This window comes from Phoenix dactylifera, chromosome 2 (assembly GCF_051530095.1).
Source record: "Phoenix dactylifera cultivar Ajwa chromosome 2, Ajwa_hap1_PhDact_Kaust_v1.1, whole genome shotgun sequence".
Classification (NCBI taxonomy): Eukaryota; Viridiplantae; Streptophyta; class Magnoliopsida; order Arecales; family Arecaceae; genus Phoenix; species Phoenix dactylifera.
Genome location: NC_143191.1, coordinates 46,694,153 through 46,838,331, shown reverse-complemented (window position 1 = coordinate 46,838,331; position 144,179 = coordinate 46,694,153). Strand labels below are relative to the sequence as shown.

The 144,179-nt window shown below is 39.9% G+C and overlaps 4 protein-coding genes, 1 long non-coding RNA gene, 1 other non-coding gene and 1 pseudogene across 7 annotated transcripts in view; 4 read left to right on the top strand and 3 right to left on the bottom strand.

Moving 5' to 3' along the window:
* Positions 1–3,399, bottom strand: part of LOC149768365 (uncharacterized) — a 7,492-nt gene extending 4,093 nt beyond the window's left edge. Inside the window, exon 1 of the mRNA XM_089929102.1 lies at positions 1–3,399. This exon is cut by the window's left edge and continues 1,823 nt beyond it. The gene's annotated coding sequence lies outside the window, so the exon portion shown is untranslated.
* A 23,143-nt stretch (positions 3,400–26,542) lies between these two features.
* Positions 26,543–26,649, top strand: LOC120104307 (small nucleolar RNA R71). Its single transcript, XR_016399704.1, has one exon. It is a non-coding gene; the product is annotated as a small nucleolar RNA R71 (small nucleolar RNA).
* Positions 26,650–54,078: 27,429 nt separating this feature from the next.
* Positions 54,079–54,600, bottom strand: LOC148714860 (uncharacterized). The gene is made up of 3 exons (XR_015975945.2): positions 54,582–54,600; positions 54,299–54,492; positions 54,079–54,218 (listed from the first exon to the last, which is right to left on the bottom strand). It is a non-coding gene; the product is annotated as an uncharacterized LOC148714860 (long non-coding RNA).
* A 41-nt stretch (positions 54,601–54,641) lies between these two features.
* Positions 54,642–56,412, bottom strand: LOC148714859 (uncharacterized). The gene is made up of 4 exons (XM_089929101.1): positions 56,044–56,412; positions 55,432–55,509; positions 55,223–55,303; positions 54,642–54,783 (listed from the first exon to the last, which is right to left on the bottom strand). The coding sequence occupies exons 1-4, from the start codon at positions 56,341–56,343 to the stop codon at positions 54,664–54,666; spliced, it is 579 nt and encodes a 192-aa protein (XP_089785227.1). The 5' UTR covers positions 56,344–56,412; the 3' UTR covers positions 54,642–54,663.
* A 5,783-nt stretch (positions 56,413–62,195) lies between these two features.
* Positions 62,196–78,682, top strand: LOC103696772 (glutamate receptor 2.7-like). 2 transcript variants are annotated; one of them, XM_088716667.2, is made up of 4 exons: positions 62,196–62,527; positions 71,719–73,025; positions 75,884–76,591; positions 77,895–78,682. In XM_088716667.2, the coding sequence occupies exons 1-4, from the start codon at positions 62,224–62,226 to the stop codon at positions 78,465–78,467; spliced, it is 2,892 nt and encodes a 963-aa protein (XP_088572793.2). In that variant the 5' UTR covers positions 62,196–62,223; the 3' UTR covers positions 78,468–78,682. The 2 variants fall into 2 exon arrangements, with proteins under 2 accessions (XP_088572793.2, XP_088572794.2); XM_088716668.2 differs by lacking the exon at positions 62,196–62,527 and adding an exon at positions 67,129–68,053.
* Positions 62,537–66,621, top strand: LOC149768364 (histone H3.2-like; annotated as a pseudogene).
* Positions 78,683–87,966: 9,284 nt separating the features above from the next.
* On the top strand, positions 87,967–93,790 carry LOC120104015 (glutamate receptor 2.9-like). Its single transcript, XM_039120172.3, has 5 exons — positions 87,967–88,475; positions 90,188–91,494; positions 91,580–91,892; positions 91,992–92,398; positions 92,788–93,790. The coding sequence occupies exons 1-5, from the start codon at positions 88,196–88,198 to the stop codon at positions 93,376–93,378; spliced, it is 2,898 nt and encodes a 965-aa protein (XP_038976100.2). The 5' UTR covers positions 87,967–88,195; the 3' UTR covers positions 93,379–93,790.
* Positions 93,791–144,179: the final 50,389 nt, after the last annotated feature.

The window sequence follows — 144,179 nt, the reverse complement described above, 5'->3', positions numbered from 1 at the left end:
TTTCTTTGGGCTCGACATGTGCGGAACCCGCATCCAATGCTATATCTGGCTCCATCCTCTTTCCAGGACGAGCAGGTCCTCTCCTTGGAGGTATTCTTTATATCTCTCTAAAAAAGTCAAAAAGAGAGGATGGTCGTTACACACTGAGTCATGATATATTTTACTGAGTTGTAAATGACTCATAAAATAACATACAGAAAAATCCTATGCTCCATAGTATAATCCTATACTTAATCCTGACTCATCCTATTGCTCTGACAGGACTCTTCTTAACCTTTGCTCTGATACCAAGCTTTGTCACGACCCCCGCCCCGTTCCCGGCGGGCCGCCGCGACGGTCCTAGGGTGCGGGTAGGCATAAGGCCACCAGCCACCGCGTAGAACCCTACTACCTATCAATCATCAATAAATCTTGAAAAATTTGGCATGATGCATGCACAAAATGATCACTTTTCCTATAGTGACCTGTCAGGATTATCTCAATACATACAACACACTACCTGTCAGAGCAGCAATCACATAATCTGTCACATAATAAACCTGGACAATATATAGCAATACATCATCTCAGGCATATAACTCATCTGCACACATATATATATACCTGCTTCCTAATCCATCCATGGTCAAACCCATATCCACAACAGGATCTATGACTGTAACTATGCACTATATACAATAGAAGGTTTATAATACACCAAAAGGTATAAACCTCTATCTACATTATACTATACTATGGAGCGGCACAGCTAGCAGGCAACCACTAATCCTGCTCCTCTCTATACAATACCTGCCCTGCAATCAAAAACACCAAACTGAGGAGTGAGTATATAAATACTCAGTGAGTGGAGTAGAGAGTACTATGCACATGAGACAGAATATAATCATGGCTCGAGATGAAATCTCAAGATCAATAACAAGATGAACATGATCTCAACATAGAGAATATGGAGTAAATCATCAATATCACCACAATCAATATCAACTCATCTGAAGCATATATGGAATAATCAAGTAAACATATATGCTACTCATGAATATGCTCAACAGATCATAATGCTGGAACATACAAATCAGGTGTCAATATGCTGAAATCATCACTAGACAGCTATCGGGAGGTGGGTTTTACGCCCCAGGCGAACCAGCAACAACTCCCTACTGCCATATGCATATATCGAATATGACACCACACCAATATGTAAATCATCACTAGACAACTGTCGGAAGGTGGGTTTTACGCCCCAGGCGAACCAGCAACAACTCCCCACTGTCACATGCATATGCAGGATAAGACACCATATCGATAATGTAAATGCTAGACAGCTATCGGGAGGTGGGTTTTACGCCCCAGGCGAACCAGCAACAACTCCCCACTGTCACATGCATATGCAGGATAAGATACCACACTGATCATGTAAATGCTGGCCAGTATCCAGAACAGAAATCCATCTCACATCTACATACTAAACGGCACCTCGCGGGAATTCTACATCCGCGGAAAGCCATACTGCACCTCGCGGGGTCTTACTATGCCCGGCGGCAAGCAGAATATAAGTCGTAGGACCGGCCGATCCTACGCCTAGGGCCGTGTCCCCCCCTAGGAAGGGACTGGGCTCCGCCCACCCAGAAGGCTACTATGTGCACAAAGGCCGATGTTCAACCCCATCGACTATAGGTGTCCTGCAGATACTGCCAAGCCATGCATAAATGCCATAATGCACCCTCTCAATACTCTACTAAAAAGGAGTATGATCAAGACTACCACTCACTCGATCATGACCCAATCATAAACTAACATCAGGGTTAGGAGTGAGGGTCAAGGAAGTGCAATACAACTCAATATACCACTAAGAAGGCTCTACAAATCTTTGAAATGGAGGAAATGAAATCAATTTACAAAAGAAGTTATTTCACAATTTGGAACCAATTTAATTACTCATAAAAGAGTATAATCAAGCTACGACTCACAAGTCTTTAAAATAGAGGAAATGAAATCAATTTACAAAAGAAATCATTTCACAATTCGGAATCAATTTGATTACTTATCAACCCCTCGTAATTCCTCTCAATGTTCCCTCAAATGCATGTACAGAATAATCAAGCATGGAGAATCAAGATTATAGAGGAATCTACTACAATATCAATCAATATGCTCAAGTGGAATCAATTCACACTTGGCGACATTCATGAAAATGAATTAAGGATGCTCATAGTGCAAAGTACATAACTCCCACTCACCTGTCAATCCGGCACAGCCCTGATACGCCTCCAAAAATCTACAGCAGGCAGTGGAGAACTTCTTCCTCTTGTTTCCTAGCTTCTTGCCCAACTGTGACATGCATTTACAATACATTTAGTCTTGTATCAAGGGCTATAATCTACGTGCCAATTATAACATAGGGAACTTTAATTGATTCAACTCCCCTGTTCCCTAAATCTTTTCTTTTCTTTCTTTTTTTCCTTTTTAATTAATTAACTCACCATTTATGTGTATTAGGGACTCCTTTGCATGAGTACAAGGTCCCTTTTAGCTTGATCTAGGCTTAATACTCTATTATAGCATGAAATCCCCTATTTTCCACCCGGATAAACAGTAACCCGAACTGACAGTGGGTTACTTCATCCCGGTTTTGATCCACTTTCAGGACTCCAAATTTGATGAAATTTTTACCTAACATTCTACACTCATAGAGGATTCCAAAGAGATAACATGCATCATCATCGGAGGCCGTTTGACCCCCTAAATAATTCGCCGAAGTTGGGACTTCGACACAGTTTTTCCGTAGTGCCGGAAAAATTTGTCAAAATCCGATTCTTCTTCTTTTAACCACCTCTACAACCCTTATCCGACCCCTCTAGACTATATCCACCCTTTGTATAGCCTAATGTCATCAAAAGACTAGATAGGGATGGATATTTACCTTTTTCTTTTTGGAAATCGAGGTCCTTGCGTAGAGGGGAAGGAGATCTACGTTTTTCCCTTCAGCTAGAAATGCAACCGGGATCTCCTTCCTCTTCCTTTCTTCCTTTCCTTTCCTCTTCCTTTCTTCCTTTCCTTTCCTCTCCTTCTTTTTCTTCCTCTCTGTCCGTCTGAGACTCCCCTGTGACTCTCTCTCGGTTTCCATCCAAAAGCCACAGCAAACCCCCCAATTAAATCACATCAAAACACTATTCACCCTTTGTTTAATATTATTAAATTTCCATTTTGCCCCTAACACTTCAACATATCTACCGTTATGCCATTAACTTTTGATTCCTTCCAATTTTACCCTTACCACTTCAATGCATCTACAACTATGCCATTATCTTTTGATTCTTTCCTATTTTACCCCTTATATTAATTGAAAAGGACTATTCTATCCCTTTTTATATAAAAAAAATATTTTGGGGTTATTACACTTACCTTGGGTCGACCCAACTCACTGTTCATTTGTGCCATTTTTGCAGGAGTGTGCCAGATGACTTCTTGATGTGCCGGGGTCGACCCAATCAACCTATGGGTCGACTCAAACCACACTTTGCTGCATTCTCAAGGTTAGATTCATCCAAATGAATAAGGCCATTTATCCATTTTCAATTAAACAAATATACTGAGAGTAATGAACTTATAAATGAAGTATCAATTTAACTTATAGCATGCTCTAGATAATTGCTTGTTAATCATCAAAATAACACTATCATCCTCAATCTCCCCCTTTTTGATGATTACAAAATAAAGAGTATAAGCCTATTGATACTTGTCTTTAAAATCAGTTTATAAAAGGGATTAAACTGCTGAATTTCAGCTTTTCATATATACTTGTGAAATCTCCCCCTATATCATTTAAATGTTGCCAATTTGACTCTTTGAATTGCTCCCCCTTTCATTTATAATTCATTAGCGATGAAACTTCAAAAATTTGAGATAATATGAGTTTCAGGCTATGTATCGGGGTGCGAGAGGTGCGTGCCAAATTCTGAATTTTGATATAAATTTTTGAGTTGATCATTTTCATTGTTGCAAATTGCTCCCCCTTGGATGTATATGCTTTCCTATATGATTTTCAATTTGTTTTACAAATTATTTCTCTTTCTTTCTTTACTTCTCCTCTTATTACTCTTTCTTTACTTCTCCCCCTTTTTGTTACTCTATTTACTCTAAAGATATCTTTACTTCTCCCTTTACTTCTCCTAAGATACTCTTTCTTTACTTCTCCCCCAAGATGATCTTTGCTTCTCCTAAAGTACTCTTTCATTACTTCTCCCCCTTTTTGTTATCATCAAAAAGATACATGGGAAAAAATGCAATAAATGATAAACTTCAAACTTCATTGATCAAAGCAGATACAATGTTCCTTAATCAAAGTTTAAAGATGCATGATAAACACAAAATACATATGAGAACTAGATACATATCCTAGGCTCTAAACAAGATCATGAGACTCTCCCGGATTGCTTGGCTACGACTCTCTTGGGTCCCATTTCTCCAAGATCTTGAAGTAATCTACTGTGTGGAGATGATTGGAGAAGATTTGAGAGTGGGGAATAGGGTTTTCAGAAGAGGACAAGGGCAAACAGTACCCTAGATAGCTCACGGGTCCCCCTTTTAACAGTGGGATCCCGACGTTGGGTCGACTCAAGAAACTTCTTGGGTCGACTCAACGTTGGGTCGACCCTATTCTGGGTTGGGTTGACCCAAGTGCAGTATTTTTCTTTTCTCTTCCTTTTTGCTTCTAAAAATTTTTCTGGCTTCCAATCCTTATAAATTCTTTCTGGGACAATGATACATGAGTAAGGAATCTATAGATAACAAGTTTGACTCATGTTTCATGAATTTTTAGAAATTGGAGGAATGTATCATGAGACTACTGGCTCCCTTTTATATTTCTTCAATAAAAAGGATCACATATACCCAATTCTCTCCTTAGCGTGCAGAATCTATCTTCACTCAAGGATTTTGTGAATATGTCGGCTAATTGTTTTTCAGTACATATATGCTCAATACATATGTTTCCATTTTGCACATGATCCCTAATAAAATGATATCTTATTTCTATGTGTTTGGCTTTAGGAATGAGATATTAAGGATGTAAGCCAGAAGTGATCTCTAAATGTAGATTCCAAAGATATTTTTCAAATCAAGTGTAGATGGAATCTTTTTCAAGTTATTTCAAGGAGTATCAAGAATAATATTCAAAGAAGGCACGAATGAAAACTCAACATCTTTATATATATATATATATATATATTAAGTATATAACAAGATGAGAGCAATCTAATTAATTTTTAGAGTATAGTATAAGAGCAAATAAAGATCAAAACTTATATACTCGAAAAACATAAGATTATGTTGAATCCTTAATTCTTAATGACTTCAAAGTTCTTTCATGATATAAAAGTATTGGAGCATAGATACCAAAATATGAATTTATGCAATGTAGGATATAAAATTCAAGGCTTTGAAAGTTCTTTTAGAGTTCTCTTAAAAACTTTCTTTTACTCCTTTAAAGATCATAGCATCAAAATCAATTAAAATGAATTGGCTCAGGATTGAAACACCAAAGTGCAAGCCAATAAGAACTCATAAGTAGATTCCAAGATAAATTTTCAAAACTAAGACAGATGGAATTCTTTTCAATTAAATTTTCAGAAATAAATGATTTACCGATGAATACAGATGGAAATCCAACTTTCAAAAGATATTCAATGAAGCACAAAGTTTAATACCACTTTACATTTAGTATTCTTTGTCTCATCTTTAGATGCGAATTTATACGATTAAGTTCTATATGATCTCTCCCTCTGAAATTTTCTTTCTCCCCCTTAATTAATCATTCCATTTGAGAGTTTTAGAATTTGTTCAATAAAATTGTCAATCTCGAAAATATATTTTATTTTCATAAGACTCAAGGTTTGAGATAAGACAACCTTTATAGAACTCATCTCAAGGTATAAACTTATTATATAATTAAAGCAAGTCTTGCAATATAAGGAGGTTCATCAAAATCAATCCATAAAATTCAAGGTATGCATCAAATTAAAGTAACTTTAGGATAAGATACTGAATATCTAAAGCTCCCCCTTAAAAGATGCATTCTTCTTTAATTATTCTTATCTTTTGTTGAATTTCAGATTTTAATGATAAACGTGAATAAAACTGAAACTTTATGATATCAAGAATGTAGAGTGATCTAGAATTATTCAAAATTTATAGCAATCACTCTTTTTTAATCTTTTAAGAACAAGTTATGCTTCCTCTTAATCTTTGAGAAAATATACTGAAATATTAATCAGAAAATAATTCATTTGAAGCTCAAATTCTTTCAAAAGCATTTACATTTTCTTTCTTTTAAGAATCATTTGAGTGAGCTGAAATATTTCTAAACTTAAGATCATTCACTCTTTTAATAATATATATATACATATATATTTTGATAGAAGTCTTTAATAATGTAGGAGAGGAAAAAAAAATTAATTTCTTAGTCATAGTTTTTCAGCAATGTATATATGAAGCACCATAAATCTTTTTAATATCAAAATAATATCATATGTTTAGAACCATTTATTTGCAATCAAGATCATTGAAAAACACATCATTTAGACCAATTTCAGTACACTTATAAGATAAAAAATGATATGTTTCATATGCGTATCGGAGCAACCAACCAAGGTATCCAAAGTAATTCTATTTTTCTTAAACCGTAGATTTCATCTAGAAATCATATTGAGTTATTCCCCAAAATGATGCAATCATTGAAGTATATAATGAAAGTTACAAAAACGCAACGATAGAAGCATTTTTAAATTAAATTTAAGCTTTTATCCTTAAGGTGTGTTTTCAAGTGATCGAAACTTCATTTGGCTTTTCACAAGCTTTTTATATACTTTCATTTATCTTGTCATTCATTTCCTCATGTTTGAATTTCTTCCTTTAACCACTCAGTGAATATTCTAATCTTCATTTCTTTTGATTTTACTTTTCTATGCTCTATACTCTATTTGCTCCCTATCCGGTGGAGTTGGAAGGGGCACGAGGTACTACCACTAGCCTCCCTCTTGTGCCGTCCCTAATATGCCCTACACCGAATAGTTGGGTCAAATAGTGCCGGGTACTACCACTAGCCTCCCCATTAGCACCATCCCTATGATGAGCAATATAGAAGGGTTAAAATGTTCACTTCAAACTTTTTATGTAATTAATTACGGATTTTATCTCTTCCAAAAGGAATGTTCATATTAGTCTCACAAATGTGCCAAATATATTATGCTTGTTTTGCTTTTCCTAAAGATTAGAGTATTCCCTTGAATAATTGTTCATTTTCTTTTCTTTATCTCTCTTTCTTTTTATTATTTCAAGTAATTACATGAAAGAGCAGAATAAAAAATTAATCTAATATGCTGCATATAAATATATACCATGCAAACAGCATTTTCATTATGCCCAATGATTCATAGCTTATCACAAGTTATTTTGAATTAGAGGTTTGAGGCATAAGCTTGTGTATTTCATGGTTATGCATTATATAAAAAAAATAAACTTCAATTTAATCACACCATGAAACAATCATCACTAGCATGAGAATGAAGCATGATATCAAGATGATCAGCAATTAAAGGTTTAATCATGCTACCATATAATTTCAAACTATTGATTTTGCTCAACTAACTTACAAGAGAAGAGTTTAGATTACCAGTGCATTTAGCATTCTTCAACCAAATACCTTTTAGATTCTTTATACCCTTGGCTGAAGAAAATCTCTCTTTTTTTTTTGTTTGCAAGGGAATGTTTATTGTATCTTTCATCGAGGTGTCCTTCAAGTTGAAATTTCTTGCTCATAAATCCTGTATCATTAATAAAATCTTTTTCTTTCTTGAAGGAAAGTCATTAGTTTCTTCAAGATACAAAACATTCATACAATATATTTCTTAGCTAGATGACTCAACATAAGATATGACAATAATTGAATATTAAGTCACTTTACTCAAGAGATTGTCTAAATATAAGCAAGCACAAGTCACTTGAACTAAAGAGATAACTTCATTAAGTAAAATGGTTCAAGGACAAGCATGTGAGGCAATAGAAGGATTCATCAAGGTCAAATCAAATTTTTTTTTATTTTCAGAATTAATTTAGCTTAGATTCTATTTGCTTAAAATAATTATCAATAAGATATACAAGTTGAGTTTTAATCAAATTATCTTAAACAATTGTTTCTATCAAAATTCAGATTTTTACATAGAATCAAAGTGATAAACTATATTCTCAATAAAAGATCTAGTTTTAATAAGAATAATATAAATTGATCTTTCTACAACTAGTATCTTTTCATTGAATATTCTATATGCATTGCTTAAAGAGTAATATCCAAAGAAATACTTGTTTTATCAGATTTGGCATATATTTCATTCTTGAGAACATAATATGTATAACTGAAAAACATGAAGGTATGCAACATTTGATTTTCTGTTTTTCATGAGTTCACATGGGGTTTTCTTTAAAAATAGATTTAATAGAAACCTTATAATATGACAAGCTGTGATGATAGTATTAATCAACTGCAATCACAAAGCATTGTCCTTACACAACAAAGGTTCTATTTTTATATTTTTATAACCCCTATATGCAATAGTGTTCTTGGTGCAAGCACAATTGTATTCAATACCATTTTCTGTACAAAACTTATCAACAAATTGGTTTTCAAAGCTGTGCCATGAATTTTCACAGTTTGCAAACCTTTTTCATTTGAAACCTTTTGTAAGTTTGTGCCAAAGCAGAAAATATTTCAATTTAAGTACCAAGAATAAAACCAACATTAGCTTTGAGAAATTATCCATAATTACAAAATTAAAGAGCTTATCTCCTAGGTTCACAATCCTAGAGATCCAAATAAGTTCTTATGGAGAATTTCCAACGGCTAAAAGGTGGAAACAATGTTTTCAAATTTAGAAATGATTCTAGTTTATTTTTCTAGATGACATACATAGCAAACTTTGACCTTGCAAAAATTAATCTAAGTGAACCAATGACAAGGTCTTTTGAGATTAAGTCCATACTAGTATGAGTTGATTTTATATGCCAAAACTAGACTCTTTAATCTTGGTATTCTTAATACATATATTTAAAAAAAATATACCAAGTAGACATTCTTATGTTTATGATCAATAAAGGATAATGCCATGGATAAGAACTCTCAATCAAGCATATAGATAATTCAAAGAGTTATTCTAAGAGTATTGATTAAGCAAATTATCCATCAATAACTGAAGCATAATATAGGAAGATGGAGTGATTTGGATATATTTTCATTTCATACCAAAAGTATCACCTATATCACAGAAATGATTAATACTAGCTACAATTTCAATATGAGAGGATGCAAGGATTACTAATTTCATTATTTCTTCCATTTTGGTCACTCTTCTTAATTATATTTTAAGTTCTATTCTTTAACACGTGTCTAGAGAACCCATTGTCCAGATAACTTGGAATCTTGGGTAGCTAGACACATTTGCTAACAATGATCATGTTTTCAACTTAGAAACCCAAGCTCTTTTGGGTCCTTGCAGGTTAGCTATAATTGTTCCTTTTGGAACCCATATTCTCTTAATTACCATTTTGTCTATTAGTTTGCAGGTTTTAAGAGTACAAGTAATATACTTCTGCATACTCTTGCTAAATTTAAACAACATAGATTTAGCAAAAATAGATAATGAATTTTCAGTTTTCTGTTTTTGTTTATTAGTTTCACCAGATTTGTGAAAAATCATTTTAGGATGAATAGTGGAGGATTTAAGAAATGTATTCACGAAAGATTTTTGAGTGTACCAAGGTTGATATCCCAATCCAGCTTTGTCATATACAGCTCTTGAGTTTTCTATCATTAAATTCAGTTTTTCAGAGCTGGGAGTGAATCTTTCAACAGTAGGTTTCAAATTATCAACTTCTTTAGTTAATTTTTCCTTATCTTCTGAAAGCAATTCATTGTTTTTCTTAAGTTTATCATGGCTTTCAGTGAGAAGTTGATTTCTCTGATTTAGTTCTTTATTTTCTTTAATTAAGATTTCAATTTTATTATTTAGTTTTAGTTTTTTATCTATTAGAATTTGATTTTCATTCTTCAAGTTCTTGTTCCTACAAATAAGTTTCTTATGTTCTAAATACAAATCAGAAAAAGCATCATGAAGTTCATCGAATGTAAAATCAGATTGAGCTTCAGTATGTACTTGATTTTTGAATGAGAAATCACTTTGTGTTCGAGTACATACCTCATCTTCATGTGCTCCAAAGCATAGATTTTCAGTTTCAGTTTGATGCTCTTCTTCTTCGGAACTAGTTTCAAATTCACTAGAAACGTTAGTGCATTCATATTTAACTTCAAGCATATTCCATATTTCCTTAGCAGTTATGCAAAAAGATATGCTATTAAGTTCACTATCATCCAATGCACAATATAGAATATTCATGGCTTTTGCATTTTGCTGAGCCCTTTCTTTATCATGATTAGTGTTTGTGTGTAGCCCATTGACTATGATACTCCATAAATCGTAGTCATGTGCTTGAATGAAAATGCGCATGCGTGCTTTCCAATATTTGTAGTTTATACCATCAAATAGTGGAGGTCTATCAATTAATTGTCCCTCACTCATAGAACATCCCACTTGGGTTGTCATGATCTTTAACTCTTGATTGTGAGATCAATGAGTACTATTAGAGCACCTTGCTCTGATACCACTTGTTGCCCAAGGTGACAAGCCAAGAGGGGGGGGGGTGAATTGGTTTCTTCTAAATTTTGGTGCTTTAAACGTTTTCTTAATTAAGTGCGGTAGATGCTTCCTTAAACTATTTGAATGATTTAAACTAGTGCAAAGATAGAAGATGATGCAAGAATAAACGTAAGCACAAGCACAACACAAACACAACAATATATAGTGGTTCGGTGCTCTCCTTAGCACCTACGTCCACTCCCCAAGCGTCCCCTTGGGAATTCACTATAATCCCGCGGATTACAGTTGGATTGTTTTCCGGGCTCACAATCCAAAAACCTTTGTTGGTTTTACGGGCTCACCAACGAACCTATACACTTGGTTTTTCGGATTCACCAAAAACCTTTGTTGGTTTTGCGGGCTCACCAACGAACCTATACACTTGGTTTTCCGGGTTCACCAAAAACCTTTGTTGGTTTTGCGGGCTCACCAACGAACCTTTACAAAGTGTTTGACAAACAAAAAGAAAAGATTCAAACTCCTAAATGAGCATATGAAACAATATGAACTACAAAGAAGAGTTAGAAAGTATTTATCGCTTTGAAGTCGCTTTGCTCTTCTTTGTCAAGGATGCTTCACTCTTCAAGGGAGGATGGAGCTCTTGATGACTCTTTGAATCTGCTCAACCCCTTTCTTTTGACTCTTGAATGAAGCACTTGGATGAAGCTTGCCTTGCTAGGGTTCTCTCTTGAATGCACTTGATGTATTTTTCCAAAAGCTTGCTTCCTCTGATGAATACTCCCTCTTAAATACTTCTCCAACCTCCAAATAGTCCTTTCTGACCGTTGGATTGAAGAAACTAGCCGTTTATAGCCGTTGGGAGTCCAAAAAGCATTTCTGCACAACTAGCCGTTATGTTCAGCCCGTGTTTGGGTCGGCTCAACCTGTCCTTGGGTCGACCCAACCTTCACTTGGGTCGACTCAAACATTCCTTGGGTCGACCCTCTCAGAAACCACAGAAACCTCAATTTCAGCCTTCCTTCCCATGGGTCGACCCAACCATTCTTTGGGTCGACTCAAAGTTCACTTGGGTCGACTCAACTTCTTCTTGGGTCGACCCTCTCAGTAATTCCAGAGAACCATTTTCTGTCTGTCTTTCTGTCTTGCCTTTGGGTCGACCCTCTCAGGGTTTGGGTCGACTCAAGATTGGGTCGACTCAACCACTGTGTGGGTCGACCCTCTCAGTAAATCCAGAGAGCATTCTTCTGTTGTGTTTTGAGGTTCTTTGGAGGTTGGGTCGACTCATGCTTACCTTGGGTCGACCCAACTCACTGTTCATTTGTGCCATTTTTGCAGGAGTGTGCTAGATGACTTCTTGATGTGCCGGGGTCGACCCAATCAACCTATGGGTCGACTCAAACCACACTTTGCTGCATTCTCAAGGTTAGATTCATCCAAATGAACAAGGCCATTTATCCATTTTCAATTAAACAAATATACTGAGAGTAATGAACTTATAAATGAAGTATCAATTTAACTTATAGCATGCTCTAGATAATTGCTTGTTAATCATCAAAATAACACTATCATCCTCACAAATGATGGGGAGCAAAATGGATCGTCCTGCTCATTACAATAGGGCCACCCAATTTTAGCCAAATAAACCCCAACATCAGTTGAGCCGGGCCTCGGCCCCGCTAAGAGTCAATCCGAGCTCGAATTTTGTTGAGGGCTCAGCCGACCTTAGACGGGTCTCTCCGCTGCCACAACCTGCGCCAACCTTCTCCGATGCTCATAGCAACAGGCCCTTTTAAGAAGGACAAAGCCGTGAGGAAAAAATTGTCGTACGCGAGCCGCGCATGATGTTAAGCACGTGTGTGCTCCCCCAAAGCAGATAATACATCGCTCTCCGCTAAGCTGCTCCAGCACTCTACATAGACAACGCGCCCTGGCCAAGCTCGGGGCGCCCCTATATTTGCCGACGCACCCCGACAAAGCTCGGGGTGCCTTATCCAACAATGCGTCCCGACCCTCGAGCTCAGGGGGCTTCACAGAGCACACCTCGGAATTAGGGATGCTAGGCCGATCTTAGCACCCGCCAAGCCGCTCTCGTCGAACACATGATGTAACCTCACCAAGCTCGGCCTCACCTACGGCTGCATCCACGAGCCTGCCTATGCTAGCCTACGTGGTCGTACACTGCGACGCCTCCGCGCCATGCCTTGTTTACTGGCCAACAACAGTCAAGGACAACGCAATGCTGCTCCAGCCATACCCTGCTACAACTGTCAATGCCTTACCGTTTACCAAAACGGACTGCACCGTGCACCTCAAGCAAGCTCCAGCTACGCGCCGTCTGGAAGCCACCTCCTCTCGTGATGAGGACGGGCCATAGCTCCACCGCCTGGGCACCTCTATAGGGACTATAAATAGCCCCCTCAGGTAACACCTAGGAAACTTTTGATCTATCTGAGATCTACTCAAACTTGAGCATCGGAGGGCCCTCACCGGAACACTAGTGAGGCTTTGTGCAGGTATGCCATCGTGCGAGAGGTGGCTCGCCCTCTTTCTCAATATTCCGGTGGCTCCCTCGACTCCTCCGACATGGTCACCCTCGGGCCAAATTTGAACCATAACAAAATTCATTGCTTAATAGGCGATATAAATTTGGCTACAAAAGCCTTTTACTTATTATACTTTATTGTACTATTATATTAAATTTTAAAAAATAAAAAATAGAGAAAAAAATCATACTTCGCTGGTATTTATGATGGCAGCATTAATGACTAGAGTATATGGACTCCAATATTAATGATGCTAGTATTAGTAATTAAAATTTTTAATAATTATTAAAAATTATTTTTTAATATATAAAAAATTAGACTGTAATTTTTATTATTTATTATAATTTATTATATTATTAAAAATAGAAAAAATTGTACCAAGTGCATCCCACCGGATATGCGAGTTTCATTTAAGTCCCGTTTGGCAGAGCTGTTGGCAGTAGAGCTTTTTGAAGTAGAGTTTTTATAAAAATCTATTTGCCATTTGGTAACTATCTTTCTAAAATGTTATGTATTTGGCACTTTTATCATGAGTATATTGGTATAAAAAGAAAAAAAAAATTATAATTCAAAACAGCTTTCTGACGAGGCCTAGAAGTACTTTTTCAGGAAGCTCCATCTCCACCCAAAAAGCTATCTTAGTTTTCTAATAAAGTTAAAATAGTTTTTCCATTTTCTTATAAAATATTTTTATTTTATTTAAAAATACTTTTGGAGAGTTAAAAAATATTTTTTTATTCTCCAAAACTCTTGGTGGAAAATTCACCACCATGCGTTCTACCGTGTTCCACTTTTTGTTGTTAACGGCGAAATTCACTAGACCATGTGCGGCCGACAGTGACATCTCTTGCGTGTTAAACTCTCTCTTTTCTCTAGAAAAAAAAAACTCTCTCTTTCCATGCAAGTTAAAAAATGCATCTAATAAATTGCCAGTAAGTTAATAGATGTCATTCAATCTCGAGATTCACGCCAACACACCAAAAACCAAAAAAAAACAAAGGCCACCACAAGTTGCTCAAGAGCGCTGCACTCGAGATCAGCTTCCCTTTTAACTGCAGAGATTCTCCAACTCCTCGCACCACCGGTCTTCTGACTTCCTTCCCTCTTCTTCTCCTCCTCCTCCTCCTCCTTCTTTCTTTCTTCTTCTTCTTCTTCTTCTTCTTCTTCTTCTTCTTTTTCTTCTCCTCCTTCTTCTTTTTCTTCTTCTTTCTTTCTTTATATATATATATATATATATATATATATATATATATATATATATATATATATGAAAACGGCAATTCATATAGCTCTAACGTGAGTACATCCAACCAAATCAAAAGAAAATAAAAAGTGGAAAGGAATGGGAGTGTCAGCTACAGATGTCCAAATGAGCTCTCCGGAGTGCCGGGCGACGTAGGAGGCGACCCAATCAGCTGCTATGTTCATCTTCCAGTACACATGTGATGCCTGAAAATCACCCATCTCCTGAACCAATCTCCGGATCTCTAGGATGAGAGGGTGACTGTCACCGTACCTGTCCACACCCCAGATCCAATCGATCACCACAGAAGAGTCCCCCTTAGATGCACCTGCTCGGCGCCGAGAACCCTCCGTGCATACGATAAATCCTCTCAAGCAGCCCGCAGCTCTGCCCCAACAATGGTGAGCCCTGGCATGCGATGGCCACCAGTTGCTATCAACGTGCCCAAAGAGTCTCTGATCATAAATTCCACACTTCTAGAAACACCATCCACCGACCGACTACCATCAAAGTTCATCTTGAGATGACCAAGGGATGGGGGCACCCATGAAACAAGGGCGAACTTGGGCGCTATAACAGCAGAAAGAGTACCCCATAAATCCCTGGACATCTTAGAAGAGAAACATGTTCATCACCTTTCTCAAGAAGAGTTCAGAGTTCAAAACTGAAGCTTCTTGTATTGACTTATGAAATCACATCATGACACGCAATAAAAGGTAAGCCTTTTTTTGTGGTGATTAATAAGGATCTGATAGCCACCAAAAATCTATCACATACCTCAATTTAACAATTTCCAGCAATTAGGGTTATGGAGGCTTTGCACTCCAACAATAACAATCCTATTTTGAAACCATTATAGCATTTTTTTTTTGAGAGAAATGTAGGGAGATTCACCTGTATCTATAACTACCTAAGTCAAAACAAAAAAAAAACTTGGGTTATACCATCCTTGCTCAAATCCAAAATCTCTTGTTGTTAAATAAAGAGGTGTGACCAGTGTAATAAGACCCGATTCACAATTCTTGTTGGAATTAAAACTTGGTTTTTCAAATCTAGTGAGTGAGTTGCCTGTTGAAGGTATAATTTGAATTATAGATGTTTCTTTGAACTGTATGGACATGTCTTGTATAAGTCGCATCTAGAGGCCATCACAAATCGGCGATAATTTTATCGATTTCGACAACCATACCATGTCCTAATGCAGCTTGAGACTTCTCAAAGCCATCTTATATGGCCAGTTCCATGGATTGTGCAGCGAATTCCGGCACATTGGCAGGTAGTTGAAACCTTCCGATTTTGGGAGAGGGAACGGTCGGCAATGGGGTGAGGAATATCAGGGTTTTGGACACCAGCAAGCGCAGATATCCCAGATGCTGAACTCAAAGAATAAAATGGGAGGCCTCAAGCCCATCATCGAATTTGCCCAGGACATTATGGGTTAATTAAGTACCTTTTTGGTGGATGCATATAAACTTGAAGTAGTATGTATAAATTTATGCATGGATAAAGCAGAATGTAGGCATCTTGTTCAATTTTCATTCATCTCTTGACCTGGCCAAAATCATGCATGTCCATCACAAGTTGACATGTGGCAGAGAAGGAAATTAGTTTTAGTTGGACTCAAATTTCTAGACTAATCTAGATAAAGAAGGCTAAGTAATAGTTCTCTATTTGATTCAAAACTCTATAGTCCAACCCTAGTGGGACAAGGACTCTTCATCTATAAAAAAAAAGGGCTCAGGGTACTAGATATTCATCTCAAATTATTATACATTACTCTTCTCTTTTATCTTTTCTCCTCTTTTCTAAAGCCCTGTGTAACTTAAGCAACGGAGCCCCCCCCCCCCGGCCTAATTAGCTCCGATGACCTCCATTGTTCTTATTCTTTCTTTGTGTGTAGGTTGGCTGGTGCTCTCCAAGTCTTCACCATCATCGACCTAGGTTTTGCTGCCAATAGATTAGCCTACGACTAATCATCTTCTTTTACTAGATCTAAGCATCTTTAGCAACAATCTCATCATAAGGGCATCCACAAGCATCTTTGTGGTTGACATCTCATTCACGGCCATCCTCGAGCGTCACCTTCTCTCTGCATGGTATGCACGCCCTGAAAGATTGTGATGCAAGCTCCTACCTTGTGGGTTGCCCTCCATGCTGCCTGTGAGTGAGCATCTTGTGCACAGGATGCACGACCATGCCAGCCTGATTGCAATGCTCCTCGGTACTTCAAAACCCAATCTACAACCAACTCCTCTTCTGCAACATCTCTCATGGTGTCTCTATTCTGACAAGCCCCTTTATTGTCATCGCATCGTCCTTAACCAACACCTTGCCACTATCACCAAGGTTGAGCGTGCGATCGCCACAATAGGGAGACTATCACTGACATTGCCGTTGCATCGCCATCCCTCTCCGTTAAGAGATCATGCGCCACCATCCCTCCCTGGTAAGAGATTATGTGCCGCCATCCGTTCCTCTCCATCAAGAGGTCTTATCATCACGACGGTGGCCGAGCGAGCAAGGCCAATCGAAAGGATTCCTCCGTGGCTGATTTCTCTTCCACGACTGTCCCCAAGCATTGCCTTCTCCTTGAGCACCACTTCTCACCGTCCAAGCCATTGAATTGGCTAATGGCAACATCTTCGTCGATTTCTCCCTCCTCACCAATGTGACATCTTCATCAATTTCTCCCTCTTTGCCATCACCGCGGATAGCCTTAGATCCAAGCCCTCGCGAGGAAGGAGAGAGAGAGTAGATTGGACTCAGCTCCAGTGGATCCAAAAGAAAAATGCGACCCATGGATCTTGATCCGATCTATGTAACTTAAGCTGCCCTGGGTTCGAATCCAAATCTAATCCGGATTAGACCCGTGGACTCAAACCTAATCCATTTGGGTAAAAATAGCTCGACATATCATCACAACGTCATCAAGTCATATCATCAACCATGCAAGCTGCCATATGAGCAATAGCATGGAATAATGCCACATCATTTTGCCAAGTTAGCAAACACATCATCTTTCATGTTAGCATCAAAACAGCTTAGTCTACATCATCAACTAGATCATCATTGACAGTCATCATCCAGCCTTATCTATTATATTAGCTGCCACATCAGCGTAGGTGTTGCATCAGCATCTTAGGTTGACTAGCTTGGTACATTGCCTAGATTGGTCTGAATTAGTCTAATTCCTTTGACCGCACTATTCACCCATTTTTGAAGAGATTTTGGACCATTTCAACCGGTTCCTGACATTTTCAAGTGTAATCTTTCCATTTTTGGCCTCTATTTACCCTAATTCTACCTCTACAATTGGTTTTATGCATCTATTTCCTCGGTTCACCATCATGTACTTGCAATTATGGGTATATTTGATATCTCTTTGCTTATTTCTCAATGACTCAGTTTGAAACCTAAGAGGAGGCAGCAAGATGATCGCAATTAGACCAGGCTACAATATACCTCATGGGCCTCAAATAGGTATGCACACATATGCCATGTGTAAATTGAATATTCATTAAACTAACCACTTGTGAATGGTTTAAAATATGTGAGACCTAGCTTTGATAACCCACAGCTCCTCCAAAATCAAGCCCTAGATCCATCGGGGCATAAAGGCAGCTTTGGCCATGCAAAAAAAATCTAGATCTATCTAGACTTTCTAAAGGCTCCTCATCTAGACTTTCTAATGGCTCCTTGAGACCGACCTCCTAATGCCTTCTTAAGACCATCCTACAACAACTCCTAAAGATCGGCCTTCTAATGGCTCCTTGAGAACAATCTGTAACAGTTTTTAGAGACCAATCTATAACAGCTCCTTGAGACCGACCTATAACCGCTTTTGGAGATGGACCTCCTAAGGGGCTTTTTGAGACCGACCCATAGCGGCTTCTAGATACCGACCTTCTAACAACTCCTGAAGACCAACCTTCTAATGGATTCTAGAGACTGACCTCACTCGATAATGGCTTTGGTTGTCCATTGGACTAAGGCAAAGATGAGCTAACCTTGCACAACAACAGCTCTTAGAGCAGACCTAAAGAATAAAGATCCAATAAGCCAAACTCCAAGACTTCACGAACTCCAAAAATGGTCGAGCTTTGGGGCAAGGGTCTAGAAGCTGACTTATACACAAACAACTTTCTGAAGCCTGCCTCAAAAGAGTTTGCAGTCTCTATGAGCCGACTCAAGTAATAATAGCTTGCAAAAATATGACCTCTAAGCCTATGGCTGCTACGCTTTTAATCTTGCTCTTCGTTTTAAAACAAAACTTAAAAGTAGGATACCCCAAGTATAGGGTGTAGCGAAGTAATATTCTCGGTGAGTCCGAGATCGTATCCACAGGGATTTGACTATGAACAAAAAAACTAAAGGCTAATTTATATTCAGCTTGGGATAACTAAGGCATAAGGATTCAGCCTAGCACTTAATCATGCTTTCCTTAAAATCATCTATTAATCATAATAAACTAGATTTAGTTTTATGGGCAGCATTACAGTAATTCTATTTTAAACTACAGGGATTTCTAAGCATCTGTTATACCCGGGGGAAATAACAAATCAAAGAAAATATATAAGTTTGAAATAATTTCTATCAAATCTACTGCACCATAAATCAAATCTAAAACATTAAAATTCAATTGATGATTTAAAGGAAATACATGAAGAAAATGCTAGGCTTTTTCCTAGCCTTAGCTAAAAGAGATTTAGCTATCCATATGAGATGCAAGCAATTTTATAAAAGGGATTAGCATAGAATAAATAAAATAAAACATAAATCCCCTTTTTTTTTCTTTGTTTGGTTCAGAAACAGGGCACCCTGTTTTCTTTCCGTGGCCTCTTCTCCTCTCTCGCTCCGCTGGAAAAGGTATGAATGTTGGCTCCCCTTTGCTCCGTGTCCTTCTCCCTCCTCCTCCGGATGATCCCAAAAAATGGAAGGCCTCTTCCTTCTTTGCTGGTTTGTTCCGTCCGGCTGGGAATAATGCCAATAGATCCTCCTCTTCTTCTCCCGTCGCCTCCTTCTTTGCTTGCTCGGCTGCCTTCTTATAGCATGTTGAAGAGGCCGGATGAAACGCAGCTGAGATGCGGGGTGGAGGGAGTTGCGAATATGGGAAGACTCCTCGTGGATGGAATTAATTTGCTGGGAACGGCTCTCTGTTGCTTGTAATCCAAAAGAGCTTGGGGAGTTGTTTCACGGATGAAAGCCGGTTTGGCTTTTGGATTTCCCTCGCTGCCGTTGGGAGCCACGGACGGTTGGAAGATGCTGGGAAGCTCCACATGTTGACGTTGGGAAGTTAAGAAGACTCGGCTTGGGGCTCTTCTCCTCCCTTGGCTGCTGGCCTCCTCCCTTTCCGTCGCACGCTCCACCGTTTGAATGAGCTGGGAAGAACAGGGGAAAACGGAAGAATGCTGATGAGATGCCGTTTGGAATTGAAGAGCTGGTTTAGCTTAGCTCCCTTGGGTTTGATTTAGGTCCCTTGAATGAGATGCCATGATGCTTGGAGGTCCACGATTGGTTGGAAAATTGGAAAATTTCAAAGCCCCCATGCTGTAGATGTTTGGAAAATTTATTGAGCTTGGGCTGCCAGGCATTGGGCTCAAATCAGAGTTACTGGGTCTCTTGGATTAATTTCACTCAAACACAAATAAAACATTAATTAATTAATTTTATTAATAAAAATGACACTATAATACTAATTAAGATAATATGAAGATTTCACTTTTGTACTCTCATCACACCCTCCAACTAGCTTATTGCTAGTCTCTAGCAATTTAGTGTGAAAATGATAGAATGAGAGTGCAAAAGTATTATTTAAATATATATCAATATGCATGAATTAAAATAAATACTCACTTTCGTAGAGCATTACGATTGCACTTAGCATGTGCAACAAGCCGTTAAACCCCTAGGTTACCCTAGTGGACGAGTGTTGTCTCGTGAAGGTTTGTAGTGATGTTACCCACAAACATCGTTTTTAAGTTATAAGATACTTTAAAACATAGCAACCCTTAAGGCAAATGTAAATGTGACATCTCAGAATACCTATACCTCCACCACAATTGAGTACCCTTTGAGTTCTAGGTGCACTACTCAAATTCACAAGTGTTAACTACCATTTGTTAGCTCCCGATCCACAAAATTTTCCGAATATCACATGTTATTTATCCAAAATAGTTCGCATATAAAAATGAAGCTGTCAATCCTAACTAGACATCCCAAGTACACAGAGTTCTAAAACAATGGAGTCAAACCAGTCATCCACATGTCACTTGGTTTAAGTTTAACTAACTTACTCATGTTTAATTTATTTTTATTTTTTATTTTTTTATTTTTATATATATTATTTTTTTTTCACATAGTGACTTCAACAGTCCAACTCCATTAGGCTCTAGTAAGGTCCATGTAACGAGCTTTGGGTCAATGACTCTTGATCTAGTTGGCTCAAGGCATTAGGTGAAACACCCCTCGGACTTAATTACTCGAACCAGACTACGCCACGAGGCCAGACTAGTCACTTATTTCAGTCATTTTCACCTTTTTACGCGAACACTCACTGCTTTGTAGGCAAGAGGCCCGGTTACTCAGTGAAGACAAACAGTATTATTTCTCTCTCTTTTTTTTTATTTATTTTTTTATATATATATATATACATATGTAACGTGACTGTATTGTGACTATAGGTCAACCAAGGTCAGAACATAAGGCACCCAGGTGATCTAGCCGGGAATTTCAAACTTTATCTTTATGTGAAAACCAAATCATGAACTTTAAGACAAGGACACTCGTACTTCTCTTGCGAATAAGGTCAACAAACAAATAGGTAACACAAGTGAACTTCTGAGGCTTTCCTATTGTCATTGAATACTTGTGTGGGGATCTAATAATAGGTCTCTAATAAGTCATAATATGCTCCTTGCCTTAATAGCTGCATATGTTTATTTCTTTGAAAAAAAATATAGTGGTAATTAAATGCAACAAAATATATGTTTAAATAGAAAATTTTTTTTATTATTTTTTTTTAATAGAGATTTTTTTTAAAATATATATATATATATATATATATATATATATGACAATTGGTATGATATATAGAAAAATACAGTAATTTCTCCCCCCAACTTAAATTCAACATTGTCCCCAATGTTGCAACATGAATGCATTAAATATATTTGTATGAAGAATAATAAGGCCGAAGGTTAGAATTTACCTGATAGAATGACTGCATACTGTTGTTGCTCTCCAATTGTCATATGAAAGAAAGAAAAATTATGTACAAACAGATGATCTCTAGCAGATATAGAGATCAATCCTGATAAACAGGATCTCCCAGATTGGTCGATTCAACTTCTGGGGTAAAGTTGTCCAAAAATAACTTCAAATGTTGGCCATTTACTTTAAAAATATTACCGGTGTTTGGATTCTCTATCTCAACGGTTCCATACGGATAAATAGTTTTAACTATAAACGGGCCAGTCCACCTAGATCTCAATTTTCCTGGAAATAAATGAAGTCTTGAATTATACAATAGAACTTTCTGGGAAGGCTCAAATGTTTTTCTCATAATATTTCTATCATGAAATACTTTCATTTTGTTCTTATAAATTCGAGCATTCTCATATGCTTCATTCCGAATTTCCTCTAGTTCATTAAGTTGAAGTTTGCGTAGTGAACTAGCCTTATCCATATCAAAATTAAATCTCTTAATAGCCCAGTATGCCTTATGCTCCAATTCCACAGGCAAGTGACAAGGTTTGCCAAAAATAAGACGGTATGGAGACATACCAATCGGACTTTTAAAAGCAATACGATAAGCCCAAAGTGCATCAGTTAAACGCAAAGACCAGTCTTTGCGATTTGGGTTAACCGTTTTTTCCAGAATATTCTTAATTGATCGATTTGATACTTCAACTTGTCCACTTGTTTGTGGATGATAAGGGGTGGCGATTTTATGGGTGATCCCATATTTTCGCATTAAAGCTTCAAAAGGCTTATTACAGAAGTGTGAACCCCCATCACTGATGATGGCTCGAGGCGTTCCAAATCTGGAAAGAATGTTTTCCTTTAAAAATTTTAGAACAGTTTTGTGGTCATTATGTTTGCAAGGAATTGCCTCAATCCATTTGGAGACATAATCTACAGCTACTAAGATGTACAAATTTCCGAATGAAGGAGGAAATGGGCCCATAAAATCTATTCCCCAACAATCAAATATTTCGATAATTAAAATTGGGTTGAGAGGCATCATATTCCTACGAGTTATCCCACCTAACTTTTGACAACGCTCGCAAGCTTTGCAAAAGTTATGGGAATCTTTAAACAAGGTGGGCCAATAGAAACCGCACTGTAAAATTTTTGCAGCCGTTTTCTTAGCAGAGAAATGACCACCGCAAGCTTCAGAATGACAAAATGAAATGACACTAATAAATTCGTCATTAGGTACACATCTCCTAATAATTTGATCTGGGCAGTATTTGAAAAGATAAGGATCATCCCAGAAAAAATTTTTTATTTCAGTCAAAAATTTTCTTTTGTCTTGTTTATTCCAATGACTTGGTAGTTCACCTGTGACTAGAAAATTTGCAATGTCTGCAAACCAGGGTGAAGATGTGATCTCAAACAGTTGCTCATCAGGAAAAGTGTCTTTTATGGGTGAATTGTCTAAGGAATCTGGAAGAGTCAGACGGGACAAGTGATCAGCTACTACATTTTCTACCCCCTTTTTATCTCTTATTTCTAAAAAAAATTCTTGGAGCAGAAGGATCCACCTAAGCAAACGTGCCTTAGCATCCTTTTTTGAAAGAAGGTACTTAAGGGCAGCATGGTCAGTGTAGATAATGATTTTGGATCCAATCAAGTAAGACCTAAATTTGTCTAGTGCAAATACTACGGCGAGTAGTTTTTTTTCCGTAGTGGTGTAATTCATTTGTGCACTATTTAAAGTCTTACTTGCATAGTAGATAACATAAGGTTTCTTTTCTTTTCTTTGCCCTAGAACTACCCCAACTGCATATTCACTAGCATCACACATAATTTCAAAAGGAAGTGACCAGTCAGGTGGTTGCATGATGGGAGCAGAGGTCAGTAAGCTTTTAAGTTTATCAAAAGCTTTTTGACATTCTTCAGACCACACAAATTGGGTTTCCTTTTGAAGGAGATTACATAAGGGTTTAGATATTGAGCTAAAATCTTTAATGAATCTCCTATAAAATCCTGCATGACCCAAAAATGAGCGTATATCTTTGATAGTTTTTGGGTTGGGTAAGTTAGCAATTAAGTCAATTTTAGCCTTGTCTACTTCAATTCCTTCAGATGAAATGACATGCCCGAGAACAATTCCCCTAGTTACCATGAAATGGCACTTCTCCCAGTTTAAGATTAGATTCTTCTCCTCACACCGAATTAAGACTAGTCTTAAATGGTCCACACAGTTTTCAAAAGAGGAGCCAAAAACCGAAAAATCATCCATGAAAACTTCCAAAAAGCGCTCAACCATGTCGGAGAAAATACTGAGCATGCATCTTTGGAAGGTTGCAGGAGCATTACATAATCCAAAAGGCATTCTCTTGTAAGCAAATGTACCAAAAGGACATGTGAAAGTGGTCTTTTCCTGATCTTCAGGATCAATTGCAATTTGGTTGTAACTTGAATAGCCATCTAGGAAGCAATAATATTTATGACCTGCTAACCTTTCTAAAATTTGATCAATAAAAGGTAGAGGAAAATGATCCTTCCTAGTGACAGAATTAAGTTTCCTATAGTCAATACATACACGCCAACTAGTAGGGACCCTAGTTGGAACTAATTCATTGTTGGCATTTTTGACTACAGTAACACCAGATTTTTTTGGGACTACTTGGGTTGGACTTACCCATTTACTATCTGAAATTGGGTAGATCATACCCGCATCCAGAAGTTTCAGAACTTCTGCTCTAACCACATCCTTCATGTTTGGGTTTAATCGACGTTGAGGTTGACGAGAAGGTTTGGCATCAGCTTCTAAGTGGATTCTATGAGTGCAAATTGAGGGACTAATTCCCTTAATATCAGCAATTGTCCACCCTAATGCTCCCTTATGCTCTTTGAGAATTTCTAATAATTTTAATTCCTGATTTTGTTCGAGTTGGGATGATATGATCACAGGAAAAGTTTCTTCTTGACCAAGGTATGCGTACTTGAGCTCAGATGGTAAAGGCTTTAACTCAAGTTTGGGTGCTTGAACACTAGATGGTAGAGGACTATTGTTGCATGTGGGTAATTCTTCAAAACGAGATTTCCACCTATCTGTATCCAACAAAGGAGCTGAATCTAATATAGCACTGATTTCTCTAAAGTTTTGGTTGATATCTGTATTTCCGAAATGAGTTAGGCATATTTCTAAAGGATCAGAAGAAAGAGATGGGACAAGAACATCTTCTACAATGGAGTCGATCAGATTAACTCCATGAATTTCATCATTTTCATTGTCATTATCGGGTTGTTTACAAATGTTAAATATATTAAAATCTATAGTCATATTCCCGAATGACATTTTCATTATTCCATTTCGACAGTTGATTAAAGCATTGGAAGTAGCTAGAAATGGGCGGCCTAGAATGACAGGTATTGGAGTGGTACAATTCATGACAGGCTGGGAATCTAATACTATGAAGTTGACTGGAAAATAGAATTTATCAATTTGGACAAGTACATCCTCGACTATTCCTCTTGGTATCTTTATAGATCGATCGGCAAGTTGGAGAGTAACCTTGATGGGTTTTAATTCACCAAGTCCTAACTGTTCATAAACTGAATACGGCAGTAAGTTAACACTAGCACCTAAATCCAGAAGGGCTCGTTGTATCCTAAAGTTTCCTATAATGCAAGATATGGTAGGACAACCAGGATCTTTATATTTAGGTGGAGTGTTGTGTTTGAGAATAGCACTCACCTGTTCAGTTAGAAAAGCTTTCTTTTGTACGTAAAGTTTTCGCTTTATGGTACAAAGATCTTTTAAAAATTTGGCATAAGATGGGATCTGCTTAATGGCATCTAATAAAGGAATGTTAATTTTTACTTGTTTAAAGATTTCCAGGATTTCTTGATCATGTACTCCTTTTTTAGCTGCAAGCAAGCGCTGAGGAAATGGAGCAACTATCTTATGATGCAGTATTGGATCATTTTGTTCATTATCATCTTCATCATTCTTTTCAATAGATTTTTTAGGTTTGTCATCTTTTGTTAGAATTTCTTTGTTAATTATTTTTCCACTCCGAAGGGTTGTGACAGACTTTACTTGCTCAAATTTAGGTTGGGATGAACTTGCTTCATGGACCTCATGTTGACCCTTTGGGTTAGATTGAGGTTGGGCTGGAAATGTCCCTCTTTCCCTAACATTAAGTTGAGCCTCAATTCTACCTACAGAATTTTTAAGTTCTTGGAGTGATTGCATTGTATTCTGATTTATTTGAGTCTGCCCTTGCATAAAGGTTTGCAAAGTATCTTCAAGGAATTTCCTATGTGGTGGCACATAAGGAGTAGGAACAGAATTTCCTTGAGATTCATTGGCAGTGGGTCCATGTCTCCAGCTAAAGTTAGGATGGTTTCGCCAACTAGGATTATATGTTTTTGGAAATGGTCTTTTATAAGTATTGGTGAAATTTGCTTGATCATGCAACACTTCTTGAAAAGCAGGGATTGTAGGACAATCCTTGGTTACATGTGCATTACTCTCACAAATTCCACATATACTTTCAACAATAGTTTGTGCTTTTCCTATATTGGTTTTGCTTAATTCCATGGCTTCAACCTTCCTAGTCAGATTAGCAATTTTTACATTGACATCATTATCATCTTTAATAAGATATATTCCTCCTTTTGCATTAGGTGCTATTTTTGATTTTTCATTTTTATCTGTTGTATCCCAAGCTTGTGCATTTTCTGCTAAAAGATCAAAATAATCCCAAGCTTCATTTGGTTCCTTACTTATGAATTCACCATTACACATCATTTCTACAAATTGTCTCATATTGGAGGACAAACCATCATAAAAGAAACTAATGACCCTCCAAATTTCATATCCATGATGTGGGCAAGCAAGGAGAAGGTCCTTAAATCTTTCCCAACACTGAAAAAATGTTTCTCCATCTTTTTGTGCAAAGTTCATGATATTTCTTCTAAGTGTGTTTGTTTTATGTGTTGGAAAGAATTTCTTTAAAAATTTTCTTGTCATTTCTTGCCAGGTAGCTATGGTCCTAGGCCTTAAGGAGTGTAACCATGACTTAGCTTTTTCCTTTAAAGAAAAAGAAAATAACTTAAGCTTAACTACCTCTTCAGTGACATCATTGAAATGCAGTGTTGAACACACTTCATCAAATTCTTTCAGATGCAAATAGGGACTTTCAGAATCAAGTCCGTGAAACTTTGGAAGTAATTGGATTATTCCTGGTTTCATGTCAAAAGCTCCCGCAGCAGTAGGAATAACCATACAGGATGGGGTACTGGTCCTAGTGGGTTGTAGATAATCACGAAGCGTTCTAATAGGTAAGTCATCTTGAAATTCATTATCTCCCTGATTACTACCATTATCTTCCATTTGATTATTTGAATTTTGAACAATTAAATTTTTATCTTTTGATTCAACTCGAAATAATCTATTCGTTTTATCTCTTTGCCACAACCGCATATACTAAGTTTTTTTATTATTTTTTATTTTATTTTATTAGTTTTTATTTTTATTTTTATTATTATTATTTGTTTTTTTTATTACACAAACACCCTAATACAGCAAAACAAAAGTTTAAGTAAAACATGCATCACCCAACAATTTCTAAGGTTTTCCTAAAAATTCTAGACAGCTCCTAACTGGGTTGAAGAGTACACTTAAGCCTCCAATCCGGTCTAATAACCTAGTCGACCAGATAAGCTCCCAGGTAAGTGGAGGGGTCACGATGCATGTAGCAAAGGTCCCACTTAAAACCCACTTTCCTCGAACAGAAACTGTCTCCCTTTAATCACTTAAAGGGACAAAGCTTGCCTAGACATCGACTGGGGTCATAGAGCGAAATTGGTGCAACTTTCAGTGGTCTTCGTCCTATTGAGCTCGAATATCCTTAGGGGCCAACATCTAGTTGATTTTAATTAGGCTTAGGATATTTATGCACTTGATGATTTTTGGGCTAAGGACGAGTGATGAAATCCCGACCTTATCTTGTTAATGGATTCAGCCCTTAGATTATTTTATGCAAATGCTTTATACTATATGCAACAATCAAGAAGATTTTTATCATTTTATGTTATGTCATTAAATTGCAGTTGAATAGTTGATCAAGCAAACTAGCTAAATTTTTTTTTATTTATTTTTTTTATTTATTTTTTTTATTATTTTAATTTTTTTTTAATTTTTTTAAAACAAGAGTAAAATTCTAATCTAGGAAAAATAGGGCTAGTATGAGCAAAACAGGAAAATTAATTTAAATACTCACAGCCGGAGTTCGTTCACTCCGGGAATCCAAAAATGTGATCTTGATCTTCCTCGTTACTGGTCCTGCTTTGTGTCGCCCTTGAATCTGAAAAGATTTGAAATTTCAGCTGTGTTAAAAATAAAGAAAAATTGAAGAACTAGAAATAAAGAGTTGAAATTTGCAGCCTCGTTCTCGTTCGCACGTTGCAAATCCCCGGCAACGGCGCCAAAAACTTGCTACGCTTTTAATCTTGCTCTTCGTTTTAAAACAAAACTTAAAAGTAGGATACCCCAAGTATAGGGTGTAGCGAAGTAATATTCTCGGTGAGTCTGAGATCGTATCCACAGGGATTTGACTATGAACAAAAAAACTAAAGGTTAATTTATACTCAGCTTGGGATAACTAAGGCATAAGGATTCAGCCTAGCACTTAATCATGCTTTCCTTAAAATCATCTATTAATCATAATAAACTAGATTTAGTTTTATGGGCAGCATTACAGTAATTCTATTTTAAACTACAGGGATTTCTAAGCATCTGTTATACTCGGGGAAAATAACAAATCAAAGAAAATATATAAGTTTGAATTAATTTCTATCAAATCTACTGCACCATAAATCAAATCTAAAACATTAAAATTCAATTGATGATTTAAAGGAAATACATGAAGAAAATGCTAGGCTTTTTCCTAGCCTTAGCTAAAAGAGATTTAGCTATCCATATGAGATGCAAGCAATTTTATAAAAGGGATTAGCATAGAATAAATAAAATAAAACATAAATCCCCTTTTTTTTCTTTGTTTGGTTCAGAAACAGGGCACCCTATTTTCTTTCCGTGGCCTCTTCTCCTCTCTCGCTCGGCTGGAAAAGGTGTGAATGTTGGCTCCCCTTTGCTCCGTGTCCTTCTCCCTCCTCCTCCGGATGATCCCAAAAAATGGAAGGCCTCTTCCTTCTTTGCTGGTTTGTTCCGTCCGGCTGGGAATAATGCCAATAGATCCTCCTCTTCTTCTCCCGTCGCCTCCTTCTTTGCTTGCTCGGCTGCCTTCTTATAGCATGTTGAAGAGGCCGGATGAAACGCAGCTGAGATGCGGGGTGGAGGGAGTTGCGAATATGGGAAGACTCCTCGTGGATGGAATTAATTTGCTGGGAACGGCTCTCTGTTGCTTGTAATCCAAAAGAACTTGGGGAGTTGTTTCACGGATGAAAGCCGGTTTGGCTTTTGGATTTCCCTCGCTGCCGTTGGGAGCCACGGACGGTTGGAAGATGCTGGGAAGCTCCACATGTTGACGTTGGGAAGTTAAGAAGACTCGGCTTGGGGCTCTTCTCCTCCCTTGGCTGCTGGCCTCCTCCCTTTCCGTCGCACGCTCCACCGTTTGAATGAGCTGGGAAGAACAGGGAAAAACGGAAGAATGCTGATGAGATGCCGTTTGGAATTGAAGAGCTGGTTTAGCTTAGCTCCCTTGGGTTTGATTTAGGTCCCTTGAATGAGATGCCATGATGCTTGGAGGTCCACGATTGGTTGGGAAATTGGAAAATTTCAAAGCCCCCATGCTGTGGATGTTTGGAAAATTTATTGAGCTTGGGCTGCCAGGCATTGGGCTCAAATCAGAGTTACTGGGTCTCTTGGATTAATTTCACTCAAACACAAATAAAACATTAATTAATTAATTTTATTAATAAAAATGACACTATAATACTAATTAAGATAATATGAAGATTTCACTTTTGTACTCTCATCAATGGCCTCCAAAAGCTAGAGTAGGGAACAAAGGTCGAAGAGCCAACTTCAACAGCTCTCAGGCTAAAGAGCCGACTTCAACCATTCTCAAATCAAGAAGCTGACCTCAATAGCTCTCAATACAAAGAGCCGATCGCAATAGGTCTCAAAATAAGAAGATCTTGACGGCTTAGATCAACCAAAGATCTATACAACTGATCAAATTCCTACCATGACGAGATGCTACATATATCATCATACAAGTTGCCAGCCTTTTTGTATTCCAAATGAAGCTGTGCAAAATAGCATGCCAAAAATTTTTAATTACCACTTAAAGTCATCATGATCTAAATTTGTGAGCTACAACCTGAAAAATGGACAAAATATGGTGGATCATACTTGATAATATACCAACCCACCTCTCCACTTCATTAGCTCGTGCAAGAAAAATGGTTCGGGCATGAAAATAAAGGCATATAATGTGCCCAATGAGGTCTGCCTATAATAAGCTGACATGTGGCATAGTAGGGACCATTTCAGTTGGACTCAAATTTCTAGGCTAATCTAGATAAAGAAAGCTAAGTGATAGTTCTTCATTTAATTCAGGACTCTAAAGAGTGCAACCCTAATATGACAAGGACTCCCCATGTATAAAAGGATGACTCAGGATACCCTGTAGATTATACTGTACTACTCTTATTGTTGCCCAAGGTGACAAGCCAAGAGGGGGGGGGGGTGAACTGGTTTTTCTAACTTTTTGATTCCTTAATCGAGTTAATTGATGAGAAAGTAATTGTAGTAAAGTAAGACAATACACAATGCAAACACACAAGAAATATAGTAGTTCGGTGCTCTCCTAAGCACCTACATCCACTCCCCAAGCGACCCCTTGGAAATTCACTATAATCCCGCGGATTACAGTTGGATTGTTTTTCGGGCTCACAATCCAAAAACCTTTACACTTTGGTTTTCCGGGATCACCAAGAACCTATGTTGGTTTTACGGGCTCACCAACGAACCTTCACAATTGGTTTTACGGGTTCACCAACAACCTACGTTGGTTTTACGGGCTTACCAACAACCTACGTTGGTTTTACGGGCTTACCAACAACCAACGTTGGTTTTACGGGCTTACCAACAACCTAACAATGTTGGTTTTACGGGCTTACCAACAAACCTTACAACAAGAGTAATAAGTAAAGAATGAAAGCTCCTAAAAGAGCAAATAAAACAATTATGAGCTACAAAGAAGAGTTTAGAATATAGTTATCCCTTTAATAAGGCTCTTCTCTTCTTTGTCAAGATTGTTTCACTCTTTAAGGGTTGGTGGAGCTCTTAATGTCTCTTGGAATCTGCTCAACCACTTTTTTTTGGCTCTTTGAATGAAGCAATTGAATGAAGCTTGCCTTGCTAGGGTTTTCTCTTGAATGCACTTGATGTATTTTCCAAAGCTTGCTTCCTCTGATGAATACTCCCTCTTAAATACTTCTCCAACCTCCAAATAGTCCTTTCTGAATGTTGGATTGAAGAAACTAGCCGTTTATTGCCGTTGGGAGTCCAAAAAGCACTTCTGCACAACTAGCCGTTATGCTTCTGCCCGTGCTTGGGTCGACCCAAACTTTTCTTGGGTCGACCCAAACCACTGTTCATCAGACTTGGGTCAACTCAAGCTTTTCTTGGGTCGGCCCTCTCAGAAAATCCAGAACCTTGTATTTCAGCCTTCCTTCACTTGGGTCGACTCAACTCTTTTTGGGTCGACTCAAGGATCAGTTGGGTCGACTCAATTTTCACTTGGGTCGACCCTCTTAGGGATTCCAGAGACTTGTTTTTTTGACATTTCAATCTGGGGTCGACTCAACTTTTTCTAGGGTCGACCCAAGGTTGGGTCGACCCAAGGTTGGGTCTACTCAAGTTCAGTTAGGGTCGACCCTCTCAGGGATTCCAGACTTGTTTTCTTGAGGCTTGAGGATGGGGTCGACTCAACTTTCACTTGGGTCGACCCAAGTACTGTTCATCCGTGCCATAAGTGCTTAGAATGTGCCAGAATATTTTTTGATGTGCCGGGATCGACTCCACCTCTTCTAGGGTCGACTCCTACTTTGTGCCAAGTGTTCCAAAGGCGTGCCACTTCGTTTCAAGGCGTGCCAAATGTATCGGGGTGACTCCAAACTAATTGGGGTCGACTCTAACCATGTTTTTCTGCACTTTGAAGGTTAGTTATGCACATTGAAACAACAATATGATATTTCAAGCAAATTACGATGCAAGGCACAATAGAGTTTCATACCCTTAATAGTCGAAATTACCGAATTGCCCTTTTAGGTATTTTTAACGTGAAACTTTGCCAAAATGGATTCTTAAGCTTTCTACTATTCTCTATTACAAATTTTATCTCGTTTATCAATTCTTGAGAGTGGTTTTGACCATATAGTCCTAATGTATCATGAGTGTATCAAGGGTGTGCCATTTATCAATGATGTATCGAGTTAATTTGCATTTCTAATTTGATATGGCCTCAATGGTTATGTTAATCATCAAAATAACATTATCATCCTCAATCTTCCCCTTTTTGATGATTACAAAATATTGAGTGTAAGCAAATTGGCATTCATATGAAAAGTTAGATTTAACATTCATAAAGTACTTTTGGTTCAAGAGTTTCAAAGTAGTCTTATTTAGAGTTTGTATAAATGAACCAAGAACTCCCCCTATCCTATCCAAATAGATGCCAAATGAGTTTTAGCTTTGCTCCCCCTTACTCTTGTATTTCATTAAGACAAAATTTTCAAAAGTTTGTGTCAAAGCAAGAGTTTCAAGTCATGTATCGATTCAAGAAAAATCTCTATGATTATGTGCCAGATTCAGATTTTCTCTTTGTCAAATGTCTCCCCCTTAAGTGTATAATACATGTCTCCCCCGTAAGTATATAATATATACCTTTTATATTTTCTCCCCTATACTGTTTTTCTTATAGAATTTGCTTCTAGTTTCTCCCTTATATTTTCTCCCCCTTTTTGTTATCATCAAAAAGAATGAATAACAATGAAATGGATAGCATTGTAATGACAATCACAAAGATCATAACTCAAGAAAAACATTGTCTATGCCAAAAGCACTATGTTTTAGAGAAGAAATACAAACTACCACAAAGAGTAAATATAAATCAAAACAAATACAAAGTTTGGGAGATACTTTAAGAATGTACTTCATGATAATGCTTTAGAGTTAATCAGCTTTAACATTAATCAACATATTTCAATCTAAGCTGATTGATGTTCAATTCAAAACATAAAGCACTATGAGCATATACTCAGATATTTCTTTTTTTTTTGACAATATCAAAAAGATTGCAAAATAATGAAATATTTAAGCACAAGACAATATTTCATTCATTGCATGCCAAATTATTGCAAGAATATAAATTATGTGATTCAAGACAATACTGTCAGGGCAAGATAATGAGTATAGATCAGAGCCAATTAAGATAGTTTTAAAATTATGATTGGATCACATCAAAATCAAGGATGAAAAGTTTGGCTTTAAAAATGAGACATTTAAGATGTGAGCCAGAAGAGATCTCTAATTATAGATTCCAAAGATAGTTTTCAAATCAAGTGTAGATAGAATCTTTTTCAAGTTATTTCAAGAAGTATCAAGAATAATATTCAAAGAAGGCACGAATGAAAATCCAATATTTTTTTTTAAATATATTAAGTATATAGCAAAATGAGAGCAATCTAATTAATTTTCAGAGTATAGTATAAAAGCAGATAAAGATCAAAACTTATATACTCGAAAAACATAAGATTATGTTGAATCCTTAATTCTTAATGACTTCAAAGTTCTTTCATGATATAAAAGTATTAAGGCATAGATACCAAAACATGAATTTATGCAATGTAGGATACATAAAATTCAGGGCTTTGAAAGTTCTTTTAAAGCTCTCTTAAAGACTTTCTTTTACTCCTTTAAAGATCATAGCATCAAAATCAATTAAAATAAATTGGCTCAAGATTGAAACACTAAAGTGCAAGCCAATAAAAACTCATGAGTAGATTCCAAGATAAATTTTCGATACTAAGACAGATGGAATCCTTTTCAATTAATTTTCAGAAATAAATGATTTACTGATGAATATAGATGGAAATCCAACTTTCAAAAGATATTCAATGAAGCACAAAGTTTAATACCACTTTACATTTAGTATTCTTTGTCTCATCTTTAGATGCGAATTTATACGATTAAGTTCTATATGATCTCTCCCTCTGAAATTTTTTTTTTCTTCCTTAATTAATCATTCCATTTGAGAGTTTAGATTTGAAGATAATTTTCAATAAAGAGATTGAGTATTTAAAGCTCCCCCTCAAAAGATGCATTTTCTTTCAAACTTTTTTTTTTATTCTTCTATAATATCAAGAATGTAGAGTGATCCAAAATTTTTCAAAATTTATAGCAATCACTCTTTTTAATCTTTCAAGAATAAAATATATTTTCTCTAATTTTTTTTGAATATGTATGGAAATATTAATCAGAAAATAATTCTTTTGAAGTTCAAATTTCTTTCAAAAGTAATTACATTTTCTTTTCTATAAGAATTATTGAAGTGAGTTGAAATATTTTAATCTTTAGGATCATTAACTCTCTTCTTAAAAATAGCTTTTATTTTTAATGATAGAAGCATTTAACTATGCAGGAGTGTATATTCAAAATATTAATTTCTTAGTCATAGTTTTTCAGCAATGTATATATGAAGCACCATAAAACTTTTTAATATCAAAATAACATCATATGTTTAGAACCATTTGTTTGCAATCAAGATCATTGAAAAATACATCATTTAGACTAATTTCAGTACACTTATAAGATAAAAAATGATATGTTTCAGATGCGTATCGGAGCAAACAATCAAGGTATCAAAATTAATTCTATTTTTCTTAAGCTGTAGTTTTTATCTAAGAATCATAGTAAATTATTCTCCAGCATGATGCAATCTTTGAAGCATATAATAAAAATTACAAAAATGTAAAGATATAAGCATTTTATATGGAGTTTAAACTTTTTCACTAGGTCATATTCTGAATTTCATAAAAGTTTTCAAGGAGGCTTTCAAAATTTATAATTTGAGATATGTATCTTCTACATTGTAGCTCATCTTAAGTTATTAAGATTGAAAATACATATTTCAAGCACATCAGAGCACATTCAGAATCTTTGTAGTTAATATTAAATTTTGGTACAAATTGGAGCAATTTATTATGTACCAATGTTAGGCAAGATAAAGGATAACTCAGAAATAATTCATTCTACCTAATTTGCAAATTTAGATTATTATTTTCTTTTATTTTTCAGAATATATTTACTAAAACAAAATGATTTTGTTGTTGATAACAACATATTTCAATCAAATTATCTAGGCATGAAGCATTACAAATTATATTTAGAAAAGATCTTTGTTATTTGAATATTGAAAACACATAATTCAAAACATCATGTCACATGCAAAACATAATATGCATTAAGTCATAACATCATATATTAAAACATTAAGAGCAAGCATGTCAAGGATTAAAATCAATTCTTTTCAATATAAAGTTCCCCCTATTTAAATACAATTTAGCACTGATTTTATCTTTTCCAAAAGAATGCTCACACAAGTCTCACAAATATGCCGAATATATTATCTTTGTTTTGCCTTTTCTTAAAATTGGAGTATTTGCTTTTACTTAGCTTATACTTTTCTTAAATAATATTCATTTTCTTTTCTTTATCTCTCTTTCTTTTTATTATTTCAAGTAATTTATATGAAAGAGTAGAATAAGAAAAATAATCTAATTATGCTCAAGCATTCATAGCTCCTCACAAGTTATTTTAAGTCAAAATTTTAAGCATAAACTTGTGTATTTCATGGTTATGATATAGACAAAGATATATTTTAGTTTGGACAGATCATGAAACAATTTCTAAAAGCATAAGTCAATCAATACATATATAGACATGATATCAAAAAATTAATAATTAAATACTTTAATCATGCCACAATAAGATTTAAGTTATTGACTTTGCTCAACTAATTTATGAGAGAAGTATTTAAAATTATCGATTCATTCTGCATTCTTCAAGTCAAATACCTACTAGATTTCTTATGTGTAAACGTTTGGCTGAAAAATGTCCCCTTTTTTGTTTGCATGTGAATGTTTATTGTATCTTACATGAAGGTGTCCTTCAAGTTGACATCTCTCATTTTCTTGCTCAAGGATCCTGCATTATTAACAAAATCCTTTTCTTTCTTGAAGGAAAATCATTAGTTTCTTCAAGATACAAAACATTCATACAACATATTTCTTAACTAGATGACTCAACATAAGATATGACAATAATTGAAAATTGAGCCACTTTACTCAAGAGATTGCCTAAATATAAGTAAGCACATATCACTTGAACTAAAGAGATAGTTTCATGAACCAAAATGGTTCAAGGACAAGCATGTGAGGCAATAGGAAGATTCATCAAGATCAAATCAATTTTTTTTGTTTTCAGAATCAATTTAGCTTAGATTCTATTTGCTTAAAATAATTATCAATGAGACATGCTAGCTAAGTTTTAATCAAATTATCTTAAACAATTGTTTCTATCAAAATTCAGATTGTTACATAGAATCAAAATGATAAACTATATTCTCAATAAAAGATCTAGTTTTAATAAGAATAATATAAATTGATATTTCTACAACTAGTATCTTTTCATTGAATATTCTATATGCATTGCTTAAAGAGTAATATCCAAAGAAACACTTGTTTTATCAGATTTGGCATATATTTCATTCTTAAGAACATAATATGTATAACTGAAAAATATGAAGGTATGCACCATTTGATTTTCAGTTTTTCATGAGTTCACATGGGATTTTCTTTAAAAATAGATTTAAAAGAAACCTTATAATATGACAAGCTGTGATGATAGTATTAATCAACTGCTATCACAAAGCATTGTCCTTACACAACAAAGGTTCTATTTTTATATTTTTATAACCCCTATATGCAATAGTATTCTTGGTGCAAAAATAATTGTATTCAATACCATTTTCTGTGCAAACCTTATTGACAAATTGGTTTTCAAAACTGTGCCATGATACTTTCACAGTTTGCAAACCTTTTTTTTTCATTTGAAACCTTTTGTAAGTTTGTGCTAATGCAGAAAATATTTCAATTTAAGTGCCAAGAACCAAACCAATGTTAGCTTCGAGAAATTATCCATAATTACAACATCAAAAAGTTTATCTCCTAGGTTCATAATCCTAGAGATCCAAATAAGTTCTTATGAAGAATTTTCAAAGGCTAAAAGGTGAAAACAATATTTTTAGATTTAGAAATGATTCTAGTTTGTTTTTCTAGATGACATACATAGCAAACTTTGACCTTGCAAAAAATAATCTAAGTGAACCAATGACAAGGTCTTTTGAGATTAAGTCCATACTAGTATGAGTTGATTTTATATGCCAGTCTAGTCTCTTTAATCTTGGTATTCTTAATGCATATATTTAAAAATATACCAAGTAGACATTCTTATGTTTATAATTAATAGAAGATAATGCCATGGATAAAAACTCTCAATCAAGCATATAGAGAATTCATAGAGTTATTCTTAATAAATTGATTAATCATTTAGCAACTTATCCAACAGTAAGTAAAGCATACTATAAAATGAAGTGATTTGATTATATTTTTAAAAATATTACCTATATCACAAAATTGATTAATACCTGCAATTCATATTTTAATCAGATACTAAGGCAAAGAGAATGATGAGATGCAAGGATTACTAATTTCATTATTCTTTTCATTTTAATTACTTTTCTCAAGTATATTTTAAGTTTCATTCTTTAATATATGTCTAGAGCACCCAATGTCTAAATTAACATCTTTTGTTGGAGCCTTGAGTGCTAGACACACTTACAGAAAATATTCAGATTTTCAACTTAGGAACCCAAGCTCTTTTGGGTCCTTGTAGGTTAGCTATTATTGTTCCTTTTGGAACCCATATTTTCTTAATAGCTATTTTGTCCATAGGCTTGCAGATTTTAGGATTACAAGGAGTGAATTTCTGCATCATCTTGTTAAATTTAACAAATATAGATTTAACATGAGAAGTAGATAAACTTACAATTTTCTGTTTTTGCCTATTAGGTTCATCAGATAAATTAGAATCTGTTTTAGGATAGATAGTGGAGGATTTAACACACATGTCATTAAGAGATTTTTGTGTGTACCAAGATTGATATCCTAATCCATCCTTTTCAAATTCAGCTCTTTGATTATTTATCATTAAGTTCAGCTTTTCAGAGCTGATAGTAAATTTTTCAACTATAGGCTTAAATTTGTTAACTTCTTTAGTTAACCTTTCATTGTCTTCTGAAAGTAATTTATTATTTTTCTGAATTATATCATAGCTTTCAGCAAGAGATAGATTTTTCTACTTTAGCTTTTTATTCTTTAAACTAAGCTTCTTATATTCTAAGTATAGATCAGAAAAAGCATCATGAAGTTCATCAAATGTAAAATCAGATTGAGTTTCATCATGTACTTTATCTTGGAATGAGAAATCACTTTGTGTTCCAATACATACCTTATCTTCATGTGCCATAAAGCAAGGATTTTTAATTTCAGTTTGCTGCTCTTCTTCTTCAGAGCTAGTTTCAGATTCACTAAAAATGTTAGTGCATTCATATTTACCTTCAAGCATATTCCAAATTTTCTTAGCAGTTATGCAAAAAGATATGCTATTAAGTTCACTATCATCTAATACACAACATAGAATATTCATGGCTTTTGCATTTTGCTGAGCCATTTTCTTATCATGATTAGTGTTTGTGTGTAGCCCGTTGACTATGATACTCCATAAATCATAGTCATGTGCTTGAATGAAAATGCGCATGCGTGCTTTCCAATGTGTGTAGTTTATGCCATTAAATAGTGGAAGTCGATCAATTAACTGTCTCTCTCCTAGAAAACTATCTATTTGAGTTGTCATGATCTTTGGCTCTTTGACGGTTAGGTCAAAATCAAAAAGGCAAGGAATTATAGAGCACCTGCTCTGATACCACTTGTTGCCCAAGGTGACAAGCCAAGAGGGGGTGGTGAATTGGTTTTTCTAACTTTTTGATTCCTTAATCGAGTTAATTGATGAGTAAGTAATTGTAGTAAAGTAAAACAATACACAATGCAAACACACAAGAAATATAGTGGTTCGGTGCTCTCCTAAGCACCTACATCCACTCCCCAAGCGACCCCTTGGGAATTCACTATAATCCCGCGGATTACAGTTGGATTGTTTTTCGGGCTCACAATCCAAAAATCTTTACACTTTGGTTTTCCGGAATCACCAAGAACCTATGTTGGTTTTACGGGCTCACCAACGAACCTTCACAATTGGTTTTACGGGTTCACCAACAACCTACGTTGGTTTTACGGGCTTACCAACAACCTACGTTGGTTTTACGGGCTTACCAACAACCTAACAATGTTGGTTTTACGGGCTTACCAACAAACCTTACAACAAGAGTAATAAGTAAAGAATGAAAGCTCCTAAAAGAGCAAATAAAACAATTATGAGCTACAAAGAAGAGTTTAGAATATAGTTATCCCTTTAATAAGGCTCTTCTCTTCTTTGTCAAGATTGTTTCACTCTTTAAGGGTTGGTGGAGCTCTTAATGTCTCTTGGAATCTGCTCAACCACTTTTTTTTGGCTCTTTGAATGAAGCAATTGAATGAAGCTTGCCTTGCTAGGGTTTTCTCTTGAATGCACTTGATGTATTTTCCAAAGCTTGCTTCCTCTGATGAATACTCCCTCTTAAATACTTCTCCAACCTCCAAATAGTCATTTCTGACCGTTGGATTGAAGAACTAGCCGTTTATTGCCGTTGGGAGTTCAAAAAGCACTTCTGCACAACTAGCCGTTATGCTTCTTGAGGATGATAGTGTTATTTTGATGATTAACAAGCAATTATCTAGAGTATATTATAAGTTAAATTGATACTTCATTTATAAATTCATTACTCTCAGTATATTTGTATGAATTGATAATAGATACATGGCTTTGTTCATTTGAATGAATCTAACCTTGAGATGCAGCAAAGTGTAGATTGAGTCGACCCAAAGGATGATTGGGTCGACCCCGGCACATCAAGAAGTCATTTGGCACACTTCTGCAAAATTGGCACAGATGAACAGTGAGTTGGGTCGACCCAAGGTAAGCATGAGTCGACCCAAACTTCAAGAACCTCAAAACATGAAAGAAATATGTTCTCTGGATTTACTGAGAGGGTCGACCCAAACAGTGGTTGAGTCGACCCAAGCTTGAGTCGACCCAAACCCTGAGAGGGTCGACCCAAAGGCAAGACAGAAAGGCAGACAGAAAATGGTTCTCTGGAATTACTGAGAGGGTCGACCCAAGAAGAAGTTGAGTCGACCCAAGTGAACTTTGAGTCGACCCAAAGAATGGTTGGGTCGACCCATGGGAAGGAAGGCTGAAATTCAAGTTTCTGTGTTTTCTGAGAGGGTCGACCCAAGGAATGTTTGAGTCGACCCAAGTGAAAGTTGGGTCGACCCAAGGACAGGTTGAGCCGACCCAAACACGGGCTGAAGCATAACGGCTAGTTCTGCAGATGTACTTTTTGTCCTTCCCAAGGTCAGTAACGGCTAGTTTTTCAAATCTAACCATTGGGGCTTGACCAAAGGATGTGGGAAGCTATTTAAAGGGGCACTATTCATCAGATAGAATAACTTTTGCAAGGAATATCAAAGAGTACACAAGAAAACAAAAGTGCCCTAATCTTCTTCATCAAGAGCTTCATTCAAGAATCAAAGAAAGGGATTGAACAGATTCAAAGAGGCATCAAGAGCTCCATCCTCCCTTGAAGAGTGAAGCATCCTTGACAAAGAAGAGAGAAGCCACTTCAAAGCGATAAATATTTTCTAACTCTTCTTTGTAGTTAATATTGTTTCATTTGCTCATTTAGGAGTTTGAATCTTTCTTTTTGTTTGTCGAACTATTTGTAAAGGTTCGTTGGTGAACCCGTAAAACCAACAAAGGTTTTTGGTGAACCCGGAAAACCAAAGTATAAAGGTTCGTTGGTGAGCCCGCAAAACCAACAAAGGTTTTTGGTGAACCCGGAAAACCAAAGTGTATAGGTTCGTTGGTGAGCCCGTAAAACCAACAAAGGTTTTTGGATTGTGAGCCCGGAAAATAATCCAACTGTAATCCGCGAGATTATAGTGAATTCCCAAGGGGTCGCTTGGGGAGTGGACGTAGGTGCTAAGGAGAGCACCGAACCACTATATATTGTTGTGTTTGTGTTGTGCTTGTGTTTACATTTATTCTTGCATTATCTTCCATCTCTGTTCTAGTTTAACTCATTCAAATAATCTAAAGAAAGCAACCACCGCACTTAATTAAGAAAGCTTTTAAAACACCAAAATTGAGAAGAAACCAATTCACCCCCCCCCCCCCCCCCCCTCTTGGATTGTCACCTTGGGCAACAAGTGGTATCAGAGCAAGGTGCTCCAATAGTACTCATTGATCTCACAATCAAGAGTTAAAGATCATGACAACCCAAGTGGGATGTTCTATGAGTGAGGGGCAATCCACAAATAGACCACCTCTATTTAATGGCACAAACTACACATACTGAAAAGCTAGGATGAAGATATTCATTCAAGCTTTAGACTATGGATTATGGTACATTGTTACTAGAGGCCCTCACTCACTCTCTCACACTATTAATGAAAAAGACTTAGCACAATTGAATGCTAATGCTATGAACATACTATATTGTGCTATCCATGAAACTGAATTTAATAAAATCTCTGCATGCTTATCTGCTAAGGAAATCTGGGATACTTTAGAAAATATTTATGACAAAATTTAGATTAGCTCACATGTGCTTCAATTACACACTAACAGTGAGCCTGCAGAAAAAGATGTTGAATCTCCCAATCCGGAAGAAAGAACAACAAATGAAGAATTCGGTGATGAAAACAAGGACCCATACCCAAACACCGAAAAATTCAAAAGCTTCCTAAAGACAAAGAAGAAGAGGAAGCAAGAAGAAAGGAAGAAAGAGATAAAAAGCAAGAAAGCCTTGACCAAGGAAGAGTCAAGCAAGAAAATGAAAGTGAGGAGCAACAATAATGATACTAGCTCCAAAGAACTACAAGAGGTAACTAACTTATGCCTTATGGCACAAGAAGATAAGGTAAAATCTGAATCTGATTTCACACCTAATGAATTTCAGGAAGAATTCTCTTATGATGAACTATTAAATGCTTTTCATGATTTGTATGGTGAATGTAGAAAATTAGCTACGAAAAATAAAAATCTTAAAAAGCTAAATCTGGAAATGTCAGAAGAAAGAAATTCTTCCGCTGAAATGAAAGACAAATTAAATTTTGAGAATGAACGCTTAAGATTAAATTCGGAAGAATTGATTTAGAAAAATCAGAATTTAATTAAAGAAAATCGAAACTTAAGTGAAGAAGTTAACCAATTGAAATCTTTTATTAACAAATTCACTGTAAGTTCAGAAAGAGTAAAAACGATGTTTGAAAGCCAACATGCTGTTTTTGATAAATCAAGACTTGGCTGGATTCCTTTGCTCAATAATAAATCCCTAAAGAAAAAGGTTATCAATTCGCCAAGCAAACCATCAAATAAGATAACTTATTTCAAACATAAAAAGATTGGGCATAAAAACTTTACCTATGGTTCTAATACGAATAAATCAAATGGTAAAGTTATTACGATTAAACAGATTTGGATTCCAAAAGGAACCATATGCACTAACCCTCAAGGACCCAAGCAAGCTTGGGTACCCAAAATGAAAACATGAGGGTGTAGATGTAGGTGTGCCAAGCTACCCATGGAATAAATGAAATTTTCATACAAATGGGTGCGTTGACACATAATTAAAGATAAGTCTCAATTTATTCATTAAATCTAGTATAAGGTTTAACATTCTACTTCATGTATTGAAATTATCTTTTTATGAAATTACGATACTCTCTACATCAAAGTTTTTAAATGCCTTATATGTTAAATCTTATCTCAACGATTTTAGCATGAAACTTTCTAGTGCTTGCATCATGATAAGAAAATAATGAATGGATATATATATATAACCTTCTTCTTCAAGTTTACAAAATCTAAATTCCCTCTCTAGTATAAACACTTGATGCTGATTTCATACCTTCATGTTAAAACTTTATTGAGCATAATACTTATGAAATCTTATTTCATTATTTGTGAAGGTATGAGTATAATTTATCATTATATCACTCATTCCTTATGTGATTATTTGAAATATATTATGATTTACTCTATAAGTCGCATGTATGCATCATATGTTTCAATCATAAATGATTAATGTGTCGTGATCATAATGGGAATTCTACTAAAAAGTTTTATAACAATGGATTGTTTTTTCTTTATAAGTAATTCTCAAGACTATTCTAAAAATCTAAGATTAATAAATCTGATCTTTAAAGTGTTTCATTTAGTATAATCATTGTATCCTTGATTGAATGATTAATATCCTTACATAAAATTATCTCAAATTCTACTGATTAATGTTAACACGTCATGTTTAATCTGAGCATAAAAATATTCTAAAAGTATGAATATTAATTCCTTTGAACCATCTCCCATAAGTCAAATGTAAAATCTTAATTAATCTAAAAGAAAATTGCCTATCTCTCTGAAACAAGATTATTTGTATTGAAAGCCGAATCATAACCAGAATTTTGATAGAAACAACTATTTAAGATAATTTGATTAAAACTTAACTGGTATATCTTATTGATAATTATCTTAAGCAAATAGAATCTAAGCTAAACTGCTTCTGAAAATAAGAAATTGGTTTGACTTTGATAAATCTTCCTATTGCCTCACATGGGTGTCCTTGAACCATATTATTTAATAAAATTATCTCTTTAGTTCAAGTGACTTGTGCTTGCTTATATTTAGGCAATCTCTTGAGTAGAGTGACTCAAATTCAATCATTGTCATATCTTATGTCAAGTCATATAGTTATGAAATATGGTGTATGAATATTCTTGTATCTTGGACAACCTAATGACTTGCCTTCAAGAAAGGAAAAAGATTCTACTAATGATGCAGGATCTATAAGCAAGAAATGAGAGATTTCAACTTGAAGGACACCTCCACGTAAGGTACAATAAACATTCATATGCAAACAAAAGAGAGAACTTTCTTCAGCCAAAAGTTTATACATGAGAAATCTATTAAGTATTTGACTTAAAGAATACAGAATGAATCGGTAATTTCATATATCTCTCTTATAAATCAGTTGAGCAAAGTCATATTGTGGCATGATTAAAGTCCTTAATTACTAATTTCTTGATATCATGTCTACATATATTTTGACTAACTTATGCTTTTGAAATTTGTTTCATGGTTTGCCTAAATTGAAATATACTCTTGCGTGTATAATGCATAACCATGAAATACACAAGTGTATGCCTCAAATCTCTAATTCAGAATAACTTGTGATAAGCTATGAATTATTGGGCATAATGAAATGCTGTTTACATGATATATATTTATATGCAGCATATTAGATTATTTTTTTATTATTCTGCTCTTTCATGTAATGACTTGAAAATAACAAAAAGAGAGAGATATAAAGAAAAAGAAAATGAACATTGTTCGGGAGAAGTAAAAGCTAAGTAAATACTTTAATCTTAAGAAAAAGCAGAGCAAGCATAATATATTCAGCATATTTGTGAGACTTGTGTGAGCATTCTTTTGGAAGGAATAAAATTCGTAATTTATTATATTTAAATAGGGAGAGTTTGGAGTGAATATCTTGTTGTTAAAGAAAACGGTTTAACCTTTCTATTTTGCTCATCATAGGGATGGTGCCAATGGGGAGGCTAGTGGTAGTACCCGGCACTATTTGACCCAACTATTCGGTGTAGGGCATATTAGGGACGGCACAAGAGGGAGGCTAGTGGTAGTACCTCGTGCCCCTTCCAACTCCACCGGATAGGGAGCAAATAGAATATAGAGCATAGAAAAGTAAAACCGAAAAATAAATGAAGATAATCAAAATGTTCATTGAATGGTTAAAGAAAGAAATTAAAAATTTGGGGAATGAATGATAAATAAATAAAAATATATAAGAAGGTTGTGAAAAATCAAATGAAGTTTCAATCACTTGAAAACACACCTTAAGGATAAAATCAGTGCTAAATTGTATTTAAATAAAGGAAATTTTATTTGAAAAGAATTGATTTTGATCCATGACATGCTTGTTATGTTTTGCATACTTTGAATTATATGTTTTCAATATTCAGTTTGAAATGCTCCATGCTTGAATAATTTGATTGAAACATATTTCTACCAACAGCAAATTTATTTTTCTTTTTATGACGCTCATAATTTGGAATAGGCTTTAACTTTGTATACAAGTTTTTGCTTCACCTTTGACTTCGAAATAATTTGTGTTCCAAAGCCTAATGAAAATTGTTTTTACTTGTATTCTATACTCATCAATGATATTTTGGATTTCTTTTGTACTCTCTTGATCAAAAACAAAATTTCTTATTAAATTGGTTCCAATGCTTGAATGTTTGAAAAAAAAATTACATAAGAATTTTTCTAAAAATATTTTTGAAAGAAATTTTAGATTTGTCGTTCATGATCATCTTTGAAATCTGAAAGTTGAATATATTTATAAAAAGAAGAAGAAAAGGATACTTCTATTTTAATAAATATCATCTGAAAAATAAAAGAAAAGAATAATCCGAATTTGCAAATTAGGCAGAATATATTGATGCTAATTTATCTTTTAATTTGCCTAACATTAATACATAATGTCCTCCAATTTGTACCAAAATTCAATATGAATTACAAAGATTCTGAATGTGCTCTAATATTTTTGAAATATGTGTTTTCAATCTTATTAATTTAAGATGAGCTACAACGTAGAAGATGCATATCTCAAATTATAATCTTGAAAGCTTCTTTAAAAATTTTTATGAAATTCAGAATCTGATTTTGTAATGAAGGCTTAAACTTAATTTAAAATATTTCTACTGTCGTATTTTTGTAACTTTCATTATATGCTTCAATGATTGCATCATTTTGGGGAATAACTCAATATGATTTCTGGATGAAAACTACGGTTTAAGACAAATAGAATTACTTTGGATACCTTGGTTGTTTGCTCCGATACGCATCTGAAACATATCATTTTTTATCTTATAAGTGTACTGAAATTGGTCTAAATGATGTGTTTTTCAATGATTTTGATTGCAAATAAATGGTTCTAAACATATGATATTATTTTGATATTAAAAAGATTTATGGTGCTTCATATATACATTGCTGAAAAACTATGACTAAGAAATTAATATTTTGAATATACACTCCTGCATAATTAAATGCTTCTATCATTAAAAAAAAAAATATTCTTAAGAAGAGAGTTAATGATCCTAAAGCTTAAAATATTTCAACTCACTTCAATAATTCTTATAGGAAAGAAAATGTAATTACTTTTGAAAGAAATTTGAGCTTCAAAAGAATTATTTTTTGATTAATATTTCCATACATATTCAAAAAAAAATCAGAGGAAATATAATTTATTCTTGAAAGATTAAAAAGAGTGATTGCTATAAATTTTGAAAAATTCTAGATCACTCTACATTCTTGATATTATAGAAGAACAAAAAAAAAAAGGTTTGAAAGAAAATGCATCTTTTGAGGGGGAGCTTTAAATACTCAATCTCTTTATTGAAAATTATCTTCAAACTCTAAACTCTCAAATGGAATGATTAATTAAGGGAAAGAAAGAAAATTTCAGAGTGAGAGATCATATAGAACTTAATCGTATAAATTCGCATCTAAAGATGAGACAAAGAATACTAAATGTAAAGTGGTACTAAACTTTGTGCTTCATTGAATATCTTTTGAAAGTTGGATTTCCATCTGTATTCATCGGTAAATCATTTATTTCTGAAAATTTAATTGAAAAGGATTCCATCTGTCTTAGTTTCGAAAATTTATCTTGGAATCTACTTATGAGTTCTTATTGGCTTGCACTTTAGTGTTTCAATCCTGAGCCAATTCATTTTAATTGATTTTGATGCTATGATCTTTAAAGGAATAAAAGAAAGTTTTTAAGAGAGCTCTAAAAGAACTTTCAAAGTCTTGAATCTTATGTATCCTACACTGCATAAATTCATGTTTTGGTATCTATGCCCCAATACTTTTATATCATGAAAGAACTTTGAAGTCATTAAGAATTAAGGATTCAACATAATCTTATGTTTTTCGAGTATATAAGTTTTGATCTTTATTTGCTCTTATACTATACTCTGAAAATTAATTAGATTGCTTGAAATAACTTATTCTTTGAATATTATTCTTAATACTCCTTGAAATAACTTGAAAAAGATTCCATCTACACTTGATTTAAAAAAAAATATATCTTTAGAATCTACATTTAGAGATTTCTTTTGGCTCACATCTTAAATGTCTCATTTCTAAAGCCAAACACATAAAAATAAGATATCATTTTATTAGGGATCATGTGCAAAATGGAAACATATGTATTGAGCATATATGTACTGAAAAACAATTAGCTCACATATTCACAAAACCCTTGAGTGAAGTTAGAGTCTGCACGCTAAGGAGGAAATTAGGCATATGTGATCCTTTTTATTGAAGAGATATAAAAGGGAGCAAGCAGTCTCATGATACATTCCTCCCATTTCTAAAAACCCATGAAACATGAGTCAAACTTGTAATCTATAGATTCCTTACTCATGTAACATTGTCCCAGAAAGAATTTGTAAGGATTGGAAGCAAGAAAAATTATTTGAAGCGAAAAGGAAGAGAAAGAAAAAATTTCTGAACTTGGGTCGACCCAACCCAGAATAGGGTCGACCCAACGTTGAGTCGACCCAAGAAAATTCTTGAGTCGACCCAACGTCGGGACCCCACTGTTAAAAGGGGGACCCGTGAGCTTCTAGGGCACTATTTACCCTTTGTCCTCTTTCGAAAATCCTATTCCCCACTCTCACATCTTCTCCAATCATCTCCAAACAGTAGATTACTTCAAGATCTTGGAGAAATGGGACCCAAGAGAGTCGTAGCCAAGCGATTCGGGAGAGTCTCACGATCTTGTTTAGAGCCTAGGATATGTATCTAGTTCTCATATGTATTTTGTGTTTATCATGTATCTTAAATCTTGATTAAGGAACATTGTATCTGTTTTTGTTTTTGGACATGAATGTATGAAAATGTTCCTATTTTGATCAATGAAGATTGAAGTTTGTTGTTTATTACATCTTTCCCATGTATCTTTTTGATGATAACAAAAAGGGGGAGAAGAAAAGAAAGAGTATTTAATTTGAGAAGTAAAGAAAGAGTATTAATTTTAGGAGAAGTAAAGATCTTAGGGGAGAAGTAAAGATATCTTTAGAGCAAGTAAAGAAAGAGCAAAAGTAAAGAAAGTTAAAGAAAGGAGAAGTAGAGAAAAAGAAATAAGAATTTATGCAAGAAAAGAGAAATAATTGGGCAAACAAATTAAAAATCATATAAGAAAGCTTATATATCTAAGGGGGAGCAATTTGTAACAATGAAATTGATTAAATCAAAAATTTCTATCAAATTTCATAATTTGGCACATATAATTTCAGAATTTGGCACGCACCTCTCGCACCCCGATACATAACCTGAAACTCATAGTTTATCTCAAATTTTTGAAGTTTCATCGCTAATGAATTATAAATGAAAGGGGGAGCAATTCAAAAAGTCAAATTGGCAACATTTGAATGATATAGGGGGAGATTTCATTCTTATATATGAAAAGCTGAAATTCAGCAATTTAAACCCTTTTATAAACTGTTTTTAAAGACAAGTATCAATAGGCTTATACTCTTTATTTTGTAATCATCAAAAAGGGGGAGATTGAGGATGATAGTGTTATTTTGATGATTAACAAGCAATTATCTAGAGTATATTATAAGTTAAATTGATACTTCATTTATAAATTCATTACTCTCAGTATATTTGTATGAATTGATAATAGATACATGGCTTTGTTCATTTGAATGAATCTAACCTTGAGATGCAGCAAAGTGTAGATTGAGTCGACCCAAAGGATGATTGGGTCGACCCCGGCACATCAAGAAGTCATTTGGCACACTTCTGCAAAATTGCCACAGATGAACAGTGAGTTGGGTCGACCCAAGGTAAGCATGAGTCGACCCAAACTTCAAGAACCTCAAAACATGAAAGAAATATGTTCTCTGGATTTACTGAGAGGGTCGACCCAAACAGTGGTTGAGTCGACCCAAGCTTGAGTCGACCCAAATCCTGAGAGGGTCGACCCAAAGGCAAGACAGAAAGGCAGACAGAAAATGGTTCTCTGGAATTACTGAGAGGGTCGACCCAAGAAGAAGTTGAGTCGACCCAAGTGAACTTTGAGTCGACCCAAAGAATGGTTGGGTCGACCCATGGGAAGGAAGGCTGAAATTCAAGTTTCTGTGTTTTCTGAGAGGGTCGACCCAAGGAATGTTTGAGTCGACCCAAGTGAAAGTTGGGTCGACCCAAGGACAGGTTGAGCCGACCCAAACACGGGCTGAAGCATAACGGCTAGTTCTGCAGATGTACTTTTTGTCCTTCCCAAGGTCAGTAACGGCTAGTTTTTCAAATCTAACCATTGGGGCTTGACCAAAGGATGTGGGAAGCTATTTAAAGGGGCACTATTCATCAGATAGAATAACTTTTGCAAGGAATATCAAAGAGTACACAAGAAAACAAAAGTGCCCTAATCTTCTTCATCAAGAGCTTCATTCAAGAATCAAAGAAAGGGATTGAGCAGATTCAAAGAGGCATCAAGAGCTCCATCCTCCCTTGAAGAGTGAAGCATCCTTGACAAAGAAGAGAGAAGCCACTTCAAAGCGATAAATATTTTCTAACTCTTCTTTGTAGTTAATATTGTTTCATTTGCTCATTTAGGAGTTTGAATCTTTCTTTTTGTTTGTCGAACTATTTGTAAAGGTTCGTTGGTGAACCCGTAAAACCAACAAAGGTTTTTGGTGAACCCGGAAAACCAAAGTGTAAAGGTTCGTTGGTGAGCCCGCAAAACCAACAAAGGTTTTTGGTGAACCCGGAAAACCAAAGTGTATAGGTTCGTTGGTGAGCCCGTAAAACCAACAAAGGTTTTTGGATTGTGAGCCCGGAAAACAATCCAACTGTAATCCGCGAGATTATAGTGAATTCCCAAGGGGTCGCTTGGGGAGTGGATGTAGGTGCTAAGGAGAGCACCGAACCACTATATATTGTTGTGTTTGTGTTGTGCTTGTGTTTATATTTATTCTTGCATTATCTTCCATCTCTGTTCTAGTTTAACTCATTCAAATAATCTAAAGAAAGCAACCACCGCACTTAATTAAGAAAGCTTTTAAAATACCAAAATTGAGAAGAAACCAATTCACCCCCCCCCCCCCTCTTGGATTGTCACCTTGGGCAACACTTCTGCCCGTGCTTGGGTCGTCCCAAACTTTTCTTGGGTCGACCCAAACCACTGTTCATCAGACTTGGGTCAACTCAAGCTTTTCTTGGGTCGGCCCTCTCAGAAAATCAAGAACCTTGTATTTCAGCCTTCCTTCACTTGGGTCGACTCAACTCTTTTTAGGTCGACTCAAGGATCAGTTGGGTCGACTCAATTTTCACTTGGGTCGACCCTCTCAGGGATTCCAGAGACTTGTTTGATTGACATTTCAATCTGGGGTCGACTCAACTTTTTCTAGGGTCGACTCAAGGTTGGGTCGACTCAAGGTTGGGTCGACCCAAGGTTGGGTCTACTCAAGTTCAGTTAGGGTCGACCCTCTCAGGGATTCCAGACTTGTTTTCTTGAGGCTTGAGGATGGGGTCGACTCAACTTTCACTTGGGTCGACCCAAGTACTGTTCATCCGTGCCATAAGTGCTAGAATGTGCCAGAATGTTTCTTGATATGCCGGGATCGACTCCACCTCTTCTAGGGTCGACTCCTACTTTGTGCCAAGTGTTCCAAAGGCGTGCCACTTCGTTTCAAGGCGTGCCAAATGTATCGGGGTGACTCCAAACTAATTGGGGTCGACTCTAACCATGTTTTTCTGCACTTTGAAGGTTAGTTATGCACATTGAAACAACAATATGATATTTCAAGCAAATTACGATGCAAGGCACAATAGAGTTTCATACCCTTAATAGTTGAAATTACCGAATTGCCCTTTTAGGTATTTTTAACGTGAAACTTTGCCAAAATGGATTCTTAAGCTTTCTGCTATTCTCTATTACAAATTTTATCTCGTTTATCAATTCTTGAGAGTGGTTTTGACCATATAGTCCTAATGTATCATGAGTGTATCAAGGGTGTGCCATTTATCAATGATGTATCGAGTTAATTTGCATTTCTAATTTGATATGGCCTCAATGGTTGTGTTAATCATCAAAATAACATTATCATCCTCACTTATCTTTTCTGTTGTTCCTTAAAGTCCTATCTAACTTAAGCATTGAAGGCACCTTGGCCGAATCAGCTCCGGCAACCTCCGTTGTTCTCCTTCTTTCTCTATGTGCAGGACGGTCGACATTCCCCGGGCCTCATTCTCCAGGCTTTTACCATCACCAACCGGGTTTTGCTGCCAGCATCTCTCAAGGCCGTTGGTAGCTCACAAGACCTAAGTGAGGAAAGCAGCACAGAGTTTTTTAGCAAGTCCCATGGCGCTCACACATGGTACAGGGCTCATGCCCTTGTGGGAAAATTTTCATAGGCAATGCGATCTAGAACTCATCCAATTTAATGATCTTAATGCAATAGTGTTGGGCAGTCTCAGAAATGGAAAAGGAATACCTCTCAGGTTCTTTAGCCTATCAAAACCTGCCATATATCCAACATGCAGAAACAATTTGGTCGCGGAGAATCCGAATGCAACCAAATTCCTCAAATCTGAAGCATCTAATTTTAGTCATAATCTGAGAAATTTCCACCAGACCTCGCTGCGTGCCGGATGGCCGTCAATTCAAGATTTGTTTTAGCTCACGACTCTTTCCTCGTCCACATTTTTTTTCTCGCCATTCGGTTGCCCGGCGCCGAAGCAACCGCATTGGGTTGACGCACCGGCACGAATCCGAGCCTCGTCAGCTAAAGCAATGGATGAATTTGGACCTTTCAAGTTTCAACATATTGGAAAAATTCAAAGAGCCTCTTGCGCACTCCTCTGAAGCCAGGATGCAGACACAACGTCCTTTGCCAAAGACCGGTGCAAGAACGAGCCATATCTCAGATCTTTCGCAAGGAGTGTCCAAGCGAACCTTTTCCACGACACGTCACACGGCTAAGGGTGAGGTAGTTGGAGGAAATAGTGCCCTCGTATGATGTTGTATGAATTTAATCAGAATCATCTCGAGATTTATGCTAATGAACGATTTATCGGATTGACCAAGGCACAGAGTAAGCAATTGGTGCATGCTCTATTTGGAAGAGGCGACTTTCACTACAGGAATAGTATCTTTTACCGGTGTTTTTTAGAGTTTTTACCGATGCTAATAAGCGTCGGTAAATATCCGGCCGACGCTAGAAAAAGCGTCGGCAATACCTGAATGAAAAAAGTTTTTACAGACGCTACATAAAAACGCCGGCAAAATCAAAAATTTTCCGACGCTTATTAAAACGTCAGCGTACGATCGTTTCGCCGACGCAAAAATGCGTCGGCATAAACTATCACTTGGGCGTGCCCGGAAACTGTTGGGTTTTTTTTTTATGATCTTTCATCAAAAAAAAAAAAGATTTTGATCTAGATAGGTGCTGAGAGTTTTTTAATTATTATTACTGTAGTTGCAATGATGTTGGAGGTATTTGTTGTGTTATGATTTTAGTCTGGATCGTGTTTTACCTTAAACTGCATAACATTATCCCTAGGATATGTAAGAGAAAGGGGTTATCTAGTGGGATTCATTATCCCTAGGATATGTAAGAGAAAGGGGTTATCTAGTGGGATTCATACCTAAGTCGTTGGATGTCCCAGTCTAATAGCTTTACCAACTAAATCAGTTGGCATCTGCATGTAAAAGAAAAAGGGTATGTAAGAGAAACCGCATATCTAATTTTTAGAGGCTCATTTATCAAAGGAAAAAAAAAATCATAATCAGAAAGAGCAAAAGGTGTGACTTAGTTATCTATTTATCTTAATTATGCCGAGCAAGAGAACTTTAGTAATGAGATTTTCTTGTCTTCCATTTATAAACAATGAATAACTAACTGAGACACAAATTTAAGCACATAACTATTGTCATGTGGACCACATGTTTTGGGGATTCCACTTGATAGGCCAGTTCCTGAATGGCAAATTTCTGTGTAATAATCCTGTTTTATGCGAGATTGAGAAAAAAATATTTCAATTATTCATTGTAAAATGGTCTAAGAAGGCGAAGAATTTTGAAGAGTTAATAATTATAGCATTACGAGCAACTATATACCGATTAGCGTAGTTTAGTACATGCGAAAATGTGATGAGAAGTCTCAAAAATGGGACAAGGAAAGTATACAGGTACAAGCATAAATACATGATGCATAAATATTTCCTGAATAAGTTGCACATAATTTACAAATCTTATAAATTAATCTTTTGCAGTTAATATACAAATATACAAGTTAATAATTTTTTTCCTCAAAAAATAAAATCTACAAATTATTTAAATATGGCGAACAATTATGAAGTCCTCACTGCCCACGGCTCTCCGTGATATATTGTTTTCTGACTTTACAGGATGTCTCTATCACTACAAAAGAAGGAATAACTCCCGGCGCTTTTTTTTGTCTCTACCGACGCTTATAAGCGTCGGCGAATTCCCAGCCCACGCTTCGCAAAGCGTGGCTCCGACGTCGGGCAGGTGGGCGTGGGTCGGGTTTAACCCGACGCGTCAAAAAAGCGTCGTTGGTCTATGCCGACGCTTTTAAGCGTCGTTTCTTTTATCATACTCCGACGCTTATAAGCGTCGTTAAAGGATGCTTTTCCCGACGCTTTTATGCGTCGTTTCTTCTATCAGACTCCGAGGAGAAGGGTTGGTTACTACGGGTTTAGGCCGACGCTTAAATGCGTCGTTAAAGGCTTGCTTTTCCCGACGCTTTTAAGCGTCGTTTCTTCTATCATACTCCGACGCTTATAAACGTCGGGGAGAAGGGTTGGTTACTACGGGTTTAGGCCGATGCTTAAAAGCGTCGTTAAAGGCATGCCACGCTTATAAGCGTCGGCATTAAATTTTTTTTAAAAAAAAAATTGTAAAAGTAATTTTTAAATACTCTGTGTACATTAAATTCTTACAAAACAATAGAAACAAATACACTGAATCACATATATAACAAAATATGAGTCACAAACAAGAATTTTGATTACATTCATATTATCATATTTGATTACATTGTACTTCAAAAACATTCTAAAAACATACAAGTCAAATTCCTAAGTACACAATCTACCATGTGTTTTCCCCCGGTCAAACCAGTAACCTGTCAATTGCCAGTTCCTATTAATAACCCTCATCAGCATTGCAGTCTTTGCAATGTACAAAGGCTAAAAACAGTCTGACCTGTTCAACTGATTTTGACACCCTCAAAACTGATGTGTTACAAGACAGCATATAATTGTTGGTTGGTTCTTAACACCATGACGGTATGAAGCAGTTGCTCAAAACAAAAGTACTAGGATCATCGCGTCGCAGAGCAGCCAACCTGAAAATTGAGCTTTCACTTCTACTCCTTTCGGTTTATAAGATAAAAACACCTACAAAGCCCCATGTCATATATAAGCTCCAGAAAGAGGGCAAAGCATCACTCATTTGACAGTATTACCAGATTCTGGAAAGGACTTACAGTGCTTTTGTTTCAATAAATGAAATCAAAGGAAAAAAGCAATCCTGTCCCCTCTCTCCAAGTGATTGAAACTGGCCTTTGATTAATTAGACTTGGAAGATTTCAGCTTCTTTTTAGAACGCGCATTTTCTGCATTGACAATATATGACTCAGCATTGACATTTTCATGGGCTTCCTGCTGCTTAAACTCCTTTGCCTTCTTCTGCAATAGAAAGTATGTGAAACACATCATATGATAAGCATGCCAAAATTTAGCTCATTGTAGTTTAAATATATGACAATATGTGCCCCAGCGCATCCAAAAAATGAAAATGTCAAAAACCCAGAACCTTTTCTGTAATGAAGGTACATGTTTAAAATGATGTTTTTTCCCCTAAAAAATCTCAATGAAGATTAGTCATAATTCAAATATTCGATCCCATAGTGGCACAATTACTGGGCCTACATCAGGCAATACAATTGATGCTATGCTCTTGGTTTGAATGGACTGCTTTTTTTGTTATGCTTTCTTATAATCTGGCTTTCCAGCAAAGATTGGGATATAAAATTGAGCACATCCTAATGCTTACTACTACCAGAGTAATATCACAAACATTAATATAATTACTAGATGAAGGTTGCCAGGAACAAAGGCACCACACCTTTAAGGACTTTGCCATGGCTGCAACCTCATCATTGTCATTGTCAGATTTAGTAGAATCAGCCACATGACTAGAAGGTTCCTGTAACACCCCAGATAAAAAAGAATGAAGACATGAAAAAGATGAGTGCTCAGAATTTACTCTAAAAAAAATAACAGAGGACAAACAAATTCCTAATTTGAAAATGGTATCAAGTGATCCGTACTTACAAAGTCGTCCATAAATGCCAATCTGTAGTGATCCTGGGACAAGCTGGCAATCACAAAGCATAAGCCCTGCCTCCATGCCTGTTCCATTCAGAAAAAAGATTGATACAATCAGAAAATATAGAATATCTTGTCCACAGACCGGCGTCCTGTTAAGAGCTCAAGAAGGACAACCCCGAAGCTGTAGACATCACTCCTAGCTGTCAAGTGACCTGCTCATAGAATAAAATTTGATTCAAAATGAACTCACAGCAATTAATTAGAAAAGCAAATGAATGGATGTTGCATTCCATTCTAACAATGAAGGAAAGCGGAAGAAGGCACATAGGTTTTGATAGATTCTACTTATCATGTTGCTCAAAAAAGATCTCATGATCATCATACAAGATTAATCAAAGGAATCTCCAAAATTTTAAAAACATATAAGTCAAATTCCTAAGTACACAATCTACAATATGTATCAAGGGTCGACATCATCATCTCTACGAGTAGATGAAGTATCATCAACCTACAAGAAAAAAAAATATTTTAGAAACTAAAAATACGAAAGTCATCACGCTCATACAAGAATACATTATAATTACATAAAATATTCAAATAGATTTAGTTATGTACCGGAGGAGCAAATCTCTGCAAAAAGGATGAAATATGGTCAAGCTGGTCCTGCAAAGATTGTATCTTCAACTCTTGGCTTTGTTTCAACTCCGCCATATCATTCATATGACTCTGCCTCATCTCCTCTATCCTTGTCTCATATGACTGCTTTATCTGTGCCATCTCTGTCTTCAAACTACAAACCTCCGCAGTGCTAGTACCTTGTCTGGCATCTTGGGTATATCGGCTCACTGCAGACAGCTGAGTGGGGGTAACTCCGACACCGTAACCCCTCACGCGACCATAGCGTTCTGGGCCCATCAATTCAGCATAGACCTGAGCCTCGACGCGACTGGCCGCGTCGGATGATGATGACTCCCCGACGCGCTCTGAAACAAGAGTTGTAGCTCTTTCCTATATCTCTCTCAAGAAAAAAAAAGTCACATTAATATTTTAAAAGAAGTAAAATTAATAAGAAAATTCTGAACAAATAAAAAATGAATACATACAACTATATCTCTCGACTCGTCCCGAACAAAGCTGCCATCTCGGTGAGTGTGGGTCATCTTATAAAACTCTACCTCACCAGGCTCCCTTCCATGCTCTACCATCTACACATACGGAAAGTATATTGGCAAACTATATATCATGATACGTGCTATATGTTAGTAAAATATCAAATAGTTTCAAAAGAACTTACGAATTCATTTCTACGTCTCGCATAACTCTTCGAGCCTGAAATATGAGGAACTGCTTGAGATGCTCGTGCAGCTCTGCCAATATTAGAATATGTCTGCCAAAATAAAAGCACACAGTATAATATGATTCAATGTATATATTCGCAATCTATATTAATAATAAATATAATATAAAATATTGAAACAATATACGTGACCTGTCCTCTTTCAGAAAATCAGTAATGAACAAGCTCCCTCCACTGCTGAGGGTATACATCAGGAGAAGTCACACGAGCAACCTCCTCCTCTGTCATACCTTCGTGCTTGAAGTCCGTCTTCAATTTTGCTTTATATTCTTTCCATTTGCGGTTGAGGGACTTTAGCACCCAATCATGGCTCTCTGGAGGGAGTACAAACTTACCCTACAACAAGATACAGAATGTTATAATAATATAGAACCTCAAAAGTAATATTATGGTAGTAAGCAAATTAACACACAGGAGGGGTCAAATTAAAAAGAACAAATTCAATTCATTACCTGTATAAGTCTAAGAAGCTCAACCTTATACGAAGGAAGCATGTCATTCCACTTCGTATAGTTGAGCGGACACAGCTGACCCTTGCGTGCAACCGATCCTAAAAAGCTTGATAGAAGACTTCCAGCTCTATTGATGGGCTGCCCCAATTCGTTGCATCGGATAATGATCTTCTCACCCGGAGGAAGCTTCCACACATCCTTTGCTTGAGTGGGTCCCCGTCTCGTCCTCACCGTCCCTTGTCCATCTATTAAAATTAAATAAAATATGTCTTAAAAAGTTGAAGACAAATATGAACATAAAATATGAACTTTAAATCGAATTACCCTGGATCCGGAGCTCATCCTCTGGGCAATCAGCAGGAGGCTTGCGCTGAGATCCTGACTCGTGCTGCTAATGCTCACATGGCTGCTGGGACTGTAGGGACTGATCAGAAGTAGATCCCACCTGAGAATGCTGGAACTCCACATCTCTAAATCGTCTCCCTCGGAGCATATTGTTACCTGGTATGCACAAAAAAGAATCAATATTTGGATCCAAGCAGGTTTGACATTTCCGGCAAGTCCTGTCCTAAACCAATCTCAACTATTTTAACTAGAATATTCTCCGCATCCTTCGCAGATTTTTTGATGCAGTCATTGACATTGAAACATGAAACTCCTTAAATTAAGTAAAGTACTTCTACTGGACATCTTGATGAAATATCAGTGCAAAAATTATTTTTTTTTGTGAGGGAATAACACTGCAAAGACATACTTGAGAATTCAGTTCCTGGAATTAGTTAAATTCTGCTTTTGCAGGTTACCAGATGGTGCCTAACGACAACCTTTCGATATGAGTACAGTCACTACCTTGCAGGTTACCAGTTGAAATTATATGTGGTACGTTCCATATGCAAATGAGTATAGGGTAAATCACTTAATATTAAGACATGCTGGAAATATATGCAGATAAATTGGTTCAGGATAGAAAGAAATACTATCTAGTAGCTCATACAAGCTGAAATTAAAGTCTTGGAGCCCTTTACACGAGTTGTTTGCTGCCAATGAGAAGATATATATCAGACAAGATGTAAGATTTTTAGTGCAAAGAATAGCCATAACTATGTTAGTGCAAAGATAGCAAATAACATCTTAAGCATCTTTTTTTTTTTTCCTTCTTGTGTTTTAAGGCAACCCAACCAAGCTTGTTTTTTTCCAGTAGTATGTACGATGGTAGATTGATTCCTTGCTTTCTAACATCCCTGATTTCACAAGCAGGTCAATTTCTTGCTGTTAAGTACTCTCTTCCAAGGTAAAGTACCTAGGTCTGAAGAAGTGTGGTGTGACCGCCAGGACTTGGCTGAATGCTTGTAACTATCCCAGGATGTGCAAGTCACTGAAATCTCTTAAACAGAACAGAATGACAAGTTTTCATCTATGCTGCAAAATGGACTCTGCACTATTAATTTAACAGCAGTCTTTTTATTCAGAAAAGGGTAACAGCAGTAGCTGGCAATCCGAAAAGATATCAGGAAATTGCATGAAATTGATGATTTTTCAAGCAAGCAAATTCTCAAGTATCACCCATATGATTTTAAAGTTTTTACTAGCTAATGAGCTACAAAGGATATTCTTTAAAGCACAGTCAGTCACCATATGCTTATGTGTTCATTGATGCATAGGATATGGAAGTTTGACAAGATGAACAACAATTAGATATCATAAACATCAAAAGAAACCTTTATGCCTCATTCATGCACTTGAATTTGCCTGACTGTTATCTACCAAAATTTATTATAAGGTGGCAGATGAGTCCTACCTCTAGGTCACTATTGAAGGCCTTTTTGTTTGGATAGTCCGGTCAGAAAACTATAACTCTGATAAACTATGATATACTTTTGAATGTTCCAAACAGAAGATAAAATACCAATAATACCATACTATACTAGACAATGACTGCAGAACTGCAACAAGAACCTAGAATCTCTTTCTGGGCTCAACTCCGCTGAAGTTACTGAAAAAATAAGCTGTACTGCAGATGAACATCATAATGTTTAGATTCGCTGAAGCGGTGTTATTTTTTCACATACACTTTTGTAGGATAGATCCAGGATAGTTACCAGAGTTACTGTCCTCCCTTCTCCGGAAGCACACTATCATGCAATTATTTCATTAATTCCAAAGCCTAAATTCTCTAATAAGAGCAATTTTAGATTTTCTACTCTTCCCACACATTGAATTTCATCTTGAGATCATTGCTTTTCCATAAGCAATGGGAGGTAGTTTATCATTGCTTACAAAGTAATTCTGATCAGATCATCGAATTTATGGAGTCTTCCAATTTCAAGCACCATCTTCTTTTACTGTTAAGAATGACTTTTACTGGATACTTTAGTTCGGCATCCATGTAGATCTAAAGCCCTGGCATCCCCATTCAAAGCTAGTGAAGAAGAAAAGATATTTCAATCTTTCAGGAAGAGGATCAAGTGTCATCTCCTCTGGAAGCTGATAGGATTCCCACTGAATTTACTCTTACGCTACCTAAGTTTATTTTTACCATAAAAGTATCAGTATTTATCTAGAATTTTTCAGATTCATGTGCTGAAGCATATTCTGTTTTCTAAGTGCTTCTTAACCCCTGCAATCTCTGCCTGCTTCAACAAGTGAAAGGGGATGATGTTATAATTAGAGTTCATAGCAAGCCATCTCCTGATAAGATTTCTTAGGAAGGAGATAACTTAAATATGCAACAGTAGGAGGCTCTGCTATCCAAATAGCTGATTTCCTACCAAAGATCAATTATAAGCAAACTCTTCTCGTACCTCAAATTTTAGTATGTGAAAGGTTTTTGCAGATGTTTCATTTAAAAATTGATATATAGAGAACTTGAAATCTTAACAAATCAGGCATCGCTCCCTTCATCTACATTTGTTCCCTTTTTTTTGGACTGCACATGTTTCTCCTCTTTAAGAGGCATTTGAAATAATTACTTTAGAGCTTGATGACAGTCAAGAAGGAACTTATTAAGTTCAGAAACTTGCTTATGAAACAGTTGCTCTTCCCATGACGCAGATAATTGAATTGTTGTAAGCATATGATAAACTACCTCCCATTGTTGCAGCTGAAAACCTCTGATCAGAATTACTTTGATGGTAAAAATAATCTTATGGAAAACTACCTTGAGATCATTGAATTTCATCTTGAGATCATTGCTTTTCCATAATCTTGTCAGGTAGTTACTAATTCAGTTAGGATGTTTCAGAATCCAAATTATTTTCAACATACTTATCAGCGAACAAGAATAGCAACAAAATAATAAAAAATAATAATTGTTCAATGTGCATCAACGATCATACTTATCAGGGTTGCCGAGTCGATCGAGGTTTGAGGGCTGCTCGGACGGCGCCGGAGAGGAGGGAGGAGGAGGAGATCCTCGGGCGGAGGCAAAGCTAGAGAATCTGTAAAAAAAGAAAAAAACACCCACGAACACACGAACAAGAAGAGGCGGAGAAGGAGGAGAACAAGCGAGAAGGAGGGAGAAGAGGGAGGAGGAGAAAAATACCTCAGGTGGAAGAGATCGGGGTTGGTCGGTCGGCGCCGGAGAGGAGGGAGGAGGAGAGGAGGTTGGAATCCGACGGTCGGCACCGGAGAGGAGGAAGACGGTTGACTAGGGCAGTGCCGGAGAGGAGGAAGACGGAAGCCGGAGAGGAGAAATAGGGGAAGTAGCCAGCGCAGAATGAGGGTTCGATCGGGGTCGGGCGCTGAGTTTTGAGGGATTCTACCCTTAGACGACGCTTATAAGCGTCGTCCTGGATCGACGCTTTTACGCGTCGGGTATATTCGACGCTTATAAGCGTCGTGTTATCTAAGGGCCAAAAATCACGCTTAAAAGCGTCGTTCTAGGTCCAGTTCCCACGCCTTCCAGCGACGATTTCGCTAGAGGGCTGTGCCGACGCTTTTAAGCGTCGTCTATTCCTTTAAATTGCCGACGCTCTTAATAAGCGTCGGCAAAAGTTGACCCGGTAGAAAATTTTGCCGACGCTTTCTCCTAGCGTCGGCAAAAATGGGTCGGCTTTCTCTAATTTTACTGTAGTGTATACTCGTATACTATAAGACGCCCGCCTAAGGAAAAAAAATGAAGTCCTCGCACGATAATTATTCATAACTCATCTCTTGGTGACTTCAGTATGAGTCCATATTTGTACGAAGAAGACTAGCTGTGTGTTGTTCCATAGGTTAGTTACTCTCCAGATTCCAGACGGTCCCGCCTAAGCCCATGAATTTATGAACTATTGCTACTGAAAACCAGCCCAACCAAGATTTCGAGTTGGCTAATTTGCTGGAGGGCTCAGACGATTGGCTGTCGAAGGTTGCTACGTACCTTCAAGGTAACAAGGTGGTGGTTGTTGTGCTTGGATGGCAATGGCTCCAATGCTGGTCTCTCCTGAGGTGGTGCTGGAAAGAAAAGCCATGCTCGGACCTTTGCTACGATGTCGAATCTAATCTAAAACAGTAAAGACGAAGAAAATCTTTTATCGGAGAGTATCTAATATGGAACTCTTCAATACCTAAGTTAAGACGGATTCTCAAAGAACAGCGAAGGTGTTGTGAGAGCTGCATAACGACAACATGAAAGCATAAGAGAGCTCGAGAGTATTTATCTTAAGGGTCCTCTAGAAGTAGTGTACATAAGCGAGAGTCGCCGCCCATTGTCCAAAAATTCAAGCATATAGAACGGTCGTTTTTGGGAGCCTATCACAAACGTCAAAAGTCAAGCGTGGGCTTTTCGCCCGCACACCATGCGCCGTGCATATTGTCCGCGCGATTATTGAGTCCACCTGCAATCATAGACGGGCTGTCGCCAGCTGGAGCTTCGTGGGACTTGGCCCTGAACCTAATAAAAATGGGAAGAGACCGTTGACTGGACCGGCTGCACCTCCTCGCCGTCACATGCACCAAGACAAAATGAACGGGTTCTCAAGCCCTTTTAGTGTCCCAAGCTTTCACATGAGGAGGTCAACCCATCTCCTTCTTCCTCTCCCCTTTCTTCTCTTTCAACTCCTCGTATCTTCTTCTCTGGGCATCGGGCCTCAAAAGGCCTTCGCTCAAGCCGGCGGTACTCTCGCAGAATCCACCGTGCCATTTGATGTGGGCGTGATCCTGGACACAAGGTCATGGATCGGGAACATAAGCTGGACTTGTATGTCCTTGGCCGTCGAGGATTTCTATGCGGCTCGTCCCAACTACACCACGAGACTCAGGATCCACTTGAGGGACACGGATGAAGATGCCTTTAGTGCGGCATCCGCCGGTACTCTCTCTCTCTCTCTCTCTCTCTCTCTCTCTCTCTCTCTGCGAGTGTGTGCGTGTGTGTGTGTGTATTGGGGTATGGCTTTGGTTAACTCGGAGCCTTGAAATATGACTGTGATCTGTTTTAATGACACCGTCGTTGTAGGGAGCTTCAAAGTAAATATCATAATAGTTGACACATGTTAGAGTGGTTGGTTCTATCTACAATTTGCTGTTTGATGCTAGGTGACTATATTTATGAACAATTGAAAATTGTTAGACTTATTTGAGTGGAATTGTGATATGCAGAAAAGAAGGGTGAGATTTATGTATGTATGTACGTACGTGCGCACAGACTTTGATAAAGAAGAGGGTAACCACTCTTCTTGAGTTCATAATCAAAAATGAGGCATTCAAATTAAAAAATCTCCACCAAGTCAATATTTATACCAATGAAACTACTTTGAAACCACAAATCACTTGTTTTGATATTCTATAACCTAAAGTGAATAGATAAAATGATGTGAGATCATATTTTCTATGGTCTAAGTATTAAAATCTATTGATTTCAGTCTATATATATTGTAGCATGCATGTATAAATCATGATTAATAAGGTGAATTTTCAATTTAAATGTTGTACCATATATTTTAGCATGCTAGCACAATGAAAATCGTTCCATATTCATATGACCCATCGGTTAGAGAACACCAAAATATACTATATTTATTTTTTTGGTATTTTAGTAATATAGATTATAATTAATGATATGAATTTTCAATTTGAATACTTTATTGTTGATTTCAAACTCGAGGGAACTAGATACTCTCGCCTCTCAAAAGGAGCATAATCTATCTTTATCTCTCTCTCTCTCTCTCTCTCTCTCTTTCTCACACACACACACACACATATATAAAGAGAGAGAGAGAGAGAGTTGGACTTGGCTATACTCGAGTGCGTCTCCCCTTAGATTCGGTCATAACAAGATTGGATGATAGGGATTTCAAATAGATAATCTGAGCCATTAGATATAATCTGTTATCTCTAAATTGTCTACACACTAGAAAGCATATGATTTGAAGATCCATAGCCTATCCATCAAGTGGCCAAAAAATAGACAGTTTAAACAACATGAAATAGTACATATTTTTTTGACCACTTGATGCACAGGCTAAAAGTCTCCAAATTGCATAACTTGATTTGTAAGTATTATAAAGATACTAAATCATATGCAATGGCTTGGATCATCGATATGAGACCTCCATCATCCAATCTAGACATGATTGGATCTGAGTTGAGATCCATTTGAGTGTAGCCTAGTCTATCTCTCACTCCACACACACACACACACACACATATATAGTTGGACTTGACTACAATCACTACAGAAAAATAGAGGAATGCTGGCATATATATACCGATGTCAGGTAGAAGTATCGGTAATTTTGGCTCCGACGCCAAAATTTGCCGATGCTTCTAAATAGCGTCGGCAGGGATGAAACTAAGACGACACTAATTAGCATTGTCGAAAGCAAATAGTAAGATGATGTTTATAAGTGTCGTCGGATGCCAATGAGGAAAAAAGGCTAGATGATGCTTAAAAGCATCATCGGAATCCTATGCACTAACCCACTTTTAACCTTAACTTCCACTAAACTCTGCCTAAACACTAACCTAAAACGACACTTATAAGCGTCGTCGGAGGCCAAGTCCCCCCATAACTACAATGCCTTATGTACTATTATCATACTTTTTTTGGACCAACGCGCCAGTGTTTTTAGAAATTGCGTCGTTAGATGCATTGTATCCGAATGGGAGAGCACCGCGGATCGCGATCCGCATGCTATTTTGGAAGGAGTTCTCCACTATTCGCTACCAAACAATCCAACTCTCTAAATCAATGCACGCACGCAAAATTTCCGAAATTTCAAACCTCCTGACTCTCCCTCACCTTCCCATCCCCTACAAATATCCCCTTCCCTGCTCCCAAGTCTCTACATTCCTTCTCCAAGCCCTAATCCCCAATCTTCTAATTTGAAACCCTGATTGTAGCTTTCGTTTTTTGAAATGGCGAGAACCAAGTAGATGGCATGAAAGTCCACCAGCGGCAAGGCCCCCCACAAGCAGTTGGCGACGAAGTCGGCTCGAAATCGGCCCCGGCCACCGCTTCTGCTCGAGGATGGTGGCATTGCAGGAAATCTGCAAGTACCAGAAGAGCATGGAGCTTCTCATCCGCAAGCTCCCCTTCTAGTGCCTCGTCCGTGAGATAGTCCAGGACTTCAAGACAGACCTCCACTTCCAAAGCTCCATTGTCGCCACCCTCGAGGAGGCCGCCGAGGTATATCTCGTCGGTCTCTTCAAGGATACCAGCCTTTGCGCCATCCATGCCAAGCGCGTTACCATCATGCCCAAAGACATTCAGCTCAACCGTCAGATCCATGGAAAGAGGGCCTAATCTTATTCCTTAAAAGCGTCGTCAGAATCCTACGCATTAACACACTCTTAACCCTAACTTTCACTGAACTCCGCCTAATCACTAACCTAAGACGATGCTTATAAGCATCGTCAGAAGCCTAGGACTTTAGACAATGTTTATAAGCATCGTCGGAAGCCTAGGACCTAAGACAACGCTTATAAGCATTGTCGGAAGCTTAGGACCTAAGACGACGCTTATAAGTGTCGTCGGAAACCTAGAACCTAAAACGATATTTATAAGCATCGTCAGAGGCTAAGTCCCACCACATTGCTATTAGCCGATGCATACAAGTGTCAGCAAAGGGCAATGCTAATAAGTGTCGCCAATTAGCGATGCTTATAAGCATCGGTAGTTAGCAACACTTTCTTCATGTGTCAGCAATTTTTTTTTCAACACATTGTTGATGCTTGCGACACTTTATAAAGCGTTGCTAATAAAACTAACGATGCTTATAAACATCGGTATAGGCAACAAAAAGCGTCAGCAATGCTCTTTTTTTTGTAGTGAATCAAGTAGATTTCTACTCAGATCCGGTCAGTTCTACATGAGACAATGAAGGTCATACATCGATATATGATTTGGAGATTCCTAACCTATGCATCAAGTGATTATATATATATATATATATATTATTTAGACTATTCAATTTTTTGACCACTTGATGTATAGACTAAAAGTCTCCAAATCATATGATTCTTTATGTGTAAGTAGTTCAGAGATAGTATATTATATCCAACAGCTCAGATCATCGATGTAAAAACTGTCTTCCAATCTGGATGTTTGCTCTCTTTCCATCCCATCAAATGTACGACGAGATCCATGGGCGGAGTCCCATCTAGATGTGTTGGAAGAGAGTGGTAACATGTCAAATGATGAGGGTAGATAGGCGCGGGCATGCCATAAGTGTTGGATCAGCCCAAAAGATTATGATAATTGAAGGGAGGATAGAGAGTAGCATAGGTCTAAATGCCTTCACCTTCAACGATTTTCTTCATCGTCACACCATCGTTCGAAGGAGGCAGATGTGGATAAGGATAAGGAGTATAGTGCTGGGCTATGGTGGAGATATAGTGCTAGGCTAGAATAATAGAAAGCTAAGTAACTCCTACTCCTAAAGTAGAAACTATGATATACTAAATAGGATAAAATATATTGATTTGATTATCCAAGGGTGCTTTATACAAAGTATAAATCAATTATTTATACTAAAATACAATAAGTATTCACTTGGATAGTTAGTACCTACATTTGGCCTCCACTCTTAATAGTTCTGATAATTGATGCTAGTCATCTACCTGCTATGTTCGTCTACTAGCATGATTCCTTTGCAATACTCGTCAGTCTGATATTCATACTTTGTCAACCCTGGCCTATCATTAACCTTTCTTCGGCTTGTCCCGACATGATTTTTGTTGGCTGTCTCTCCATAATTGTACTGCAGCATGGTTTTCTCAGTCTATTCCTATTATTAGCCATCTAGGTGATCACGTTGGCACTAGACCTTGGCTCTATGCTTGAAAGTCTTGTTTGATTCTACTTTAAAGCTTCCATGTGTGTGGTGTTAAGATATGGTGTAATTGTGTAAATACTAGGCCTGACCAAATTTGAATGGAGATCCACTAATATGTAGCCAATTCTCTCTCTCTCTCTCTCTCTCTCTCTCTCTCTCTCTCTATATATATATATATATATATATATATATATATATATATATATATATATATATGAAAGAAATTAGTAGTTGGTAATAATTTGGATATTATGAAAATGTGATTTGTCCGTAAATCGATGTGGGCTGTCAACACATGTTGCTTATCATCTAGAAAGATATTCGTAGTTGGTAATGGTTTGGATATTAGAGAAGCATGTCGACAACTTGCACTCATATAAGGATAGCTGGCTATAATCACGATAGGTCGATATAACTTGAGATGGACCCCATATTACACATTGTTGTTACTAAAATTCTTTCAAGGACTTTATTGCCACCCAACCATCCTTTGTTTTATTAAAGGAAAATTTGATGAACCCAAATAATTAATTAAGATGTCCAACCGTCCTTTCTAGATGCTCCTTATTTCATCAAGTATGATCCTTAGATTTTGTTCTAAAGGGGAAGAACTAAGATAACTCCATAACGTGAAAATGAGAGTGCATTTATCAATTTGTCTTCCTTTACATCTAATTAAATTTCTTTGTATTCTATATGTAACTTTGTAAATATATTGCTACTTTTTAGTAGAGAAGTGAAATGCACTTCTTCATGCACAATATAGCCAAATACATGCAATGCACTTGAGAGAAATCATGGACGGATCTGATCTAAAGACACTTCTATTAATATAATTTTATTTGCTAAGGACTCGCAGAGTTCCTAGAAGAAAGGGGCCAAGTTGAGATGCCATATATGCATGAGAAAATCATGCAATTTGATAGGTAAAATAGTTAATGGCAGGTTCAAAGTAATGACAATAAACATTTTGCTAACATTAATTAAGTTAAACACTTCTGAACCTTATAAAATATTAATTCTCATCTTTCTTAGTTTCATCTTATGTCTCAGGTCTCTAGTGTCTGATAAAAAGTTGATATGGTCTCGGAGTATGAGTAATTTAACATCTACTCAGTGACACTAATGTTGGAAATTTACATATAAACTATTATTCAAGTAGGAACTTGTAAATAAAAATAAATTTCTTTGTATGCTTGTACCTCAGGAATGTGCATATAACTTAATGTTAGAAAAAAGGATCTACAAGTATTTTTTTCATCCATATAATCCGAAATCGGCAGACAATTGTCGAATTCACTTAAGCTTGTAATTCTTACCCACATACGTAATTTGTAGTTGAACCAGGGATATGGAAATAATTTTCCTCAGCTTGGTCCTTACAAAGTAGGTCGGTAGGGTATCCGCCGACTTCATGTAAAGCTTTATAATTTATATTGCCCAAGTCTGGGCGGCTTTTCACGCGAACAAAACATCGTCAAAAAGGAGAGATTCCGGCGGGTCGCGATGCTTTCCGTCGCCCGACCTCCCTCCTCCTCCTACTCGCCTCCTCGAGTCGTAAGGTACGGGCCGGTCCCAAACCCTAGTTTTCCCGAATCCAAGAAATCATTTTCTTGAACTGTGCCAAGAACGGTTCTTTCTTTCTCCTGCGCTTTCCCTTTATCTTTTACCGAAGAATTTTTGGGCGTTTATTCTTCGTATCTGGCTTCGTTTCGTGTATTATTTGATTACGTGTCCTGATTCTGTGGTATCTTGATCTTGCTACCGTATTTGCAATGGTTTATAGTTGAATGCGTTCGGTTCTTTGTGCAATATATGTTGAACCTAAACCATTTGTGCCTAAAGATAAACTCTCATGTTCCAAATGTTCAGAAGGCTTGATTAAGGGATTGAATCAAATAAAATAGTATATTGAAAACCTAAATACATCTCTAGGAAAATGAGAAGTTTTAGCATGCTGAAAATATAAATCTTAGCATAGAATTTTGGTTGATTATTTGGTGAGAATAGGTTGGGTTTTTTTCAATCGAACTGTGGTCCATCAAGTTTTAGAACTTCCTGTGACTGGCAATTAACCTGATGACATGCCAGCCCAGTTTGTCAACCCGCAAAAGATTCAATGCTGAAATCATGACCAAGAAAGGGATCAGCGGTAACATCTGGAAGGCTTTGATAAAAGTGTTTTCTGTGAATCAGTATTTTTATTTTTATTTTCTTTTTATTTATTTCATTAGTTTTTTGACATTACTCAGAAATTTCTTCCATGGGTTATGTTTTACAAGATTCTTTAATTCACCCAAAAATTTAGTTCCCATTAGATCGATGGAGTGTTTGAAATTATTCTTTGATCCTGGAATCCTATCTGAAAAAGTGAGATGAGTGTAATTGTAATGAGTAGGACTAGCATTATTTTGACTGGGGATTAGAGTTTAAGATTAAGTATAGGTTGGATTCAATCCATGACATTGGAAAGATCTGTTTTGTACATGTTAATAATATAATCTACGAATTTCTTTGATTTTTGTAACCATGAGTGCTTAAACTTGGCGCTAGAAACCCCCCAAGAAGATGCAATGATTTTGACCATGAAAAAGATATTAAAATCTGACAATCAGTGGTTTAACTTTGCAATTGAGGCACAATTAGAAATAGTAAAGTGACCATAAAGGATTAAACAATCAAAGAAATGTCCTAATACGTTAAGGAAAAATGAGGCGGAAGTAGTAATGTGAACTTGATTAAAATGGGTTCCTGCATGATAGTGAAGCATTTGCTTTGTTCATTTGATGGAAAACTCTAGTGGCAGAACTCCTGTTCATGGTTATTTTGTAGTTCAGAAAGGGGGAAACTGACACACAAGCACCTAAACTAAATATGCCGATCTTTTTTGATGATTACCAACATCTTTATTACCTGGACCTTAGGTTTATCCCAAAGTACCTGCACTCGACACTTAAACATGGACATTGATATGACTTGGACTCTATAAGAAGAAATTTTTATATATTGAGAATCATGCCTTCATCCAATGCACAGCCTTGTCCATATAATGTAGAACAACATATAGTTTCCTTTAATATATCTTCTTTTAGCAAAGAACCCATAGACAATTACCAATGTACAATTGATTTGATTTTAGAAACATTTTAATAAAACTTGTTGGCACAAATGTTGGAACATATTGTCAGAATTGAATCTTGCAAAAGAAATCCTGAATGGGTTGATACTTGATAATTTCTTACCATTGTTTCTAAAGTTTTCATGAAAGCTATATGATCGTGATTGACTTTGTTTACCATGAAATATGAGAAGCAAGCATTGGTGGGTGCGTGCCAACCCCTATGTACCGGCCATCATGTAAGATTGGACGCATTGGTGGATTCCCCTGGGAACTTGCATATAATAATGTGCATTAACTATAAAAAAGGGCTGCTATACTGACCTTATCTTACACCTAGAAATCTATGTTTGAACTGAATGGCCTCCCAATAGGTTCTTGTTTTCTTTTCTCTTCCATTCATCTTTTACTTCTTTCTTAGGTCAATCTAATGTTCCGCCTAAAATTAGTCTGTATTAGTTTAGGTACTTTCATACTTTTTAACTAATTCAAATATAAAAATCTTGTTGTTGCACATGTAAGAGGTAATTTTATAAATTTAGTTCACACTTTAAAAACTTATATGATAACTCTTTTGAAATGTGTGATGCATTTGTTGTGTCATTGTTACTAGATTGCAATTAATGTAGATTAATACCAACGTGTGTGCACATCTATCATCAAGCAATAGAGTTGTTTCTCCTCCTTCCCTTGATAGGTATTGATTACAAAGATGATATCATCTCACCCAAGGTTGGTGGAACCCTCGCGAACGGGACGGTTCTGGCCGTTCCAAACCGTACCGGTGGCTCGCCGGTACGATTCCGACAACGGAAATGAGACCCATTGCCGGAGCCGGAAAAGGAGAAGGAAAGAGAGAATGAGAGGGAGAGAGAGAGGTCGGGATGCCGGCGGAGGGCTGCCAGAGGGCGCGGCCGGTTCTGTTTCGAACAAAACTAGGGCTCGGCCATAGCTTAAAAAATTTTGCGATTTTTAAGTAAAAGATTTTGCAATTTTTAAGTAAAGTCGGCAAGCGATTTGCCGACTTTACTTAAAAATCACAAAATTTTTTAAGCCGCGGCCGATTTTTCTATTTCGAACGGCCTCCGCCGGCCCTCTGCCGGTGTCTACCACCCTCCGCCAGCCTCCTTCCCTCTTTCCCCCTTCTCTCTCGCTCTTTTTCTCTCTCCCACGATACCATGCCCTCTGTCGGTATAGGCCTGACACGGTCTGTACTAACTCGTGCCGCCGGAGAACCGGTACGGTGCTCGGTATCGATTCCTCCGACCCTGATCTCACCCAAGATAGGTCTAAAGAACAACTAAACCATGATATTACGATTTTTGTGGTTCACCAACATGCAGTCATAAGGCATGAACTTGTAGAAAAGAATGAGGTTTAAACTAAGCGGCTTTGTAAGATGTATTGTGATGTCCTGAATTTTTGATGGGTAAGCTGGGCTTGATTAAGTGATTGTAAAGTCACTATATCTCTATATTCTTGTGAGCACTACAATTTGATTAAGATTTGAAGACTGGTGTCTTTCCAAACAGACCTGCTTTATTATGTGCTTTGTTTCTTTTCTCTACCTAATAAATATGTGCCCATAATTGCTTATTTACATAATACAACATGATGAAAACTATGTATCATTAAGCAGAGATTCTGATAGTAAAACTTTTCTGGTTTTATGGGTGAAGAAGTATAAGATAAGCATAATAATAAAATTGTTTTGTGTTTGTTTATGTGTGTGCATTATGTGTGTTGCATGTTGCATGGTCATTGATTGAAAACATGAAAGTGCCTAATGTTGGTGACAAGTGAGTTCTTTGGAATTAGGTACTTTTAGAAATGGATCTATGCTATTATCTCCAAAATAGATGATGCAGTTTAAGGAGAAGCACCCACTGGCTGAATGAGCCATAGGATTCTGGATTGACTTGATTGAGTGGTTCGAGGAATCAGGTTCTTTGAAAATGCACATGATTTATATCGGGGTGACTATTTATGAATTTACTGACTGCAGTTCGAATAAACTTTCTACTAGCCTCATATATTGCTATATCAAATTGTTATGGCATATATTATTTGTGGAGCGTCATCATTGCTAACATTTCTATGGGAATGCAGCTATCGATCTTCTGAAGAATGTTCAAGTGCAAGCAATTATCGGGCCACAAACATCAACCCAGGCTAAGTTTGTAATAGAACTTGGAGACAAAACTCAGGTCCCAATCATTTCTTTCTCAGCAAAGAGCCCATCTCTTTCTTCCCAAAATTCATACTTTATTCACACTGCATGGAGTGACTCCTCTCAAGCAAAAGTTATTGCTTCTATTGTTCAAGCCTTCAAATGGAGGGAAGTTGTTCCTATCTTTGAAGATAGTGACTATGGTAGTGGAATTGTACCTTATCTGGTCGATGCCTTCCAAGAAATTGGTGCCCGTGTCCCATATAGGAGCAAAATCCCTGTTTCAGCTACTAAGGATAAAATTTTAAATGAGCTCTACAAGTTGAAAAACAAACAGACAAGGGTCTTTGTTGTGCACATGACATATTCTTTAGGCCTTCAGCTATTTTCAAGTGCAAACAAAGCTGGAATGATGAAAGAAGGGTATGTCTGGATCACAACGTATGGCTTAACAGATCTTGTGGATCTAAATGGTTCATCAGCCATCAGTGTAATGAAAGGTGTCTTGGGTGTAAAGCCTTATATTAGAGAAACCAACAAGCTCCGTGATTTCAAGGTGAGGTGGAGAAAGAAATATTATCAGGAAGATCCAAATGCTGAAGTACGTGAGCCCACCACTTTTGGTTTATGGGCTTATGACACGGTGTGGTCACTTGCTGCAGCAGCAGAGGGTCTCAAAAGTACAAACTATACATCTCAAGAGTTTGATGTCTATAACAGCTCAACTGACTTGGCAACACTTGGATTATCTCTTACTGGCCCAAATCTGCGCAGTCAGATAATAAACAGCTATTTTGATGGCATGAGTGGGAAATTTCATTTCATTGATGGCCAGTTAGAGTCCGGTGCCTTTGAGATAATTAATGTGGTACGACATGGTAAGAGAAGGGTTGGGTTTTGGACTCCAGCATACAACCTTTCTCGGCATATGGACATGAAGGCTGATCTTAAATTCATTATATGGCCTGGTGACACTAAGACTGTACCTAAGGGATGGGAGTGGCCAACAAGTGGGAAAAAGCTCAGAATTGGGGTTCCAGTAAAACCTGGGTTTCCCCAATTTGTTAAAGTCGAAAAGGATAATAAAAATAATAGCCGGATTGGAAAAGCATACTGCACAGATGTGTTTGATGCTGTAATGGCTGCACTACCTTATCATGTCCCTTATGAATATGTGCCCTATGAAGATGCCAAGGGAGAGAGCAATGGGACGTATGATGATCTTGTTTACCAGGTCTATCTTAAGGTGAGCGACAATTATTTGCATTTACTTATTCTTTTAACTTGGGGAAAAGTAGGTATTCCTCCCAACAATCATGTACTTCTATGACCACTATGGATCTGTAGTTCTTGCTGCATATAGAACAGCTTTTCCGCTATATAATTGTTAAGCCTAGCTTTCATGCTCTGAAGTTTCAAATTCTTTTTTGTGTCTCTCTTTTTTTTCATTCTCTTTCTTCTTTTTTTTTCATTCTTTCGAGAACCAAGCCCAGCCAAAAAATGAGGGTAAGGGTGGGATTGATTCCAGGTCTCCACACAAGAGACTTTACCAATACATCCAGTTGGCAACCTCATTTTCAAAGACATGTAGGTTCAATGATTTGTATTCTGTGCCTTGTTATGAAGTTGTTAAAAGATAAGGGGAACTGAAATCTCATAATAAAATTTGTCATTAGTTGATTCGACAGCGATGACCTTTAAGACTTCCTAACTGATTGTAGCATAAGTATGATTAGCATTCCAATAGGTGGCAAATGAATTGATGGGTAACGAAGGGGTCATGAGCTCCTACATTACATTATCTGTTGGGGCTTGCCTACATGAATTGTTGTGAATCAAATGATCTTCTTACTAATTCAAATCATTATTTAGATTGGTTTAATGGAAATTCAATATTTCTGTTCACAATGCCTGTTTAAATATTATTCAAAATGTGATTTGTATTGACCAATTTGATTAGTTTGTAATTATTTACATATTAAATTGACATCCTTGATCCTAATCATTTTTTCTCATGTCATTGTGATTTGGAGTTTATCTGTGTCACTATTGGTTGAAATTTAAGCCATTACTATAAAACACCTCATAACTAAAGATAAAAAATATATTGTTCACAGTTTGTAATTTCAGATTCATATATTCTTGTTAATAGTATTTTAGCACATATCCTATTGAAAATTTCTCCTTGCAGTTAGGCCTCAAAAACTGAATAGGCTATGTGTGCTATTCAAAGTTTTAGATTCTTATAGGTGTATATTTGCAGCTACCTTGTCTTCAGCGCTGTTCAAGTTGCTGCTTCTATAGTGAGATTCAAACACCAAATTGTGCTTTTCTTTAGCACTTCCCTCGCCTGCTTTGCCTATCGGTTTGTGTTACCTACTCCTATCCTTTGTATCTTCTCCTACCTCTCTTCCTTCATTGCCCTAGCCCTTCCCTTCAATTGCTCTTTTCCTCCATGAGCCCACTAAACCCTCCATTTTCAATCCCATCTAGAAGGGCCCTCTGGTCTTGAGCTCCTCGGAGGTCTTCTTTTTTAACCCTGTAGTTGGCTTGTCTGCTGTGGGCTTTGTCGGGGCCAGCTTAGGGATGAGATCGTTGACTGTGGTGGTAATGATCTCATTGGGAACCACTACTCGGGTTTCAGTAGCAAAAAATTAGGCATTTGGTATTATAGGCCATATGAGAGGGAAATTACAGGTCACTGGAACTTGTGCCTCTTCATTGACATCACCACGACTTGGCATTGGAGGATGAGTCCTTGCCACTACATCTATCCACATCAAAGTGGCCTTCAACCAGGGCCTTTAGTCCTCGATGTTTTACCTGGATGATGTCCCCCTCAACCCCTCACTCAGCTTTTAACCTTGAAGATGTTGGAAAGTATCATATCAAAGTGATTGATGTGGCGAGCTAGTATCACTCCCAACTATTGCTTATTACCAAAGACCTCATCTGATTAGTTTGTCAAACACTGATGACCATGTCATTCTTGTAGATTCCAAAGAATGTATTGGGATTGGGTGGTTGTTGGGTCCTTGATAATAGAGAATCTCATTGGCTTAAGAAAAGTGGCATAAAGAGGAAGGCAAGAGGAGATGGATTTTTCGCTCTTTCTATTAAGTTTTAATGGGTAATTACCAAAGATTTTTATGGTTTTCTGATAATCCAATGCCTAATATTTAACTAACAACCAATTCTAGGAAACTAGATCAGTATGGCTGCTAGAATATATAAATCTGCAGGTAAATATGGCCTTTTAAATGGTAAATGCACTATGATGAGGGTATATATGGACAAGTATCCTAGAGAAAAACTGAAAAATATGTATCCATGAATGATATGCTTTATGCTTTTCTTATAACATCATCTCATTTCAAAGGATCATATGCTGTAAGGTTTGGATTAGATTTCTAAATTCCATAATTCTTTTCTTTGTTGGAAGTGGTTATGTTTGCTTTTAGCGATAGTCCTTTTTTGTGATTTTATGCAGGTTTGAAATTATTTATTACATTCTACTTTATGTTTTAATTAAAGATCTAAGTTGATGAGTTAGATTTTAAACATCTTTTTTTTTTGGTAGCATTTTCCTTTTGACCAAGCTGTAGTAAGTCTTTATGATGTAAGATGTCATTCTGATCTCTTTGTAGTCAGATTTTCAATCTGAAATATGCGAGAACCTCGATAATTAATGCAAATATCTAGGACATGAGGAAATGTTATTTTAAAAAAAAATGTTAGAATATTATCTTTTGAGCATTTTATTGAAGTTTTCTGTAAGTAACATGCACAACTTAAAGGCCAAGAATCCGCTATGCTTTTAAACAAAAGCAAATGGACATCTAAGGCTTTATGATCCATGTTCACATAAAAATATATGCTTCCTCTGTGTGCAACAATATCTGCCTTATAACAATTGAGACCTGCAGTCAGATTATTCAATTCTCCATGTTCGCATGAAAATATATGCTTCCTCTGTGTGCAACAATATCTGCCTTATAACAATTGAGACCTGCAGTCAGATTATTAAATTTAAAATACTGGCACATCTTGTTACTACAGAGGGCCTCTATTAATTTTGTTTTTCTCATTTGGAGCCAAATGCAGAACCTTGATGCTGTGGTGGGTGATGTGACAATCATAGCCAATCGATCTTTATATGTGGATTTCACATTGCCATACACTGAATCAGGGGTGTCCATGCTGGTACCTATTAAGGACGAGCGCCATAAAAGTGCATGGACCTTCTTGGAACCATTGACTACTGATCTTTGGTTGGCGAGTGGTGCTTTCTTTGTCTTCACAGGGTTTGTGGTGTGGTTTCTTGAACACCGGATCAACAATGAGTTTAGAGGTTCACCTGCACGTCAACTTGGTACTGTCTTCTATTTCTCCTTTTCCACACTTGTCTTTGCACATAGGGAGAAGGTGACAAGCAACTTGTCAAGGGTTGTGGTGATCATATGGGTGTTTGTTGTTCTCATACTTCAGTCTAGTTATACTGCCAGCTTAACCTCAATGCTCACAGTGCAACAACTTCAGCCAACTGTCACTGATGTAGATGAGCTCATTCGAAGTGGGAACCATGTTGGATACTTGAATGACTCTTTCATGCCTGGGCTTTTGAAGCGGTTGAATTTCAATGAGTCAAGGATTATAGCTTACAACTCTCCTGAGGAGTATCATGAGGCCTTGTCCAATGGAACTGTTGCAGCCATTGTTGATGAGATACCTTACATCAAAGTATTCCTCTCCATGTACTGTAACAAGTATGCCATGGTTGGACGTACCTACAAGACTGATGGATTTGGATTTGTAAGTAACATTTTCAAATTTGATGCATACATACAATAGAAACACAAGCATGCACATAAGTCATAGTCTCAAGCATTGAACTAAACCTGGAAAATACCTACCTTTAACATGTACACGTAATTATTTACTTTATCAATTACTAACTTGCTAGTAAGGAGTCCTGAAATCTATTAAGTAGAAGATAAAGAAAGGGAGCTAGTTCAACTTATGGTGTGAGATTTTTGCTATATATGCAAATAAAAAAAGGAAAAAGAAAAAAAAAAAAGAAAAAAGATTGTACATTTAGCTGTTATGTTTGTAGGGCAAAGTGTATTAGGGGAAAACACCCATGATATGGGCATGCTTTAAATGCAGAACTGAATCTATCCTTCTATATTATAACCATGACGAGCATTATCTCATCTATTTTGTGTTTGCATTATGAATGAATATAACGAGAAAGGGAAGTTGTTGGCAACTTTATCGTATTCTTACAAGTTACAATTTTCATCCAGGCAATCGTTAGTGCCTGGGTTCTTTCCTGCAAGTTTGAGCCCGTATCTTAACATACTTTCCTTCTATATTGTTTCAACACAACCATGACATAGTTTATCGGCTTTCATAAACTTCATTCTAGTAGAGCATATTCTATGCTCCACCAAGCATGTTTATTTTTAACTATTCAATTACCAGTCTAACTAGAGATCCTATTTCGCATTCTCCTCGTTGCTACACTAATATGTCCTCACCAAGGAATGCTGAACCGGCTGGTACAGGCTGGTTCAGCCTATACCAAATCGGTCCGGTCTCTGACTAGTTCGATTTGGCGTTAGAAAACGTCACCGATCTGTATCGGCGCATACCGGCTAGGCCAAATTTTTTTGAGCATTTGGATGCGTGAATTAGGCCGAACTAGTGGTACCGGTTCGGTACCGGTACAGTACACCGAATCGATCCAGTGGCCGACCGGTACGTCTATTAGTACCGGTTCGGCGATCCTTGGTCCTCACCTCTTCAAGTCTAAAATGCTCAAACTGCAATTTGTACGGCATTGTTTGTTTCATAATATCTCTTTACATCCAACTGGTTTGATATGCAAATGCAGGACGTTGGTGTCATTCTTCCATACTATGAATGGTTTTTTTGTGGGCTAGTTGTCTCTGTAATCTTTCGGAATATACAAGTTTCTAGAAATCCCAGCAAACATTATAATTTACTGATCCATCAAATTTAAGCTTAGGAGTAAATGCAGAGGAAACTTGAAGCAACAATTCTAGAACCATCTTTCCTGACATTGTATCTTTGTTTATTTCCTCTATTACAGGTCTTCCCAAAGGGTTCGCCTTTGGTTCCTGATGTATCGAGGGCAATTCTAAATGTAACAGAGAGTGCAAAAATGAACGAGATTGAGAGAGAATTATATACGAATGGAAGCTGTTCTGACCAAAGGGATACAACCATCACTTCAGATAGTCTTACATTTAATAGTTTTTGGGGTCTATTCCTCATAACTGGGGTTGCTACCCTTTGTGCCTTAGTTCTTCATTTGGGTAGCTTTCTTTATGAACATCGAAATATATTGAGAACTTGTGATTCGGAGAACTCTGTACGTCAGAAGTTTGCTCTGCTGGCCAAACTCTATGATCAAGCAGATCCATCCCTGCATGGACCAAAGAAGACAGGAACTGGGGATGAGCAGGTAATAAGCGATGTTGTGCCTTCACTTCATAACAGCGAACTGCAAAGCCCATCAAGCATCTCCAATTATGAACATGGATACTTTGGGCCTGAGGATGATACAGGAACCCCACCAGAGGAACCAGGAACTCCAGGTAGAGAGGTTGCTAGTCGTAATCCAGACCCTCCATCATTTGCAGAGATGCTTAATGAGAGGTAATGTCATTTCCATGTCTAAATACTGATTTTCACTATTTTAAATGGTCATGTGGCTGTTCCACAGTTAACACCGGAAGGTCATTTGTCTAATATTTCTTTATTAAGCATGAAAAGAATCATGTCAAAAAGAGAGAGAAAATCTAGACATTAACACAATTATCTTTTGGTAATGGACAGCAGATGTGATCCTATTATAGAATCTTTTTCTTGATGATATGAGGTACTTTGTACGATTTCTGGTTGTTTTTGTTTTAGAAATGTGATTTATGATAGTTCTGTAGTTATCTCCTTGTTCCTAAATCTCTCAAGTTGGATGCTGTCACACTGGTGTTTTATTTAATTTAGAGGAATAAATGTCTCACAAATCATAAACACCATTTCAAGTAACTTAAGGCCTCATTTGGTATTCCAGTAGGAGAGCCGAAAAGCATTTCATGAAGGGTCATAATCTCTTTTGGATGATTTTAAGGTGCTTAATAAAAATAAATAGCTTTCTATCCCATCCAAAAGCTGAAAATGTTTACTAAGAAAAAACTCCAATTTGAAGCTTTTACGCAAAAGCTCCATTTGAGAAAATGCAGAAAAATATTTTATTTTAATAAAAATTCTGCACAAATGAGAATACCTATGCTAAATCTTCATAATTCTTCCTAATAATATAATATAATATAGTATAGTATCATATAATATAATATAATATAATACTATTATTATGTAATAACATTATTATATTATAATAATGCTATAAAATATTGTAATATGTTTAGAATAAATACAAAATTATTATTTTTCATAATTTCCATGCTAATTTGTTCATAACATATTATATATTATTATTATAATAAAAGCATAATATTATTACATTATAACATTATTATATAATAATTTTATAAAAATAATTTTACACTTTAATAAATATAAAATTTATATTTTTACTATAATATTTATGTTAAAATAACATAAAAATAATTTATGAATTAAGAATATTTTATAGTAATAGTTTTTGATAGTATAAATAGTTAGATTGCTGAAAGCATTGTGTAGTGTTTGTTATTATCATTTTCTGATACTAAAAGTATTTTTTCGACTTGATTATCAAATAGATATTAAAGTTCGTTGAGCAGTAAATAATTTTATTTAAAGCTCGATTAGTAAAAGTTATACTATCCCGCTTCAATACCAGACTAGGTCTATGTCATAAATTTATTCTGTCGGCTTAGAATGATTTAGCCCGCCCTCTTTTTGTACATGCTTCTTCTTACGTAATGTCTGGCTGCTATTATTGATTGGAAATTTTTGTGGGGCTCACTTGACTGAGCATAAAGCATTTAATATGGTTCCTTATCAAGAGAACACTATGGCGGTGCATTATACGATCAACCCTTCATGAATTGCACTAAACCAGCAAGGTAGATGAAAGTTCGTACCTAGGGTTGCACGCGGAAACATTTTTATCATGCCCCAAATCTGGAGCATGATATGGTCGTGCTATCGGGGGGTACAATCCACGATAACACGAAGCCAATGTTACATTTAGCTTCCAAATCAATTTCAAACAAAATAGAATAAATAGGAATCCAATTTCATTATCAGGAAATACAACCAATACTAGTTCAGAGCGTCTAATTCCAAACATAAATACTAAAACCATAATCCTTACTATTCAGAAATCACTAACTACAAATTCATAATCAACTGAAGAACTAAAGTTCTGCTCCGCTATATAGATTGGCAAGCTTGCTAGTGCGAACTTCAAGTCTGTATCATTCTTCATTCCTATCAATCTTATTCGTCTGGGGAGAGAGAGAGAGAGAGAGAAAAATAGAGATATGTAAGCGATTTGACAATTCTGAGTAGGTCAGACCTGAGTGATTCGATAAATAAATCAGAGGCATGGGCTCGATTAGAGTCAAGATTAATTAACATGGTTCATCAATGAAGGTTTTAAGTATATTCAATAGGGCCGGGGTGATCGGTCTAGTAAGCAGCCCGAGCATCTGGGAGGATCAGGGCCCTTTACACGGGTTAACTTAGGCTCATAAATTAGGTTGACAGAATCCGATACTGGGTTCCATAGATCTTTTAGAGAGAGAAAGGAGAGAGGAGAGAAAAAGTAGAGAGAGGAGAGAGACGAAACAAGAGAGAAAGAGAGGGATGGCTCTCTCTCTCCTCTTTTTCTTTTCTTCTTTCTTTCTCTTCTTTTCTTCTTTCTTCTTTCTTGGCAACACAAAAGAGAAAGGGGTGGCCAGTGGCTGTGGTCATGGTGGTCCGGCGAGATGACGGCCGGAGGGCAGCCGATGGCGGTGGCTGGCCAGCTGAATTTGGTGGAAGGAAGACCGAAACAGGGGTGCCCTGTTTCGGAAGAAGTTCTAGCGATTGCCGGCTCAAACTAAAGGAAATGGAGGCCCAAAACATTAAAGAAGAACGAAGAGAAGATGGAGAACTCATACCCCAACCCTGCGAGGCTTCCTGGCGACTCTTTCTGATGAAAATCCAAGGAAAAAACTCGGAATTGGAACTCAAAATAAGCGGCTAGATCTCGGTCTTCATTGATGGAGCCAGGAGGAGGAAGGAGGATTAAATTGGCTGAATCCTAAGAGTTCTAGTCAAACTCGGATTGCTTAGATAACTTTAATTTTTGCCGGAAATCGGGGAAGAAGAAGACTCCAATCAAAGCCTCTTCTCTGCATCGTGCCATAGGCACGATTTGCCTTAGCCCTAGCCTCTTCAGGGCAGGCCCACAAGCCCAAGGGCTGGGTTAGGCGCTATGTGGCTGGGCCTGGCCACTCCTGGTCGGCTCACGAGAACAAATGGATGCTAACTGGTTCAGTTGCTAAAATAACCAGGAGAGTATCCACCATGTCCCATCCTTTGTTTTGTGCAATGCTTGGAGGCTATACAGAAAAAGTTCTCTTGCGAAGTGGCGAGAGGCATGGGTAGAACTCCAGCTATTTGTTGTGAAGCAAGGGACTGGTTTATTATTAAATTGGTAAATGGCAGATAAGAGACTGGTAAATTTTTCGTGTGTGTATTACAAAGTATTTTCCTTTTCTTTTTCACTTAAATAATTAAGTTGGGCGGCCCAGAAATCCTCTGTAGTTTTTCTGGGAAAAAAAGAGAAAAGGAAAATTATTTTTTTGACCCTCTCAAATTGTCCATGTTGCATATAAATTCCCCGTACTTTTAAAAAAGGTTTTATTTAACCGCTTCAAGTTAGGATTCGTTCCAATCGGAGAGGATCCAAACGTAAAACTATGGCCACTCCTGTTCAATCTTCTACACTAGGATTGCGCAAATCGAGGCTATGATAAATAAAATTAATATTCGGGACCCAAAAAAGGAAGGGGAAAAAAAAAACAGGAAGAGAGGGGAAGAAATGCGGAGGGCACTGGTTGGGCTGTGATGTTTTGAAACCTCTCAAAAGGGGTGAACCAAACGAGTCAATTCAAAAAATAAAACGGCAAAAAGAAACCTGACTCAAGCCCACACCCGCGGGGGGGGGGGTCCCCCTGCGCGTGATAATCGCAACGCGCCCGGTTAAACATTTCCGGATCGGATTCGCCAATTTTGGTTTGGACCTCCATTGGGCTCATGCGCGCGTGGGCTACTTTCTTTCTTTGCTTCACCAAATTAAAAGGTTGAATACTATATAAAGATCTTTTGAGTTTTGTTCCTTTCCAATGTGGGACTAAAAGAAAGTACACTAGACAAAAAGACAAAAGACAAAGAAGGGCAGACTTGGAATTTTGAAATATTCCAACAGGCACCACTATCATTGATAAATTCAGCTTTTATAATTCCCCAACGAGCTAGTTCACTTTGAAGTTGGAAAATTCAGAATTGTTGTATGCTATCTATATATGTAAGCTTGGAGCTTAGTGCAGCATGGAATTTTTTTTATCAATCACCGTATTCCTTTCTTTTCCCCCACAATTATGTCTATGATTTACATGCGTTTATTGGCTTTCTACTTTATCTCTTTCTTGAATCAAGGCTTCATCAAATGGTTATTAGAGATGACAATGAGGCAGCTATGGGTTGAGTAGACTATTACCATACCCGCTCCATAGTTGGTAATCATATATTCATACCTATCCTATAACCGCCCCAGAGTGGAACGTGGCGGGTGAAATTAGATGATGCAGGTTGGGATAAGTCAGAATGGAGAAGCTACAATTTTTTTTCATACAAATCGAATAAATAAAAAAATATAAAAATAAATCTCAGTACTTAAAGAAAATAAGAATCGAAGGTTTGTAACATAATAAAATAAATTTTCAACAATAATAGCAATCTTTAGAAAGTCAAATGTTCCTTAAACTAAGAAAACCAGTCAACCGAATAAAAAAAAAAAAGAAGAAAAATATGTATCTTGTACCTTTGACATGATTAATATTGTTCATAATCAATCACAATACCTTTTTCTCCATTATCATCATAATCATCAAGGTTTATATATAATTAGGTCCGATTCAGAGGTGGATATTGTCATTATCTACAACTACCTCGGATCCGCTGCTGATTTTAGAATGAAAACCCATCCTCGCCACTAATTCTTAACAGATTAGGTAAAACTTATCTCATTAGGGTCGAGCCGAGTCGGATATCCATTATGGCAGAATAAATTGCCACCCTCAATGGTGATTAGGCCCCTCACCTTCCTCAGCTCCCTTTTGCAACAAAGTCTCAATTCAAATCTCCAGTGGTCTAATTGTTGTTGTTCATAGCTGTGTTGCCTTCTGCATTGCTGGCCTTCTCGGCCTCGCCCCTGACCCCGGTGTATTCTCCGAAGGAGAGTGTGGAGAATATTGCTGCCATGGTGGAGCTGGCCGGGGTGGTGAGCCTAGACCTCTCACTGGAGCCAGGAATCGTGACCATTGTGGAAACAACGTTGAAATTAATGCAATATCAGACCAAAGCATGGTGGCTTCGGCCCATTTTCAAAAGAACTGAAGCTGGGCTCGTGCATGGGAATTTAAGCTAGACGCCCTTGTCTCAGTTGTCTGTTGAACCTCAAGCATGGAATCTGAGTCCTTTTTTGGAGGGCCAATCAGAGTGAGAAAAGCCTCAATGTAAGATGCAAGCATCATGCGAAACTGGTTCTCCAAAAGAAGCAACCCATGTTCCTTACCCACCACACTGCAAAAATAACACCAAACATGCTCTCTTCATGATTTTCTCAATGTTTTGTTGGATTTTCATTGTAATGGTTTAATTTCTGGAAGAATTTAGGAATTATACTTTTTACATGCAGATACTTAATTAGTTCAGTTTGATATCTTTAAATTTTAAAAATAAATGAGCACAATTTTGTAATTTGAAATTAGATGTTCAGGACTGACATGCTATTAATATAATAAGATATCAAGATTATTAATTATCTGGATGCCTAGGTGGAGAAAAGGATGCCTATAGTTAAAAACCTCTTACCGAATTATTGCATATATATGATTCATAGTAAAGATAAAAAGAACATCATATATTTAGGACCATTAACTATCTAGCTTCTACAATAATGTAATGTTTGATTTAATTATTTATGTTTATATACATAGTTTTTCATAATTGAATGATCTTTGAAGTACTTAGTCATCATAATGCGATCTAGCATCAATCAATATTTTTGGAAACAATATTACAAATAAAAAGTGAGACTAAAGCACAAAGTTTAGTCACATAGATAAAGAGTATATACTCACTAAGATGGTCATAAATATGACAAGATAGAGGAAGACATAAACATCCAAAATTCACTACATGCATGCGCACCGAGTTACAAAATAGTAAATATATTAAAAATATGCCCGGAGATGAATTCGATATGAACTTTTGGTTCACCAGAAGCAGATGGGCACCCACACCGGCAAACGAATGGTCCTCTACTTTATGGTGGGAATCAGAGGAAGGAATTCATGTGCGTGATACACGTGAACAGAAATACAGACGGCTGTGATTTTTTGATGCAATTAAAGCTTTTTAATAGTATTTATATGGTATAATAAATAAACCTTCGGTTTTTTTTCTTTTTTTTCTTTTTTTTCTTTTTGCTAAACCAAAATGGGAAGGGGGGAGGAAGAGACAAGCCCACCCCCGTGTAGCAGCCCCCACTAGGCCCTCACCCCGCCAGAATAGTGTTCGATGCGGGTAGAAATAACCGTGTGTTGAGCACGCTGGCCGGTTTTACTCATATCCTTCCCACCCGTGGGCTCGGCTCTTTACTTCTTTGGGCTCTGGCACGGTTACCTTTCGTGTGAGTACATCACACCTAGTACGACCGAGGCTACCAGCGGACCGAGGGGCCTCCCAAATCATGCATCCAAGCAGGGAGCATCCGGTCTCCATAATTTAATCAACGTCCGCGTGTTTCAAACTCGGAACCACTTGGTTGGAAGTAAGTTCCAGTTCCACTGAACTACCATCTCAGTGGCAATAAACCTTCGGTTTCCAGAGGTGGAAAGGTGTGAGATGTGGAAAGGTTATGCTGGGTCCACAACATTAAATCTATGAAAACAATAACGAATGGATTAGATTGAATAATTAAAATAACAATCATTGTTACCGCTTGTGAAGGGCCGAGAGGACATGGGTGGCGTGGGTGAGTGCCACTCCTGCTTCGGAACATTCGGATCATGGTTAGTGGCGATGTTGCTTTTTCAGACCAAGTATGTTTACAAAGAGGCTATTGGGGTTGCGGATTGGGCGGTCTCGTATGTGACTGATCACTCGGAAGTTCCGTGGATGGAAAAAAAAAGTTATCTAGAGTGACTTGCTTTTTTTGATTTTTTTTAATATATCCATATTAGAAACATATGAGCCATCCACTACAGTGAGGAAAAAAAAAAAAAGAAAAAAAGAAAAGAAGAAGACGAAGAAGAAAAGAAAGAAAGCAGGGGGGGGGGGGGGGGGGGGGGGTGCGGGGGGGTAGTTCTCAAATAAAATATGAAAGTAATTCGCACATAGCATTTGGATTGTGTCATTAATATTGCCTATAATTTATATAATTGTTTAATGTTTAGTCCACAGCCCTGCACACCATGGATGCAAGTCAGCATAATACTAAACAATACTAGTATGGCTTTGTGCAAATTTTAGTGTGAATCGGACAAATATAATTGCGTACAAAAATAAGTTTTTAAGTGTGAGTAGTACCGATATAAGTATGTACAAAATCTTGATGTGCATCCTGAACTAGATATTAAATACTAAGTATATAAGAATTGGATATAAAATAGTGGCCAACTAAACGACGGGGTATCAAGTTTGTGCATCGCTATCTCATGATTTCTGCAGGCCTCAACTTCAAGTATGCTCAACCAGGCGAGCGAAGCTTGTATGTATTTAGTTAGTATGCTGCGGGGAAGTTTCTTATCTAATTTCACTGTCGTAATAAAAGTCCGCAATACTAAACAAATAGATGACATTAATTGAATTGACTTAATAAATTTTTGACATCATCAGATTCTATTGGATTACAGTCAATTGTACAAATGTCAAATCAGTTTCAGGTCAGGAGAAATTGCCGAGAAGCTTCATTTGACATGACAATATTCTTGCTCATGGTAAGAACCCCATCAACTTCCCCCAAGAGAGTTCACTCACTGCGAGACCTGATTGGAGGCTGGTGCAACGTCTAGGTTATGGCTTAATTTGCTTTAACAATTTCTTAGTAGGTTTGGTATTAGTTCTAGATTTTCTGACTATTATGGTTAAACTAGTTGGAAACTATTTTGAAATGTGCTAGCTGAGATCATGCAATGGTTTTAGAACTTTTACTTTGCTTTTATTTTATTTGATTGAAACCCTTGACTTGACCCATATAGCCAAGTTGGGATCTCAATCAAGCGTTGAAGCAACTCAAAGATTGATAAAATATTTCCAACAAATGTTTAACTATATTATTAGATTGATAAAATGTTTTCTACAAATGTTTTAAGTATGTTATGACCTCGGGGTGGATGGACATAAATATTATCAGCAACCTGAGCCTCTTACTCCCAAACTTGATTGGCCTCCTTTTATACTACCGTGTGTTGGCCAATGACGAACTCTATTTTTAACATTATAATCCATGTTATAAAACGCATCAAAGCGGCGAGTAAAAGAAACCAACCAATAATAAACAACCATTTATCATTATTTCATAGTCCTTAAATACAGTCCATACTTTGAACATATTCATTGTCTTGAATTCAAGGATGGTCAAGAGCATGGTAGGAACGATACTATGACAAGAGCCAAAGGTATTTCCATTCAGTAGTGAAAAACACACATCCCATATTTAAAAATAGGAAAAGGTCAGAAGCAAAAGACTTCATTCATCCCTTACTTGATATTTTATAATGCTAACTATCCATATTAAGTTTCAAGCACAACCGTTCATATATAGCACCTCAAATAATTTATATTATTTTCTTTCCGATGTTGAAGTAAGAAACGTTTAATGACGAAGATGATTATGGCCTTTGTTTTTCGAGTCAATTCATGATTAGAATATCATACTTTCTTGAGACATTTGTTTTTCTTGTTATCATTTTAAATTGTTTATCCTCTATTTGTTTTAATGTGGTCCTGCTCCTCAACATGTTTAAAATCACATCAAACTTGTAAATTATTCATTAAAAAAAATCTTTTTTTGGCATAAATATCCTCCTAAATATCAATTTTTGCATGAATATCCTTACAAAATTACTATTTACATGTATACATTGGTAAAACACTTGTTTTGCTATTTTATCCTTTTTTTACCTTGTTTTTGCATGTATACCCATGCCATCTAACGTCGTCAAAAAATTAACAGTTTCAAATTAAATTGGCTAAAATATCCTTAATGGGTAGCTATATAAAAAGAAACATTTATAAAGTAATCGCAATAGAAGGCAAAAAAATAATTTTAAAATTTTATTTTATTTTTAATTAAAATAAATATTATTTTTATTAACGGTGTTAGAAGAATCGTTAAATATCGGGGGCATTTGTTAAAAAACAGTATTTTATGAAGATATAAAAATAAATATAAATTTTAAGAAAGTATTCACATAAATTTAAATTTTTAAAAGAATATCTATGCCAAAAAAATGCTTAAAAAAATAAAAAAATAAATCTCCAATGTCCTGGTGTCAATGGTTTTATTCTCGATGGTATTGTAATTGTTAACTCGATTCATTATTTCATTTCTACTCGTGTCGATCTCCGTGAATACCGGAAATGAGTCCCGACGGCCCATAGACTTCTTTATAGAATGCTTCGGGGATTGGGAAAGGAGTTATTTCTTGGTCCACAAGCCGACCGCGAAACCTACCCACTTCGCAGAAGCCCTAGTCATGAGACCGCCCGGTGAGACTGAACATTGAGCACCAATAGAGCTTCCACGTAAGTCGTAACACCGCTTCAGTTGAGTACTCCAGCAGAGGCAACAACCATCCACGTAGGCCCTCTAGAGTCAAAGTCAATTATTTACAAATAAACAAATAAAGCCGCGTGTGGTGTTGCTTCAAATCCGAATCCCCTTCAATTTTATTAAAACCTAGTCTTATCTAATTTCCACAGAGAGACAAACCGACAGCTCCCATCTAGTCTCTGCACGTTATCATGCTATAAGATTCCAAGGCCCGTGTGGTTCCATCTCAAGCTATGCCTTCATTTCTTTCTTCTCCTAGTCTCTGGTCCTTTAAACCTGCTACAAAGAGGAAGGATTGTTCATGAGTTGGATTGGAGAGGCTTCAGGTCTAGATGGAGAGGCCAACCCACCTTCTTCTCGCTGCATCTTCCTTCTTGGTGATCTTCTCTTCCTTTATGAGCGACCGAGCCGGGGTGGTTTTGGCTCAGAATGCGACGATATCGGTTGATGTTGGAGTAATTCTTGATCTTGGGAGTATGGAGGGGAAGAGGTGCCGGACCAGCATCTCCATGGCGATCGATGATTTCTATGCTGCCCATCGTAACTACAGAACCAGGATAATTCTGCACACCAGAGACTCGAACCAAGATGACGTTGAGGCGGCCTCTGCAGGTATCCTCTCTTTATATATTTTGAGAAGATAATTTCTAAATTCTGCCGCTACTATTTCTCATTTGTGGAGATTGGCCAAATCCGAGCCTGCCTCTCAAAATTAAATTGGCACTCCCAATTCTTTAAAAAAACCCTATCTTTCGTACGGTTCTGAATCATAAATGTGGATTAGGAATAATTATACCCTTTGGAACAGTTATTCCGTTGCTTATTCCTGTTTCTTGTCAGGCTAAACTTTCTGAGAAACCATAGGCAACAATTTTTTTTTTTTTTTTTTTTGTTGCTCCATTGCTAAAGAGTACAAAAAAAAAAGGGCTTTTCTCTCGGAATAAAGTTATTCCTGTTTTATTCACGAACCAAACGCAGCTCTAACTTTGAACCTGCTCGAAGACCCATGGGTGCTGGTGCCACCTCCTTTGGTCATACATGTTCACAAGGGGGTGCAGGTTCAGGTTTAGAGGAAAGTGGGCGTACCAGGGAGTGCATAAATTTAAAATAAGAGTCCCATCTTTTTCCCATCTTTAAAAATCAAAATCTTCTAGTTTTGAAATGTGGATTTTCATATGCTCTATTAATGTACAACAACCTTTTCTTCCATTGGCTTGGATGTTCCACATTTCTTCCACATTCTTCCCAAAATATTGAGCCTATAAAATATGACTAAAGAAAGGTAGGCATAGAGCTAAGTCAATACTTTCAGGCTAGGCCAATTGGTTGGGCCTATTCAAATGCCTCCTAGCATGGGCATGATCTAGGTTAGACCTGAAAGCAAATTGAATATAGATTGCATACCAGTATATTGTTTGGCAAATATGAATACGGATACAGATACTAGTCGAATGCAAGAATTCATATTCATATCTATTTTAAACAAATATAAATACAAATCTGAATTTTAGAAGTATAAATATAAATATAGATATAAGTTAAATGATTTAGTTTTATAATCATAAAATCAAAAATATTATTAAATACATGATAAATCAAGTTAATAGCATATTAATGTAGTTATATATTTTCTTTAAAATTATATGAGTGATATATAAAATTAAATAAGATTATAAATAGAATTCAATATTCGGATAGTTATCAATCAATATTTATATCTATTTTTCTTTAACAAATATAGGTATAGATATGGACATTAATTGGATGCTTAAATTCCAATCAATATCTTGATGAATTCGATTACGAAAATGGATCTCTATGGATATTATTCGGCCCACTTTTACCTTTAATCTGGGTGCAATACAAATTGCTTCCTTAAAGCAAACCTCCAACCCGCTTACTATTCAATGACACTAGAAACAAATTTGAAGCACCAATCTATCCTTTTTCTCAAAGTTTTCAAATATTTTGATAACCGGTGATCGGAAAACCAGTTTGATTCTTGTAAACCAAGAACCTATTTTGGAGCTTTGACTCGTCAAAGTACTGGCAGGAGAAGCAATTGCTAGGTATGAAGCAAAAAAAAAAAAAGAAGCAATCAACATGAAAAGTCGTAGCTCTAGAAACAAAAACGTCGGCTCGGAATCTAGAGTATTAGAACAACTTTGTGAGCTAATCAGTAGTATTCATGGCCAGTCTTAGTCTAAGATCAAACCTAGCCCACTTGTCACAAACTCTGCAACTTGGTCTAACCCAAGAAAAGAAACGAACAAGAAGACAGGAAAAGATAGAAAATTAACTCATTCCCCTTTTCATTGCTGCAGCGGTGGACCTGCTGAAGAACGTCCAAGTCCAAGCGATCATCGGCCCCCAGACCTCATCGCAGGCAGAATTCGTCGCCGACCTCGGCAGCAAGACGCAGATCCCCATCCTCTCCTTCTCCGCCACCAGCCCATCCCTCTCCTCCGCCCGGACCCCTTATTTCGTGCGCGCCACCTTCAACGACTCCTCCCAGGCGGGCGCCATTGCCGCCATCGTCGAACACTTCGGATGGCGGGAGTTGGTCCCCATCTACAAGGACTCCGACTACGGCGCCGGCATCATCCCCTCCCTCACCGACGCCCTCCAAGACGTCGAGGCCCGCGTCCCCTACCGCAGCGTCATCTCCCCCTCCGCCTCCGACGACCAGCTCGACAAAGAGCTCTACAAGCTCATGACCATGCAGACCCGCGTCTTCGTGGTCCACATGACGCGGAGCCTCGGCTCTCGACTCTTCCAACGGGCCGAGCAACTCGGCATGATGACCGATGACTACGCCTGGATCACCACCGACGGGATCACCGATCTCCTGGATCTGCTTGACCCGACGGTCATCGATTCGATGCAGGGCGTGATCGGGGTGCGGCCGTACGTTCCCAGATCGAAGGAGATCATCAATTTCACGGCCAGATTTAAGGCGAGATTCCGTCGAGAGAATCCCACCGTCGAACCGACGGACCCGACCGTGTTCCAGTTGTGGGCCTACGACGCCGCTTGGGCGCTGGCGATGGCGGTGGAGAAAGTGGGCGCCCCGAGTCCTGTATTCCAGCAGAGGCCATCGCAAATTGGGAATTATTCCGACCTGGGCAAGCTCGGCGAGTCCCAGACCGGGCCGAAACTTTTACAGGCCATCTCCAAGACCCGATTCCACGGCCTAGCCGGCGAATTCCGGCTAAGCGACGGGCAATTGCAGTCGTCCGCGTTCGAAATTGTGAATGTGAACGGGAAAGCGGGGAGGGAGATCGGATTCTGGAATCCGGTGTCCAGGATATCCCGGTCACCGGTAAGTTCGAAGGATCGGACGGGGTTAAAGCCCGTCATCTGGCCGGGGGACTCGACGATGGTGCCCAAAGGGTGGCAGATTCCGACGAACGGAAAGAAGCTCCAAATTGGCGTGCCCGTGAAGCAGGGGTTCAACGAGTTCGTGAACGTGTCTCGGAATCCGTCCACCAACGAAGTGACCGTCACCGGATACTGCATCGACGTCTTCGAGGCCGTCATGCAAGCGCTGCCGTATGCTCTTCCCTATGAGTACGTACCCTACGACAACGTCGAGTCTTACGACAATTTCGTGTACCAGGTCTACGATAAGGTCAGCAGAAGAACACTTTAAATCTCAAGTAACACCGTTAATTTGATATTCGGGTTTCTTCATTGATCCTATAAATGGGATGCAGAAATTTGATGCCGTGGTGGGGGACGTGACGATCATATTCAACCGGTCATTGTACGTGGATTTCACTCTGCCGTACACCGAGTCCGGGGTGTCGATGATCGTGCCGGTGAAGGAGGACAAGAGCAAGAACATTTGGATCTTCTTGAAGCCATTGACCACCGATCTCTGGCTCGGAAGCCTGTCCTTCTTCTTCTTCACCGGGTGTGTTGTGTGGGTGATCGAGCACCGGATCAACAAGCAGTTCCGGGGAACGCCGAGCCAGCAGCTTGGACTCATCTTCTACTTCGCCTTCTCCACCCTCGTCTTCGCCCACAGTTCGGTGATCGATTCTCATGCTTCTATCTATCGTAGGAGATTATTAGTACGTACATCGATCTTCGGCTAACTTCCATTGGATTTGGACAAATTTCCAGGGGAGAAGCTGGAGAGCAATCTATCGAGGTTCGCGGTGATCATTTGGGTGTTTGTGGTGCTCATATTGACATCGAGCTACACGGCGAGCCTGACTTCGATGCTGACCGTGCAACAGCTCCAGCCAACGGTAACCGACGTGAACGAGCTGCTAAAGAATGGAGAATATATTGGGTACCAAGACGGATCGTTCGTGTTGGGGATGCTGAAGAGAATGAACTTCGGCGAGAACAAGCTCAGGACCTACACTGCAGTTGACCAGTATGCTCAGGCTTTGAGAAATGGGAGTGCTCATGGAGGGGTTGCAGCTATCTTTGATGAGATTCCCTACCTCAAGCTTTTCCTATCAGAACATGGCGCAGACTACACTATGGTTGGACCAACCTACAAGACTGACGGTTTTGGCTTCGTAAGTTCCATTTCTCCTGCCTTTTTCATGGATTCGCATTGCTATCAGATAATCACATAACCATCACATATCTTCATGATGAGACATGCTCCTCACAGAACCGGGCTTACCATGCATCGCACCTTCTTTTATCATTTGCCATACTTTCTCCTCTAAAAGCATTCATAATTTCTTGTTCCGCAAAATACTTCACTGAAATGTGGGCAAATGGTCTGATTTTAGCTTTAGCTCTCTGAGCTAAAGCATGACAAACAGGTTGCAACCCAGACAGGAAAAAAGATACCCTGAAAGGGCATTGGCAGCTTTCTTCCATGCCCACCTGAAAAGTTATGTTTCATGATTCCAACATTAGAATTTGAGCTGAAAAATCTGAATTTTATGTTTCGCAGGTTTTTCCGAGAGATTCTCCTCTGGTGCCTGATGTCTCAAGGGCCGTCTTGAGTGTGACGGAAGGGGATATAATGACAGGGATCGAAAAGAAGTGGTTTGGAGATCAGTCAGCTTCCCCAAGCCAGAGCGATAGCGTCAGCTCCGCGAGTCTCAACTTCCAGAGCTTTGGAGGCCTGTTTCTCATCACTGGAGTTGTCTCGCTGCTTGCATTGTTGGTTTTCTTTGCCATGTTCCTCTACAAGAACTGGAAAGGAGCCACTACATCTGAGAGTTCCCTCTGGAGAAAAATAGTAGCGTTGGCCAAGTACTACGACAGCAAGGATCTCACTTCCCCTACTTTCAAGAAGAAAGATGAAGTCATTCCAAACAATGGGGAACTCAACCAAAACGGGCATGCTCAGGGCGCTGTAATCTTGCCTTATTTTGATGGTTCACAGAGTCCCATGAGCATCTCCAACCATTCCGACATAAACTTTGCCTCACCAGATGAAGGAATGTCCTCTATGGACCCGGGCAGTCCACGGATTAGATTTCCACGGGCCGAGGCATTTGAAGAGCTGTCTGAAATCAGGGTAGAGAGAGCTGTCTGAATCTAGATTGGTTAGTCTCATTTAATTGGATTGTTCACATGAAATCAAATGCTACTTAATTGTGAATGGGCTGTCCAACTTTCAGCAATGCCACATGAAATCGATGCTGCCTCCTATTCGGCTGCATTTGGCTATGATGGAATCAGCTCTCAATAGGCTTCTGCTGTGATGAATTCTGTGCTCTTCGATGCTGAGCTTCATGCAGCCCGATCCGAGCCTTCACCTCTGCCCGTCACTACATCTTCAGCTTTTACGCTAATCTTCTTTCTGACTGTGTCTTTTATTTTTTTTTCCCCTGACTTTTGTTTTCCCTTTCTTTTGCTCTTTGCGTTATGCTGACGTAAATATTATTCTTTAATACATTGGGTGGCTAATTGAGCTCATCGCTCCTTAGCTTCCTTGGCTTCCTTTACGTTGCCATCCACAAAATCAGGAGTGGTTATGATTGTTCCAGTCAAAGACGATGCAAGAAAGAATGCATGGATCTTCTTGAAGCCACTCACAGTGGACCTCTGGCTCAGGACCTTGGCCTTCTTTTTCTTTATAGGATTCGTGGTGTGGGTGGTGGAGCATCGAATCAACGAAGAATTTAGGGGCCATACGTCCAAACAACTCGGAACCATCTTCTATTTTGCTTTCTCAACACTTGTCTTTGGTCATGGTTAAGTAATTACCCCCCAGCTATCTAATGACAAGGCCAGGCAATCACAGCCATGATCGAGAGAGAGTAATATTTTTACTATGGTTTCTGGAGAAAAACTGGAGAGCAACTTATCAAAGATCGCAGTGATCATATGGGTATTTGTCGTAATGATCCTCACATCGAGTTACACAGCTAGTTTGACCTCCATGTTGACTGTTGAACAGCTCCAGCCAACTGTTACGGGCATAAAACAGCGTATAAAAAATGGTGACTACGTTGGCCATCAACGGGGTTCCTTTGTAAAAGAGCTACTGATGCAGCTCCACTTTGATGAGTCCAAGCTTAGAGACTTGGGAAGTTCTGATGAATATGCAGAGGCACCCTCCAAGGGCAGCCACAATAATGGTGTATCTGCCATCTTCCATGAGATCCCATATGTCAATAGCTTCCTTGCAGACCACTGTAGTAGATAAACAATGGTTGGACCAGCCTACAAGACTGCTGGGTTTGGATTTGTAAGTTGTCTCCCTTCCCGAAACTCTGTGAGAAGAGAAACAACACCTACGGCCGTCGTTCCTTCCCTCACGCTCCTTCCTCTGTTCTTCTTCTCGTTTTGGGAAGAGAACACACAAACCCCAAAACAAAATTCCCTCCACGTGAAGCACTTCGGAAGAGAAAGCACCAAGAGCCCCTTCCCCCACGTGAAGCCTCCCACGAAAGGACTTCTTCTTCGCTGCCTTCAAGACAGAACCCACGGAAGAAAAGGTGTTTCTCACCTTGGGAAGAGAGCCATCCAAAACCCACCGTATGGAAAATCAATTTGTAACCTAGCTGCTCTGATACCAATTGTTGCGAAAAATACAGAATCCAAACGGCGAACAAAACAACATACAAAATTGTGAGAGGAAGAGGAAGAGGAATTGAACACAGAAATTTACATGGTTCGGCAATGTGCCTACGTCCACGGGAGCGAAACGGCCGTAACTTTCAACTATCTCCAAATAGCAAGGATTACAAGATATTTATTAAAAATCCTAACCCTAGAGTTCCAATCCCTATCAGCATCTCTGGTAAAATAAAACATTACATAATTATCCCAAAGATAAATATATCTGGTCGCTTCGCTCCGCTCCGTTGGAATACCAGTATACCACTCAAATAAGAATACCACTTAATATGAGCCACTTATTCTAACAATCTCCACCTTGGCGAATATTCACCCCTTAGAAGAAAAGATAACCTGGGACACCACCTGACGCTGATAAGTTGGAACACATCCTCTCTAGCACCTAGAGATGTTAACCAAGTCCAAGCAATGCTTGAACTTGTCTGCAGTAACGGATTTTGTCAACATGTCTACTGCATTTTCAGAAGTGTGAACTTTCTAAAACAATATATCACCGGAAGAAACCATCTCCCTAATCTTGTGATACCTCACATCTATGTGCTTGGTTCTCGCATGATACACTTGGTTCTTCGGCAAATAGATTGCACTCTGACTGTCACAATGCAACTGAACTCCACCTTGCTGAACACCCAGCTCCTTGACTAAACCCGTCAACCACAATGCTTCCTTGGCAGCCTCAGCCACTGCCATATACTCGGACTCAGTCGTAGATAGTGCAACTAGAGACTGAACCATGGACCTCCAACTCATAGGCCCTCTTGCAAGAGTGAATACATAGCCTGTAGTCGACTTTCTGTCATCCAGGTCCCCTGCATAATTTGCATCAACATACCCCACGACTGAAGGATCATCTTGCTGTCTGACAAACATGATACCATGGTCTGTAGTACTCCTCAAGTATCTGAAAATCCACTTGACTGCATCCCAATACTGTCTCCCTGGATTCGCCATAAACTTGCTCACTGCGCTAACTGCATGCGCCAAATCCAGCCTAGTACAAACCATAGCATACATCAGACATCCCACTGCACTAGCATATAGAACCTTTGACATGTCTTCAATTCTTTCTCTGTCTTTAGGCACTGTGAGATAGACAATCTGAAATAAATCGCTAAAGGTGTGCTCACTGACTTCGCATTACCCATGCTGAACCTCTCCAACACCTTCAGTATATAACTACCCTGAGATAACCATAATTTCCTGGAATCTTTGTCTCTGCGAATCTCCATCCCAAGAATTTTCTTGGCCGCGCCCAAATCTTTCATGTCAAACTCTCTACTCAACAAAGTCTTCAACTTATTGACTTCATTCATATTCTTTGCAGCAATCAGCATATCATCCATATATAGTAACAGAAAAATAAAAGAACCATCATCAAGGCTCCTCACATAAATACAACAGTCATACTCACATCTCCTGTAGCCAATCCGAATCATGTAGTAGTCAAAATGCTTGTACCACTGCTTCGGAGACTGCTTTAGCCCATAAAGTGACTTTCTTAATGTGGAGTGATTGATCATAACCCTATTTGATTTTGATGAGCTCAAAGCATCTGAGTATATCTCTTGTTTACTAATGAATTCAATTGAGTGTTTCAGTGAAAATCTTGTCTAAAGTGTTTCTAGACTTGGTTCATAATATTTTGGATAAGTTAAGAAGTCAGTTTGAACCAAAGTCTGAGACTCGAGTCGACTCCAGAGTATTACGAGTCGACTCCAAGCGTATCAGAATCACTGGCACGGGCTCGAGTCGACTCCGGATCATTACGAGTCGACTCCGACTGAGAATAGACAGACGAGCAGAAAGCATCAACTCAAAACCTGTCAGCGAGTCGACTCCTGAAGTGCGCGAGTCGACTCCGATGTTTACCAAGTCGACTCTGGAGTAGTATGAGTCGACTCCAAGGAGTTACAGACAGAAAAGTCAGAGAGCGATTTTCGACCCTGAGATTCGAGTCAACTCCTGTGGAACGCGAGTCGACTCCGATGGTTGACAGGTCGACTCCAAAGAAAGCGAGAGTCGACTCTCAGTGGTACACAAGGCAAAAAGTCAGAGAGGAGTTTTCGGACTCTGAGATTCGAGTCGACTCCCGCAATACGCGAGTCGACTCCGAGACAGCGCGACCCCAAAAAGACAGAAGACCGATTTACTGTTTCTGAGAGCCGAGTCGACTCCCAGATAGCTCGAGTCGACTCCAAGGCAGCGCTACACCAAAAAGGCAGAAGGCTATGTTTCGGAAACTGAGAGCCGAGTCGACTCCGGGGAAATTCGAGTCGACTCCAAGACTGGACGAGCCAAAAGACAGAAGATCGAGGGTTCGGGCTCTGAGCGCCGAGTCGACTCCCAAGATTGTCGAGTCGACTCGAGTGGGCCAAGTTGAAAATTAGCTCCATGGATTTCATGAAATGAGCCGACTCCGAAAATGCCAAGTCAGCTCCAGAAGTTGGCGAGTCGACTCCGGGTCAAGACGAGTCGACTCCCAGTCGAAGAGGCTAATTTAATTCAAACCCGGAACAGTTGCCAAGTCGACTCCAGAAAAGCATGAGTCGACTCCCGCTACAGCCGAGTCGACTCCTGATCGCGCGAGTCGACTCCGACCCCCAACGGACATATTGTCAGGTTGTGCAGAGTGTGCAGAACGGGCAGAAAAAGGTGTCTAACGGCTAGTTTCCGTGGAGGATGGCTTAAATAGCCACAGAGGACTGTAGCAAGGTAGAGACACACTATTCCATTCAAAGTAATCAAGCATTCATTCTCTGCAAGTGGTTTTTCAACGAAAAGAGGGAAGAGCGCCATAACTCCATCCAACTACCTCTTTCCAAACATTGAAAGAGATCTCCTCCTGCATTCAAGTCGACCAGACATTCAAGAGGAGACCCGAAGTTCAAGAAGCCCTACTCTACTCCAACTCAAACGTGTTTGAGGGCTCTTAACTTCTCTCTAGTTTATATTGTTATTTATCTGCTTTTGAGAAGCTCTGTTTTTCTGTTTGTTGTCATTATTTCCATCTTGTCTTTGCTTGGTTCAATCGGGGGATTGAATCAAGGGTGTAGAGGTTGGTTGCTGAGCCGAGTGTAAAACCAACGTGTAAGGGTTCGATTGTGATCTCGGAAAAACAATCGGGGTGGTTCTAGTCGGTGAGCTAGGGAAAACCGACCGAGTTCGTTGTGAGCTCGTAAAACAACAAGTTTGGTTGTGAGCTTGTAAAACAACCGGCTGTAATCCAAGGGGTTATAGTGAATTCCCAAGTGAGACTTGGGGAGTGGACGTAGGAGCAAGGGTTAGCTCCGAACCACTATAAAAGCCTTGTGTTTGTGATTGTTTGTCTCTTTCTTTTACTCACATTTCATTCACAGCACATAGCAATTAATTAATCATCTTGGTAAAGCATTAATTAGTCATCCACAACGTTTTAATTGCAAAATTATTTTAAAACCCAATTCACCCCCCCTCTTGGGTTGTCTATCTGGGCAACAAGTGGTATCAGAGCCTAAACTCTTCTACCCTAAGAGTAAAAGATCAAAATGACAACCCCATTTGGATCTTCCCACATTGAGGGTCAGTCCACCCAAAAACCCCCATTCTTTAATGGATCTGACTACTCATATTGGAAGGCTAGGATGAGAATATTCATCCAAGCCCAAGACTATGAGATGTGGACCATTGTAGTAAATGGACCATACATCCCATCCATCTATGTAGAGGGTGTCACTGTACCTAAACTAGAAAAGGATTGGGATGAACATGACATGAGAAAGGCACAACTCAATTCTAAAGCAATGAATGTGCTTTACTGTGCATTAGATAGGAATGAATTCAATAGAGTCTCTACTTGCAATTCTGCAAAAGAGATTTGGGACAGACTTGAAGTGACCCATGAGGGCACGAATCAAGTCAAAGAGTCCAAAATAAATATATTAGTTCATAAGTATGAACTATTTAAGATGGATTCTAATGAGACAATCACTAGCATGTTCACTAGGTTTACTGACATTGTCAATGGCCTAAAAAGCCTTGGCAAAAACTATACTAACAGTGATCTTGTCAGGAAAATTCTTCGCTGTCTACCAAGGTCATGGGAAACCAAGGTGATGGCAATCCAAGAAGCTAAGGACTTGAACAAGCTTCCACTTGAAGAGCTCCTTGGATCCCTAATGACTCACGAGCTAACAATGAAGCAGCACAACGAAGAAGAGTCCTCCCATAAGAAAAAGGTAATAGCTCTCAAATCTACATCATCTAACAAAGATTTGTCTTGCAGTAGCAGCAGTGAAGAAGAAGATCATGAGGGAGATGATGATGAGGCTCTTCTTGTGCGCAAGTTCAGAAAATTCATCAACCACAAGAAGTCCTATCATCAAAGGAGAGGCCCCTCAAATTCCTATCGCAAGGATAAAGGTAAGGAAAGGAAAAATGAGGAGATTGGATGTTATGAGTGCAAGAAGCCGGGGCACATCAGAGCTGAGTGTCCCTTACTAAAGAAGGGCAGCAAGTACAAGAAGAAGAAAGCCCTTGTCACCACCTTATCGGACTCCGACGCATCATCTTCATCATCGGATGAGGAACAAGAAGAAAAGGCCAATTTCTGTTTCATGGCCAATGAAAATGAGGTAACATCCAACACGCATCTCGATTTTACCTTTGATGAATTGTATGATGCATTTAATGAATTAATGATTGAATATAAGGCCATAAATCTTAAGAATAAAGAACTAAAAATAGCTAATCAATCTTACCTACATAAATACGATAAGTTAGTTAAGGATAAGGATTGTATCACCAAAGAAAATGCAGAACTTAAAACAAGCAACCAAATCTTGATACAAAAGAATAATACCTTAACTAAAGAAAATGAAAGGCTGAACAAAGAAACATTAGAACCCAAAAACTATAAACATATAAATGAGAGTATCACAAAAGAACTAAATGATCTAAAAGCAGAAAAACAGACACTAACTAAAGAACTTGAGAAATACAAACCCTTGGTTGAAAAATTTACATATAGTTCTGAAAAATTAAATATGATACTTAATAGTCAACGAGCTGTATTCAATAGAGCAGGTCTAGGATACAAACCTAAAAACAAGCAAAAACTTCTTAGTAACTTCTTTGTTAAAGCAGGAGAAAGTAAAATTAAGAAAATAACCTGTTTTTGTTGTGGAACTGTAGGACATAAAGCAAATGTATGTGACTATAGGAAAGGAAAAATTAAAAGAAAAATCAAAAGGGTATGGGTTCCAAAAGGAACCAACATGACTAACCATGAAGGACCCAAGAAAACTTGGGTCCCTAAAATTATATGATCTGCTTGTGTAGGAGTGTCTTGCAGCCAAGGTCAACAAAAATTGCTGGTACTTGGATAGTGGCTGTTCAAGACACATGACGGGTGACAAGGATCAATTCTTCACCCTTGAAGCTAAGAAGGGAGGTGCTGTGACTTTTGGAGACAACAACCAAGGTCACATCATTGGTATAGGTAAAGTACAAATTACCCCTTCTACTTTTATTGATAATGTTAGATATGTTGACGGTCTTAAGCATAATTTATTAAGCATTAGTCAATTATGTGATAAAGGTTATGATGTTATGTTTAAACCATCACTATGCATCGTAACAAACCCAAATGATAATAGTTTAGTTTTTAAAGGAATAAGACGTGGAAATGTGTATGTTGTAGACCTTGAGGATCTTGCTAAACACAACCCATGCTTAGTTGTTAATGAAACTAAGGACAATGATGCTAGTTGGTTATGGCACCGTAAGTTAGGTCATGCAAGCATGGACACAATATCTAAACTAGTTAAAAGAGATTTGGTGATAGGTTTGCCAAAATTAAAGTTTGAAAAGAATAAAATATGTGAAGCATGTCAATTTGGCAAACAATCAAAGAACTCCTTTAAATCTATAAATTGTGTCTCAACCTCTAGACCTCTAGAACTACTACACATGGACCTATTCGGACCAACTAGAACCACAAGCCTAGGTGGAAATAAATATGGTCTAGTTATTGTAGATGATTATTCTAGATACACTTGGGTCATGTTCTTAGCTCATAAGGATCAAGCTTTTTCAGTTTTCAAGAAATTTCATAAAGAAGTAACCAATGCTAGAGATACTTCAGTAATAGCTATTAGAAGTGACCATGGTACCGAATTCGAAAATCATTTATTTGATGAGTTTTGTAGTAAAAAGGGGATAACACACAATTTTTCTGCACCTAGGACACCACAACAAAATGGAGTTGTGGAGAGGAAAAACAGAACTCTAGAGGAAATGGCTAGAACTATGTTATGTGAAAGTAACCTCCCTAAGTACTTTTAGGGAGAAGCCATTAATACTTCTTGTCATATATTAAATAGAGTTTTATTGAGACCTATTATAAAGAAAACACCTTATGAACTTTGGAAAAACAGAAAACCAAAGGTAAACTATTTTCATATCTTTGGATGTAGGTGTTTTGTTCATAATAATGGAAAAGATAATCTAGGAAAATTTGATTCTAAATCTGATGAGGGGATATTCTTAGGGTACTCTACAACTAGTAAAGCATATAGAGTCTTTAATAAAAGAACCCTAGTTATAGAAGAATCCATACATGTTGTCTTCGATGATTCTAGCGATATCTCTTCTAGTAAGAGAGTTAATTTTGATGATGATACGGAAATTCTTGAAGAAAAGATTGACGAGATGACATTACAAGATAACAGTCAAAAATTAATTGAAGATGCATCATCAAGCCAAGAGACTATAGTAGATCATGGGCTAACTAAAGCTTGGAGGTATGCTCACGGGCATCCTAAGGAATTAATTCTAGATGATCCATCTCAACCTATTAGGACTAGAGCATCCCTTAGGAACTTAAACAATCATCTAGCTTTCGTTTCACATTTTGAGCCTAAACGCATAGAAGAAGCTGAAAAAGATGTAAATTGGATAAATGCAATGCAAGAAGAATTAAACCAATTTACTAGAAACAAAGTATGGAATCTAGTTGAAAGACCTTCTGAATATTCAATTATAGGTACCAAATGGATTTATAAAAATAAACTTGATGAAAATGGAATTGTCATAAGGAATAAGGCTAGACTAGTAGCAAAGGGCTATAATCAAGAAGAAGGTATAGATTTTGATGAAACCTTTGCTCCTGTAGCTAGACTTGAGGCTATTAGATTATTATTAGCATATGCATGCTCTAAGGACTTCAAACTATTTCAAATGGATGTAAAAAGTGCATTTTTAAATGGGTATATTAATGAGGAGGTATATGTAGAACAACCCCCTGGTTTTGAAAATCATCAATACCCTAATCATGTTTATAAATTGAACAAAGCACTTTATGGTTCGAAACAAGCACCTAGAGCATGGTATGAAAGACTTAGCAAATTCCTATTAGAACATGAGTTCTCTAGGGGTAATGTAGATACAACACTATTTCTGAAAAAGCAAAGCAAAGATATGTTATTAGTGCAGATTTACGTTGATGATATTATTTTCGGTGCTACTAACAATCGCCTCTGCGAAGAATTTGCTGATTTGATGCAGAGTGAATTTGAGATGAGCATGATGGAAGAGCTGAACTACTTCCTCGGGCTTCAAATCAAACAGGTCTGAAGGAGGCATCTTCATCAATCAAGCCAAATATATCAAGGAGATGCTTAAAAAGTTTGATATGGAGGGGAACAAGTCAATCAGCACCCCTATGAGCTCATCATGCAAATTAGACCAAGATGAATCAGGTAAATCTGTAGATCAGAAACTATATAGAGGTATGATAGGATCTTTATTGTATTTTACTGCAAGTAGACCTGATATCATGTTTAGTGTTTGCATGTGTGCTAGATATCAGTCTAATCCTAAGGAATCACATCTAATTGCAGTTAAGAGAATCTTTAAATACCTAATAGGAACTAAGAATATAGGTTTATGGTATTCTAAAGAATCTAGCCTAAAATTAATAGGATACACAGATTCAGACTTTGCTGGATGTAAACTTGATAGAAAAAGTACCAGCGGGTCTTGTCAATTTCTAGGAGAAAACTTAATCTCATGGTTTAGCAAGAAACAAAACTCGGTTGCATTATCTACTGCTGAAGCTGAATATGTTGCAGCCGGGAGTTGTTGTGCTCAAATCTTATGGATCAAACAATAATTAGAAGATTATGGCATCAAACAAGATAAAATACCCATTAATTGTGATAATACAAGTGCCATTAATCTAACTAAGAATCCAATTCAGCATTCAAGAACTAAACATATTGAGATAAGACATCACTTCATAAGAGATCATGTACTGAATGGTGATGTGACACTACAATTTGTTTGTACTGATGATCAATTAGCTGACATTTTTACAAAACCCCTAAGTGAAGAGAGATTTAGTGTGCTTAGGAGGGGATTAGGAGTGATTGATCCATCCTAGTGGTATTTTCCACTAGATTCATTTGATTTTGATGATTAGATTGTGATTAATATAGAGTTTCGTTTCAATGATCATCAAATCAGATCATAATTTAGTGATTTTTCCTCATTCGGCACGAACATAGCATGATTTTTAGGTGCGTGCCAGAGTTCGAGACGACTTGAGCAAGTTTCAGAGTCGGCTCGTAAGGGGGAGTCGACTCGCGCATTTGCGAGAGTCGACTCGAGATCGATGGCAGCAGAGGGGGAGTCGACTCGCATACAGACGGGAGTCGACTCGAGGTTAACAGGCACATAAGGAGAGTCGACTCGCGCCTATTTTGGAGTCGACTCGAGGGCGAGTCGACTCGCGACTCAGAGGAGTCGACTCGCAGTCGGGATCCGACTTTTTAACCCTAACTCCATCGTTTAGAAAACACTTATTTTCACCGCCGCCACTGTTCAAAATCCTAGAGCCGACTCCTAGATCGTCTCCAGCCGTCCCTAAGCCTTTTTCCGTCGACCTTTCACCGTCCATTAGCGTTTTACTCCATTCTAGGTCGACCATGCCTCGTAAAACCGTTGTCCCAAGCCGGAAGAGGTCCCAACCCGCAACCGGCACCGAGCGACGTTCCAAGGCTCGGAACGATCCCGCGAGGCCACAACCTCCGGCTCGTTCCCCGCCGAGGGCGGTTCCCTCGAGGCCGTGCGCCGGGAAGGCGGTCTCCACCGGGAGATACGTCGATTTCGACTATCTCTCCCGGGAGGGCTTTACGATAGGAGAGAGACTTAGGGCCCAGGGCTTAGAGTATTTCCTCACCTTAGATCTCCCCACATACCCTGGACTAGTTAGGGAGTTCTACGGTACCGTCCATAGGGGCGATGGGGGTATAGAGGGCACGGTAGCCGGTGTCCCATTATTCATTTCGGAGGATATCATTGCTCAGGTCCTCCATCTTCCCCAAGTTGGGGTGGCACCCGCACACCCTGAGGATAGGACTGAGGCCCTTACGGCCATTCTAGGGCATCCACCCCAGTCCCCCTTGGATGAGGTATCCGCTAGCTTACTTCCAGTTGAGGTGCGGATCCTCCTGAGCATCCTGTCTAGGTCCCTCTTCCCGAAGACTGGGCGCTTCGACTTTGTTTCTGAGAGGGACCTCGCCCTTATGTTCTATATTCTCCAGGACACCCCAGTCAACTTCCCAAAACTTATTTTTAGATATCTATGTGAGCCACTAGATAGACCTAGGCTCACCCTCCCCTACGGCATGATGTTCACCCTTTTGTTTAGGGAGGCCGAGATTCCCATTCCTGAGGGGGAACCCTCTCGCGCATTGCGATGGACAGATCGCATGCGTCCGGGGACCCTACACAGGATGGGGTTTCGGAAGGTAGAGGAGACCTGGGTTAGGAAGTCTTCCACCTCCACACATACCACCAGACATTCCCCTAGTCCTGAGCCAGACTCAGATTATCCTGACTTTCCCTCCACTTCTGCTCCTACCACCTCAGCCGGACCCTCCTCCTCAGCTCCTCAGGTCATGGAGGTCCGGATCGCTCCTGAGCAGCTCCAGGAGTTGCGGCAGGAGATTGTCCGAGATCTGCGAGATGATCTACTTCGGGAGCTCCGGGGTTCAGTGCCTGCTCCCACTCCTGCACCTTCGTCAGCGTTGGTCCCTTCCTTGACAGCCGTGACTGAGATGACGGCCCATGTACGGGAAGAGATTTACAACGTCCGGAGCCTGATCCAGGCTCAATTCTCCAGTATGAGTGAGGTCACGGGCATCACTCGGAAGATGCGCGATGACATCCGGAAGGACATGAGCACCACTACTCAGGAGGCCGAGCGCTTGTCGAACGTGCTCATCGACAAGCTGGACGCACTTCAGAAGTCGGTGACCGAGCTCTCCACTACACATAGCAGGGCCACTTCGTCCATTATCTCTCAACTCGGGCATGTTACAGATGCGGTCACCCTCCTCATGGAGCAGAACAGATTGAGAGGAGGAGCCACATCCTCGAGAGGAGGAGCCGCATCCTCCTCGAGGAAGCCTTAGATCATTTTGTGTTATTTTGACATGTACTTTTTTGCTTTACTTATTGTATTCTCAAATGTATTTACATACACATCAATACAATGAGTAGACATATTCTCTTCAATTGTGTGCACTTTGATCTCTAAGTGATTGTTTGTTCTGCTTACCTCCTTTTTGATATGATGACAAAAAGGGGGAGAAATACTTAACAGATATGTAAATGGAATCAACATAAAAGGAATAATGAGAATTCAAACATAATTTGTTCTTAGTGGATTTGGTACCTCGAGGCTCATTATCTCTCTGTTGGGGCTCCTAATGGAGTAATCTCCAGAATCTATTCAAGGGATATTCGGAGATTAGTTGAATCCAACTCAAGAACAAATTGTCAGATTTTTCCTCTAAAAACCAAAAATTTCAGTTCAAAAACTTCAATGCATTAAAAGGAAATTCAGAGAATCAAAACAAAGTTGAATGCATATGTTGAGGGGGAGAATCTGAATTTTTAAGAAAGCTAAATCATTAAATATATATAAGCCAAACAATTGATTGCATGATATGAAGGCTTATAAAATTCCAAATGAAAGGGGGAGCCTTAACTCCAAAATTTATTGTTTCACACCTTTCAAGATTGGATAAATCAAATAACCAGACACTTGAATTCATTTATGGATTTTATTTCCTTGTTTATTGAGCAATTCACTTTACATATACTCAATGTTTTGTCATCATCAAAAAGGGGGAGATTGTGGAGTGATTGATCATAACCCTATTTGATTTTGATGAGCTCAAAGCATCTGAGTATATCTCTTGTTTACTAATGAATTCAATTGAGTGTTTCAGTGAAAATCTTGTCTAAAGTGTTTCTAGACTTGGTTCATAATATTTTGGATAAGTTAAGAAGTCAGTTTGAACCAAAGTCTGAGACTCGAGTCGACTCCAGAGTATTACGAGTCGACTCCAAGCGTATCAGAATCACTGGCACGGGCTCGAGTCGACTCCGGATCATTACGAGTCGACTCCGACTGAGAACAGACAGACGAGCAGAAAGCATCAACTCAAAACCTGTCAGCGAGTCGACTCCTGAAGTGCGCGAGTCGACTCTGATGTTTACCAAGTCGACTCCGGAGTAGTATGAGTCGACTCCAAGGAGTTACAGACAGAAAAGTCAGAGAGCGATTTTCGACCTTGAGATTCGAGTCGACTCCTGTGGAACGCGAGTCGACTCCGATGGTTGACAGGTCGACTCCAAAGAAAGCGAGAGTCGACTCTCAGTGGTACACAAGGCAAAAAGTCAGAGAGGAGTTTTCGGACTCTGAGATTCGAGTCGACTCCCGCAATACGCGAGTCGACTCCGAGACAGCGCGACCCCAAAAAGACAGAAGACCGATTTACTGTCTCTGAGAGCCGAGTCGACTCCCAGACAGCTCGAGTCGACTCCAAGGCAGCGCTACACCAAAAAGGCAGAAGGCTATGTTTCGGAAACTGAGAGCCGAGTCGACTCCGGAGAAATTCGAGTCGACTCCAAGACTGGACGAGCCAAAAGACAGAAGATCGGGGGTTCGGGCTCTGAGCGCCGAGTCGACTCCCAGGATTGTCGAGTCGACTCGAGTGGGCCAAGTTGAAAATTAGCTCCATGGATTTCATGAAATGAGCCGACTCCGAAAATGCCAAGTCAGCTCCAGAAGTTGGCGAGTCGACTCCGGGTCAAGACGAGTCGACTCCCAGTCGAAGAGGCTACTTTAATTCAAACCCGAAACAGTTGCCGAGTCGACTCCAGAAAAGCATGAGTCGACTCCCGCTATAGCCGAGTCGACTCCTGATCGCGCGAGTCGACTCCGACCCCCAACGGACATATTGTCAGGTTGTGCAGAGTGTGCAGAACGGGCAGAAAAAGGTGTCTAACGGCTAGTTTCCGTGGGGGATGGCTTAAATAGCCACAGAGGACTGTAGCAAGGTAGAGACACACCATTCCATTCAAAGTAATCAAGCATTCATTCTCTGCAAGTGGTTTTTCAACGAAAAGAGGGAAGAGCGCCATAACTCCATCCAACTACCTCTTCCCAAACATTGAAAGAGATCTCCTCCTGCATTCAAGTCGACCAGACATTCAAGAGGAGACCCGAAGTTCAAGAAGCCCTACTCTACTCCAACTCAAACGTGTTTGAGGGCTCTTAACTTCTCTCTAGTTTATATTGTTATTTATCTGCTTTTGAGAAGCTCTATTTTTCTGTTTGTTGTCATTATTTCCATCTTGTCTTTGCTTGGTTCAATCGGGGGATTGAATCAAGGGTGTAGAGGTTGGTTGGTGAGCCGAGTGTAAAACCAACGTGTAAGGGTTCGATTGTGATCCCGGGAAAACAATCGGGGTGGTTCTAGTCGGTGAGCCAGGAAAAACCGACCGAGTTCATTGTGAGCTCGTAAAACAACAAGTTTGGTTGTGAGCTTGTAAAACAACCGGCTGTAATCCAAGGGGTTATAGTGAATTCCCAAGTGAGACTTGGGGAGTGGACGTAGGAGCAAGGGTTAGCTCCGAACCACTATAAAAGCCTTGTGTTTGTGATTGTTTGTCTCTTTCTTTTACTCACATTTCATTCACAGCACATAGCAATTAATTAATCATCTTGGTAAAGCATTAATTAGTCATCCACAACGTTTTAATTGCAAAATTATTTTAAAACCCAATTCACCCCCCCTCTTGGGTTGTCTATCTGGGCAACACTTAATTTACAGACTAAGAGCTCATGTCCATGTTCTGAAAACCCTTCTGGCTGCTGCATGTAAATCTGCTCCTCCAACTCACCATGAAGAAAAGCTGTCTTTACATCCATCTGCTCTAACTCCATATCATAATGTGCTACTAATGCCAACACTACCCTGATGGAAGTGTGTCTGACCACTGGGGAAAAAATCTCATCATAGTCAATCTCAGCTCTCTGTGAGTATCCCTTTGCTACCGGACGTGCCTTGAACTTTTCTCCTTCTTTTTTTGATACTGCTTCCTTTTTCTTGAACACCCACTTGCATCCTATCGCTCTCTTCCCCTCCGGAAGCTCCACCAACTCCCATGTCTGATTTTTAATCAAAGATTCCATCTCCTCCATCATAGCACCCATCCATCTACTCTTCTCCTGGCTGTGAACTGCCTTCTGAAAAGTAGTAGGATCTCCACTGCTAGTGATTAATGCATAGAAAACCAAATCTTCGAAACCATACCTAGTTGGTGGTTTGATAGTACGCTTGGGTCTCTCTGTGGTTATATTATGCTGCTCTTGATCGGCTGAGGTAGAAGTCTCTGTACCATGAACATTATTCTCCTTGACAGAACTCTCTAGCTCCACCTGCACCAACTGCTTATTGCTGCTGCAACTTTCTGGCATCTGCTTCTCTTCTTCTTGAGTACTTTTCAATATGGCTTTCTCATCAAAAACTATATCTCTACTGATTACCACCTTGTTTACCTTCGGGTCCCAAAACTTGTACCCTTTCACCCCTTTCTGATACCCCAGAAAGATACACTGTCTAGACTTCGGGTCTAGCTTTGACGTCTCCTCACTAGGAATATGCATGTAGGCTGGACATCCAAACACTCTCAAACCTGAGTAGTCTACCTCATTACCTGTCCATACCTCCTCTGCAACTTTACCATCTAGTGATGCCCTCGGTGACCTGTTAATCAAGAAGCATGCCATATTCACCACCTCTGCTTAGAAGTTCTTTGCAAATCCTGCATTTAACCTAAGACACCGTGCTCTTTCAGCTATAGTCCTGTTCGTCCTTTCTGCCACACCGTTCTGCTGAGGTGTCTTATGTACTGTGAAGTGTCTCTTAATCCCATGTTGCTCACAAAACTCAATGAACTTTGAATCTGTGTACTTAGTCCCATTGTCTGACCTGAGGCATTTGACCTTTCTTCCTGTCTGATTCTCTACTTCAGCTTTCCACAACTTAAACTTGGCAAACGTTTCTGACTTGTGCTGCATGAAGTACACCCAGACCTTTCTCGAAAAATCATCAATGAAAGTTACGAAATATGTATGCCGCCCCGTGATGCTACTCTGACTGGTCCCCAAACATCCGTATGAACATAGTCAAGAATACCCTCTGTCTTGTGCGTGGTAGTCCTGAATTGAACCCTATTCTGTTTTCCAAGAACACAATACTTGCAGAAATCCAATTTGCAAGTTTTAACACCCTTCAAGAGATTTCTTTTATGCAGTTCCAGCATACCACGTTCACTCATATGACCCAAATGCATGTGCCACAAGACTGTATTATCAGAATCAGACTCTGCGGCAGCAACTCCACCTACAATAGTAGTTCCTATCAACCTGTAGATGTTCCCTGCTACTTTCTGTCCCTTCATCACTGTCATAGCACCTCTACTAACCTTCATTACTCGATCTTGAGACTTGTAACAAAATCCGTTAGAGTCTAAGGTACCTAATGAAATCAGATTCTTTCTCAAATCTGGAACATGTCTAACATCACACAACGTTCTAACCACACCATCAAACATAGTAATTCTGATATTCCCTATTCCAATGACTTTGCAAGATGCATCATTACCCATCAAAATAGAATCAGAATTAACTAACCTATAGGTGTCAAACCAATCTTTATTGGGCGTCATGTGATAGGAATATACTGAATCCAGAATCCAAGAATCCGCAAGATGATCTGAACTGGACGAGACTGAAAGTATATCACCATCACTGCTCTCTGTGTCTTCTTTCACTATATTTGCAGACTTGGACCCTTCAGATCTGTCATCATCTTTATCCTTCTTTTTCTCAGGACAATTCTGCTTTATGTGACCCTGGTTTCCACATTTGTAGCACGTTATGCTCTTCTTTTTATTGGATTTAGACCGGAATTTACTGCGATGTGATCCATTCCTTGTGTTGCTTCTTCCACGCTCCTGGTTATCCTTCACCACTAAGCCTTCTCCTTGAGAACTGTCAGCACTGGCTTTTTTTCTCTGATGAAAACCTAATAAGGCTCCAATGACGTCCTCTAACTCTAGGGTCTGCTTTCTCCATGTCAGAGTTGTAGCCAAATTTTTATACGTAGGAGAAGCAGGTAAAGAATGCAATAACATCAACGCTTTGTCTTCGTCTTCGAACTTCACATCAACTCGCTGCAGATCACTGATAATCTGATTGAATACATTGATATGTTGGCTTAAATCAGCACCCTCCGCCATCTTAAGACCATACAGTTTCTTCTTAAGATAGAGCTTGTTCGTTAACGACTTGGACATATACCAACTCTCCAATTTCGACCAGATTACCGCCGGAGATTCCTCGTCCATGACATGATACATCACATCATCAGCTAGACAAAGTCGTATATTTGATACAGCCTTAGCCTCCAATTTCTTCCACTCTGCATTACCCATGTCATCTGGTTTCTTTCCATACAGGGCCTTCACCATACCCTGTGATACTAACAGATCCTTCATCCTCCTCTGCCATAGCCCGAAATTTCTAGTTCCATCGAACTTTATTACATCGAACTTCGCAGAAGACATCCCTGCAATCTTATCCTTTTGCAAAATAAAATAGAGAAAAATAGGATCCGATGAAAAATAAAAAATATCAGAAACGTCCCTCTTCTTAGGTCAGAACGCGCGCACGGGAGAGACTCCTCTTTCGGATCTGTCACGCGCGGCGTTGGAGACGCGGTAGAGGCGGTGCGGTCACAAGCACGGGTGCACGACGGCGCAGACGGCGGAGCAACGGGAGGATGTGGGTAGACACAGGCGCACAGGGGCTTCTTCTTCCTCGCTTGTGGACTGCAACAGGGAGTTTTTCCCTTCCTTCCATGCGGAAGCCGGTGAGAAAATCAGGGGAGCACGGGAGGCGTCGCGGCGGAACGCGCAGCCTCTCCTCCTCTCTCGCATCCGGCCGGCCGGGGGGATCTCCTCTCCTCTTCTTAGCTTGGAAGCCGCCGGCGATGGGGATTTTGGTTTGGAGGAAGACAACGCCCAAAAAACTCTATGAGAAGAGAAACAGCACCTACGGCCGTCGTTCCTTCCCTCACGCTCCTTCCTCTGTTCTTCTTCTCGTTTTGGGAAGAGAACACACAAACCCTCCCTCCACGTGAAGCACTTCGGAAGAGAAAGCACCAAGAGCCCCTTCCCCCACGTGAAGCCTCCCACGAAAGGACTTCTTCTTCGCTGCCTTCAAGACAGAACCCACGGAAGAAAAGGTGTTTCTCACCTTGGGAAGAGAGCCATCCAAAACCCACCATATGGAAAATCAATTTGTAACCTAGCTGCTCTGATACCAATTGTTGCGGAAAATACAGGATCCAAACGGCGAACAAAACAACATACAAAATTGTGAGAGGAAGAGGAAGAGGAATTGAACACAGGAATTTACATGGTTCGGCAATGTGCCTACGTCCACGGGAGCGAAACGGCCGTAACTTTCAACTATCTCTAAATAGCAAGGATTACAAGATATTTATTAAAAATCCTAACCCTAGAGTTCTAATCCCTATCAGCATCTCTGGTAAAATAAAACATTACGTAATTATCCCAAAGATAAATATATCTGGTCGCTTCGCTCCGCTCCGTTGGAATACCAGTATACCACTCAAATAAGAATACCACTTAATATGAGCCACTTATTCTAACACCTCTCTCCATAACTCAAAATAGATATTTGAAACCTCAAAATTTAAATTTTTTAGGTTCTTAAAATCCTTGTTTATGTTGAATTAAATTAAATATTTTAAAATTTTGAAAACCAAATTAGTAAACGGCCAAGTAGCAAGCATCCGCGCACAAGCAAGGGAGCAAACATGGAAAAATTTTCAAAGAAAGCAAACTATGACAAGTATCATGCATCCAGCGCAGGAGCAAATATGGAAAAATTCACAAAGAAAGCAAACCATGACAAGTGTCATGCATCCAGCGCAAGAGCAAACATGAAAAGGCCCCTCGAAGAAGGAAGGAAGCATGGACGGCCAAGATGCAATAAGCCGCATGATCAAAGGAGCACAAGAAGACACGTCATCAATCCACGGGAGAAGAGTTTGCTTCTTTTGACGCGCCTTAGTCTATATAAAGGGCTTTAGGGATCATTTCAAACACAATCAAAATTTTTTCTTCTCCCTATTCCAAGAGTCTAGATAAAAAGGACTCTAGGGATCATTGGAAAGAAAAGAAATAAAGAAAATTTTTCTTCTCCTCATAATTTTTCTAAGTTTCTTTTGAGGTATCTGCAAGCATGAACGTGTTCTTCTTTCTTTCCTGGAGGCGCACTGACGGGCAAGATGTGGTTCTGTATTAGGTTGTCGTATCTCTAGGAGATCTGTGCCAGCAGACCCGTGCGTGGGAGGCATAAACTTTTCTAGGACAACGCATCAGCGTGCTTCAATCCACAGGCCATCTTCTCTCTCTTTCTTCATTTTATTATTATATTGTCAAGTTAATTATTTGCTAGTTTATTCTTCTTATTTACTATTTTTGAATATTAGAAATATTTAATTTATCAATTATATTTGTGCATCTAGGCTAACAATCCAGGAAAGTTTATGTACTAACAGTGACCTTGTCAGAAAAATTCTTCGATCTTTACCAAGGTCATGGGAAGCCAAGGTAACGGCGATCCAAGAAGCTAAAGACTTGAACAAGCTACCACTCGAGAAGCTTCTTGGATCTTTGATGACATATGAGCTCACAATGAAGCAACACAGTGAAGAAGAGTCCTCCCACAAGAAAAAGGATAATTGCCCTTAAGTCTACTTCTTCTAACAAGGATCCCTCTTGCAGTAGCAGCAGTGATGAAGAAGAAGATAATGAGGAAGTGATAGTCAACTTTAAAGACCACGTAATAGCACGTATCTGGTAGGATAGTGATTACGGATATCGATCCACAGGGATTGGGGTACAGTAGTTTTTTTAAAAAATAAAAATATTTAAAAAGAAGAGTTTGTGAAGAAAATTTAACTAAGGAATTTAATTAAAAATGCAATTAAAATATTATCAGTTTGAGGAAAATCTAGGGCAAGGAATTCACCACTAACATCGGAACAAGGATTAATTGTATTTTAATTTATTCTTGGATTAACATGCAAATTGGCTACAAGCCTAATAAGCATTTAAATAGAAATTCACAAAAGCAATTTGGGAATAATCCATCTTCAGTTGGCATGAAATGTCTATCCTAATCTAAGGTGGTAGCACACAGCATCTTCCTTAAGCATGGACTATCTTATATTTACTTAGTGATCATAAAGAACAGTTGTATAAACTTCACATTTAAAATCACAGAAATTAAACATGAAATAAAAAAAATATTTATTAAAAACAATAAGTTCATACAACTCCAGGAATATAAAATAAAATATAAAACCCGTGTCCCTTTGTCAGGGTTGCATCCAGCCCTAGTGAAGAGCTTAGGCTTCCATGCAGTGGTGGACGATAGTAGCAGCACAGCAGCGGGCTCCCATCTCTTTCTTCTCTTCCTCTTGTGATTCCCCTGAGATCGATTCCTTCCTTTGGAAAATCATTCCCAAAATGTCCAAAATGTTTCTCTCCCTTCTTTTATTTCTGTGGGATTCCGCCTGAGAGAAGATGGGAGCAGCCCCCGGTGGGGGAAGAAGGACTGAATGCCTAACCTGTAATGTCCGGGCCCACAACCTACTAGGCCCAATAAGAAATAGGCCCAGTCAGGGGTTTGGGCCCAAATTTTTACAGTGGGCAGTATTATTATAATGGCAACCAGGAAGAGGTTGCCACCTCCTGCTAAGAAACGAAAGGATAAGACCGACAGGGGAGAGGTAGCTAGGGTCACCTCACGCCCCAAGTGGTAAGCCAGGCACCATGGCAGAACATCACCTCACGCCCCAAGTGGTAAGCCAGACACCATGGCAGAGCAGGGGGCAGCTGTTAGTCCCGGAGCCAGAGGGTAGGAGGGATGGGACTTCACAGAAGGAAATCCCCAGCCATGCAAACCCTGGGACGGTGACCTCACCCCCTGCTGGCAGCCGATTCCGGCGTGCCTGAGACAGGGGGCGGCTGACAGTCCCGGAGCAAGGAGGAAAGGAGAGGATGGGACCTCTCAGAGGGGGGGTCTCATCCCTTAAACAAATTATTTAAGCCTCTGCCGGGGAACCCCAAGTCACAGACCCCCTAGAACACTGAACGAGAGAGAGAGCCGAAACTCGGGAGCCGAAGGTGAAGGAGCCCTGAAGCTCCAAGAGGAAAGAGGGACTACAAGGGGGGAGGTACTGCCCGACCGAAACCGACTAAAACCAGGTATGGACCCCTGTTAATAAAATTCTAAAGCATGGAGAAACCCTCTGTGGAGGATTCTCCCCTCTGTTTCAACCATGAAACAGAGAGGAGGAGACCGGCAGAAGGGAGAAGGGTCACGGGCCGGACCCATAGACCCCGGACCGGCCTGAGAATGGCCGCGGCCCAAGACCAGGCCCGATGACCACTCGGGCCGAGACGCCTGCAAGGCACCGCAGCCTCGGCTGCGGCTATCCTAGGGCTCGGGGGGCAGCCCCGGGCCGCCGGTCAGGCCGAGCCGGCAACCGGCGTGGCCACAAGGCCGCCAGCCCCGGCCGGACCACCGCCCCCTCTCCGGCAAGAGGTGGCGGTGCCGGAGGGAAGGACCGAAGAAAAGAAAAAGAAGAAAGAAAGAAAGAAAGAAAAAAAAAATGATGAACTCACCGGACCTTGAGGCTTCATCCCCTCCGGCCATGCCTTGCCGTGGACGGAGCGGGTGGAGGCTCTCGGTTATAGCCGGATCCCGACCCATCTCCGAGCCCTTCCCCTCTCCGGCATCACTTCGGAGGGAGGAAGGGCTGGCCTTCCCTTCCGCCGGTGCATCGGGGGGAAACCCCCGCCTCGATCGGTGGATCGGGGGGAGCCTCGCCTCCCCGGCCGCCTGCAAAAGCGAAGGAGAAGGAGAGAGGGAAAGAAGGGAAGAAAGACCGGAGCCGGGGAAAGCCGAGGGCTCGGCCGGAGGCTATGGTCTCGGCGAAAACAAAGAAGAAGGAAAGAGAAAGAGAGAGAGAAGGAGAGGGAGTGACCGAGAGGGAGAAGGCCACAGATCTGGCCGGAGGACCGATCGGAGGCGTGGCTTCCGGTGAGAACGAAGGAGAGAAGAGGGAGAAAGAGAGCCGGAAGAGAGAGAGGTGAGTCGGGAAGGTGAAGAGGCGGAAGCCTCTGGAAGGGGGAGAAAGAAAACATGGTAACGGGTTTGCGGGTCGGATCCGAACCCGCAACCCGTTAAGCTTAAATATATAATTAAATGGGTTAGGCGAACCCAATAAAACCAGACCCAGTCTATTTGGGCGAACCCGGGTGAGGGATGGAGGGAAATCTGAATACAATTAAACCTGAACCCGAGCCCAAGTAAATTGGGCTAAGTCTGGACGAGCCCAGACTATGAATTTAACCAAAATTAAGCCCAAATTGGATGAGGCCCAAACCCAATTCGGCTGAAATTGGTCCTAACAGACCAAACTAGTGGAAATAGGTCTACTTCAAGCCCAATGTGACTAATTTGGGGCCAAATTAACCCCGGATTAATCCTGACTCAGGCCCAAATAAACCACGGTGACCCTAAACCCGGAATTAAACCCAATTAAGTTGGGGATTAAGCTTATTGACCAATTAGCAGGCCAATTAACCCATATGGACCCAATTAAAGCTCCAATACGGATGCATTAGACTTGGGCTATAGTTCGGGTAGGATCCAAACAAGTAAAAAGGAAATAATATGCCTATTATGATGTGATTTTAGGTGGCTCAGGATCCGTCACCAGGACGTGAGAAACTTGGGAGAAAGCGAATCACTGTAAGTAACTTGTTTTAATCTTGTTGTGAATCATGTATGTAAGTAACCTGTCCTAATCTTTTATGGATCATGCATGACATTTAACCCGTTATACTTGTATTGTAGGTCATGTACCCTAAATTATAAGCTGTGAATGGTGAATGTATATGGCATGCTTTAGTTATACAAGTTATGATTATATGTGCTTTATGATTTCCATTGTGCCTACGAAATAAGTAGATTACATTATATCCTAAGATATGGATTATGAATCATGTGTATGAGTGGCATGTGTTAGCCATATAATTGGTGATTATGCATAAATTATGCTTATGTAGATTTCATGATGCATGTAAGGTGAATAGAATTGCATGTCTTAATTTTCATTAGCATGAGCATAAAGCATGATGATGAATTGCCTCTAGTTGTTTGCACATCTTGCAAGGGGTACCTAAGGGTTCTTGATGCTACGGGCCGAATGCAACTGAGCCGGCCTTGCCAGTGGCTGATAATGACTGAGCCAGCCCCGCCAGTGGCCGACTAATAACTGAGCAGGCCCCGCCAGTGACCGATAACGAATTCGCCGTAGCATCCATGAGGTACCACCTATAAGAAATATTGTCCACAAACTCTTAAGAGCTACTGATCGAATGCAACTGAGCCGGCCTTGCCAGTGGCCGAGAATGACTGAGCCAGCCCCGCCAGTGGCCGCCTAATAACTGAGCCGGCCCCGCCAGTGGCCGAGAATGACTTCGCAGTAGTATCTGAGAGTATGACCATGGCATGCCGGTGGCACGATTTTTCCTAAGTGTGCATGTTACATGATTTCTTGATATTGTAGGATACTGTTTTATTCACTCAGCATGGATATTTTATTATGATGATTCATTAGATAGCATACATGTCTGCTTCTCATACCCTGATAAGCATGGTTAGCATTTTTAGTTGATTCGACAAGATTATGCAGGATTACTTACTGAGCCGTGTAGCTCATGCCTGTTCATTTACGTTTTTTTTTTCAGATCACCACCAGTGACAGCTGCTAGAAGCATTTTTCTTTTGCAACAGGGCTTCCGTATTTTTGGGATGATGTGAATAAACTTTTGTGTATATAAACTATGTAGAAGCTCTGTACTTTATATGAACCAGTGTGTTGTAATACCTTCTTTTGATATATGCAAGTTTGACTACTTTTGACTACCTGTTGACCATGTACGAGGCTGCGTGCTATTGTGGGCAGTAGTCGGCAATAGCATGGCCGTGTCACGGATCCGGATCCGGGGCGTGACATTTCGTGGTATCAGAGCTTTAGGACTAACAAGAACTGATAAGTGCTAAATAATGCATAAATTAATATCTTATTCATAGCACTTATCATTATTTTAATTCACATATTTTGTAAATTCAACTAAAAATTTGTGTTACATTCATCATTGCATTTTAATTAGAAATAATTCAAGTTTGATTATTTTTATCGATCAAATCTAATCTATGCAGGTCGAGTCAAGCTCAATAAGATAAAACCTAAACCTACACTGCATCATTTCATAATTTCACATCCTCCGGAGTCGACTCCAAGAACTTTCTTCCAAAACCCAGCGATTCCCATTAATTCCCATCTTCACCTAATTCTCTTCCCACACTTTTTAATCATTTATTTCTCGGATCTCAAAGTAAATCATCTATTCATCTATAATTGCACAGATCTAAGAGGAATCTAGTCATTGGCCTCTTTCCAGCCGAATAGGATTAATTCCCATCTTCAAAATAGAGCCAAGACCCCCTCCTCCGCATGATCCCAACGTCCCACACTCCTTTATTCCTCCCGCTAGATCCCCTCCACGGGATAAAGCCCAGGAATCCAACGTCCCACGAACAGAACCAAGTCCGCTCCCATCCTTATCCCATCAGCTCATCTTCCTCTGCTTCAGCAAAATCCCAACAGCTTCCGAACCAAACCATCTCTCAGCCGTATCCTTTCCGTGATCAACTCTTCGCATCTCCTGCTCCGAGATTCTCCCCAACGTTCGGATCAAAGCCCCAACAACTTCCTCCCAGCCGAATCCAAACCTCCACGTCCGCAGCTTCATCCTCCCAAGCTTCACGGGAACAGAACCAGGATCTCCTTTCACGTCCGTTTCTCCAGCTTCATCTTTCCAAGATCCCAACTTCCCATCCCCTGTTTCACGTACATCCTTTTCCGTGAGTTCATCCCAGTTCCCCTTCTTCTGTGATCCAACTCCAGCCTCCGAGATCCTCTCAAGCCAATCCAGTATCCAGTGTCTTCCCTCTTCTGAACCAACCTAGCCTCCCTCGGAATCACCTCTTCATCTCCCACGGATCATTCATTTCGGGATTTCCTCCCAGCCGCAACTAGCTATCTCCCAGCTGTCCCAAATCCCATCTTTTCCGCGATCGAGTTCATCTTCCCTTCATTTCGTTTAGCATCCATCTTCATTCCATCAACCGCATTCAACTCATAATGCAACTCCATCCTCCCGAGCCTCACGGACCAGCAAACAAGGCATCTAAGCTTATTCTCCCCTGTTTCGGATCACTTAACATCCGTTCCCAACCGTGAGCTTCATCCAAACTCCCGGATTAATCTCAACCTCTCTCGCAGCCGGATATCTCATGTCCAGCTGGGATGAGCATCACGAACGGATCTTAGCCTTTCAGCCGAAGCATTTCAGTTCATCCAACGCTCTCCACATCTTCCCCTGCTTCGGAACAAACTCCCAGTTCACCTTATCTTCACCCACGGGATAAACTCAAATCCCAGCTTCTCTTCCGGTTCGATCCCATGAAATCGCTAACGTTCACAGCACGTCCCAGCTCCATCCGACTTCATCGCAGCGTCCACGTCCGAGTTCCTCACGAGCGCACGCCACGTCCGCACCTCATCCCAGCAAAGATCCATCTTCCCATCCCGTGATTTCAGCATCAGCGATCATCCAGCCGTCTGCGAGGATCTTCAGCCGAGCCTGCCACGCCACGTCCGCCCCAAGGATCCGTGGCGATTCTCCCGCGTTCTCAGCCGACGGATCTTCACCGCGTGCGAGGAAGGAGGGCTGGAAGGAGCTTAATATACCTCTCGGCTGGGTGAGAAGGAGGCGGCTCTCTCGGGTTCAAAGAAAAAAAACAGAGAGGAGAGTCCCATTGAAGAAACAGGGGAGGCCCTGTTTCCGAAAAGAAAAAAAAGAAAAAAAAATAAGAAAAGTGGCTAATGTCTTTTATGGAGGGCTGATTTCTTAGGGAGGGAGATGGAGGAACCTTTGATGTATTACTCTTTGAAGTAAACTCTAAACTTTTGCTTTGAATGACTTATATTTATTGATATGTTCTTGATCCATGCATAGTTATTTCGTAGATAGCTTTTTAATGGATTATGATTATTGATATATGGATTGCTTTAGTATTTGATTCGTCGTAGACGTAGAAAGCACGATGAATGCTTAGAAATTGAGTTCATATGTTCATGAAACATATACCATGATTAGATCTATCCTACCATTCATTTTTAATCAAGAACCATAGAGTTTATTTCTTGGATGCAATATTGTCAAGGGAGATTCCAGATCCCTACCATCTTTATTTTATTAAACTTTGTTTATTGCTATATTGTTCTCCGATTTTAATTTCTGAAAATCAAAACATAATCTTAATCCACATATTTATTCAACTGAAAATTATGTCTAAAAATTACGCTAATAATCTATAGATCGTTCCCTGAGGATTCGACCTCGGACTCCCGAGATTTTACTACTTGTGCGATTCTCCTGCACTTGGGAGAACAATTTTATTTTTGCATCAATTTTTGGCGCCGTTGCCGGGGATTGGTAGCATAGTTGTTTTTCTTTTTATTAAAAAAAAAAATAAAATTCAAAAAAAAAAAATAAAAATAGTTTCTATTTTTACTTTCTTTATCCCCTTCTTCTCTCTTACTAATTTTTGATTTTTCTTGGTATCATTTGATCAGGAACCGAAGGGGAAGTTTGGAACAATCAGAAAGGGAACGGCTGAAAAAGAAATACTGTAAAGGTTTGCTTTAAAAATTGCTGGGGAAATTCCTCTTGGTAACATCTGAACCTTTCTTATTTAAATTGATTCCCAATTAGCCTGAAATTTTGTGGTGATTGTTTGATTTTAAATTCAGCAAAAGTGTGAATGCATGCCTGATACACATACACAAATTAATCCGCACATAGTAAGGGCAATCACCCCAACAAGATAAGAACTGGATTTCATCACCAGATTCTTGCCCAAATTAGGTGAATCAATTCTCACATAGCTATCACGTTAAATAAAATCAATTAGACGTTGGCCCCTAGGGACATTCGAGCTCAATAGGACGAAGATCACCGAAAGTTGCACCAATTTCGCTCTGTGGCTCAGTTGATGTCTAGGCAAGCTTTGTCCCAAGGGAGACAGTTCATCTGTTCGAGGCAAGTGGTTTTTAAGTGGGACCTTTGCAACGCATCGTGACCCCCCCACTTACCTGGGAGCTTACCTGGTCAACTCAGTTCATTAGACCGGATTGGAGGCTTAGGTGCCCTCTTCAAACCAGTTAGGAGCTGTCTAGTGATTTTAGGGCAAACATGAGGAATTGATGTGTTTTTCTTTTAATGCATGCTTAACTGCACCTGATGCGTCTGGCTGAAGACGTTAAACTTAGCGCTTGTTGGGAGGCAACCCAATTTCCATAGATTATTTTTGCACATTTTCTTGTTATTTTTTTTTCAGAAGTCCTCATATTACTGATGCAACTAAGGTACAATGCTTCTATCCTCCATATGCATCATATTTTCATAAAAAAATATAATAATAATAATAATAATAAAATATTTAAAAAAATTTAAAAAAAATAATAATATAATATTCAAAAAAAAAACATTGAGGACAATGTCTGATCTAGGTTGGGGGGTAATAGGATTTGAATTTTTGAAGGAATTTTTCGCATTTTCACATTTTTAAGTGAATTTCAAAGAAAGGAAAAAGTGAATTTCAAAAAAAAAAAAAAAAACCTAATTTCTATGCTTTAGTGCTGAAATGATAAACACACAAAGTATATAAAATCTAAAAAGCCCAATAACTAGTCAGGAGTAAGTCAATTTGAGTTCTTTTTATTAAAAATTCTTTTAGCGAGTTGTAAGATAATTTTTATTTTGGAATTTCACAACACACATGGCCTGCACTTCTAAGAATTAGGTTCAACATTATGTTACTAAGTCTAGTAGCAACCTTGAGTCCTGATGAATCATTCCTATCTAATTCACTATTATCCCGTATTTATTGTTAAAAAAAAAAAGAAAAAAAAGAAAAAGAGTGAATTTAGTCAGGTACATCGAAAAGGGCTACCTATCGTCAAAGGTCAGCAGGCTTGCAATGATGAATCCGAGCATAGGTCCGTAGGAGAGTCTTGATGCCCAACACCTTACGCCATCTGGTGTGGGAGTGTTGACTGAATGCTCGCTACATGGAGGAATCATTACAAGAGTAAAAGTGCATAATTTATTTATAAATACAAAATCAAAAAAAAAATAAAAAAAAAAGAAAGAGAAAAAGAGAAAATAATATTGACCTTGAAAAAGACGATAGTGTGAAAGCCGTCGTTGTAAAAATTCGAGTAAACTGGAACATTACAGATAAAGCCCATGAGGTATTAAAGTAAAAATCCACAACTCTCGAAATCCTGCAAGATAGGATGATTTTGAATCAGTGATTAGGTCATATCTGACCAATTCTTGGAAACTATCAGCTTTAGCAGTATTTTGGAGATCTAAAGCCTTAGCTTGTGTATGGTCCAGATTTCACCGAGCACTCAAGTACAAAAAGTCTTACAACTCTCTAACAGAAACTTAATGACTTCAACTTAAATTGCATACTGATTTAGGATTTGGGCTGACTTAGTAATAAAACTTTGTGTGCTTTTGAAATTCTTGGCACTTATGCATTTGAAATCAGATTTTATAAAATAGTAAAATAAATTCTTTAGGTAGGGACAGCAGTTTGTGGGTATCTGAGCCGGAAACCCTCACGAGACAAAACTCGTCCACTAGGGCCACCTAGGGGTTTAAAGCCTTATTGCATACGGTAAATGCAATCGCGATTCCTGCGAAAGTGAGTTAGTTTTTTTTATTTATTTTATTTTGCTCGAGGACTAGCAAAATGTAGGTTGGGGGGTGTGATAAGTGCTAAATAATGCATAAATTAATATCTTATTTATAGCACTTATCATTATTTTAATTCACATATTTTGTAAATTCAACTAAAAATTTGTGTTACATTCATCATTGCATTTTAATTAGAAATAATTCAAGTTTGATTATTTTTATCGATCAAATCTAATCTATGCAGGTCGAGTCAAGCTCAATAAGATAAAACCTAAACCTACACTGCATCATTTCATAATTTCACATCCTCCGGAGTCGACTCCAAGAACTTTCTTCCAAAACCCAGCGATTCCCATTAATTCCCATCTTCACCTAATTCTCTTCCCACACTTTTTAATCATTTATTTCTCGGATCTCAAAGTAAATCATCTATTCATCTATAATTGCACAGATCTAAGAGGAATCTAGTCATTGGCCTCTTTCCAGCCGAATAGGATTAATTCCCATCTTCAAAATAGAGCCAAGACCCCCTCCTCCGCATGATCCCAACGTCCCACACTCCTTTATTCCTCCCGCTAGATCCCCTCCACGGGATAAAGCCCAGGAATCCAACGTCCCACGAACAGAACCAAGTCCGCTCCCATCCTTATCCCATCAGCTCATCTTCCTCTGCTTCAGCAAAATCCCAACAGCTTCCGAACCAAACCATCTCTCAGCCGTATCCTTTCCGTGATCAACTCTTCGCATCTCCTGCTCCGAGATTCTCCCCAACGTTCGGATCAAAGCCCCAACAACTTCCTCCCAGCCGAATCCAAACCTCCACGTCCGCAGCTTCATCCTCCCAAGCTTCACGGGAACAGAACCAGGATCTCCTTCCACGTCCGTTTCTCCAGCTTCATCTTTCCAAGATCCCAACTTCCCATCCCCTGTTTCACGTACATCCTTTTCCGTGAGTTCATCCCAGTTCCCCTTCTTCTGTGATCCAACTCCAGCCTCCGAGATCCTCTCAAGCCAATCCAGTATCCAGTGTCTTCCCTCTTCTGAACCAACCTAGCCTCCCTCGGAATCACCTCTTCATCTCCCACGGATCATTCATTTCGGGATTTCCTCCCAGCCGCAACCAGCTATCTCCCAGCTGTCCCAAATCCCATCTTTTCCGCGATCGAGTTCATCTTCCCTTCATTTCGTTTAGCATCCATCTTCATTCCATCAACCGCATTCAACTCATAATGCAACTCCATCCTCCCGAGCCTCACGGACCAGCAAACAAGGCATCTAAGCTTATTCTCCCCTGTTCCGGATCACTTAACATCCGTTCCCAACCGTGAGCTTCATCCAAACTCTCGGATTAATCTCAACCTCTCTCGCAGCCGGATATCTCATGTCCAGCTGGGATGAGCATCACGAACGGATCTTAGCCTTTCAGCCGAAGCATTTCAGTTCATCCAACGCTCTCCACATCTTCCCCTGCTTCGGAACAAACTCCCAGTTCACCTTATCTTCACCCACGGGATAAACTCAAATCCCAGCTTCTCTTCCGGTTCGATCCCATGAAATCGCTAACGTTCACAGCACGTCCCAGCTCCATCCGACTTCATCGCAGTGTCCACGTCCGAGTTCCTCACGAGCGCACGCCACGTCCGCACCTCATCCCAGCAAAGATCCATCTTCCCATCCCGTGATTTCAGCATCAGCGATCATCCAGCCGTCTGCGAGGATCTTCAGCCGAGCCTGCCACGCCACGTCCGCCCCAAGGATCCGTGGCGATTCTCCCGCGTTCTCAGCCGACGGATCTTCACCGCGTGCGAGGAAGGAGGGCTGGAAGGAGCTTAATATACCTCTCGGCTGGGTGAGAAGGAGGCGGCTCTCTCGGGTTCAAAGAAAAAAAACAGAGAGGAGAGTCCCATTGAAGAAACAGGGGAGGCCCTGTTTCCGAAAAGAAAAAAAAGAAAAAAAAATAAGAAAAGTGGCTAATGTCTTTTATGGAGGGCTGATTTCTTAGGGAGGGAGATGGAGGAACCTTTGATGTATTACTCTTTGAAGTAAACTCTAAACTTTTGCTTTGAATGACTTATATTTATTGATATGTTCTTGATCCATGCATAGTTATTTCGTAGATAGCTTTTTAATGGATTATGATTATTGATATATGGATTGCTTTAGTATTTGATTCGTCGTAGACGTAGAAAGCACGATGAATGCTTAGAAATTGAGTTCATATGTTCATGAAACATATACCATGATTAGATCTATCCTACCATTCATTTTTAATCAAGAACCATAGAGTTTATTTCTTGGATGCAATATCGTCAAGGGGGATTCCAGATCCCTACCATCTTTATTTTATTAAACTTTGTTTATTGCTATATTGTTCTCCGATTTTAATTTCTGAAAATCAAAACATAATCTTAATCCACATATTTATTCAACTGAAAATTATGTCTAAAAATTACGCTAATAATCTATAGATCGTTCCCTGAGGATTCGACCTCGGACTCCCGAGATTTTACTACTTGTGCGATTCTCCTGCACTTGGGAGAACAATTTTATTTTTGCATCAAGTTTTTGTCAAAAATTGATAGTCAACTTTAAAGACCACGCAATAGCACGTATCTAGTAGGATAGTGATTACGGGTATCGATCCACAGGGATTGGGGTATAGTTATTTTTCTTAAAAATAAAAATATTTAAAATGATGAATTTGTGAAGACTATTAAATTAAACAATTCAATAAAAGAAAATGCAATTAAAGGGATATCAGTTTGGGGAAACCTAGGACAAGGAATTCACCACTAACATCGGAACAAGGGTTATTTATATTTTAATTTATTCTTGGATAAACATGCAAATTGGCTACAAGTTTAATAAGCATTTAAATAAAAAATTCACAAAAGTAATTTGGGCATAATCCATCTTCGGTTGGCATGAAATGTCTACCCTAATCTAAGGTGGTAGCACATCGCATCTTCCCTAAGCATGGACTATCTTATATTTACCTAGTGATCATGAAGAACAGTTGTACGAACATCATACTTAAAATCACAGAAATTAAATATGATTCAAAAGAAGATTCCCATTAAAAACAATAAGTTCATACAACTCCAAGAACATAAAATAAAATATAAAACCCGTGTCCCTTTGTTAGGGCTGCATCCAGCCCTAAAGAGAAGAAATCAGCCCTGCATATAGTTGTGGACGATAGCAGCAGCACGAAGAGCTTCCATCTTCTTCCTCCCTTCCTTTCCTGATTCCTTCCTCCCTTCCTCTCCTGATTCCTTTTTTATTTCTCTGGTATTCCCTCCTGAGAAGAGATCGGTGGGAGAAAGGGGGCAGTCCCCTCCCCTGGTGGGGAAGAGGAGGAATGATTCGTGAGCTGGGAGTTTGGTTGGATTTGTGAACGAGATGTGAGGAGTGGTTGTGGATTCCGAAAGTTTGGGGATGTTAGGATGTTGTCCACGGTTGAGATGAAGACTGGATCAACGTGGACGTGATCCGGAGGGATATTGGTTGCTTGATCCGAACGAGAGAAGAGAAGATCATGAACGGGATGTGGGCTGCGGAGGACGTGGACCATGCACGCGTGAGATTCGTTCGTGGAGCGGGATGGCTGGGAGATAATCCGGAGGACGTTGGGCTGCTCCATGAGATCCGAAAGAAGAGGAAGCTGTTTGACTTCCTTTGGCTGGGCACAGGGGAATGGGATGTTGGGAATCTCGGAAAGATGAAGCTGAACTCTGTTTGGATCCCGTGAATGCAGGGGAGTTCGGAAGGAGTTGGATTTGGTTGAGGACATGATACGACGGGATGAGAACTGGCTTGTGAGGTGCGGAACAGAGGATGATGCAGTTGGATTTAGAGCTTATCCTGTGTCGATGGAGGAGGCCTTGGATCGCGGACAGTGGACGTGAAACTACCCAAGTGAATGGCTGGATTCAAGCTTACGGCTGCGTGAACCAGAGGAGAGAACTTATCCGTGGATGGAGTTGAACCCGGAATGGATGTGCACGGCTGAGAGGATGATGATGCTGGGTTCAAACGTGGATGTTGGGATGAACTTGGATGGATGGGTGGATAAAAAGGTTTAGATGTGGCTCTGTGAACAGCGTGCACACAAGCTAAAGAGTGGGTTTGAGGGGCTGAATCATAATCTAAGAGGACCTGATTCATAGGGTGCTTGTGATTTGGGTTCAGGGGTCATCCCAGATGAATTTGATTCGACCTGCATACATTAGATGGACCAATATAATCAAGCACAAATCAAATTATTTTTAATAATGCAATGATGAAGATAATTCAATTTTTAGTTGAATTTACAAAAATATGTGAATTAAAATAATGATAAGTGCTATGAATAAGATATTAATTTATGCATTTTTTAGCACTTATCACACCCCCCAACCTACATTTTGCTAGTCCTCGAGCAAAATAATAATAATAAAAAAAAACTAACTCACTTTCGCAGGAATCGCGATTGCATTTACCGTATGCAATAAGGCTTTAGACCCCTAGGTGGCCCTAGTGGACGAGTTTTGTCTCGTGAGGGTTTCCGGCTCAGATACCCACAAACTGCTGTCGAAAGTATTTATTTTATTGTTTTATAAAATCTAATTTCAAATGCATAAGTGCCAAGAATTTCAAAAGCATACAAAGTTTTAATTACTAAGTCAGCCCAAATCCTAGGTCAGTATGCAATTTAAGTTGAAGTTATTAAGTTTCTATTAGAGAGTTGTAAGGCTAATTTATACTTGGGTGCTCGGTGATATCTGGACCATACACAAGCTAAGGCTTTAGATTCCCCAAAATACTGCTAAAGCTAGTAGGTCCCAAGAATTGGTCAGATAAGACCTATTTACTGATTCAAAATCACCCTATCTTGCAGGATTTCGAGAGTTGTGGATGTTTACTTTAATACCTCATGGGCTTTATCTGTAATATTCCAGTTTACTCGAATTTTTACGACGGCTTTCACACTATCATCTTTTTCAAGGTCAATATTATATTATTATTATTTTTTTTCTTTTTCTCTTTTTTTTTTTTTGAGATTTATAAATTACGCACTTTTACTCTTGTAATGATTCCTCCATGTAGCGAGCACTCAGTCAACACTCCCACACCAGATGGCGTAAGGTGTTGGGCATCAAGACTCCCCTACGGACCTATGCTCGGATTCATCATTGCAAGCCCGCTGACCTTTGACAATAGGTAGCCCTTTTCGATGTACCTGACTAAATTCACTTTTTTTTTTTTTTAAATAGTGAATTAGATAGGTATGATTCATCAGGACTCAAGGTTGCTACCAGACTTAACAACATAATGTTGAACCTAACCCTTAGAAGTGCAGGCCATGTGTGTTGTGAAATTCCAAAGTAAAAATTATCTTACAACTCGCTAAAAGAATATTTAATAAAAAGAACTCAAATTGACTTACTCCTGACTAGTTATTGGGCTTTTTAGATTTTATATACTTTGTGTGTTTATCATTTCAGCACTAAGGCATAGAAATTAGGTTTTTTTTTTTTGAAATTCATTTTTTTTTTGAAATTCACTTAAAAATGTGAAAATGCGAAAATTTTTTCAAAAATTCGAATCCTATACCCCCCAACCTAGACCAGACATTGTCCTCAATGTTTTTTTTTTTGATGAATTTTTTTTGAATATTATATTATTATTTTTATTGTTTTATATATTTTTTATTTTGGACGAAAATATGATGCATATGGAGGATAGAAGCATTTTACCGTAGTTGCATCAGTAATATGAGGACTCCTAAAAAATGCGATAAATAAATGTGCAAAAATAACATATGAGAATTGGGTTGCCTCCCAACAAGCGCTAAGTTTAACGTCTTCAGCCAGACGCATCAGGTGCAGTTAAGCATGTATTAAAAGAAAAACACATCAATTCCTTATATTTGCCCTAAAATCACTAGACAGCTCCTAACTGATTTGAAGAGGGCACCTAAGCCTCCAATCCGGTCTAATGAACTTAGTTGACCAGGTAAGCTCCTAGGTAAGTGGAGGGGTCACGATGCGTTTGCAAAGGTCCCACTTAAAACTCACTTGCCTCGAACAGATGAACTGTCTCCCTTAAAGGGACAAAGCTTGCCTAGACATCAACTAAGCCACAGAGCGAAATTGGTGCAACTTTCGGTGATCTTCATCCTATTGAGCTCGAATGTCCCTAGGGGCCAACATCTAATTGATTTTAATTAAGGTGAAAACTATGTAATAATTGATTCACCTAATTTGGGCAAGAATCTGGTGATGAAATCTAGTTCTTATCTTGTTGGGGTGATTGCCCTTACTATGTGCACATTAATTGGTGTATGTGTATCAAGCATGCATTCACACTTTTGCTGAAATTAAAATCAAACAATCACCACAAAATTTCAGGCTATTTAGGAATCAATTTAAATATGAAAGGTTCAGATGTTACCAAGAGGAATTTTTCCAGCAATTTTTAAAGCAAACCTTTACAGCATTCCTTTGCCAATAGTTCCCTTTTTGATCGCTCCAGATTTTTTTCTTTGATTCCTGATCAAATAATATCAAAAGAAAAATCAAAAATTAGGAAGAGGTAAAAGAGATAAGGAAAGTAACAAAAATAGAAAATATTTTTATTTTATTTTTTTTATTTTTTGAAATTTTTTTTTTTGAAATTTTTTTTTTAATAAAAAGAAAAACAACTATGCTACCAATCCCCGGCAACGGCGCCAAAAATTGATAGTCAACTTTAAAGACCACGCAATAGCACGTATCTAGTAGGATAGTGATTACGGGTATCGATCCACAGGGATTGGGGTATAGTTATTTTTCTTAAAAATAAAAATATTTAAAATGATGAATTTGCGAAGACTATTAAATTAAACAATTCAATAAAAGAAAATGCAATTAAAGGGATATCAGTTTGGGGGAAACCTAGGGCAAGGAATTCACCACTAACATCGGAACAAGGGTTATTTATATTTTAATTTATTCTTGGATAAACATGCAAATTGGCTACAAGCTTAATAAGCATTTAAATAAAAAATTCACAAAAGTAATTTGGGCATAATCCATCTTCGGTTGGCATGAAATGTCTATCCTAATCTAAGGTGGTAGCACATCGCATCTTCCCTAAGCATGGACTATCTTATATTTACTTAGTGATCATGAAGAACAGTTGTACGAACATCATACTTAAAATCACAGAAATTAAATATGATTCAAAAGAAGATTCCCATTAAAAACAATAAGTTCATACAACTCCAAGAACATAAAATAAAATATAAAACCCGTGTCCCTTTGTTAGGGCTGCATCCAGCCCTAAAGAGAAGAAATCAGCCCTGCATATAGTTGTGGACGATAGCAGCAGCACGAAGAGCTTCCATCTTCTTCCTCCCTTCCTTTCCTGATTCCTTCCGCCCTTCCTCTCCTGATTCCTTTTTTATTTCTCTGGTATTCCCTCCTGAGAAGAGATCGGTGGGAGAAAGGGGGCAGTCCCCTCCCCTGGTGGGGAAGAGGAGGAATGATTCGTGAGCTGGGAGTTTGGTTGGATTTGTGAACGAGATGTGAGGAGTGGTTGTGGATTCCGAAAGTTTGGGGATGTTAGGATGTTGTCCACGGTTGAGATGAAGACTGGATCAACGTGGACGTGATCCGAAGGGATATTGGTTGCTTGATCCGAACGAGAGAAGAGAAGATCATGAACGGGATGTGGGCTGCGGAGGACGTGGACCATGCACGCGTGAGATTCGTTCGTGGAGCGGGATGGCTGGGAGATAATCCGGAGGACGTTGGGCTGCTCCATGAGATCCGAAAGAAGAGGAAGCTGTTTGATTTCCTTTGGCTGGGCACAGGGGAATGGGATGTTGGGAATCTCGGAAAGATGAAGCTGAACTCTGTTTGGATCCCGTGAATGCAGGGGAGTTCGGAAGGAGTTGGATTTGGTTGAGGACATGATACGACGGGATGAGAACTGGCTTGTGAGGTGCGGAACAGAGGATGATGCAGTTGGATTTAGAGCTTATCCTGTGTCGATGGAGGAGGCCTTGGATCGCGGACAGTGGACGTGAAACTACCCAAGTGAATGGCTGGATTCAAGCTTACGGCTGCGTGAACCAGAGGAGAGAACTTATCCATGGATGGAGTTGAACCCGGAATGGATGTGCACGGCTGAGAGGATGATGATGCTGGGTTCAAACGTGGATGTTGGGATGAACTTGGATGGATGGGTGGATAAAAAGGTTTAGATGTGGCTCTGTGAACAGCGTGCACACAAGCTAAAGAGTGGGTTTGAGGGGCTGAATCATAATCTAAGAGGACCTGATTCATAGGGTGCTTGTGATTTGGGTTCAGGGGTCATCCCAGATGAATTTGATTCGACCTACATACATTAGATGGACCAATATAATCAAGCACAAATCAAATTATTTTTAATAATGCAATGATGAAGATAATTCAATTTTTAGTTGAATTTACAAAAATATGTGAATTAAAATAATGATAAGTGCTATGAATAAGATATTAATTTATGCATTTTTTAGCACTTATCAAGAACATAACAATAAAATTGGGGTTAACGGGTAGTTAAGAGTGTTGAGACTTATTAGGGTATATTGATCTTACTTTGAATTTTGGTTGCAGTAAACACTATAAGATATGGAGGATGATAGGAGGCCACCGTCCCCAGATCCTAGCTACTGCTCCGAGTCCCCGGATACACCACGCTCTGGGGCAGGTAGCGCGGATCTAGCTGGAGTGTACCAGCTGATGGCGCAGCTCCTCCAGCAGTAGCAGCAGATACAGCTAGCTACCATACAACCAACCAGCTCTTATTATGAGAGGTTCCGATGATTGAACCCACCAGTATTTGATGGCGGATCGGACCCGATAGCGGCCGAGACATGGATTCGAGAAATGGAGAAGATGTTCCAAGCACTCCAGTTCCCCGAAGAAACGAAGGTCCGATTAGCCATTCCCCAGCTGAAGGGGAGCGCCGAGTTTTGATGGACGACCATGGAGCCCGCATACCCCGCTAGCAGGATAACTTGGAGGGACTTCACGAGGCTGTTCTATGCAGAGTATTTCCCGGACTCGGTGAGCCAGATGAAACAAGATGAATTTTTGACACTTACGCAGTCCGAGCATATGTCTGTCCTACAGTATGCCAGCAAATTCAACGAACTGGGCCGGTTCTGCCCCCAGTTCATGGAAAATGAAAGGAGTAAGGCAAGCCGGTTTGAGCGGGGGCTGAGGTACAGGATCAGATCTCGGATATCTTCTCACCTATTCACCTGCTACAGAGACGTGCTGGACCGGGCCTTGAAGGTTGAGGCCGACTTGATGAGGCCTGACTTAGAAAGAAGTGATCTGATGAAGGCCAGGCCAGCAGGAGGACAGAGCAGTAGGCCCAAGGGCATCAAGGGGTCTATGATTAAGAAGAGACAGAACCGAGGTTGCCCTAGCTGCGGCAAGCATCACAGTGGGCCCTGTCTGAAGAAAATTGGGGCCTGTTTTACATGCGGGCAGCTCGGACATATGGCACGTGACTGCCCAACGAGGGCACCCAGACCTCCTGCAACCGAGGGCCAGAAGCCAAGGAACACCCCCCGAGTATTCGCACTGACCCGCCAGGACGCCAGTGCGAGCGACCAAGTGGTGACAGGTACACTGCCAGTTAATTTGATTGATGCCTCTATTCTATTTGATTCTGGTTCCACACATTCCTTCGTATCAGTTAGTTTTTCCAAACAGTTACACTGCACATCTGAGAAAATAGAACCATTGCATGTTGCCACACCCCTTCAAGAGACAGTGATAGTTGACACTAAATACAAGAACTGCATAATTCAGTTGGGAGGAAAAGAATTAGAAGCAAATCTTCTACAGCTGGACATGCATGATTTTGACATCATTTTGGGGATGGACTGGATGTCCCAGTATCATGCCCACATTGATTGTTACCATAAGAAAGTGGTATTCCGGATGCCAGGGGAACCAGAATTCTTCTTTCAGAATAACAATACGCCCCCTCAATGTAAGCCGACACTGCATTTCATTTCTTCCTTGCGAGCCGTTAGAGCACTCAGAAAGGGGTGCATGGCTTACCTGACATGTGTCATGGATACCCAAAAGGAAATCAAACTAGAAGATATTCCGGTAGTCAAAGAATATCCGGATATTTTTCCTAAAGAGTTACCGGGACTACCCCTGATCGAGAGGTCGAATTTACTATAGACCTCACCCCTAGAGCAGGACCTATCTCCAAGGCTCTTTATCGAATGGCCCCTGCTGAGCTCAGAGAATTAAAGACACAATTACAAGAACTTTTGGATAAAAAGTTTATTCAACCTAGTGTGTCTCCATGGGGAGCTCCAGTACTGTTTGTAAAAAAGAAGGATGGAAGCATGCGGCTATGCATCGATTATCAGGAATTGAACAAGATAACTATTGTTGGGGGAAAAACCCCAAGTCATACCGCCACGGAGGCGCTCGGCCAAAAAGCGCCGACCGGAAAGGCGCTCGGCCAAAGAGTGCCGACCAGAGGGAGTGCCAAGAGGCGCTCGACCAACCAACACAACCAAGTAGGGATGCTCGGCTAGAAAGAGCCGACCAGAGGACGCCGACCAGAAAAGCGCTCGATTAGAAGGCGCTGACTAGAGAGGAAAGAGCGCAAAATAAAGGCGTTCGGCTAGAAGGCGCTCGACCAAAGGGCGCCGACCAGGAGCATTAGAAGCGACCCCGCCACAGGGCGCCCCATTGGGCGACCAGCTCGGCTCGGCACCTCTGCCGAGCCGATTGCCTTGACCAAATGTTCAACTCCTGCCTAACCCCCTGAGGGACCTGACAACTCCACTACAACCTGCCGCTATCTCCAAGCCATCAAGGCATAAGATCTCCGCAGGTATTCGGCACGACCTGCCATTAATGCATGAGACCCCCTCAAGTCTCCGATGCACTCAGTCATTTAATGAACACGGCTCAAGACGATCTCCGGATCACTGAACCATCAAAGCGTATGGCTCTCCCTGACCGCCGGTTCACTCGGTAATAAATGCACTTACCATCCATGGACCCCGGGCCTACCACGGCCGGCGGTTCAACCACTCCAACAGGTCCGATCGACCGTGACAACTCCCTGGTTCCGGTCTGATTCGGCCTTATTTTCCACTACGCCATTAATGGGCCAAATCGTGCCCAATTATTACAAAAGAGAACAAACTCCCTGTCACCTCCCGGGCAACATTAAATCCTTCTATAAAAGGGAGTCTGGGAGGAAAGAGGGGGGGACCGGAACACAAGTAAACAGCACAGACACAATTGAGCACATTATTCTCTTCATCTTCTCCTCATATCTCCTCCTTGCTCTCTCCACATATTTGCCCCCTCTAACTTAAGCATCGGAGGGCCGGCGCCGGGGAGCCCGGCCACCGGCTTTTTTGCAGGACAGGACAGGACGCACTCTCCCTCACTCGCTCACCCTCCAGGAGGACGCAGCCGGCCGGCGCACCGCCGTCCGCCCTCCCTGCGGCGGAGCTCCTCCTCCCCTGGCTCCGTGACGGCCCCCGGGTCCAATTTCCAGCAACAGTTGGTGCTAGAGGAAGGGCCCAAGTCGCTGCCATGAAGCTAAGAAGCAAAGGGGCTTCCAACGCCTCTCGACGTCCTCCACCCAGTCCTGAACATTCTGTCCAAAACTCGCCGCCTCCGGCCGAGTCAACCCCTCAAGTCCGGCCGGAGCAGTTTGATGCCCTAGTGCAACAAGTGCAAGCTTTGGCTACCGCCGTCCAAAGCTTGCAACCCAGGGGCATCCCAACAGCACCACTTCCTCCGGCTCCAGTTCAACCGGAGCCTCCTACAAGCGGACTTCCCCTTCGAGGTCAGGACTCTCAAGTTCAGGCCTTCCTCTGGAGAGAGCACCCAGTCAGAGGCCATGGAGGCTGGCCACAACCTTCAGAAGCTGAGTCGGTTCCAGGGCAACCTGCACCCGAACGAACCGCTGCAGCAATCCTCCAGAATGACGAACTCGACAAGAAGGTCGAGAAGCTGGAGCGCCAGATCCAGGCACTCCACGGAAGAAAATCAGGACGTGACGGCGACTTCGAGTTCACTACAAAGTCACCCTTCTCCCCGGAGATCGAAGATGAACCGGTTCCGCTACGGTTCAAGATGCCCCAGGTGGAGTCTTACAACGGCAAGGCTGATCCCCTTGACCACCTGGAAAGCTACCGGGTCTTAATGGCCCTACAAGGAGCCTCGGAGGCCATGATGTGCAAGGCTTTTCCGGCGACACTCCGAGGACCAGCCCGACTGTGGTTTACCGGGCTGAAGCCGAATACTGTCTCCTCCTTTGAGCAGCTCGGCAGACAGTTTGCTGGCAATTTTGCCGCCAGCTAGCCCCAGCGGCGGACATCCAACTCCCTCCTTGATGTCAAACAAAAGGAGGGAGAATCCTTCAAGGAGTATTTGGACCGGTTCGCCGCCGCAACATGGGAGGTCCGGGAGCTTGACCAGTCAATCGCAATGTCAGCACTGAAGACTGGAGCCCGGTCCTACAAGTTCCTCTTCTTGATCGAGAAGAATTTCCCTGCGGACCTCCCCGAAATGCTCGCCCGGGCGCGGAAGTACGCCAAGGCTGAGGAAGCCGTGGCCGTTAGGCGGGGCGGGACCGAGCAGAACCCCAGGAAGAGACGCCGCGAGGAGCGCGGCCAGCCCAGAAGCCCGTCTCCGCGACGAGCTAAGAATCCGCCCCGCCCAAAGAGTCCACCCCGGTTGAGGGGACCGCCACAGCAGAGGTCACCACTCCGCCCGAAGTTCCAACTGCGGGCCCATGCACCCGAGGAGAGGTATGAAAAATACACTCCCCTCAATGCTCCTCGGGCTGAAATCCTCATGGAGATCGAGGGTCGGGATCGCATCCGGCTCCCACCTCCGAAACAAGATACCAGAATCCGTCGTGATTCCCGGAAGTATTGCCGTTTCCACCGGGATCACGGCCATGATACTGAGGATTGTTATCAGCTCCGAAACGAGATCGAAGCACTCATCCGCCGAGGGGTGCTCGATCGGTTTGTACAAGGCCGGCGTGAAGAGAAGAAGCCAGCCGAAGGAGCCACACGGCCTGAAGGTTCAAATGCCAACAGGCCCATCGCCGGCGTCATCAACACCATCCAAGGCGGGGCCTCGGTTGGAGAAACTTCAGGGGAAGGAATCTCCTCGAAGCGCCTGCGCGCCTCTGAAGCCATCTCCTTTTCAGATGATGATCTAGAGGGGGTCGAAACTCCCCATGATGATGCCATGGTCATCTCCATGATCATAAACAAATTTGATGTAAAGCGCATCTTGGTCGATAATGGAAGCTCGGCGAATGTTTTGTATTATGGTGCCTATTGTAAAATGGGCATGACCAAAGAACAGCTACGGAGGATGAATGCTCCGTTAGTTGGATTTACTGGGGATTCAGTCCCAGTAGAGGGCGAGATTGACCTACTGGTCACAGCTGGGCTCGCCCCCCGTGAAAGTACCGTGGGGATGAGCTTCCTCGTGATACGCCTTCCCTCAGTCTACAATGCCATCCTCGGAAGGCCAGGCCTCAACGCCCTCCGAGCAGTGGTCTCAACTCACCACTTGCTCATGCGGTTCCCCACCGGCTAGGGAGTCGGCGAAGTTCGAGGAGATCAAATGGTGGCAAGGCGATGCTACCTGGCGACCCACGAGGCAAAGCGACCAGCCGAGGTGACTGTCCCAGCGACCGACCAGCCCTCGACTAAGATTCTGGAGGCACGGGTCAACCCTCAGAAAGAGCGGGTAGAGCCTGGTGAGTTATTAATTCAAGTTCCTTTACGAGAGATCTCTCCCGGGCTAACCGTGCAGATCTGCTCTGGCCTCAACGGGCATGAGAGGGGTCGCCTCGTCAATTTTCTACAAGACAACATGGATGTCTTCGCATGGTCGCCTGCAGACATGCCGGGGATAAACCCGGAGATCATGGTCCACCGGCTCCAAGTGAAGCCAACCAGCAAGCCCGTGCGACAAAAGAAACGAGGCGCTGCCCCTGAACGACAGTGAGCAGCAGCCGAGGAGGTCGGCAAGCTCCTTGAAGCTGGCTTCATCCGGGAGATATCCTACCCGGAATGGCTCGCCAACGTGGTCCTCGTCAAGAAAGCCAGCGGGAAGTGGCGCATGTGCGTGGACTACACCGACTTGAACAAAGACTGCCCAAAGGACAGCTTCCCACTCCCCAGCATTGACCAGCTCGTGGACTCCACCTCAGGTCACGAGCTGCTGGCATTTATGGACGCCTTTTCCGGATATAACCAGATCCGCATGGCGCCAGAAGATGAGGAAAAGACAGCCTTCATCACCGACGGGGGAACTTACTGCTACAAAGTGATGCCGTTCGGTTTAAAAAATGCCGGGGCAACTTATCAAAGGCTGGTTAGCCGGATCTTCAAAGACCAGATAGGTCGGAACATGGAGGTCTATGTTGATGATATGCTGGTGAAAAGCAAGGTGGCACAAGACCATATAACCGACCTCAATGAAGCCTTCTCCACACTCCGAAAGTACCAGATGAAGCTCAATCCAGCCAAATGTGCATTCGGAGTCACCTCCGGCAAATTCCTCGGCTTCATTATTACACAACGGGGAATCGAGGCCAACCCCGAAAAGATCCGAGCCCTCCAAGAGATGACGCCTCCCAGGACGGTCAAGGAGGTACAACGGCTCACAGGCCGAGTGGCAGCCCTTGGGAGATTCATCTCCCGCTCGCCGAGCGCTGCCTTCCATTCTTTACAGCCCTCAAGAAGCCGAAGAACTTTTTGTGGTCGGACAAGTGCCAGCAATCTTTTGAGGAGCTCAAGCATCTACTGGCTTCCCCTCTCCTGCTCACAAAGCCTCAACAGGGAGAGCTGCTTTATCTATATCTAGCCGTCTCTCCTGTAGCAGTAAGCTCGGTCCTGGTCCGAGAGGAGGGTAAAATTCAAAAGCCAGTATATTACACCAGCCGGGTCTTGAGGGACGCCGAGACCCGATACTCCAAGCTGGAGAAGACTGTCTATGCTCTGGTCATCTCAGCTCGGAGGCTCCGACCCTACTTCCAAGCTCATACAGTGGCTGTACTGACCGACCAGCCGGTCAAGCAAATCCTACAAAGATCAGACCGTGCGGGCCGGATCACTAAATGGGCCGTCGAGCTCGGGGAATTCAACCTCGAGTACCGACCCAGACCGGCGATCAAAGCACAAACGCTCGCAGACTTTATAGTCGAGTGCACCATACCGGACGAGGCCGAGCCCGAACCTGAGCCACCAACGGTTCCGACCCCGAGTTTGACATGGACTCTGCATGTCGATGGCTCTTCAAACTCGGGGGGTAGCGGAGCGGGACTTATCCTCACCAGCCCGGAGGGGGTGGTCGCTGAGCAAGCCTTGCGCCTCGAGTTTTCTGCTTCCAATAATATGGCGGAGTACGAAACGCTTGTCGCCGGGCTCAAGCTAGCCAAAGAGCTAGGAGTAAAAGACTTGAAGGCCTTCAGTGATTCTCAGCTCGTCGTCAACCAAATTATGGGCGACTTTGAAGCCAGAGACCCGACCATGCAGAAGTATCTTCAGAAGGTACGGGATCTCGCCTCGACCCTGGACTCTTTTCACATTCAACATGTTATCAGGTCGGAGAATCTCAGGGCCGACCAGCTATCAAAGCTGGCGTCCTCTCGCATGAGCGAGCTTCCTAAAGCGGCAGTACTGGAGTATCTCCAAAAGCCCAGTACAGACGAGCCCGAGCAGACCCTCTGCACTGAGTTCGAGCCAAGCTGGATGGACGAGCTCATCAGCTATCTGCAAGATGAAGTCCTCCCCACTGATGAACGAGAGGCTCGCCGAATCAAGCGCTCCGCCACCTGGTACATATTGCATGAGGGAAGGCTCTATCGGAGATCTTTCACATCTCCCCTCCTCAGATGCCTCCGCCCAACGGAGGCTGGTTACGCCATGCGCGAAGTCCATGAAGGAATTTGTGAAAATCATCTGGGAGGGCGAGCATTGGCCCACAAAATTTTACGCCAAGGATATTATTGGCCGACGCTCCAGAAGGATGCTATGGACTTTGTCCAAAGATGTGACCGGTGCCAGAGGAACGCCAATGTCCAACGCCGGCCCTCGGCTCCCTTAACTTCAATCAGCTCCCCTTGGCCTTTTGCCCAGTGGGGAATTGACATCCTAGGGCCATTTCCACTGGCCACTGGGCAAAGGAAGTTCCTGGTCGTCTCCATCGACTATTTCACAAAATGGGTGGAAGCCGAGCCCCTTGCCCGGATCACCGAGCAGAAGATGCGGGATTTTGTTTGGAAGTCCATAATCTGCAGATTCGGGCTTCCCCGCATCCTCATCTCTGACAACGGTCGCCAGTTTGACAACATTCACTTCAGAGAATTCTGCTCCGAGCTTGGCATTGACCACCGCTTCACCTCGGTTGCGCACCCTCAGACAAACGGAGAAACCGAGGTAACAAACCGTACCATTTTGCAGGGTCTCAAAACCAGGCTTGACAAATCCAAAGGACAATGGGTCGAAGACCTATACAATGGCCTGTGGGCTTACCGGACCACGTTCCGCGTCCCCACCGGCGAGACTCCCTTCAACCTGACATACGGGACGGAGGCTGTCATCCCACTGGAGATTGGGATTCCTTCTCCAAGGGTCGAGCATCACGACGCCAGCTCCAATTCTTTGCAGCTCAGAAGCAACCTTGACCTAGTCGAGGAGACGAGGGAGGCCGCCCGAGTTCGTATGGCGAGGTACCAGCAAAAGATAGCTCAGTACTACAACGCCAGGGTCAAAGTCAAATCTTTCAGACTAGGGGACCTTGTCCTCCGAAGAGCTGAAGCCTCCCGACCAACTGAGCAAGGGAAGCTGGTCCCGAACTGGGAAGGACCATACCGAGTCACGCGCATCCGTCGACCCGAAACTTATAAATTGGAGTCTCTAGATGGAACTCCTATTCCGCGGAGCTGGAGCTCTGAAAACCTCCACGTGTACCACCAGTAGAACCCCAAGGGGTCCCTCATTATTCAACTATTGAATTTCATTCTGTGGATTTCATTTCATAATAAACTTATGATCTGCATACTCATTTCAAGCTCACCGATTTTTCTGGTTATCTCATGATCCCAGGTTTATTTCTCCTCCCCTGACCACGGTTGGGATGCCCCGATATCTCGGGATGATAGAGTACCCACGTGGACTCCTTGAAGACGGTTCGTGAGTTCGTGATGCGCTCTCCATCGGCCAACGAGCTCGGCTCGTTCTCCTACCCTGACCACGGTCAGGATGCCCTGCCACAACGGGATGCCCCGATCCGTCGGGATGGCTCGAGACGTCGAGATACGGTCTTAAGTGACCGACGAGCTCGGCTCGTCCTCCATCGACTTCCACCGACGAGCTCGGCTCGTGCTCCATCGGCCAACGAGCTCGGCTCGTTCTCCTACCCTGACCACGGTCAGGATGCCCCGAGACGTCGGGATGCCCTGAGACGTCAGGATGCCCCAATATATTGGGATGCCCTGCCACAATGGGATGCCCCGATCCGTCGGGATGGCTCGAGACGTCGAGATACGGTCTTAAGTGACCGACGATTTCGGCTCGTCCTCCATCGACTTCCACCGACGAGCTCGGCTCGTGCTCCATCGACCAACGAGCTCGGCTCGTTCTCCTACCCTGACCACCGTCAGGATGCCCCGAGACGTCGGGATGCCCCGATCCGTCGGGATGCCCCGAGACGTCGGGATGCCCCGGCTATAGGGATGCTCGAGACGTCGAGATATGAGTTGCGGTCCTCTCTGACCAGACGAGCTCGGCTCGTTCTCCATCGACTTCCACCGACGAGCTCGGCTCGTGCTCCATCGGCCAACGAGCTCGGCTCGTTCTCCTACCCTGACCACAGTCAGGATGCCTCGAGACGTCGGGATGCCCCGATCCGTCGGGATAGCTCGAGACGTCGAGATACGGTCTTAAGTGACCGACGAGCTCGGCTCGTCCTCCATCGACTTCCACCGACGAGCTCGACTCGTGCTCCATTGGCCAACGAGCTCGGCTCGTTCTCCTACCCTGACCACAGTCAGGATGCCCCGAGACGTCGGGATGCCCCGAGACGTCGGGATGGCTCGAGACGTCGAGATACGGTCTTAAGTGACCGACGAGCTCGGCTCGTCCTCCATCGACTTCCACCGACGAGCTCGGCTCGTGCTCCATCGGCCAACGAGCTCGGCTCGTTCTCCTACCCCGACCTCGGCCGGGATGCCTCGAGACGTCGAGATGCCCCGATTCTTCGGAATGCCCCGATACATTGGGATGCGGTCTTCACTGACCAAGACGAGCTCGGCTCGTTCTCCACCGGCTTCAACCAACAAGCTCGGCTCGTTCTCCACCGGCTTCAACCAACAAGCTCGGCTCGTTCTCCATCACCGGACTTCTCTGCCGACGTCCTTAAAGAGCGGACCCCGAGCAGAGGAAGCGTCTTCAGTCACCTCGGCGCAAGGACGCACATGGTACAAGGTACCCATTTATTTAATGTTTTTACATTATCTTATCTATTTTTGGATCACTGCCGACGTCCTCAAAGAGCGGACCCCGAGCAGAGGAAGCGTTTTCAGTCGCCTCGGCGCAAGGACGCACACGGTACAAGGTACCCATTTACTTAATGTTTCTACATTATCTTATCTGTTTTGGATTTCTCTACCGACGTCCTCAAAGAGTGGACTCCGAGCAGAATGCTTTAGTCGCCTCGGCGTGAAACACTTATGATACCAACAAACTTGGTATAAACAGTCTGTTGAATCCCCGTCACGAGCTGACGAGCATTTGATGACCCAAAGATTGATTTAAAGATTGATTTTGATGATCACAAAAACCTGGAAGTATAAATACTAATGTTTGTGTTGCAAGGAGAAAGATATTTATTTTGCAAGGAACATAGCAAGTTGGAAGAACACAAGAAGGCCTCCAAAGCTCTCAAGAAAAGTTGGAAGAAAGTTACACTTCATTGGCCCAAGTTTCAAGTTCAAAGGACTCAAGTTGGACGAGCAAATTCAAAGGAAAATCCAAAAGAATAGTCCTCGAGTCGACTCCTGGATAGTACGAGTCGACTCCAGGGAGTAACAAGACAGAAACACAGAGAGGCTATTTTGGACTCTGAGAGTCGAGTCGACTCCTGAAGAACTCGAGTCGACTTCGATGGCTGGCAGGTCGACTCCTAAGGAAGCAAGAGTCGACTCTCAGAGAAATACAAGGCAAAAAGTCAGAGAGCCAAGTTCAGACACTGAGAGCCGAGTCGACTCCCGCAAAGTCCGAGTCGACTCCAAGACAGCGCAACCCCAAAGACAGAAGACGGTATTTTCGTCTTTGAGAGGCGAGTCGACTCCAAGACAGTTCGAGTCGACTCCAAGGCAGCGCGACCCCAAAATACAGAGGATCAGTTTTCGGGCTCTGAGAGCCGAGTCGACTCCAAGAGAATCCGAGTCGACTCGAGGAAGAAAATCAGAAAATATGTCCTCTGGATTCCTGAGAATGAGCCGACCCCTAAGTGCCCGAGTCGTCTCCAGCTATTGGCGAGTCGACTCCAGTTTGGTCCGAGTCGACTCTAGGACAAAGCGAGCACATTAATTCAAATTTGGAACAGTGGCTGAGTCGTCTCCAGTCAAGCACGAGTCGACTCCTGCAACAGGCGAGTCGACTCCAGATCGCGCGAGTCGACTCCGATCCCAACGGAAATATTGTCAGGAGGTACAGACTGTGTCCAACGGCTCTATTTTTGTCTCTAACGGCTAGATTCTTATTTCCACGCCATCTAAAGCTATAAAATCAAGAGGAGAGCTAGGGAAGAAGGTATGGAAGTGGGAAAGAACATTTAGAGAAGAGATCTCAAAGAGATTACAAGGGAAATCTCCCATAAGCACAAAAGGGCCATCCAAAGTGAAATAGAGAGAAGAAGAGCATCCAAGTGAATCCCAAATTTTCCTCTCCATCCGTGTGCTGCCTCAGTGATCCTCTACTTCGTGCCAAATCAGAAGAGGGTCAAGTAAAGAAGAAGCCGAGCTCCTTCATCTTCAAAACTCGTTTGAGGGCTTCTCTTTACTCTATTTGGTTATATTGTTATATTTGCTTGTTTAAGAAGCTTTGATTTGTTTTTAAACCTCTGTTTTAATATCTTGTAACTTGATTCAATCAAGGGATTGAATCAAGGGGTTAAGGTTTGTTGGTGAGCCAAAGGGAAAACCAATGGTAATAGGTTTGTTGGTGAGCCTAGGTTGAAACCAACGGTGTAAGGGTTCGATTGTGATCCCGGGAAAACAATCGGGGTGGTTCTAGTCGGTGAGCCTGTGAAAACCGACCGAGTTCGTTGTTATCTCGCAAAACAATAAGTTGGGTTGTGAGCTTGTAAAACAATCGGCTGTAATCTGGAGGATTATAGTGAAATTCTCAAGAGGTCTTAGGGAGTGGATGTAGGTGCTGGGGTGCACCGAATCACTATATGTTTGTTGTGTTTGTGATGCTTTTTGTCATTGTCTAACTTGCTCACTTACTTACTTAGATAAATTGCTTGCTTAACTCTTATCTGCGCATCCTTTAGTTGCAAGCATATTTAATTTACTTAATCAAGTCTCATTCAATAAATCAAACTGTTGCTAAGTTTAAATTCCACTGTGCATCTATACAACTTAGCATAATTAATTGAAAAGTTTTAGAAGTAGTATAAAAGTTTTAAAAGACCCAATTCACCCCCCCTCTTGGGTTGTATCTACTGGGCAACAAGTGGTATCAGAGCAGGTGCTCTAAGATTAATTATTGATCTCACGATCAAGAGCCAAAGATCATGACAACTCAAATAGATAGTTTTCTAGGAGAAGGACAATCAATTGATACACCTCCACTATTTAATGGCATAAACTATACACATTGGAAAGCACGCATGCGCATTTTTATACAATCACTTGATTATAATTTATGGAGCATTATAGTCAATGGAACACACACAAACACTAGTCATAATGAGAAAATGGTTCAACAAAATTCAAAAGCCATGAACCTATTATATTGTGCGTTAGATAGGAATGAGTTTAATTGCTTATCTTCTTGCATGACTGCTAAAGAAATATGGAATATGCTTGAAGACAAATATGAATACACTAATGTTGCCCAAGGTGACAATCCAAGAGGGGGGGGGGGTGAATTGGTTTCTTCTAATTTTGGTGCTTTTAAAAACTTTCGTAATTAAGTGCGGTGGATGCTTACTTAGATTATTTGAGTGAGTTAAACTAATGCAAGAATAGAAGATAATGCAAGAGAAAATGAAAGCACAAACACAACGCAAACACAACAATATATAGTGGTTCGGTGCTCTCCTTAGCACCTACGTCCACTCCCCAAGCGTCCCCTTGGGAATTCACTATAATCTCGCGGATTGCAGTTGGATTGTTTTCCGGGGTCACAATCCAAAAACCTTTGTTGGTTTTGCGGGCTCACCAATGAACCTATACACTTGGTTTTCCGGGTTCACCAAAAACCTTTGTTGGTTTTGCGGGCTCACCAACGAACCTATACACTTGGTTTTCCGGGTTCACCAAAAACCTTTGTTGGTTTTGCGGGCTCACCAACGAACCTTTACAAAGTGTTTAACAAATAAAAAGAAAAGATTCAAACTCCTAAATGAGCATATAAAACAATATGAACTACAAAGAAGAGTTAGAAAGTATTTATCGCTTTGAAGTCGCTTTGCTCTTCTTTGTCAAGGATGCTTCACTCTTCAAGGGAGGATGGAGCTCTTGATGCCTCTTTGAATCTGCTCAATCCCTTTCCTTGATTCTTGAATGAAGCTCTTGATGAAGGAGATTAGGGCTCTTTTGTTTTCTTGTGTATTCTTTGATATCCCT

Bases quoted from the DNA above. Each gene is read 5' to 3' on its own strand.
- LOC120104015 (XM_039120172.3), top strand. From the start codon at position 88,196: ATGGAGAGGCCAACCCACCTTCTTCTCGCTGCATCTTCCTTCTTGGTG. The intron at 91,893-91,991 runs GTTCGGTGATCG...ACAAATTTCCAG, and splicing joins CACCCTCGTCTTCGCCCACA to GGGAGAAGCTGGAGAGCAAT. The intron at 92,399-92,787 runs GTAAGTTCCATT...TATGTTTCGCAG, and splicing joins AGACTGACGGTTTTGGCTTC to GTTTTTCCGAGAGATTCTCC.
- LOC103696772 (XM_088716667.2), top strand. From the start codon at position 62,224: ATGAGGAGGTCAACCCATCTCCTTCTTCCTCTCCCCTTTCTTCTCTTT. The intron at 62,528-71,718 runs GTACTCTCTCTC...ATGGGAATGCAG, and splicing joins CTTTAGTGCGGCATCCGCCG to CTATCGATCTTCTGAAGAAT. The intron at 76,592-77,894 runs GTAAGTAACATT...CCTCTATTACAG, and splicing joins AGACTGATGGATTTGGATTT to GTCTTCCCAAAGGGTTCGCC.
- LOC148714859 (XM_089929101.1), bottom strand. From the start codon at position 56,343: ATGGGCCCAGAACGCTATGGTCGCGTGAGGGGTTACGGTGTCGGAGTT. The intron at 55,304-55,431 runs GTAAGTACGGAT...GGGGTGTTACAG, and splicing joins TGGCATTTATGGACGACTTT to GAACCTTCTAGTCATGTGGC. The intron at 54,784-55,222 runs GTGTGGTGCCTT...TTTCTATTGCAG, and splicing joins CCATGGCAAAGTCCTTAAAG to AAGAAGGCAAAGGAGTTTAA.